This window comes from Echiichthys vipera (genome assembly GCF_963691815.1).
Source record: "Echiichthys vipera genome assembly, chromosome: 9".
NCBI lineage: Eukaryota > Metazoa > Chordata > Actinopteri > Perciformes > Trachinidae > Echiichthys > Echiichthys vipera.
The window spans coordinates 22699771-22822270 of NC_139834.1; the positions used below are offsets into that span (position 1 = coordinate 22699771).

The window sequence follows — 122500 nt, forward strand, 5'->3', positions numbered from 1 at the left end:
AGAGCTTGTCAGCAATGCATTGGAAATAGAATGTATTTTAGAGCATCTCATCTCATCTCATTTTCAACCGCTTATCTTGGGTCGGGTCGCGGGGGCAGCAGCTCTAGCAGGGGACCCATAACTTCCCTTTTCTGGGCCACATTAACCAGCTCTAACTGGGGGATCCCGAGGCGTTCCCAGGCCAGTCTGGAGATCTAATCTCTCCACCTAGTCCTGGGTCTTCCCCGAGGCCTCCTCCCAGCTGGACGTGCCTGGAACAACTCCCTAGGGAGGCGCCCAGGGGGCATCCTTACTAGATGCCCGAACCACCTCAACTGGCTCCTTTCAACGCAAAGGAGCAGCAGCTCTACTCCGAGTTCCTCACGGATGGCTGAACTTCTCAACCTATCTCTAAGGGAGACTCCAGCCACCCTCCTGAGAAAACCCATTTCGACTGCTTGTCCCTGCGACCTCGTTCTTTCAGTCATGTATCTCAGGATCATATTTTAGAGCGATAAAACAAAAATAATTGGAGGTTGAATTACATTGAAATTTGTTAAGGGGCTGCAGAAATAGTGAATTCAGAATCCAGACAGTATGCCAGGTATGAAGTTTAGGGTATTTATTGTAAAATACTGGAAAATGGCCAAAGGGGAGCAATGGTTGTGATAGCAGAGAGCTGGAGGCTTGAGGCTTGAGGTTTGAGCCGGGCAGCGCCAGCAATAGCCAGGCTAGCGCCAGCACAGTATGCCTGACCAAATGAGGTGGAGGAAGTAGTTCACCAGAGTCAGGACTTGCTGGTCTCAGGGATACTGAAAGGAGAATTAGTGACATAAAATAAAAACAACAAGAAGTAGAAGCTAAGTAGCAAAATTGGTAACAAGGGCTAAAACAGAGCAAACATTAGTTGTTAGCTTAACTTAAAAACTGGTGGTGTGGAGATGTAACCTGACTCTCGCCAGATGAATTTCGTTCTGCCTTGCTTTACTCATACATTTGGGAACGCTCCATAGCAAAATCATTTAAGGAGGCCAGGCCTTATCAAAAAAAATCACAATCTCTTGCATTGAAGTTTTGCTCTAAATTATAAAGTTAAGAATGTTTTGGTTTAGATTACCTATATTATATTTGACATGAGGATGCCAGTGTCTACCATAAGAAGGGGAGTGTTCCTTCTCTAAAAGTTATGTGTCTTCCCAGGTTGGATCTTTTACCCTGTAATCCCCCATTGTTGATGTCAAGATGAGTATATCTCTTTGTGCAGAGTCAGATTCCAGTCAAAACTAAGTTCCAAGGCCAAGTCTAAACAGAGTCAGGGTAAACTCGAGTCAGTGTCAACAGCAAAACTGAAATAGTGAGCGGATAGTTCCAAAGTGGTTTTGAACCTGATATCTAACAGTAATTCTTCAACATAAGAGCATGGCGTGATTCTGATGCAATTGTTTCATCTTATTTGTGTTAGCCTTTGGCCAAAATATGAGTCAAGAACACAGAAAATATCAGAGACCAGACCAAAATAAATTTGGTTGGAGACAGAAAACTCCACTGTTTGGCTGATGTCAGAGTCTTGTAGCATGCATTTAGTCTGAGTAATGTGTCTCACCTCCCCTGTGGTCGGACATGATATCAAATTGTTTACATTAGCAAGACCATGTATCGCAGAGTCACGGAGAGTATGTGTGTGTTTGTGATGTCAACACTTTCCACTTTATGTGTGTCTTTGTTTCCTGCAGGTAGTTTACATCAGACTCAATTACAGAGTCTTCCCATGCACTGCACTGCATAGTGGACAATTACCCCCCCCCCCCTCTCACACACACACACACACACACACACACACACACACACACACACACACACACACACACACACACACACACACACACACACACACACACACACACACACACACACGTACACACACACACACACACACACACACGGTAGTGTTGATTACCCGTGTCCACACAGCTTGTTCGATGAGGGTCGTCTGCAGCCTGCAGGTAAAGAGTAATTGGTTCCAGATTTTTTTGTATGCGTGTGTGTTAATGTCTGTGTCTGCCGGTCAAAAGTGCAACAATACTTAATTAACACATCACTAGTGCAGGCTGATGGTGACTGGTAACAACAGCTGCTTTAAAAATGTTCTTTTTTCTTTCCTTTTTGTAATACTTGTTTCCTTCTTGTTCTCATATACATGTATATTCCATCTCTTTTAGGCCTCTTGCTTTCTAACTTTTCTCTTTTCTGCCTCAATAAATCATATTTATCTATCTTGCTTGTTTTTAATTGTATATTTACTACATTTTGTGCAGTCTAGTCAACATCTGAGCAACTTACAACTTATAGGTTTGTTTTATTTCTAATACTTAAAAAAAACAATCGTATATCTACCGTATTTCACTCCTCCTTCCTTTCTTCTGTATAGTTGGGGGTATCTTTATCTACCTTATCTTAAATTACAACCACCACTCTTTTTGCTAAATGTGACCGTTCATGCTACGCTTCACCCATCAAGCTGCACTGAGCCATAAATTTAAATACCATACATGTCACTGTGGGAATCATATTTGACTTGACCCAGACTTTAAACTGACCTTCATTCCTTCTGTTAAACTGTGACCTTCGGGCCTGTTGATACACACGTGTCAAAACAACATTTATCACCTCTGAAACGGGTGCTGTTCCCCGAGCTCTGTCCTCATATATTTTCATCCCTCCCACCTGCCTTTATCTCTTCCATTCTGGATTTTCTTCTCCTTTCAGTCCTTTTTTCTCATCTCCACCTCCATTTTTGCCCTGCCCTCCTTTTTTGTTACTCTTTATACAGCAACATCAAACATTAGGATTCTAATGTCAATGCATTACTCTTATTTAATGATATCATGTCCTACTTGAGTAAAATACAGCATTTTTTCTGCGAATAAACATCTGTTTTGCTATTCTCTATACAAACTGTGTAAGCATTTCTCCCTGAAATATTTTCGAAGAGTCTGTCACACACAAACTCAAACTTCATTGCCAGAAATACTAAGAGAACACTTGATCGCTATCCCATGCCGCTTGGCTTACGATTTTTCAGTGCTCATCCGTTCTTCTCCTTTCTCTCATCTTCTTCGTGTCACCCTCCTACTGTATATCTTAATTTTCTTCTTCTTATCATCTCTCCACTTTTCACTCAACAAAGATCTTTCCATTACATTGTATGTTTCTTTCTTTCCGTCATCTTCTGATTCGTTTCTTCTCTTCCTTTGCTGTGGAAAGATGGATGATGTGGTGATAAATCAAAAGAAGTGAAGCGGTGTGGAAAAAAAGTGTTGTGGGTCAGTTCCTGGGGAGCCCTCTTTTCTACACCTCCCACTGGGACCTCTAGATTCAATATACCATGGACAGACCCCTGTCTCAGTCCCTTCATATGTCTGTTTTCTGTCTCGACTATTTCTCCCTTCTTCTCTCCTCAGCTGGTTTTGTATTTTATCTTTAAAAGGTTGTAGAGGTCGGAGGCATCACAGCTAAAGGTCACTTTCTTGGGTGGTTTGATTAAATTAAAAAGATCTGTAGGATAAAGATTTTTGTTCAGACTAGTTCATACCAACAAGAAGTGCAAGAGAAGGCCAAAGTGAACACCAGCTCAGGCCAAGCACAACAATTAAAGAGCATGAAGGCACTGAAAAAAGTTCCTGCACCTGGATGGATGAGTACAATCTTCACATTTTTTTTACATAGATATCTAAATAGTGTAGTGTAGTGCTGAATTACGGACTGCAGAACAACAAATTAAAGGAGAGTACATATGATATAGTAAAGAGAGTCACGTATGATATTTCTCGAACACGTCTTTTTTTGTGTCATGATGCTAATTTGAAATAAATTATAATTTTAACAGGATTAAATTAAAAAATGGCAACCAAAAAGGGATATCCATGAACTTTTAAAGGATTGACATAATGACAAATGCCTGCAGTTATTAAAGGTGTTTGAATGGTACTGAAAAATAAGACATGCACTCTAAATCAAGATGAATTCTGGCGATATAACCTTTATTAAAGAAATATATTACAACACAAAACAGCTCAGAATAAATGCAGAGATCTAAATCAGAGTTGACCGGCACAGAACCCCTGGAAACAAAAGAAATATTGAGCAGCAGGTTCATATGTCCAACATAAGTTTTCTGGCTCTTGGGGCGTAAATCAGCTAAACTTATCATTGATTCGGTATGTGGGACTAAAACCCCACAAATGTTTTACTAACCTTTTACAAATTCCCCCTGCAGGAGACTCCGATATACCCAGGGAAGGATTATCATGTTTCTGAAAGTGTGATTAATGTTCAAACATACACTGCAAATCACTCCCATCCACAGCGCGGCATACCTGCAGGCTTAATGCCGAAGTGGGTGCTGGAGATGGTTTGGTTATAACTGAGACAGTGTGTGCCTGGAGCGTACAGTTCAGGATATGCCTGCTTTAGGTGCAGGAGCAGGTCAGGTATTTTCATTTATGTGTAAAGAGAGAGAAAACATACAGAGTCTGAGTCTTCTGTGCTGGACAGAGATGGACAGATTACAGTGAACAGCATTTTTTCTGTTTTTGTGTAAAATCAGAACCCCAATAGAATCTAACAAGCTTATAAAGTGAGCTGTGAGACTACCCTGCTCTTCTCATACACAAATAAACTCTCAGGGAGGTTTCTGCCCTTCTGAAATATTGTATATATAAATGCTGGTAAGAGCTCAAAGGCAAATACCAGCTGAACTTAGAAAGGCACATACCAGCTTTGAAATTTGTTATTCTTGTGTCTTTGGGACAGACCGTTGAGCCTCTGTGAACATCTACGACTCTCTTCCAAAGCCACAAGCCAGAGGAGAGGAGCGGAAAAATGTAATGTCATTAAGATCTATAACCTGGAGCGGCTCTGCTGATGCTAAATGGGAGACTGACTCTGGGAAATGCTTGTCCAAACTTTACATTCAGTGGGGCTTCTGACCACAGCTGCACTTTGAGTTTGGAGTCTGATCCACAGAGAATCATCCAGTCATCTATCAGAGTCAGCCCCCTTCTGATGAATGTGTTCAGTGGGTGAAATTACCAACACATTCAGACTCCCAACTCGTCACAGATAGCTGTTTGGTCTGGACCCCTGAGTGTCTCGTTTTTAACACTCTCGGTACCCCACTGGTGTGATTTTCCACATGCAGTGTATGGTTAGGGATAGGCAACAAAACTACTTGGTTAGGTTTAGTAAACCTTGGGGTTTAGTTTCAATTTATTTCATTTGTTACATAACTTACGCACTTGACTTCACTGAAAACCAAAGACCATCTTGTGATCACACCAGCCAAGATGCCAAATTGGGCCAGATACATAAAGTGGTGGGGTCAAGTCCCTGTCCCAACTTTCTAGCCCTCTACTGTACTTCCTGCCCCCCTGCCCACTTTTAAAATAGGCTTTCATTTAGATTTGAACTACACACCTGTAATGTTTCCTGACTTTATCTTGCACGGTTGTGACACTATTGTGATGACAAAATCTCTCTGCAGACAAAGACAGACAGACATATCAACACCTGGCAAAATACGGAAAACTGCCTCTGTGGTAGACCCCACCTCAGTAGGTGGCCACATTTTGCTGTGATGACACACACACACACACACACACATACACACACACACACACACACACACACACACACACACACACACACACACACACACACACACACACACACACACACACACACACACACACTACATGAAAACAATAGCAGCGTTGCTGTAATATATCGTCGCTGACTTTTGGTTTCTTACCATCGCTGGTGTTTAGAAACACGAAGCCTCACAGTTGTGGTCTATAGTTAAACATTAATGTTACAAATGTGGTTGTTTAATTTTGAACAATAAATCGCATAGCGGGCGCCCAGTGGCTGAGTGGTTAGAGCAGCCGCCCCATGTAAAGAGGCTGAAGGTCCTCGAGGCAGCGACCAAGGGTTCTATTCTACCTGCGGCCCTTTGCAACATGTCTGCCCCTCTCTCTTACCCCATTTCCTGTCTGTCCTGTATAATAAAGGCTTGGAAAACTGCCAAAAAAAACACATAGCAAAATTAATATCCGCCAATCTGCTTGGCTAAAATCAAGCCTTATCTCATCTGTTGCAGGCTCAAAAACTGATAGCCATAGAAAAGTTTGGTCTTAATTTCAACCAGAGCATCTGCAGAATCCATGGATATGCTAGACTAGAGGATGTGAAAGTAGTCTTTAGTTGTTTTTTGTTTCCTTAAAGGGCAGCCATGGGAACCCATACACTGACAACAGATCCCTGCTGAGCGGACCAAATCAGAGCGCTCTGTTCCAACTATAGCATGTGTGTGTGTTAGTATGTCAAAGATCATTTGTGTTTTCGTATGTGTGTACCGTTCTCTCACACACACATAGAAATGACTCTGATCATTATCATTTTGAACACGCATTCCTGCTGTGATCTGTGTATCGGCTGCAGGTTTGTAAGAGAGTTTGGGATGAGGATTGGTTTGGATCATCTGAGGCTACTGTGATATACAATCTTCATAACACACAGTGGGCCTGTGTGTGTGTGTGTGTGTGTGTGTGTGTGTGTAGGCTTGATGGATTGCTTCTCTGGCAGAGAGATTTGTCACTCAGCAGGGGAGTGCATGGCTAAGACACACACACATTGAACAAAGTTGGGTTCAGTTTTGGAGGTGATGAGAGAGAGGGGGATGGAGAGTGTGTGTGCTGCAGGTTTTGATGGGGCCCTCTCTTAGCATGTGTGCATGCATTTGTAACATGACATGAAACGTTGACTGTTTGCCAATGTATTTACTAAAAGTGTGAATGCTTGATTTTGCATATGAGAAGAATGCATATGTGTGCTTGTAATGTGTAGTGACAGTAGCACATGGCAGACGGATGGGGGTGTAATGTTAGCTGTCACATAGCTAGACATGGAAAGAATCCTCTTCATGGGCAAAGTTGAGGATGGACACACACACACGCACACACGCACACACACACACACACACACACACACACACACACACACACACACACACACACACACACACACACACACACACACACACACTGGTGTAATGTATCTCTATGTCAATGCAGTGATAAAAATGGTTACTAGTATCACTACTACTTCTACTAATAAACATTGAATTTTAAACTGAGGTCGCCACCGTTATTACTGTTCACATTATTTATTTTGTTTTATTTGATTTATTATTCTGTAATTATTGTTGCTGTTATCATTATTAGTATAGTTATTATCTCAATTATTTTCTAAAGTAATTTGATTGTTATTTATTTTTCACTACAGTCACTGTCTTATTTCTTCTGTTAATTAATTTATTAATTTTCCGTTTCTCGCTATCTGATCGTCTGTCTTTTGCTCATCTGCCTATGCTCATGTGTAATTGTTTGTCTGTCTGTCCCTGTCTGTCCAAATATGCAAGTCATCAATGGTCTTTGGGGGGAGGAAGGTTGGAGGGAGAGGGTGGCAAGTGTAGAAGGGGAGGATTACCCGTTTTTGTAATAAACTTCATTAAAAAGAAGTGGTCAACCACATTGTTAATCTTTGTAGTCTGAAGTCGATCCTGATGCATTTTAGTTGAAGGGTAATTTGTCAGTTCACAATTCAGAATGCTCTCCTCGGGACTTGTTTCACACGACTGCAAAGGAAAATCAAATGGAGACTTTGGTTGTTAAACAGAAAAGGTATTTGTCACTGTACTTAGCAGTGTCAGTGTGCATCACTGCTATTAGTCACTAGAACATCTGGTAAAGAACATTAAGAACCGCCCATCCATGCAGCATGTATAATATGTGATTTCATTAAATCAGAGTTCTGCTTTATAAAACAGGTGGAGGAAAACCTTTGTTAACTTTAACGGGGCAGAGCTTACCAGTAAAGTATAAGATAATATGCAATTTCTAACAGCTCATAAACGGACACGACTCACCTGGCATTTTTATTTGATTTTATTTTACCTTCATTTGGGGAAGTCCATTGAGACCAAGGTCCTGTTGTCAATGGTGCCTTGGTTTCCTGATTTAACATAATTTGTATAGATTTCAGCTCCATGACCATATGAATAAATGGGATGTTTCCTAGATAATGCTCATCTGCGTTAGCAATGCAGATATAGTCCTATTATGTATGTGTGAGCAGTGCCGTCAGTTCCCTTTTTTCTACAGCAATAAAACCATCTTGATGAGAAATGATCTGCGGTAGCCATCTTCCTGCCTAAAGCCATATGCACTGCCTGACTCTTGACTCTTGACTTCAGGCCACGGTTAGCCCTGCTCAGCCCATGAGTAATTAATGGGCCATTAACCTCTAGAAACTGTCCCCAACGTAGCTCCCCCCGGAGGCACGAGCTAAGACGGGAAGTGAAAATGGAAATGCAACTGGCCTTGTTGTGCACAAGCCCACATGTGTTTGGCGCGGTAGGGGAAAAATTAATATAACTTACAATTTAAAAGGAAATCTCCCTTCCATTTAAAATTACAGCTCAGTGTGGAAAAAAAGGATAATGCTCAACAACACTGACCATGTTGTGTGTATGAATTAGTGTGTGTCTATGTGCGTACAGTATGTTTGGGATTGCGCTTGCAGTGATGCGTCTGATTATCCTTGCTCGAAAGATGAGGATTGCCCCTATTGACCCCAAAGTGAAGACACATCTATTATGGACAATAAACACACACAGACACACACACACACACACACACACACACACACACACACACACACACACACACACACACACACACACACACACACACACACACACACACACACACACACACACACACACACACACACTCGCTCACATGTTTCCAGAAGGTTCATGTAGAGTCAACCTGTGGTTTGACTCTGAAAGTCAATCCAACGGTATAAACACACTTAAATCATCACATGATCTCATCAGCACCCATGGAGAGAGTGTGTGCATGCTTTTATCATCACCTAAGCACTCAAAAGGAATTTTAAAACAGAGGGATCTGGGAGCGAGGGAAGTGAGGGGTTGAGTAGGTTTAGAAAAGAGGGGTCCAGGAGGAGGAGAGAGGGTTAAGGCAACATATGTGTTGAGAGGAGGGTAGGAAATGAAACTTGGGGATCCTGGACAGATGGGGACTGGGACCTGGTTGGGGCTGTTATAAACATCTAAATTGAAGAACAGGAAAGAGGACCTAAACTCATTTGCCTTTACTTTATTTGCCTTTAAGCGGACGTTTGTCTTTTTATGTTTTGAATTCATAGTCCATAACAGTCATGTCATGTTAAAAGGGCGCATCAGTTACGAATGTGAATTGTGCCGGGGATAAGAACGTACAAGACACTCGTGAGAGCAAATTAGTGAGTTCTTCCTCAAAACTTTACTGAATGCTCAACAAGATGACAAAGACAAATTCACACTGGCCTCATCAAGAGCAATGACAAAAAACTTGGAGATTTCTTAGCTTTCTTTACAGCTACATTCAGTTTGTTGTTTTTGTAATCCACATGGTTACTAAACCAATTCATGTGATTTGACTTTAGTACCTTAGCCCTGGAGCCAATCCCAGGTAACATCGGGCGTAAGGTGGCGTACACCCTGGACAGGGTGTACCTGTCACGGGAAAACAGAGGAAATAAAATGTATGTAATCTATGACCGTTTAGGGTTTCCGTAGTATCTTGATAAATCTTATGTTTATTAAGGGAAAGATGTGAGAGTCTGCGTGAGAGAGGGTGGAGCCAGTTTCACCGTGTTGAGCCACTGTGAGAACTCTGGTAAGAACCATGCTACATGCTAAAGGGCTAGGCCTCGAGGTTAGCTGTTGATATTAGCATGATGTAAGAAAATTCCTTTCATGGAAGTATGTTCATAAAACCAGTCGGAGTCCCCGATATGTTTTCTAATGTTTTAAACCCACCGTGGTACCTGCAGTATCATTGTGAACTTTGAAAAGTAACTTTGTTTTGAACTTTTATTTTATTATTTTATCAACTTTTTGAAAGAGCCCTATTTTTTATTTTCTGTATCATTTTCATAGACTGCTAAATATTACCTACCTGTGGCAATAAACTGTCAACTGTAAACCTCGTGCTATCATGTTTGAATAACTATTACCAGCTCTCCGAGCCTAGAGAGGTTGTAGGTGTCCTAGTGTGTTTTTTTTCCGATCAGGCTAAAGGCATTTTTTTATCTTAACAGACACAACCAAAGCATTACTGCATTTTATAAAACTGGGCAGCCACTCACAGCACACGAGAAAACAATACTCTACCTACCAAGTAATTTTACTGAACACTAGAGCTATGGAGTTATAAAGCTACTAGGCCAAAGTATATTGGACTTGAGGATGTCCATATTACTCTGTTTTAGTTTGATGATAATCCTGCCCACTAGTGGTCAAAATTATTTAACCTTCCCATCTTCTTCTTCTTCTTCTTCTTCCTTTTCCTTCACTTCTTTGTCTTCACCCCCCATCTTATTCCTCCTCCTCCTCCTCCTCCTCCTTCCCTTCTTCTTCTTCTTCTTCTTCTTTATCCACTATTTTACTTAAATGATGCATGCATTCATGTTCAATCATTTTAGAGCTTCCAATATGACCATAAATTCAGCAGTATTTGAAAATTCTGTTGAAGTTCGTACCCGCGGTGGGATGGAGGGAAGTTATATGATTTGGAGACACTGTTGCGCATGCAGCTGCAAATGATTAGATGTGCTTGCAGCCAAAAAAGTAGATCAGTAGGGCACGCTCTGACAATTTTTGTTGAATAGAATTATTTAAACATTAACACCATAAAAGAACAAATAAAGATAATACAGTATATAACAAAAGTATGTCACACGGGGGGGGGGGGGGGGGGGGGGTTACATTTCTCTAGAGAGGCAAAGATATCAGAAAAGCTCATTTGTGGCACACATTGGCTTTTTATTCATGGCATTCCAGACAGAGCAGAGTCAAAAGGCAGACACATCAGTAATCGCTATTTAATCATTAATTACCGTCCTGGATCTGCTCTGTGAGGAACGGGAAAAAAAAATCTATTATTATGTTAATCAAGCCAAGATTAATTCATACATGTGTGTGCCGCTGGTTGAAAGAAAGGATGGAAGGATTTGGGAAGAGAAAAGGGAGTGCGCTGAGAGGGGCACGGATGAAAACAAGGGGGAGGGGAGAAGACGAGGAGGGTGAAATGAGAGAAAAGTGGGACGCTCTCCTGGGGGGCCCCATGTCATGAGATTCTCATTATTTACCTCCTTGGAAAGCAAGAGCCCTCCCACTGTCTTTATATTCTCCTTTCTCATCCTTCTTTTCTCCTCTAAATCATTTTTCTTCATCCTTCACTTCTTTGCCTCCACAGTTTGATCCCAAGCCTCTCCCTCCACACCAATTTCCTTCTTCTTTTTCACTCTTCTTATCTGTGCTGTAATTTCTCTCGACCTTCTTCATGCTGGCTTTCAATTCCTTTCTTTCCTTGTCTGTTGACGGGCTACTGTGTATCATCTTGCTGCAGAATGATAATCAGTCATTGCAAATAGTTGTCATGTTAGCACAAGAGGTATTGTTCCTAAAGTATAGTGTATAACTACACTGGCTTGGTTAAGCCAGTTTAGGTTTTTGAGGTTGTACAGTATGGGCGAGAGTTAATAAAATCAAAACAAAATGTATGTCAGCTGCTGGACTGAACATGATTAATAACCATGAACCATAAAGTAGTTTAAAGAAATTTTCCAGTGAGCCATATTTCAAAGACACTGCTCCTCATCCGACAAAGGGATGATTAAGTAGCACAAACTGCTGTCACAACTTATTCAGGTACATAACAGGTTTGCATGGTATCTTATTAAAAGTGATGTGATGTGATGTGATATGAAACGGTGACCGGAAGTACTGTATACCGCAAATTGGCAAGTGAAAGTTGTCGTTTAGGAAACAAAAGCTGACAGTTACCAAAACTACCGTTACGTGACCGGTTAAGTTTAGGAAAATAGAGATGACCACTTTGACCTGCCTCCCTGAGTGGAGAGTAATGGTCTTATACTACATCCCCTGCTTTAAATACGTTCCACACGCAAAATAAATACGTGCAAAAAACACAGAAATTGCAGTGCATGACTTTTTGTAGTTAAATGTACAAACGGAGAATGAGAACAGCCTAACTCTCACATGCATTTGTCAAGAGGCAGCAATCAGCATGTACTGTTACCTTATTGCATTTAATGAAAACCTTCTATTAAAGGAGTAGTCGGACATTTTGGAAAATACACACGTACACTTTATATAATACACACGTACACTTTATAATATATATATACCCCTAATATATATATATATATTTACTTACATTCCCACTTAGCAATTTCCACTTGAAGCAAGCTGTTCATATAATGTTTTGAATAATTTGGCAGGTTCATGAAACAATTTATGTGGAGAGTGTCATTGTTGAACTCAAAACAGACCACCAACGGAGCACCAAACAGGTGTGATGCAATGATAATCCTGAAGTGAAATGTGTAGATTCTTGTTTGTAAACCCTAACCCACAGGGCAGATTTATTCTTCTCTTCTTGGACGTTATCCATTTTTCAAGGCACAAAGGTAATCCTTTAAAATTGTAAGGGTATCCCTTTCTTTCTTTCGGGGCTAAAACCAGTAATCCTTTAAAAGTGGACCGACTCTTTTTCTCTCTTTCTTCATCTTCCCGTTTTAAGAAGGCAGTGTAATCTGCTTTTAGTTAGGTGCTGGATTTTCCTCCCAATAGGCATCTGGGGATCTGCGAGCAGGTCTAAATGATGGATGGAATGCATAAGTGGACGATTTCAAAAGCCCATTGTAAAAATAAAATAAAGAAAGAAAATAAAGTGACAGAGAGAAGGAGAAAGCAAGTAAGACACAGAAAGAAACAACCCCAATGCAATCGAGAGAGATAGAGAGACTGGATGATTTTAATGAAACATCTCAGAAAAAACTATCAATACTGAAACGGATTGCAACAATTGAAAGCAACAAGAGACGAGTGAAAGAACATAAGTAAATAAGAAAAGAAGAAAACATACCGAACCACCGACCGACATGGTGGTCAGTGGGAGTGATTTTTACGGTGTGTTGAAGTGGCTAAACAAAACACACACACACACACACACACACACACACACACACACACACACACACACACACACACACACACACACACACACACACACACACACACACACCCACACACACGCGCACACACACACACACACACACACACACACACACATTCAAGGCGTCTTCTCTCTCTCACACACACACCTTAGGAAACTGAATCTCCCAGTAGGAGCCAGTGTGGTTTTAACCTCTGACCTTGTGACCCCGTCTTAGTTGCGGCACAGTTAGCTTAGCCACTGTGAAACCATCAGATACTGGTGGTAAAGTTGTAGCCGGGGAGTGATTATGTGTTGTTAAACCACCTACCTGAAAGAATGAATGGCTCTGTAGTCAATTTTACAGAGTGCATTGCATGTAAATTGCTAGATATTGTCACTCTCTTTTGAATAGAACTATGAATACAACATAATGAATGTTCCACAGACACTATAGACTATATTCAATCATTCCTTTTGACTTGGAGGGAAATGGGCTAAATTGATGTGTTGGGTGAAAGATAATATCAAGTGAGAAACTTTGCCTCATAACATACCTGTGCACTTGCAAACAAAGTTGCGACTACTCGATCATGCACACTATACGACGACTAAAACTCCTTTCCTCCCATACATTCCTGCAGGACCCATTCAAATATGGATCATTGATTCTGCTGATAGGTCAGAGCCTTACGAAGCTCAGAAAGCATTTAAAGGTTTTCTTTTCTTCCTCAAATGGGTCCCTTCAGATGGCAGAAGGAATAGAAAGGTTAAAGGTAGAGCAGAGTGGTTTCAGTAAACCCTCTGGAGACAACCCCCCTCACCTCTCTCACTCAGTTTCCATCCTTCATTTGTGTATGTGTGTGTGTGTGTGTGTGTGTGTGTGTGTGTGTGTGTGTGTGTGTGAGAAAGACCACTCTGAAGTTGATCGCCTTTCAGTGACTCGTTTGAATGAGACTGCATGTGGTCAGCATAGGGCAGAGGTACTGACTGAGACTGGGCTTGGTTCACTGTGTGTGTAGGTATGTGAGGGGATTAGTGGCTTTGGCCAAGGCTAAGCTGCGAGTCCCCAGGGAGTCTGCAGAGCCCACCACTTGCCTGAGTTTGTAGAATGAATTGAATGAATTATGTGTGTGCGTGTGTGCGTGTCAGACCAAATACTGCACACACCAGGCTGCCTCTCTGCACTCTGACTGCTCCATTGAGTTGTGATTAAGATTTATCAAATCGGGAAGTGAAATACAAACTCTCTGTGTGTGGTGTGCGTTTGTGTGTATTCTGTAGTATGTGTGTGTTAGTTTCTGTATCCGTGGTTTCTATTTCTGGGTCATCAGAAGTTAATTCACTTAGCAACAGACCACATTTTGCTCTTTGATGTTTGGGAACAAATCAAATGCATTTGAGTCCATTTCATAAATCGTTTTTTTTCTCTCACTATTGAAAGTGCAAAGTGGGCGATGTCACACTGAGGAGCTGCTCAACCAAGCATTTCAGTCCTGTGGACACAGTGGTAAAAGGGACCAATGCCAGGTTATAGTATCTCATTGAAACCATCTGTACTATATACTTTTAGATAGATAGATAGATAGATAGATAACTTTATTATCCCCGAGGGGAAATTAGGTCATCATAGCGGCGGTACAGAGCAATCAGAAGTACTAAAAATAAGATAAAATATAAAATACAAAATAAGTATAGTTAGTTTAGTTAGTATAGTTAACCTGTAAATCAAGCCCTCTGTGGGTGGTATCTTCAATCTATTTTTGTTAAATAATACATTGAAGGTGATAAAAACAGAATGAAACATTTGGTAAGATAAAAGCAAAACACTCAGTAGTAATAATAAGTAGGCAGATTCAGTTATTTACCGACTAGCTCGGTGGAAAGAATGTGTTTTTTTTCGCTCTCCCTCATCCCCTGTCCGGCTGCCTTTCTTTTGTTGTTTCTTTTATCGTTTCATAATCCGTCATTCACTATACCTGATGATAGCTACTGTAAGATATTTGGTTGAATTGAAGGCTTTTTCATTGACTTGCCTCTTAGTGAAATGCTCTCTGGTTGGCAGTGATGCAGTGTAATGTTATATATATACAGGGCTTTTATTGTGAAAGGTAAGAACAAAGTTGTGAAGTTGTAACCCACTTCTGTCATGTCGTCCATCTTTGTTTACAGTCTATGGTTTTACCCCATGCACACAAACTTTTGTTAGTGAGCTGACGTGAGTGTCTTAGTATATAAAATCAAAAGATTTCTGGGTGACATTTTGTTTGCAGTTTTTTTAGGATGCCGTAGATCTCAACAACAAAAATAGCTGCAGTTGCTTGCTTGCTTACTTGGAACTTACCTACTCCAAACAAGAATAAGAACTTGTCAACATCTATGGGAAATTGTGAGCTGTATGTCAGTATGTGTGCATAATTCATGATGAGTGAGATTATATGGCATTTTTCATGTGCAAGCCTTTATAAATCTGATGCAAATTGTTAATGCATATTTCTGTTTTTGTGCATGCTCATCTTTATTTTCTGAATCAACACATACCTTCCTGTCTTGCCCCAGATGCTGGGTACAGCAACTGTGAAAATTGCACTGTTTAATGGTGAATTACTGTTGTGTGATATTTCTGTGCAATAAAAAACTAGCTGTATGACAATGTGATGAATTCTTGTTATATGTCTTCAGAAATAATATAACATGGATTTAAACATCACACAAATAAAAAAGTGATATGATTATAACACAATCACTAACTTTCAGAGGACAGTCCATCATGATATATACCTCAAATAACCTTATAACCCGAGCACATCTGTATCTGTGAGCAGAGGTCAAACCGGCCTTCAGGGTTTCCTCATGGCTGCTGGTGGGAAGGTTGCCATCTTTGTGTGTGTGTTTGTATGTGCAGGAGTGTGTTTATGTATAAATGGTTTAGCATCAGGAGTCAGAGTCAAACCGAGGATTAGGACAAGGCGCCGCATGGAAATAGGAAATTAGCCTGAGGGGCTGAACAGGGGTTTGTGTGGACATTCAAGGCAATTGATGTATGCACTGAAATGTGTATGTGAGTGCAGGTAAACAGAAGACGAAAGATATGTTGTCTCATAAAACATTAAATACGATTGAAAAATACAAACAGGTGTTCTTCCTATTTATCTACTATACTTGAAGACAGTGCATGTAAATCACTTACACAGGTTTTATTTAGGGGCTGAAGTGCAGACCCCTGACACTGCTGATGTTTGTTTAGTGTTGTTACTGTTTGTTCTGCATTAAAAACCGACCTGCTGGACCACTCTGCATCTAATTTATCTTCAGTGTCCACCAGCATGTTTTCAGCTGAGGGTACTGTAAGTTATTGTGCATTATGAAAATACAATTTTCTTTATTCTTAGAAAGTTCCTACAGAACAAATGTGCAAGCATGCTCTCTTCCCCCCATATGTGACTTTGCATGTAACAAAGCATCTAGCTAAGTCTCATGGATAATCAGTTTTTTATGACAACGTGAAAGTCGTCTCTGGTGAATCTACAGAGAACTATCCTTTACATTTATGGAGCTTTATAGTGAATTTAGTGTCATTGAAGTCATTTCCTGCCACAGCAGACAGCTATTTCCAGTGAAAGGGTTTTAAAAACACCACTGTACACAGTTAGTGAAAAGCTGGTGAGCATGAAACATTTTGCAGTCATATATTTCCTTCAGGAGTTGGTAGATATGAAAAACAGGGTTACTAGAGATTGAATATTTGACTTATATTCATCAGGTGGCTAAAAAATAATGATTATTAGTAATAAACAACTGTTCAACTTAAAAGTTCAGTGTTATTTTCATAACCTGCTTTGTTAGACTCAACTGGCCAAAATTATACTATTGCAGGTTTAAGACCTTTCAGAATGACCTCTTTTGGTCTATAAAGCACCACCTCGTACACTGGAAAGAAGGCATTATTTTTCACTCTGCACTTCTCATTCATTTCATTCTGATACTGTATCGCATGCATTTAAAATGTTCAGCAAAACTGTAAATTATATATAATTAAATTTTATTGGCTAAATAAAGCTGACACACCGGTTTAGACGGGACACTAACCACTAGTTTAAAAGGCCGCTGATCCTGCACCTGTATTTACTGCTCCATATGAACATCACACCACTTCTATCCTAAATTACTAATGCAGAATAATGGCATATAAACATATGTGGCTGTGGGGTGTTTGGGTCTGCACGTTTGTTTGATGTGTGTGTTTTTATGTGAGTGCTCTACAACATTCGCTTCATCAGTGGACTTTCTAACAGGGATTAAATACGCCTCATTCATAGGAAGAAAGCATTAAGTGCCTGGGATGTGAGTTATTTTAGCTATAAAAGCCAGACTTTAAAGGTAAGGGGCGGGCTGTGAGGGATTAAAGGGGCAGTCTGTGCTTCATCAGGACTGGCAGGATCAGAAGAAGTGTCAGAACCACAGAAAAAAACAAACCCATATTTATACAGTTAAAACCTGCCGTGAAAAACACATTTCTGTTCATGTGGCTAATGCTGCTCATTAAATCTCAAACTCATGTTTAGATGGCTAAACCCGTCATCATTAAAAACAACAGTAAGGCTTCTTTTAATGTAAACAGTCATTAAAAGACACCCATTTGTGTTAATGGGTGGTTAAACCTACCAATTATGGATTAGAAGCTGCTGGTTTTCACAGTCTGCCATCAAAAGGAAACATTTTTTTTCCAGGTTTTTGTTCATAGTTTAGATCACAACATGTTTCAATCGCCGTAATAAATTCCAGTAAAGACTGTTGTAACAGACTACAATTTTGATTTCAACAATCGGTATACAGTGTACTGTTTTCTTTCAGAAAATATGAATTAATTATAAAGTTTTTTTCATCAGTAAAGAGAGGGAAAGTAAAACCAGCAGGTGGAACAGTGAAGTAAAATTTCATGAGGTACTTTGTCCCCAAAGAAATTTAAGTCAAAAACAACTGGACTTGGTTATTTGTCTAGGAAGACGTTTCACCTCTGATCCAAGAGGCTTCATCAGTTCATGTACGCATCTGACCAGGCTGGGACTCTGGTGTGGAGATCCAGGTATTTAACCTCTCTTGAGGGTGTTCACAAGGCCGATGATGTCACTGGAACAATTTTTGCTCCAAGTGCCAACGACAATAGTTGGGGTGACAGTCTTTGGTGGGAAGTTGGTTTTGACTTTGTTAGTGCTCTACTGGGTTATAACGACAGTCTTTGGAGTCTGGTTGGAGTTGGGTTCCAGTGACATCATCGGCCTTGTGAGAGGTTAAATACCTGGATCTACACACCAGTTAGTTGGTCCAGTCCCAGCTTGGTCAGATGAGTACATGAACTGATGAAGCCTCTTGGATGAGAGGTGAAACGTCTTCCTAGACAAATAACCAAGTCCAGTTGCTTTTGAGTTAAATTGCTTTGGGGATAACGATGACCTGGACAAATGAGAATATTCACAGCCTTATGAAGTACTTTGATTTTTATTCAGTTAAAGAGGTGTGACAACATTTTTAACACAACTTGTACAGGATTTCTGTCATGGTTAAGCAATCATATTACTTTCATTTGTTACTTTCCATATCCCTAAGGTAATGAAGAAGCTGGAAATAAATTGTTTAAAATATTTGTGTACGTAATATTCATGTTTGTTACTGTAACACTTGGGCAGCAAGAGAAGGACCCAAATGACAGACTGATGAGAAGCAGCAGGAACAATTCAGTGATTTAGTGACAAAAGGCTTACAGGTCTTTCCTCCAAACGGCAGACAGGATACAGCAAGACAAGTAACAGGCTAACTGGTAACTAAAGTCCAAACACAACTGAAGATGAACCAACAAAGGAACTGGGCAGAAATAAATGGTGAGTGACTGATTCAGGAAGTGAGAACAGGTGTACAGGGCTAATTAAGGACAGGTGAAACTAATTGGGACAGGGCAGACAACAACAAAGGAGGGATACCAGACAAGATTGGAAGTACATATGTTAAAATAAAACACGAAACACAAAACAATGAAAACATAGAATTAAATACTGAAAACTCAAAATCCTTTAGAAAACTGAAAGTCACAGTCCAGAAAAAAGAAAAAAAGCAAGACTGTGACAGACAAATGAAAATACAAGAAAATGTTGAAAGTTGCAGGCTGTGTAGACTGTTACCTTTAACTGCAGACACGCAGAAGTTGTGGTTAGTTGGGCTACAAATGGAACATCTTAGGAAACACATTTTCATGAAGAAAAATGCTGTTTCAAGAGTGGAGACATTTGCTGCAGACAGAGCGGAGGTAGGCTAATGCTATTAGCTAAGGTTACTGTGTTGACCTGAATCAGTAGCTACACATGATAGCAATGCAGGGTAACTGCAACTTCTCCACCTTTTGACAGTTTTGTCCGACACTTAGAACAATCTGGGCCTGTCAGTGGCAAAAACAAATACTTTTAGTTGGCATATACGCCGTTTGATTACATTGTTCAGCGGGTTACCGCGGCCAGGCTGCAGGGCTCAGGCTCAATACTGGACCAACAAACCAAACACTGGATGAATATCCAACAAAATGTCTGTTATTAAAAGTGTCTGAGAGTGCAACGAGAATCGTCAGTCAATTCAACTTCAACAGTGCTGTCCCTAATATTTCCATGTGTTCGGGACGCAGAAGAAAAATCATACTATTTGTTTTTTATTCATTTGATTCCTCTCAATTTTTCCTAATTTTCCCAAGTTCCTCACCTCAGTCGTCTTTCTTCTGAACACCGCCCACCCTCTCCCCCCTTCTCCATTTCCATGCCTCCTCTCTTTTTACATCCTCTATCAATTTTTAGCTTTATACCTCCATTCACCTTTTTTCTGTGTTCCTCTGCTCTCCCATAAACCTTGTGACCTAGGCCTCTCAGGTGTAGTGGGAGGTGCAGTAAAGTTTGAGGTGTGTGTGTGTGTGTGTGTGTGTGTGTGCCTGCGCGTTTGTGTGTGCAAGAGAGAGAGTATGGAAGATGTAATTGGACTGGACATCTATTGTAAATCATTGAGGGTTTAAGTTTTCATCAGGGAAGTATATTTCTTTTTTTACTATCTCACTTTCATAGGCTTTATGTGTGACACACACACACACACACACACACACACACACACACACACACACACACACACACACACACACACACACACACACACACACACACACACACACACACACACACACACACACTGGTGTAATGTATCTTGATGGTTAAGTGGATTAATACCATGTGGAGCAAATTATAGTTCAGGTGGATGGGAGAGACACAGAGAAAAAAAAACTAGGCATGATAAACATGTCAAGATAACACAGCAAGTTTAAAGTATGCATGAGATTTTCATCTATTTAATTGTTTATTGTTAATTGAGAAATACGACCACCCCAACTTGCCTACCGATGCTGTTGAGTTTAGCAGTCTTATACGACATCACCTGATGTCCATCTTTGCTAAGTTAGTAATTTCTACATTAAAAAAATGCATATACATTATATATTATAGTGCATTACTTTTGGGCAATCAACAAATCCAATATATATCTATAGCTAATATGTACGGAACTCCATGTCATTATAGGTGTGTGTGTGTGTGTGTGTGTGTGTGTGTGTGTGTGTGTGTGTGTGTGTGTGTGTGTGTGTGTGTGTGTGTGTGTGTGTGTGTGTGTGTGTGTGTGTGTGTGTGTGTGTGTGTGTGTGTGTGTGTGTGCATATTCAGACAGGCAGACAGAGCTGGAGGATGTTAGAAGGGGGAAGAGGAAAACATAGAGACAGGCTAATAAGAACAGAAAAAAGGAAAGTGGGGAGATAAAAGAACAAGGGGAACAGAGGAAGGAAGGAAACACTGAAGACATCAGTGACAGAGGACCAGTTTGTGATGAAAGGAAAGGGGGAAGCAAGAGATGAATGGGGTCATAGAGAGGTTGGCAGAAGGAAAGAAAGATTGCTTTAGAGAAGTAAAAAGAGACAACAGGAGATGAAGAAGATAAACTTCTGCCCCCAAAAGAACACATTACAGAAAGACTGACATAAGAAGGGCTGAGTGAACCAGATGAGTGGAACAAGAGCTAAAAGTGGAACATGAAAAAAATGTATGAAGCCAACAAACACCACTGATTCAATTTACCAGTGGTACAACTTTCCCAAAATTAATACCGCATTTTCCTGAAGCCTGTTCAAAGAGCGATTTTGTTGATTTACAACCAGCTCCGTGTCATGGTAGTGTGTGCAGATGAAAAGTCTTTGGTTTCCCTTTGTGGTTGCAGCACACAGAGCTCAGAGCGTTGGAGCATTAGAGGAGTCAGATCTAACCTTGCATCATCTGGGGGATCAAGATGACACAAAATGTATTGTTTCACGTCATCTCGATCCACTGGATGTCTTGTCCTCCGCTGCTCCGCTCTGCAGGGATTTCTGCCATGGTGGGAAACCAAACACCATCCAACTGCACACACTGGCCACACTGCCATGAAACAGAGCAGGATTTACAATGACAAAGTTTCCCTTTAATTTGAATTATTGCTGTAAAAAACAATATCATTGTTGGTATGCTAACGTGCTAAAGATAAGCATAGCTGAGCCGAAATACAGCTGATGAATCCGTGACTTAACTAAGTTAATCACAGTGAAACAGAATTAACCGTATATTGAATATGGAGTGTGGACTGGTGGCTGGAGAGGTGCCAGTTCATCTCCTGGGCACTGCCGAGGTGCTGTTGAGCAAGGCACCGAACACCCAACTGCTCGGGGCGCCGGTCACTGGCAGCCCCCTCGCTCAAACATTCTCTGCATGTATATAGGTCCTTTCTGTGCATGTGTGTGTATTTGTGTGTGTGTGAAATGAAAAATAATAGAGTGAAAATTTCCCCATTTGCAAGACTAATAAAGGAATTCTTCTCTTCTCTTTAAAACATATTTATAGTACAAAGTGCATTTTTAGAGAATCCTAAACCCTACCATGCAGCTTTCAGCAATACTGTATCTACTAGACTAGACCATTTCCCCCCTTCATTAGGACTTGCCATCCCACATTGTCAAATAATGTCAGTGCAGCTCTGCAAGCAAATGTCTCAATACTCACTGTGAGTTTGACCGGGTTCAAGCCAGATGAGGAAGCTGCCAACTGTGGTAGCAGCGAACATATACAGCAAACAGATTTCTACTAAAACTAGTATAACTCTTTGAAAATAAAGTCGTTATGTTCCCTTTGGCACTCTGGTGAACTTTGCCTCTTCTATACATACTGTCAAACATGTGTACATGAACACACAAGTGTGATCAAAGCCAAATGTTGTGCTGCTTTCAAATTCAGTGTTCTTCGGAGAATGTTTCCAGCCTTAGGTAAGGGTCACACTTGGTTTCCCCACTGTTCTGAAGCAACTGGGTTTTTTTTTTGTTTTTTGTTTCAGAAAAACACATCACAGTTTGAGCAGTTACAGATTAGTTACAGCTTTGGTTGCCTCTGTAATGTTGGCAACCAAGGAGCTGATTCAGCTGTCATTTCAAATCCCCATTGCGAAAAATACCAAAATGTTGAAAAAAATTTGTGATGCAAATTTTGGCTTAAATCATAGTGCTGACGACTGAGTTGAGCTTTAGACACTGTTCTCATTTTTTACTTTTCAGTGAAGCTGTGATCGGCCAGGCAGAAACCATCGGGGGCTGTAATCGGGCTCCACTGGGCACGCTCTGAGGCATCCGCTGGCTCGGCCTGTCGACAGGGAAAGGCGGTGCTGGCTTTTAAGAGGAGAGGAAAGACGGGGACGCTCGACTGAGTGTCAGCGAAGCGTAGAGACTTTTATTTTAGTGGTTAGAACTGAGAAAAGATGAGAGTCAGAGGAGGGTGGGGAAGCGAAACATGAAAAGATGGAATTCTATTTCTTCATTGGATCACCACCAGTTACCGCCTTCTTTCAGGGGTCCAGAGACAAAGTATCCAAGCATCCTGAAGAGTATGCTATGTAATGCAAACTCAGGAGTAGAAAATACAACAATTTTCAATCCAGTGATGCTCTCACCCCAAAATTGGTCTTTGTTTTAAATGTTTCACCTTTTTGCATCTACCTTTTCACAATGTTGATGGCATGCGTGCGTGAGTGTGTTTAACTGTCTGTCCACAGCTAATGTCGCTTATAACTAGACCCATTAGCCTAATATTTCCAATGCACATTCATGATTGTATGCTCAACGACCTCTTGTGGTCGGGGTTCCTTTTTGAAAACCCCATTTTTTCAACTGTTTTATACCGTCAGTGACTGCTTAACCCTTTAGACCTGCGGGAGAACCAGCTTACATTACTGTCATTATGAGGGTATAGCAGGATGAGTTTTAAAACTAGATGGAAACTAGTATTAATGTATGAAACTAGAAGGAGGAATCGAATTGTTACCAACCATGATATTCTAGCTTGTCAGGAAGGGGGCTAAATTTAGGAGATGGAAAAACAGGCAAGGGGTCTCGTGATCTCGCTCAGCAAAATATTTGAATCAACATGTCCTGAGATAACTTTTGCTGTGATTTGACATGACAAATACAATTACGATTTGAATCAAAACCATGTTTGTGTGTTATTTTCGCCTATTCTCAAATGATATATTTGAATATTTCTGGATACAAGGGTCCCTAAAGAGTCGTGGAATTGCAGAAACGGGGTCTGACTGGAAAGCTGAGACTGTTGCGGATTGAATGAGCCCAATCTATTCATGTGTGATGATGTGAGTCATAGTAGCCGTTTTATTGTAGTGAGACCATTTTCTTTTATTAAGGCTCCATCGGGAGGAACAATTAAGTTAGATTCGGTTGTGAGGGGAGAGAAAGACACATGGGGACTGAGCACTCTACCGAGTGCACTTTACTAGATTAATATTCTTTTCAGTTTGAGGAGGTATTATGGCTTCTACTTCCTCTGCTGCAATTTTTAACATCTGTATAGGTAGGCTGTTTCTCTCTGTTATCACCTGCTGGTTTCCTTGTAGGAAAGTTTCATCTAATGTACTTCAGGTTGGACTGAGGAGGATATAAATGAATTTAATCATGTGGAGGAATTTAAAAATTAGAGACACATAAGGGGGAGAAAATCCCCCCCCCCCAAGCACACACAAACAGGGAAAAAGAGTACAATTTATTCATTTTCAAACTGAAGGGAAGTTAGAGGGTAATACACACAAACATAGACTCTCTCTCTGTCTCTCTCTCTCTCTCTCTCTCTCTCTCTCTCTCACACACACACACACACACACGCACACACACACACACCTCTTTGTCGCGCCTCAGCTGATTCACTGGTTAAGTTGTTTTACAGGGCTGTGATTATTTTGATAAGCCTTAATGATGATGGATTGACTGAGATTTAATGGACAGAAATTTAATGTCTCATAAATTTTAAGGTGGCACTTTGTTTTGCCTTATTTCAGCGGTTTGAAAATCATTACACACTGAGGGTTATGGGACATTAAACAGCCCACCTTTAAAGCTCGGAGCGGGACCTCAGCAGGAGCAGGGCTGGTGTTTGTCATCTCCAGGCAAAATAATATATTTGAAAAGAAATGTTGGAAATTTGGCTCGCGATTTTCATTTAATCGAAAGTGAAAAGTTTGTTCTACGTTGAATGTTTTCATTTGTCAATACGCTCAGTGAGTTTGATTTAGTTGGCCAGCAACCTCTGGAGGTGTGTTGTGTCTGGAGTGTGTGTTCACAGTTTGCAAAGCGTTTTAAAAATGTGATATGCAACTCAGAAAAATATTATTTCAGTCAATCCACTTTAGTTGTTAGTTTTGGATTTGTGACTTCCAGACAGCCGGAAATACACCACTAGCAGGCTAGCAGGTGACATCACTGCTCATTATCAACAGAGCTAGTGTTGGTAGCAGACTGTTTAATTAATCATAAACAATACTTAAAAATAGTTCTGGTCTGATGGTGATATATGTAATGAAAAGGCTGGGCACATTAACACATTTGAAAACAGCTGTTGGAGATTTATCTTGAATATTTTCTGGTCCAGACTTTAACCATTGGGTGGCATGTGGAAGTTTTTCCAACACCACAACAAAGAAAGATTGTCTGCCTTCTAAAGCACATTTGCTTTTTTCAGGTAAGATAAATTGCAGTATTTTTCATATTTTGATTGTTATCGTTAATCGACTGTAATAATTGGGAATCATGACTCATTGAACATTTGTATATGAAACCAGAACTAACGTGGACTTGATTTCCATGTGCTTCAGTGGTCACGTGTAGCTTATAGCTAAACGGCTCACTAGCATTTAAACCCGGAGCTATTTGGTGTGCGGATCCATTTGTTCTTCTGTATATTTAGTAGGTACAAACGAAATGTACAATTAAAATGCAGAATATAACAAAAAAGTACACAACAATCTCAAGAGTAGACAAAAGTGCTGTTTTCTTTTAACATGACAAACACACATGACATAGTGTTTCTTTTGATTTCAGCTTTTTGCTGTTTTTCATTCATCTTTATGGAGTGTTAAAATTTTGTGAGGAGTGTGTGTTTATTCTTCTGGGAGTGTGTAGACTGTTTATGTCTGTGTGAGTGTTGTATGCAGGGGAGCAGTGAAGGTGACACTGCTAAATGAGATTAAGATGTATGAGTAGCCCATCGATATAAACAAACACACATTTGTACTTCTACTCTGGAAGACCTTCAGTTACTTAACGCACAATCTAACCTGTAATCTTATCCATCACAACTTCATGCCCAACACCAACTGAAACCTAATCTTAATTAAAAAATAAATCTAACTTTAATCCTAAATCTTAATCTTCACTTTACAAAAAAAGCAGTCTCAAATCTACATCTCAAGTACAAGAGCATGTGCACACATAACGGCCACCCATGTCATCTCTTAAATTTTTTAAAGCTAAATATTGACATACAGCGTATCACTCGGCACCCGTGATTCTACAGCCACACACACACACACACACACACACACACACACACACACACACACACACACACACACACACACACACACACACACACACACACACACACACACACACACACACACACACACACACACACACACACACCTCCTTCATTCTGACAGTGATGATGGATGGAGGGAATCAACAAATAAACATCTGGCACCGTGATCTATGGGTCAGGAGGTTATGGACCATGGTGTGTATGTGTGTGTGTGTGTGTGTGTGTGTGTGTGTGTGTGTGTGTGTGTGTGTGTGTGCGTGTGTGTTCGTGCGTGCGTGTGCGTGCCTGTGTGTGTGCGTGTGTGTTAATGGCACCATCATACTGATCAACCACATTAAAGGAGCGCAACCTTTAGTTCAGGGTCACGACTTCGGCGTGATGTAGGAACCACACAGCAGTCGTCACTTTGTCCTCACTGAGTGGATGCACACGACCAGGCTGTTTGTTTTAATTTAATTTAAGACTTTCTGCTTAAGTAGATGGTAAACAGTGATGAGTCACTGGACTGACTGGAACCACTGGGAAGAGAGCATAGGGCTATCGTATTAAGTATTAAAATACAAACAAACTGTAAGTGCACTTTTTTCCCTATAGAGGAATAGCTTGATGCACGTGTTGTATAAACTTTTCTATAGGTTTAGTATTTAATTTGGTGATAACTGTGCAAGGATAGGGGAAATCAGGGGAGGTCATCACATGTTTGTGGTATGTTTGAAAAGGGGCAGACATATATAAGAATTGTATTCTTCTTATCTGCTCCTTTCCATTCATGTAAATGTTTAAATGTATGTAAATGTAATTGTGAATTGAATTTATCGTTGTGTGTACAATGTAATGAACAGGCATTTGCATGAAAGGAACAAATAAATACAAATAATAAAAAAACAAATGTTATGAAATACTCGGCTAAAGCATAACCCCACAATATTTAATAAGAAGACTGCCCTTACCCAAAAAACACCTTTAAAGGTAGAACGACGGATATTTTTGTTTCTTGTTGAGTGGCCTCTTGTGACCATAGTAATTATTGCAGATTCAAATGAGGAAATAAGGAGACATCGTTACAAGGAGACCGGTGTTTGTGTCCCATGTCAAACCAAAAATCAACAGTGGTATTTTTTACCTTCTGTCCATAACGTCATTGCGTCTGAGACTCATTTGAAGCCAATCCATGATACTTTTCTAGCCCAAAGGAAGTTTTTTTGTTACCTGAACCTAACCACTTAGTTTTATTTGCCTAAAAGCTAAACCCTTAAGGATTTCTGTCCACAATGGTAAATAGATTAGTCACATGCAACAGCTGTAATCTGTCTTTGAGGTATAAGGAAGGGACTACATTTATCACGTTCCTGCAGGTCTATATACAATACACTCCTACAATAGTGTTTCAAATACTTGTGGGCTCAGGAATGCTAGGTGCCATAAAATATCTCCCAACAAACCATAAAGACAATTTATGTAGATGTTCCTGTTGATAAGTAAGTAACTGGTAGTTTTTCTCCTTGCAGGCTGTTTTATACATAGGGTGTGTGATTTAGATGAGGGAGAGGAGGGTGAAGACAAGGGAAGTTGCTCAGTTTGGATTTAACCCAGGTTAAAGATTTGTCTGTGTGCATTTGTGGGTGTCGGTTCTTGTATTTGTATCCTCAAAGGAACCAAGTTCTCTCACAGAGATAGTAAGACAGAGACAGGTTTGTTGGTTCTCACAGTAATGAACTATTTAAAGGTGGGAATGAGCATTAAATAAATACGGTATACTGTGGGTTATGGACAGGACAGTCTTCCAACATATGTGTGTGTCTTTCTGTGTCTTTAGTGTGTAGGTGTTTGGTATAAGGATGTTGTTTGTCTTTCTTGACTATGTTCATCCCACCACAAGACACGCCAATTATAAATTAATTAAAAAGTTTTGCAAAGTGGAGTGGACAGTGCACGAGAAAAAAAGAAGCATATATAGCATTCTGTTATAGTAACACAATTAAAGAGCGAATAACGATACAATAACCAATTTATATCATTTTAAAATATAGTCTGCACAGCAGTGTTGCATGACATCTTATGTTTCAAATTACTTTTGCACTATAAGAGATTTTTTTTTCATTTACAGCTACACAGGACTTTTCAAACATTTATTCGGAGACGTTGAGCAACAGCAGGCCTGCAGCAGTCACATAATGCAAGCAATGGGGCACCTCTAATGTGCCGACATCTAATGACCACAGTCACACTCCAAGAAAAACACAATGTGGGAAAAAATGCACTCAAAGTATTACTATTACTATTATTTAGTAGTAATTTCAATTCAAATGAAATTCAATTGTTTTGTAACAAAAAAGGATTCTAAAGATGAAACTACTAATGACAGCAACTGACATTTAATTGTATACCAGTAAACATTAGGTCAAAGTTTCATAATACCAGGAAACCTCTGACTCCTCCCGTCCAGGGAATTAAAATGACGCCCAGTTTTAAGTGGAACATGGAGCTTTAAATGACTTCCTCATGCAGTTTCACATCTTAAGCGTTTTCTTTTTTTCTCTGCCTAATGGAGGTCCCCATGTGGTCGCTCCACTATGTCAGCTGTGTTCTATCCTGGTCTGGGAGTGTTTAGTGTCCAGTGGTCAGTGGCAGGGTCACAGCTTAATCAGGACAGGCAGGAGTCCTCTGTGTGTGAGTTCACTGCTAAGGTCAGCCTCTAATCAGTCTATATTGAAACTTGGGGCACGTAAAAGTCCGAAAAAAGGTTGACGTGTGTGTGTGTGTGTGTGTGTGTGTGTGTGTGTGTGTGTGTGTGTGTGTGTGTGTGTTTGTGTGTGTTTGTTCCCTTATACAAAAAGTCCCAAACCAAATTTACATGTTCCCCTTTACTGCACAGTCCACATGTGCCCAAATGTCTCTGTGTGTACGTCTGTCTCTTTTATATTGTCTTAACTTCTCATACTTCCACTTTTCATTCGTCAAGATTCAGTTCATCTTATTGTCTTACTGAATATTGCTACTTTAGTCACATTATGAGTGAGCAGCATTTGGGTTTAGTTTTTATCCATGTTTCTCTGGTGTAAAATGATATCTTCTTCTTTTTCTCCTTCTTGTTCTTGTTCTTGTTCTTGTTCTTGTTCTTCTTCTTCTTGTAAGTCAAACAAAAATGAAAAAGAAAAAAGAAGAAAAAGTGAAATCCTGACTTAACAGAAAAATACATTGTGGCCACAAAGTAAAAAATAAACAAACTAGCAAAAGAAAAAACATTCCAAAACCGAATAGAAACAAGGCTGAGTTAACCTATTATCTAATTGACAGTAACAGCAAGTAAAGCTGCGGGTAGGATGACATTAGTTTTGCAGATATTTGGTCCTAAAGCCAAACACTGCACACACTAAAAAATATGACCTAATGATAACACCGAAGAAAAAGACAGGGGATCATGAAGATATTTAGGATTCATCCTCTGAGGATCGTCTGCAGTTTCATTGTAATTTAATGTTATGTTATTTGTGGAGCACTCTGGATCAACCAAGTGACCGAGTGACATTGCCCCTCTAAAGCCTCACTGCAATAGCTCGGCGAAGAGGTTCAATATCGTTCAAATACCGTACAAATCATGGCGGTGGTGATAACTTCAGCCCATGGAGCATTTAAACAGTCTTTTCTGGAAAAGTTATGGCTTCTTGTTTGATTTCCTCAACGTGGAAGATGTAGGAGAGAATTATTCCAGCTGTGTTTGCGTTGGGATTTCTTAAATTTTATGACCCTTCCCTAACAGCATATAAAGTTCTCAAAAAGCCAAAGATCCCATGGAGGAAAGTGATAGAGGTCGTTGGTTCTTCTGGTGTGTAGCTTTTCCTACACATATGTGCACTGGTAACATACACTCTATAGCTGGATATTTTAAAAAACGAATCACTGTTGGCTTGTTAGACTCCCTATTTCGACACACATTCAAATAGCTGTCCACTTGTGCTTTAAACACATAATTTCAAGATTACGTCCTATCATATGGGCCACATGACATGGGGAAAATAATGAAGCTGAACACGAGCGGATGATGCGTTAAAATGATGATTATCATCACAGATGCTTGGCTTAAGACATCCAGTGAAATACAGGTAACAAAGTTTTCCTCTGTATGCGTTTGGCATTAGAGTTGAAATAATATAACAAACAAAAAACTCCACTGAAATACCACTTTAAGACAAACACAAACACCAATGAACAAAAACAACACAAAGTCTTAGACGGCCGTGTCTCTAAGTGTCCAAATGTGAGGCTGTGAGGAAACTGGGTCAGGACATCCTCCTGCTCACAGCTGCAGCTGTTGCAAAAGTATCTTTCTGAATTCTTTCTCTCTTTTTTTTCAATTGATGGAAAATGTTCTTCTGTTCTCTGTTTGTTTGCTGTCCAGTCTTCCCGAAGTGCTCCTCATGTAAAGCTGGCATGCAACTTGTTCCAAGTCAGCTGGTTTATTGGCTGGAACATTGTGTGGCCTTGGTGCTGAATTATACAAGTTTATCTTAATATTGCTACTGCAAAACGTGTGCAAGAGCTAATGAGATTACGTGCATTAGTGTTTATATGAAACCCTTTTACAGTGACTATAAAGAATTTCAACCTCTGTCCCTGTCAAAGCTTCGACAGCAGCGTAAGCTACATTGTGAATGTGCAGGGATCGCAGCTTCTGCCTGAAAATGTAGATATAGTTATGTTCCTTTATAAGAAAACATTGTTATTTGAAACTAAATACATGTTCAGTTTCACTTTAAGGAAGAAAAGGAAATATGCACTGCAACCTCAGAGATAATTTTGTTAAGAAAACCATGGGAAAGTCGTAACGTGAACCCAGTATTGTGAATCGTATTGAATCATGAGTTCGGTGTATCGTTATATCCCTATGCTTTGAGGATGTCCACGGAAACTTGTAAGAAGATAATCTCAAAGTTCTCCATTTGATGTAATGTAGTCACCTTCCACAATGATGTACATTTCCCCTGAGGTTGATACATGGTCTTCCCTGGCACATGCAGCTACCAGTAAATAGCCACAACCACCCGGTCAAAGCTTTTGTCTTACCTAGCCTGTGAAAATGATCAAACTAGCACTATTGTTGATCCCAAAGGAATTAATGCAGCCTTTATTGAGCTGAAATTTGTTTTTTATAACAAAGTGTAGCTTATGCTACTTACAGTATTCAGGTGTTTGTTGGTGCTGTTCAGTATATATAGATGCATATACAAATATACATACATACATATACATGCCTTCATTGCTCTCTCTGCACTCATTCGGACTTCCTTGAGTTACTTTGTCCTTGACTGTGTCTCCACTCATGTCAACTCCATTATCCCAGCTTCTCCTCTTAGTGCCAAGAAAGATAAAACATTCATGAACCCTCAGGCACACACACAAACATGCCAGCTGTCTCCTCGCCTTGTGCTCCAGAATTGTTCTCCATCCTCTATTCCCGCCCTACCTCCCACATTGTGAATTCATGAACTTCTGCTCTGCCATTCCCAATCACCACTCAAGAAGCATCAGTCTGATTTGTCAAAGTGATGCAATGTCAAGATGCTGGTAAGTGGTCTTATGTTTCATCTCCACGGACAGTTTGAAGAGCATAATTCGGCCCTGGGAGGATTTTGTGCAGCGCAAAGAATGTCTTTCACTCAGAAAGCACAATTTAATCAGACAATGGAGCGCTATTCTTAAACACAGGGAATCCTGAGAAGTGTGGCTCTCCTTTCAGAGTGAATTATATTGTTGAAGAGTTTGGATGTAATACTGAGACACAAAATGATCATTTGTGGGATGTTTAAGAGCGAGCACAATGCTCGAAACCCAAGAGAGTGTTGTCTGTGATTGGTAACGACATTTACGGAATTTACAAAGTAAGAGAGAAAGCAAGAGGAAAGCAGAGTAGAGGAAATTCGTCTTTTCTAATCAGCCCAGCTCCTCGTGTTCCTCTTACAGTTTCACGGCATTTCTTCTCTCAGGTCATTTCCAGTTACCAGTGCGGGGAACACTCATTTACAATGATGGTAAGATGGCTGGTGTTTTGACAAATGAATTAATTCAGCTCTTGAACTCTCACACTGCCTGTGGCCTCTTCTGCTCCTTTCCCACGTCTGTTTGTCCTTCAAAAAGAGTCTGCACTTGGTCGAGTGTTGTCCAATCAGGAGCCACTGAGGGCTGAGAGCACTTCACTCCCACAAAAACACCAATCAGAACAACTTCAATCACAGGTGGTTGTGAACTTTGTTAGTGTGTTGTTAGCTTTGAAGAAACAAATAATCAGGGTCTTTGTCTATTAGCGTAAACGATGCCAATTCACTGTTGTTATTTATATGAATTGTAACTGTACACTTAATTTGCAGTGCATTATTGTTGTTGCATGGTTAAAATTACAGACAAAAGAAGCCAATGTGTATTTACTGTTGCAACATATTTTGGATTTGTGTTTTTTTTTCATATATATAACTGAGAGCCAGCGAAAAGCCACGTTTGGTTTTGACATATAATCGACATGTAAACAGACTAAATGCAAGGAAGATCACATTCGTTACGCTATGTCATATAAACACAGTGATAAACATTTATTTAGATTGAATGGAATAAACTGATTTTCAAGCTTTATGACAATAATTAAAAGCAATCTGGATTCATAAACATCCCAATTCAACATTTAAGAATGTAATTCTTAATGGTTTTAAACTTATACCACATTAATGGTGACAAACAACCATCAGTCACAACACCATCACTGGCCTCCACATAACATCTTACATTTGTGTTAGCAATCAGCTATGTTGCTTTATGGTACAAAAAAAAGGAAACAGATACTATTTAAAAGTTTCTGGCAAATAACACAAAATGAAACCCGAGAATGTCTGATGGAAACATCCTTCTATACATGTTCGACCTCTAAAATATACAAGAAAGATGTGCCTGAGGACAACGACAAGTACCAACATCTTTATTTCATTAGTTAACATCAGTGTTTACTCAAAACATGATCTTAATTTTAAGAGGCACAATACCACTGGAATGAGACGGAGGCTACCCGCTGTCAGCGCAGTGATTTCATTTGTCTACAGTAATTATACAAAGGTATTTTGATTATATTCTCAGGGATATATTAATCTTCAAAATGCTTCATGTAGCATTTTGAAGGCACTTATCAACTATATCCTACTATAGTAGAAATATAGAGATATACAGAGTCCACTGCACAAAAACGTTTTAAACACGTATTCTCAACAGTTCTTCCTGAATGGAAATCAGACGTTGGCATCTTAAATATAGCCAACTTATGCACTTTTATGATATATCCTTAAATAATATATTTGATATTTTGCTGTTCGAAATTAATGCCTTGTTTACAAGATGGTAACATCAAAACTAGATACATTTCAGTACAATCAAACCAATCTACAGCACATTCATGCAGAGATATCTACCAACTGTGGGCCTTGCCATGATGTGACAAAGGCTAAGAGGGGAAATCAAAGCATCACTGTTGTGAGCACATGATTGACTCTTTCTGTCACTCTGCTGATCTGCCAGGACATGTCAATTTTCTGGATGAAACCAGAGCTTGAAGTGCACACAGAAGCCTCTTCCCCTGGCACATACAGGCCCCCAGCACAGCTACAAGACACGCTGTCATCTCAAGCACCCAGCATTCCTTCTAACACTTGAGCACTCTTCTCTTCCCCCACTTTCTGCCTCTCAGTCTATATGAAACATGTATGGGAGCCTCTTTTCTGGTACAAACAGATTCTCCCGAAAGACTTAGGGTTGCAGTAACACTGACACCGTGAATGGCTCTCACTCACCCTGCCGTGACCCCTGTGTTCACGTAGGCTATGCTTGTGAGTATGCAGACGGGAGGGGGTTGTTGAGAAGGTACCCCACAACTTAATTAAACTACTGAGCACGTCGTGTTGGCGCTGAAGGGGTTAAGAAAGGCCATGTGAGCCCTGCACTACAGGGCTCATATGGGAGAGAAATGTGGGGATGTGTGTTTTTTTTTTTTTTGTTTGTTTGTTTTATTCATCTAGAGCACATAAATCATAGAGTTCTTGATGTCTGCATTATCTTGAAGTCTTCCTCTGTGCTCTTGTATACACCTAAAGTTTGCTTAAAGGGCCAGTTCACCCCAAATACTTTTTTAAGGTGACCTGTGTTTCTTTTTTGTACAGTTCATCTTGAGTTAACCCTGAATATTTACTGTAATTCAGCCTCACTGTATTTCCACTGACATGCTATCTTGTCTGCTGCCTTTTCAGAAGTTATTTTGGGGGCTGAACTTATTGGGTTAGTACAACTTTATTGTAACCCCCACCTACCATTTAGCATTATTAGAAGTATTCATAAAATTCTGGGAAATGGTTTACAACAAAACATATTTGCAGGCAGATATAGTCTTTTGAAGTGTGATACAGTAAACACTTTATATATCAATGAACACAAATGATTTATTATAGGTTTATATACCTCTTTAAAATGATAAAGAGCATCGACACAAGTTTCTCAAAGCAATGTTGCATATTGCTAACATACTCTACTTGATGTTGAAACGGTGTTATGAATCATCTGCAAGAGCGTGCCTCCAAGTGCGCCCTGTTTGGAGAGAGTCTGTTGTGCGTAAAGGAGGGGCAGGCCACTTGAAGCGCCGCTGCGCTCTCTCTCTCTCTCTCTCTCTCTCTCTCTCTCTCTCTCTCTCTCTCTCTCTCTCTCTCTCTCTCTCTCTCTCTCTCTCTCTCTCTCTCTCTCTCTCTCTCTCTCTCTCTCTCTCTCTCTCTCTCTCTCTCTCTCTCTCTCTCTCTCTCTCTCTCTCTCTCCCCGCTGTAAAGGCGTGGTGTATCTATTTCCCTCTCTGGCTGAAAAAGACTTCTGTTGGGCAGCTGTTGGAGGTGAACTGAAGGAATAGAGCGGAGTCAGTGAACCACCTCACCAGCCCGGGTAGCGCGGCAGTCACTCCGTTGAGAGAACACCCAGCTGCTCCGTCTTTACACACTTTTACGCACCGGGGGAACTTTACCTGAAAACGCAAATGTTGCCACTGTGAGAACAAGAATCCAGCAGTTTCCCCCCCGTTAAGTTCTCTTGGAATATTCTGTTTGATTGTTGGCAACACATTTTGAAATTATGAGTTATATAGCCGGAGGGACCCTCCGCAGAATGAAGGGATTTACACCTTTCTTCCACATGCTTCTTGTTGCGCTACTTGTCGCCACCGTCTCAGCAACCAAGTTAAATGTGCCGCGACTGAGACTGTCATACAAAGGTAATTAAGTGATCGATCTATCTATCTATCTATCTATCTATCTATCTATCTATCTATCTATCTATCTATCTATCTATCTATCTATCTATCTATCTATCTATCTATCTATCTATCTATCTATCTATCTATCTATCTATCTATCTATCTATCTATCTATCTATCTATCTATCTATCTATCCTTCACGCACCCTTTTCTGTGCGCGCCTGTCCTACAGGTGGCATTAATTGGTTCTCTTGACCGTCTCATTCTTAGTATTTGGAGTCGTCTCTCTTTCTTTTTCTACCATCTTTTTTTTGTCCTGTGAATATTCCAACTTAAGACCATAATAGAGAGGAATCATAAAGGCTTATTTTTTATGTGTGCATTTATCTAAAACTTTTTATTCTCTTCGCGGTGGTCCGTACTGGAAGCGTTAGACCCGCGGGTCAATGTTTTTGCTACTGTTTTGGCTGTTTATGTGTTTTGGGTGGCGTGAACGCATACACTGCGTTAATTTGCTGGATTCCAAGTGGTAACCGCTCCGCAGTGCACGCGGGGTGTCCAGCTAGAGGACATGTTGGCCGAGGTTCAAGCTCTGCGGTGGGATACACGGGGTGCGACCGTCTCAAGGTTTATTACCAGCGGCAACCGCAACGGAAATACCTTGGGAGGATGTTAATTATCTTTTATACTGCGGTATGGTTGAGCATTATGTCATGAGGACTAAAAGACAAAAAAACAGGTCATCTTACATTGCACACGACAACGTAGCTTGTACAAATGACTCAGAGAGTACTTTTTGCTGCTACACTCTGTGTGGAAGTCTAATTACACTGACTGTGTTGGTTGTTATAAACATTTACTGCCACAATGACCAAAATTGAAACATTTCCATATACAGTATCATTTTGGCCTCATACTCTCCTCCTCTCCCTTCTCTAATCTGAACCCTGTTGTTGAACATGACTCACTTAGGTTTAATGATAATAAGCCAGGGATCCAGTCTGTGTGTGTGTGTGTGTGTGTGTGTGTGTGTCTTTAAGTGCTGTTGACTGTGTTGTTGCCAAATTGTGCTCATTGTTTCGTTTTACTCAGGGCCAGAGTGAGTCTGCAATCACCATCAGCGATAGATATCACACAGGATTTCCTCCAGTTCAGCTTCATGTTTTCAGGAGAAAAGTCACCATGTGAGTGTACTGGTCTTCCTGTTAGATGCAGTGGGAGAGGGAGAGAGAGAGGGAGGGAGGGAGAGAGAGAGAGGGAGAGAGAGAGGGAGAGAGAGAGAGAGAGAGAGAGAGAGAGAGAGAGAGAGAGGGAGACACACAGAAAGACTGAAAATGGATTGAACACATATTGAGGTTCAACAGATATATATTATACACATGCTTGTTTTTGGTAGATGTTGAACCACTGACGCTTAGGCGACCCCTGACAGTGACACCATCAGGCCAAAATTTCCACTTGTGCATGACATTTTCTGAGCACATTCTTGCTCTCTAGAGGAACAGCTTCCTTTTTTTTTTTTTTTTTTAAAAACAGTCTATGAACCTTTCTCTTGCGACCCCCTTCATTAAATGTTAGAAAACGCCGATCTGAATGATCAATTTAAAAGTATTATATTGTAACTCTTCAAACCACACTTCTGGGGCTGAATAGCAAAATCATTGGTGTATCATTTTGCTGATTTACTGATAATATTCAGGAAATCCTGCAACACAATTGATTAGTCTAGTGAGCCTCTGTTTTCAACAAACAAAGTCATGCCCTGGGCAAACACTGGAAGTGGAAAAAGTAGTGCCCAGGATTGTGAGTCACTGCACTTTACTCATGTCGAGCCCCCTTTTCAAAGCATCCATGTTCACTTTGATCCAGCAGTAAACAGCACAATATAAAGCCAGTTTTTCTTCATTACTTGTCATTGAAAAACACTCAACTCTCATTTTGCCAGCATAGTGAGGAGTGTGGGAAGAAACTCTCCTACACGGTTCTCATTAGTGACCAACCAGATTCTAGCTTCCTGTCTAGATGACTTCCAATATGACCCAATAGTTTGCCCTGTTTAACAAAATGTCCCCCTTTACTCAAGTCTCTCTTTCCCTTGTTTGATTTTCAACAATAAATTTCCATGCGTCTCGTCTTTTCACTCTTTGGTCTAATTTCTGATTCCTCCGTCTCATCTCAGTGTTCTTTCTTTCCCCTTTGTTTGTGCGTCTCTTCCTCTATCCCTCCCTCTTTCATAATAACCCGGAGAAGCCCAGAGGGGGTTTGTATTCCCAGGAGGATGTCGAGGTAATTCAGCAACAGGAAAAGCTGTCATTATCTCATTTCAATCAATTAGTGGGTAGAAGTTCGAACAGGAAGAAGCCCTTTTTACCCCTGAACTATTAAAGTCCTCTCTTCCCTTTCTGTTTATTTCAAACAGTCAGCACTGATTTGCAGCTAAAGATACACATAGTTAGTCTACAACTGAATTTATTTTTTGGCATTTATTTAACATATACTAAGAAGAGATGCCATTATATGAAATATTGATATCACGATCATTGAAGAAGAGAAGACGAGAAGAAATATATTTTTTTTCACAATTAGTGTTTACATTGTTAAAGTGTTTGCCTTCAGCTTAGTAATGTTACATTCACTAGTTAAGTTTTCTTTTTTAACCTTAACTTGAGCATAAAGAGATGAATGATTATGTTGAAGATGTTGGAGCATATTCAAAATGTTGCATCCCTTTTTATTCACCTTTTAACTGCATGCTTTGCATATTGGATATCCATCTCCTTTGTCATTTTGTAGATATTCCAAATACTCCCACGCTGCTGATTTAAAGCACTTTTAGGTATTTGTTCCCTCTGACATTTTTACAATTCTTTTTCTCAACACGAGTGGCCTGACTCACACGCACAAAACAAGCCGGCGCGCACACACACTTGTTATGCGACTCGCGAGAGGAGATCTCCCAGCACACACAAACAATATGACTTGGGAGATTCATTTTCACAAGGCAACAATGTAGGAAACACCACGGATATCGTAGCTTCTAAAATTCTTGCAGTAATGATACCGTGACGTTATGTAACAATGGTTACGGAAACATTGATTCATCCCGACATCCCTAATACTAAGCCTTTAAAACGTAATTTAAAAGGCTATTTTTCAGAAACTGATACATTATGTCTTAAATACATGTTGGAAAACCTTCCTCTAAACACTGACATGTTGAAACAAATCTGGACTTCGAAAAATAAACCAGCCTAAACTTACATGCATTAACTGCTTTTGACCTGCAAATAACCAAATCAGTACTTTCTGGGATTTTCTTACTTTATCTAATCATTTATTTTCTCTTTCTTACTAATTATTTTCACCATCATAGACTGCTGTATTTATATGATATTAACACGTTTAGATGAAATCCAAGTTCATGTTTGCTAATTTGCAATTCAAACTCTCGACAACAAGAGGGAGTGTGTTTGTCTGTGTGTGTGTGTGTGTGTGTGTGTGTGTGTGTGTGTGTGTGTGTTCAAGTGTGTGTCTTACAGGGTGACATTGACGCGTTGAGGTATGCAATGTGCGTGTGGTTGGCTGCACTCCCAGCCCTCTGCCAAGCATCTATACCCAACCTCCCATCATGCATCTCTCTCTGTCTTTATCTATCTGTCTCCGTATGTCGTTCATTTGTCCTCCTCTTTCTTCAATCTGCCAGCCTCATTTATTCATTTGAATTCCCTCTCTTACACACACTGACTTTAGACACACACACACACACACACACACACACACACACACACACACACACACACACACACACACACACACACACACACACACACACACACACACACACACACACACACACACACACACACACACACACACACACACACACACACACACACACACACACACAATCCGTCTAATACAATATTCACTTTGTCTCTTCAAAGGCAGAGGGGCGCTTGCAAAAAACAAATGCGCACATCAGCGTCCTATTTTAATCAGATTGCATTAGTTCTCACAGTGAAGCGTTCTGTTTGTTTTCGCTTACAGGCTGTGATTTAATGAGTTTGTTTTCTCAGTCAGCGTTGCCCAGATGCGTACATATAGACGGGTGTTAGTTGTTCTTAGGCGGAGCGGGGTAATCTGTCAGTGGGAGACTCCGGAGCTGCTGAAAAGTAGAGCGTCTCCCATCCTTTCATCTTTCAGTGCTTTCCCTTTCCTTCTCCATTCTTTTTCATCCATCATGCCCTCCCTGCTTCGTGTAATAGCTAGTTCATGACAATTTTCCCCTCTCTTTCCGAGTTCAGTATAAATGCTCCCAGGCCTCTGGACCGATCTTAAACCCAGCAAAGAAAAGAAAAAGAGGAAACAAAAGGGAGAAACTTGAAGGTTTTAGTAACCAAGCCAACTGGCTTGTCGGGCACATGTTTTTTTTTTATAGTAGGATGCATATAAGCTTCAACTCTAACACATATTATAAAGAAGAGAGGGTTTTAGAGATTTTAGTAGTTTAGTTATGGTTGACATGTGTTTGAATTTCAAATGTTTATGTAAGTTCTTAACATATAGTCAAGGGGGTCTTTAGCCCCCAGGCTCAATAGTCAATATTTAAAGTTGACAGTATGTGAACAATAGTCCAAATAGTTTAACAAAAGAAAGAGTGATGGTAAGAAACAGTGTGAGAAATAAAGTTATGGTCCAGATGAAAGTTGTAATCCTTTATTGATTTCAGCTGTCCACTTTAGTGATGAAGAGATGCATTTAAGTTGATAAGGTCGTAAAGCTGTCAAGCACAGATGTAAGGGCATCTTAATGTTAACAACATGTTTCCAAAGTTTTCATGCAAGTTTGTGTGCCAAACCTATCCCCTGGGACACCCTCATAATGACATTTGATATGTCTTGGAAGTATTTTGATATTATGGTATAGAACTAAAATCTGATATGCTGGTTGGTGTCTATTATACATGTGACAATACACTCTATAACTCTCATGGGATGTATGATATCCAACAATATTCCATATGTTCTTATGTTTAAAATATCACTTTTTCATTCATTTATATCCATGCATTAGCCATACCCACTTATAAAGTGTTGAGGTAGACTGGAACTGATCCCATCTGACACTGGGTGAGAGGCGAGATATACCCTGGACATCAGCACGGATGCAGCCTTCACGTGCTATGGAAAAGATGGTCCTTTCCACTTGTAAACTGGAAATTACCAGTGCATGGTGTTCAAGTGCGTTTGCTGTCCTAGTTAAATTAAACATGGTGGACCCACAAATCCTGATCTGTTACTTTGGGAACACAATTTTATACTGCCTAATTCATCAACAGGATTTATCTAAACACAAACGGTAAATAATATACTGTATTTTTCATAGATGATGAATAGAAGACTTTTTAAAGGACACAAGACATAGCAAATATTTCTGTTTTTGCCACATTAGCTTCGTCTACCCTTATCTGAAGCAAATAATCTCCCCCACCAGAACAGTGTTGTTGTAATAAAGTAGACTCTTGCGCTCCATGTTGAAAAGGTCAAAGGTTATCTTATCTCTGCAACTCATGTATCAAAATATTCTACGAGTTTCTCAGTGGAAATTACCACATGAGGGGCTATTCATGTGCAATTTTCACGTTGGATTTTGGTATTTACCAATTTTCCATAGAACGTGAAGGCTCCATGAGAGATGGACAACCATTCATGCTCACGTTCACACCTGCAGGCAATTTAGAGTCACCAATTAACTTAACCTGCACGAAACTGGAGCACTCAGAGAAAACATTCAAACTCCAACCACTGCACCACCATGTTGCCTTTCACACATACAGCCTAAATAATTTCTCCCTTTTATGTTTTGAACAGGAACTCTATATTTTCCGTATTTTACTGCCAGTGCCTGGCTGTCATCTAGAGAGACTGATCCAACAGCATCTTCTTGTTGAAATACAACATTTATTTATTTTAAGATTAAATCAATTACAATTACATTTTATTACTGGGGATTGACCATGGTATGAGTGATAATCCACTTTAACCAATGCAGTTATCAGAAAAAACACACATTTCACATCCAGGGAATAATATTCAACTAACCAAAACATACTGACTGTGTATGCATTCTTTTGTTTACTTAATTCAATGATAATAAGAAGTCCAGATGATTTATTCCTTATGAATGACATTTGTGTTAGTATTTTTATGATATATTATTATTATTGTAAGACTGGTCATGAACCAAAAATATATTTACTTTGTTTTTTATATATATACAGTAATACCCTAAATACTGTAATGGAAACAGAACAAAAGCGCTTTGTCCGGTCAATACAAAATTCACCCATGTTTAGTTTGGGAGGCTACAGAGTCAGATGCATCGTAGAGAGGTTTTTTGTCTGGTATGTGGACCTGCTGACAGAGGAAACACACTACATGTTTCTGACACCGTGGGCATGATGTGTGCGGTGAAGAATGAGTGTGTGAGAGAGAGAGAGAGAAGAGAAGAAAGGCACAGTGAGTATGATATCTAAGGGTGCTGTGGCGTTAGTGTGTAGGCGTTTTTGATGTGTGAAGCATTTATGTGTGTAGGTGTTACTGTGTAGGTGTGTATGAAGTAAAAAATGCAAAAAACCTGTGGGTGTGACAGAAAAAGAGACGTATTGCTTGTGATGTAAAACTGAACTGTTGGTGGGTGTGTGTCAAAGAGAGAGAGAGAGAGAGAGAGAGAGTAATTGAACCTGATGTAGACATCTGTGTGTTTCAAGATGTGCCGTGTCAACAGCATCTCTTCTGTGACAACCCTTAGGTGGCCTGGCCAGATTACAGACAACATGCAGACGGAGGCATTTAGAGACTACGGGAGAGATAAATGACAGTCAATGTGTGAGAGATGGGGAGCTGGAAAAAAGGATTGAGATAAACATTGGGCCAGATCAGAGAGCACAGATGGAGAGGAAGCTGGGGTGGGAAGAGAAAAGGCGCCTGTGATGTTTGAGGGAAAAAGAAATTGGGCAGGGAGTGAGTGAAAGAAAAAACAGAAACAAAGCAACAAAAAAAAGAAGAGAAGAGACATAAAAGAGATGATTCACTCATCAGAAAGCCACAGGGAGGTCCAAAACAAGTCAGCCAAGTAATCCTTTAGAAACACTGGGGATAAAAACATCCGTCCTTGATTGTTTCTATTTACTGAATCACAGTGTCAGGCCTATAACGACTAACCACTGCTCACTGTTCCTCCTGCTACATCACATTTTAGGTGAGATTGAACCTCATTTTGTAACAGAGCAGGTTAAAATAGAACAATCTCCATCAACGTAAAGTAGAATCGCATAAATAATATTACTGTGGCCACAGAAAGTACTTGTTTCTTACGGGCTGGCAGCGTTGAAATCATTAAACAGGACACTATGATCATGTTTCCAGTCATCAGTTTACCAAACACTTTCAGTGGGTAAGGTATATGAAACACCATAGTAACAGTACTTCGTAACAGTCAACTGCTTGGATGATGATTCGATTACAACTTCTTTTTGCCTAAATGCCCAGCAGTAGTCAGTAATGGCAGTGGGAGATGACTGCTTGTATTTTTGAATGTTTCTTAACTTATTTCACAAGAAATCATGTGTAATGATGCCTTTAAGACAAGAACTACGGTTAACGTTATCCTCTTAGCGTCTTTAGGAAAGGTGGTTAAAGGTCGAGGCTGGCATAATCTATTTTCTAGTTGTCTACAAATGCCATAAAAAAAATACAAACCTAAATTGTCCCAATAAGTCTGTTTATCCAAAGCCTGATGCCTGTCCCTTCCTTTCCATATACCTCCACATGTTCTAGTTTCTTGTAAGTTGCTAGAGTTTCAAATGTGTATTAATCCAAAGCTGAAAATAATCCCCAACAAAAGCACTATTTACTCCTGAGAAATGTGTGCAAAACTAAAGTATGTAGCTGTTAATGTAAATTAATGATCCTTAAAAAAAAAAAACATGGTGCCACAGAAGACGTAATAAAGTAGGAAAGGATAAGGGATTTTTTTGGTTTTGATCTTGTCAGGAAATTTGATGACAATAAGAACAATATAAAAAGGCCTGTCTTATCCTCAAGATGTCATCACTTGTGAGTCCGGATCTGGACTTAGCACCTATCAAAGGTTTACATAGTGGGCCTAAATCTTTAAGTAGCTCAGTGCTACAGAAGTCTATTGTACAAATTATAAATCGTAAGGCCTGTGGACTGCCTCTGCATGAACACCTAAATCTAACATTCACCACGTCCCTCTAAGTAAAAGGATAGACTGATAAACCCCTGCTGGATTCTAACAGCTTAGCTTTGCTGCAAAAACATGTCCAGATAAGCATTGCATTGAGACAGCTTAAAGGTCAGTGCACACAGGCCTCTACAAGGCTCAACTGCCTGAACCAGGACTGCACTGTGAATTAAAACATGTGCCCCTAATGCTGGCATGAATCATTGGGCTGAAGGGTGAATGGTAGAGGGGAATGTCAATGAAAGAGAAGAAACATCAGTGAATTTCAAAGAACAGAGGGGAAAGAGAGGGAAGCAATGAGTGAGCGATTTGGTGAATGTGGACAGAAAACAAACGATGGATCCATGAAAGAGTGGATGTAAAAGAAACAGAGGAAGAGAGTGAATGGAGAGAGGGAAAAAGCGAGCATTAGACAGAAATGGAAGTACAGATGAAAAGAGGTCATGGTACCGTGGGGGAAAGAGATAAATGGATGAAAAAGCAAAGACAGAGAGAGGCTAAGGAAATGAAAAGGACAGGAAAAGACAGGAGGTTGAAAGATTGGAGCGCAAGATGAGGAAGATGGAAGAATGACAGATAGATGGGTAAAAGAAAGAGAGGGGCTAACCTGAGGTTGAAGACACTGGTCCCTTTGAGAAGCAAAGGTTGAGGGTTCAAGTCCCAACAATGTGGCTTTGACCATCTGTCATGTAGATTACTAGTTCTCCCCTTACACACAGGAGTTATGGGAGATGTGCGTGCTGTGTGTGTATGTGTGTGTGTATGTGTGTGTGTGTGTGTGAATGTGTGTGTGTGTGTGTGTGTGTGTGTGCGCATGCACGTTGTGCGCATAATATGGGTATCCTGTATCTCTTCCCTTTGTGAAATCTTTGTCTATCCACTCTTGTTTAACTAGCATGTCCAAGTTAAAGAGAAATGTGTGTGTGGGTGTGTGCGTGTGTGTGTGTGTGTGTGTGTGTGTGTGTGTGTGTGTGTGTGTGTGTGTGTGTGTGTGTGTGTGTGTGTGTGTGTGTGTGTGTTTGTGTGTGTTAAGAGGCCAGCCAAAACCAACCCCAGTACTCAGCAGTGGCCTTTGTTTTCACATGAGCATTACAAATGAAAGCAGTGGATGATCACCAAAGGGGGGTTCAAGTCCTGAAAAGCAATTTCTCGAAACTTTCTACACTGACACACCCAGCAGCTCTCCTCGCTGTTGTCCTCAAGAGGTCTGACCAATCCTCTGCTCTGGTACCTATCTGGAACTTTGTTACTCTGTCTGTACTGGTCTTTGCTGTTCTTTCCATTTTGTTTCAGCTCCAAATACTATTTCAAAGCTTCTACGATTTTGACTTGATTGCAGTGTCTTTGGAAATATGCTAAAGATTTTTTTTTGTAAGCCAAGTATGGCTGATGTTGGTTAGGTTTAAGGTTAGCCAACTAAAACCACTTGTTGGGGTGCTTCAGCCCAATCCTAATCTCCACCCTAAACCCTGAACCCTCACAGACATCACCTGGTAAGTAGTCTGACTCACCAGATGTAGATTGCTTGAATTAAGCATTGGTCACTTATTTCAGCTGGCATTCTCCCCTCTTTCCACAAACTATTTTGCAAAGGTCATCCAGAGCTTAGAAATTGTGATTGTTTTAAAGAACAACAAACCAGCCAGAGCATTTCCTCCTTAACCCTGAATGTTAACTCGTCCAGCCAGACCTTTTTCCGATACTGACAAAGCATTGTGGAAAAGGGTCTTGCAATGCGAAACTACCTGGGAAGTGGTTGAATATGAGTATGAATATCAAAATGGTATAAATAGGAATTGGACTATACTTTTTGGTGACATATGATATTACTTTGATGACACCAAAACATATTACGTACAACTGTGGGTTCCTGACAGCCAAGAAAGATCTGAACATCTGCCAGGCTCTTTACAAATTGCAGGAGTCAAATAGTGGATTTAGTAAAACCGTATCATTAAACACAATTAAAAGAAATGTCTGATGAACATTTCTCTGGTTTTAATGAGTGTTTATACAAATGCAAAATGTTAAACCCATTAAAACCAGGATTAAGGTTAGTTAAGGTTAGGGAAAACAGGATTACGGTTCTACAAACATGCTATCACCTAGTGTCTCTAACTTGCCAACAAACATTTGGATGATATGACATCACCAATATTGAAAACCAGTGCAAATGTAGTATTCAAATGAAAGTTGTTGAGTTGTTATAACTTACATGGCCATCTGCTATCCACCCAAAGCTTATAATACTTTCAACAAATCACAGTCCTATAACAACACCTTGTAAAAACTTTGTACTCAGTTGGACGAATGTTGAACTTGGCCTTCTCAAGTACGTCACTGTCCGCCAAGTGCATGCTGGGTCGTGGTTATGGAATGACAGATGCCTTGCCAGTGTTTTATAGTAAGCCCTACTGTTCCAACATGTGAAAGAAACATCTCTCCACCACCCTCTCTCTATGAGATGGATAAACATCCTCCGCTCTGCTCGTGTATTTTTTCACTGGCGACATTAAAGGATTACAAAGCATTACAACCACAGTAGTACAGCTGGATCTTCCTGTAGAGAGCAGCAAGCATACAAAGAAAGAAAAACAGAATGAAAAAAACTACTAGGATAATTACACACACACACACACACACACACACACACACACACACACACACACACACACACACACACACACACACACACACACACACACACACACACACACACACACACACACAGACATACACAAACCCATGCGAAGACAAAAAGGGTTTTTCTTGTCTTCTCATGTCAATTCAGTCTCCTACTATTTGGTACTTCTGCTCAGAACCAATGCAAAGTGATAGAGAATCAGGCCAGATATTATTGGATCCCTCTTTAATGCAGGATGGGAGAATTTACACATCACACACACCGAGGTGCTGTACCCCCTTTCCTCGAAACAAACAATTCATTAGTTCCACTGAAGCAGCTGACAGGAAGAGCTGAGTACAAGAGCCTGTCGACTGATGTATCTATTAGACCAGGCCAATAGAGAGCCACACAAAATGTTAGTTCATTTTTATTATAGTGAAGTGATCTACATCATTTCTAGAATCCTCTTAAAAACAAGTTGTAATGGAAACTGGTTGAAAGTCTGGCCTTTTATCCCTATTTTCTTAATAAAATACAAAAATGGGAAGATTTTTTTGGCACTGCATTTGTTTATTCTAATGTAGTTATGTATCTCTATCTCTCTGTCTTAGAGCATGTTCTCCCCTGGTATTAACATCTGTCCTGAGTCATCAGATCACAGGTGTTCAGCTCTCAGGAGCTCTGTTCACACCTGACGGTAAAATGCATCTCCACGTGTCTTCACTGACCACTTGTGATCTGATTTCACTGACCCATTCAGTATGTAAATGAATACATACATAATTTCTGCTTACATATTTTAATGAAAAATCTTTGTTGAGTTGTGTGTGATTTTCAGTTTTAACTCTCACATAAAGAACAATTAAAGAAATGTGAGACGATCTGTGTGCCGATTTCCATAACTTTTCTCTTTCACAAACGGCGGTCTGTGTGTAATTTGTATGGATTTTTTTGAGCACACTATAAATACAGATGTCTACCTGTGGTAATCTGTGCAGGACAGCAAAGAGAAGAAATTTGAAAATGTATCCGTGTTCAGCTCTCTGATTTTTTTAGTGTTTCATGTTCTCTTTCAGCTACAGTTACTGCTCTTTAGTTACTGCTGATGAAAACCAAACATTTCCAGATTTCGCTGCTTCACAGTAGAAGCATTTAAATAAAAAAATAACAGGACAAGTGCTACAGAGCTCCAGGGAGCGGAATGAGTGCAGGGCAACGCAGACACAGTCTTATAATAGCATCCAGAACACTCTATACACTTCTGATTGGTTTCTGAGACATGAGAAATAGCCCACTTTTAAAATAATAATGTTTAAAATGCAAAAACGGGCAAATTACACAGAGCTACCTGTGGCTCAGTTGTGGACAAAGTCAATGAATGATGACGTATTTCTGCTTACAGCTGAGTAGATGGTCATTCAATGTGGATGAGAGATGGACTGCATTCACACTGCTATATTCATAAGCCCTGACCCATGTCCGACCACCTCCGAATGTGGTCTGAGCCATCCGATCTCAATGCACCCTGAGTAGGTTCACACCTGTACTTAGAGCTGTCCACTTGTGATTGCATCACTCAGGATGGATGTTAATGCCAGATATGAACAGGGCCATAGAAAGCTTATGTCTTCATAGTTGCAGGTTTTGGTTAAAAACCAACACTACACACAACAAAATGTTTCACAAAATAACCAAACTGTAAAAAAAAAACTAAATCTTTGATATTGACAAAACCAAAAGAAAATCTGTCATGTACAGAATTGCGTGTGTTTCTACACTTTGCTGCATTCAATTAAGAAAGTGTGTGTGAGGCAAGACAGCCAACAGAGGATTTTATAGAGCGCTGGAGGCCTTGGAAAAGGCGTTGAGGGAGTGAGGGATGAGAGTTTAATAACAAAAGACTGAAGTTTAAGAAGTTGTGGGCCTTCTTTAGGGAGTAATACACTGTTGTATCAGTAGGAATGATGAAGTGAAACAGACTAAGGATGAGGAGGGAGGATAACAGATATCTGAGGTAAAGGGAGGAAGGATGAGATTTAGAAAGGAGAGGAAAAGGACAGAGGAAAGCTCAGGTTAAGAGTGGGGTATGTTATGTATCATTTTGGATGGGAGAGATGAAATGACAGAGAGGTATGTAGTAGGTTTGAGTAATGCAGTAAAAGTGGATTAAAAATGGGAGGAAAAAAGATGGAAGTGGACAAAAGAGAAAGATGGATAAAGAGAAAGCAGTCCCCCGTCAGGGAAGGAAGATGTTAAGGAGAAAAAAGAGGGGTTGGAGAGATGATGAAATGTGGCAGGAAGGGGAGGGAGAGGAGGGTAAGGGTTGATGAGGATCGAGGGTGATGAGCTAACACCCTGTGCTGTGTTTTGATTGGCTCGGAGGGGAAGATTGGGTAACAGGGACTCTGAGACATCATCCCGAGACCACATAGGGAGAAGAAGTGTGTGTGTGTGTGTGTGTGTGTGTGTGTTCGTGTGTGTGTGTGTGTGTGTGTGTGTGTGTGTGTGTGTGTGTGTGTGTGTGTGTATGTGTGTATGTGTGTATGTGTGTGTGTGTGTGTGTGTGTTCGTGTGTGTGTGTGTGTGTGTGTGTGTGTGTGTGTGTGTGTGTGTGTGTGTGTGTGTGTGAGGGAGAGAGAGAAGGAAACAAAGAAAGAGAAAGAGAAAGAAAGTTTTTTGTGCTCTTCCTCTTCTTTGGCGCTCCTCTTACTTCTCATGGTTTCATCACATGATCAAGTGTGTGAAGAATGTGAGCTGTGTTGGTAAAATATCATGTCCAGTGAGGAGCAGTAACAGGTTGGCATGAGTTATCTGGCCTGTGGTGCATGGGACACATCCCTGTTAATTTCAAACAATGATACACTGGGGGTCTGATCACTGTGAATTTATACCTCCTAGATAACTGAGCTTATAAATGAAATGAAATAGAAACATGCTATTATATAATAGTGACACAGTAGTTATAGAGGTCCATGTGCAACAATAGTGATGTGCAAAACATAGCATAATATAGAGTATAGAAACATGAATACAGTCACATGACAAGTTAAACCAGAGAGAAAGCTTTTCAATGAGAAAAGTAATGTTTTCCTGATTTATCCAATCGTGGCCTGGTGGCATATTCCACAATGGTCACTTCAAAAACAGCTATTCAAAACCTCCTTTTCAGTCAGATGATGGGAAGCTGTCCCAGTTTATTTGAAATCTTTGGTTACCATGGTTACTGTATGCCTAAGTCGTCTCTTGAGGACTGTGAAAAGTTAAGAAAATGAGAGGCTGACTTCAGTTAGATGTGACATGATTCTAAAACTGGTCACAGGAAAGAGTCTGCAGCCATGCCAGCGGCTTAACAAACCTGTCCTTAAAGGGACCTTACTTTGCTGATTTGAATCCAGCTTTCTATAATGGCAGAGTGGGCAGTGTGTACAGATGAATGGTGTTCAACTTCCCTCCACCAAACCTGTATTTGTTAGTCTTTCCACTGTTCCAGCAATAAACCTTAATTCACAGAGTGAGACTTGAAAAGAAACAGCTGGTAATTGGTAGAGTGAGTTGTGAAAATATGGCTCTAAACGTTGCTTTTCCCCACTTTCTGGTGATGAGCTGTCCACTGGAGCCATAACAGAATGCTCTGTGATTCCCATTCCCAATTGTAGAGAAAGAAATGTTAATACCCTGCTTGTGTTTAGTATTTTGGCATCCTGCACTTATCAAAACATTCTTTTTCTTAACATACAATATATACAATGTGTATGAATGGATTAAAGGTAAGAAAGTGATCCAAAATGTAAGCCATTTGTCAGCCCTAATACTGTACACGTCTAATAAAGTACCAGGCGCGGAGACAACCTGAAGAGATGAAAAGGAATATGAGGCTGAGGAGGAGGAGGAGTGGGTGTGGGAGTGGTAAGAGGAGGAGAAGAACTGTGAGATGACTTTTTGTGCATGCGGCAGATTCCAGAAATACTTGGCACACTGCAACAATATACAGAGGAGATCTAATGATACGCTGGGAAGTCTGTCAGCGGTGTAATGAGTCTAATGGGTCTTTATTTGTTTGTGAATGTCTGTGTTTGTGTGTCAGAGCTCAAGAAAACAAACTGTCAAAAAGCAATATTTAGAAACAGAGACTGACAGTCAGTTTTGTCAGCTGAGATGTGAATAGGTGTGATTTTACTGTGTGTGTGTGTGTGTGTGTGTGTGTGTGTGTGTGTGTGTGTGTGTGTGTGTGTGTGTGTGTGTGTGTGTGTGTGTGTGTGTGTGTGTGTGTGTGTGTGTGTGTGTGTGTGTGTGTGTGTGTGTGTGTGTGTGTGTGTGTGTGTGTGTGTGTGTGTGTGTGTTTCTGGTATGCATTTTGTAGCACAGGGGGTCTAATGGACTTCAGATGTGTCCCCCTCTCCCACTGAGCCAACGATAATACTGATATATTGTGTGCGTATGTGCCCACATGCAGGCATGCGTGTGTGTGTCTGCATCTTAACACAGCTTACACTCTGCCTGTGCCCAATTTGTACATTAAAGATGTCAGCATAAGATTTGGAAGTAAACTTTTTTTTCATTTTGTTCCCCCTCTTGAACCCACTTTCACTCGTTTCCAGACCTGTCAGAGCAAATCTTATTTTTTTAACCACTTTGTTGTCCCTTTGTCACTTTTTACCAATTCATGCGGTAATGCTGCGCTCAGTTTCATCATTAGATCTTTTCTTTTTTATCTTTAATTAGAAGGTTTTTTTTAACATGCCATTGGGTGATGAAAGGACCATGTAAGGTCCCTGAGCAAAAAAAAATGCAAATAAGCAAAAGCTCTTTTAACTGCTGCAGTGAATGAGAACGCAAAGTCTGAGTCATCTGACTCCGATTTGACTGACATCAGGACATGCTTCTGTCTGACTAGGCGCAGCATTGACAGTGTAAACAAATCCCAGAATAAATTACTGCGTACAAATCTTTGAAGTGCCTGAGACTGCATGATGTGATAGCTGAGGTTTGACACGTACAGTGAAACCAGATGCTCCTTTGCGTGTCGCTTCGGTTTGGCAACGCTGCTGTTTGTCAATGCAGCGTCGACTGCCTGCCTTCAGGGAAAAGAGACACATTAGAGACAGATGTACAAGTTTCCTTAGGCTGCAAGGACATAAGATGGCTGAAAAGAGAGACAAGAGAGAAATATAGGAGCAAAGGGGAGACAGACAGGAAGACAGATGGACGGACATGAGACATGAAATTGAAGACACATTTAGAAGGGACTTCAAGAGAGGAAAAATAACACCAGAGAGGAAGTAAAGATGGATAGACAGATGAAACTGAGAATGATGGAGAGGAGAGAGAGGTTACATGGATGGACGGAAGCGATGTGAAGATTGATAGACAGCAGGAGAGAGAGAGGCTGGTGAGAGGTGAGACAGTGGTGTGGTTTCCACAGCGAGGTGATGAGCTGCTGGAGTGATAACAAGCTGCAGATGGAAGCTGTTAGCTCACCTTTCCCCTGTCTGTGTGTGTGTGTGTGTGTGTGTGTGTGTGTGTGTGTGTGTGTGTGTGTGTGTGTGTGTGTGTGTGTGTGTGTGTGTGTGTGTGTTGAGCTGTGGTATTTATGTATACTTGTGATTTACGAGATGCAAAGGTAAAATGAAAGACGAGAAAGAGACATCAGACAGAGTGTGTTTTTTAGTGTGTTTCCACCATGAAAGGGGAAAATAAATGAAACAAGGTATGTGAAAGAAATTCTCTGGAGTCCTCAGTGTTTCTCAATCATATCTTTACTAAATACTGCATGCATACAGGAGAGACATCCTAACCAACCGCCGGGTCTCCAACAATCTCTGCCTGTCTCCAAATTTCTTCAGCAGATATACAAGTCAGATCAAAGCCTCTTACAAACACAATGACATTAGAATTAACACAAACACACTACCCCATGTTTATGGCCCCTGTGGAAGTTATCAGTATTTACGACCTCCCTTTTGTCACCATTTGCAATCTCATGTGACTCCTATCCACAATCCCCCCAGCAGTCATTCTCAGCTTGACTGTTATGCTAATCAAGGATTTACAATCATAGATGAATAAGGTAGGTCATCTTTGGTTATTTCTCACAGGTATAAAAAAATGTTTGAGCGTGACAGAGAGAGTCAGTTACTTCACTTAAGGATAAAATATAATATAAGACCATAGATAAGTGATCAAACAACTTGTCAAAATACAGTGAGACATACCTGCAGTTATCCCTAAAATAGTCGTGACCAATCATTAAGAGACACAGAACTCAAATGCTGGTCGAGTGCTAAAGTTTCTATATTAAAAATGGGTCTGTGCCCTAAAGTCACACCAAGCTCCCCTCTGGTGTGATTTAATGAATAGCAAAACAACAATAGCAATATTGGTCTATCTGTCACCACTTTGGTCCAGCTTGAAATATATTAACAATTATTTGATGGATTCCCATGACATTTTGTAAAACATTCATGGTCCACAGGGTATGCATCCTACTCACTCTGGTGGCCCCTGATTTTTCTTCTAGTGCTATGAGGTTGACATTTGTGGTTTTGAGTGAAATGTCTCGAATTCTTGGATTGCATTACCATGGACTTTGGTACAAACATTCATGTCCCACCACATGAGTCACATTTTCAATTAGTTCAATACTTTGGTTTATGAATAAATACTTGCCAAATGATGACATTATCATCAGGATCAGCCTTCAAGAACACTAAGCCAGTTTAATATACTGTAGTGTTTAACTTTTAGAATTTGTTTTTCCATGTAATGTAGGAATAGAGAGGATTATGACATGTAGCAAAGCTCCCTAGTCAGAATCGAATGGTATGCTGCTTAACCACTATACCACTATACTTGATTACTTATTGTGCTCATTTTCAATTGTCACGCTGAAACCTTGTGAATCTTATTAGTGGTAGACAGATAGTCTTTCATACTGAAGTACACACAAGTTAAAAACATTTGACAACTCTGCCACAGAACCCTAACATTATCCATATTCTGCAATCTTTCCTGTCAAAACAAAGAGGTGTGCCGTGATCATTCAATCTAATACCTGCAGTATCTGTTGAATGTCTCAGCACATGCCACAAGCATACACAGACTCATGCACACATGCGAAACCACACTTTCTACTCATCACACAGACATAAACGAACACATGGTCTTGTCACTCGTCTTCACTCCCTCTCCAGCCAAAGGTCATCTCAGGGCTCAGAGCTATGTGGAAAAAGTTGAACTTGTGGAGACAGACAGTCATCAGCTGATGGTGTGTAGAGATGCCTGCATGTTCTGCTGATAAACGGTGTCATGATTAACACATACAAGACCTTCCAGCTGTAATATCTCGCCATGTCTACCGGTAACGGCCTGAAGTGAGCTATTGCTTTTATAAAATGGTTACCAACTATGGCAATATTATAGTGATTAAGAGATTCCAATTTAAACTGTTTTATTAACAAAAATCGTCCATAAACCATTGTTCTTACAAAAAAATAGGCCCTCTGATTTAACTGTTGCTTCCCTGAAAATAGCGTTAGCATAGCATGTAGACATCAGGAAGTTTCTCAAACTGAATAAATGCCACACATTTAAACAGGAAACTATGTTCCTAGCTCAATCCTGTAAAAAAAAGTATTTTTCTGTAGACAGATTTAGCTACTACGTCTGTGAACATGTAGTGCTAAAGATAGCACTCTGTCACCGTGACAGGGACACATGGAACAGCTGATTGACATTTTTCAATAACAGAGCATTGTTAGAAATAAGGATAACCAATCATTTCGTAAATATGTTGTAAAAATTTAGACTAGCCAATCACTTTATAAACATGTTGAAATCTTCTGCAAGTTTAAGTCCTTCACTGTATAAAAAGATGAAAGCGTAGTGATATAGAATTGTGACAAGGAATTGGACATCATAGTCGTGGATAACAGGATTCATACCACGGATATCAACCAATCAGATTGTTTGATTCAAGCCATCCGTTTTATCAATATATATATATATATATATATATATATATATATATATATATATATATATTATGAAAATGCATAGCGTGCAGATCTCCAGCATCTAATGTAAAACAGTTCTAAAGCTTATCTTCTTCTCTGTCTCATGTTTTTGCCTTGTCAGTCCTAATAAATCTATCACTCTCCGCTATACTCTCTGTCTGTCTTGTGGCTTTCTCTGCCTGTCTCTCTTCCTGCTCATTATTTTCTGACTTTTACCAGCCTCTAAAAACCACAAGGCCCCCATCCATTCCCTCTCCAACTCTTCTATTCCTCTCTCCTACAGACTACCCTCAATGTCTTCCCACTCGTGTGTGTCTACTATTTATTCTGTTGCAAGCAGCCTTAAAGTTTTATATCCAGTCTTTCTTATAAAACTTTTCCCCTTATCACTATCTTCAGAAGGTTTTGTGCAACAACATTTAACAGGCTTTGATGTCGGTTGATGTAGACAGTGTTTCACCAGTTGTTGGTTCGGGGTTTGTATTTGGCTACTGTAAAGATCCTATTAGGAAGTATATGTACAACATGAAAACATGATAAAGTCTTAAACTGTGGAAATTGATCTCCCTTCATTGAAAAGTTTCTGCATTGGTGATGAGGGTGATCCAGGGTGAGGCTGTTTAAATGTGTGTGTAAAAAAACGTTCTTGCGTGCAGCCCTCTGTAGAGTATGCAGCTTATGAGTTTGAGAAACTGAGATTTCTAATAAAAACACATCATCTGTGTGTCTGCAAGGCCCCAGTGATGGACAAGGTGTCACTGGTAAAGGAGGCCCCTGTGCTTCTCTTGGTAAATATCCTTACTGAGTGGTGAGTGACTGAGCCTTCTTTCTCACTGTGTGTGTGTGTGTGTGTGTGTGTGTGTGTGTGTGTGTGTGTGTGTGTGTGTGTGTGTGTGTGTGTGTGTGTGTGTGTGTGTGTGTGTGTGTGTGTGTGTGTGTGTGTGTGTGTGTGTGTGTGTGTGTGTGTGTGTGTGTTTGGTGCATGTATTATTGTATGTGTTGAACCGAACGAAAAAGAGAGAGAGAGAGAGGAATAATGAGAGTGGCAGACGAGTGATGAGAAGTAGACGGAAAGGCGATTCAGCCGAAATACTACTCCGCAGTGAGTTTGGCATACCGAAGACGTCTTCTCACAGGAGTATTTCTCTCTGTTACAGAGAGAGGTGAAGAAGAATTATGAAGAGAAGGTTGTAGAGGCAGATATAACAGGTGTTTGTGCTAGAAAGTGAAAGATTTTCAAAGCTGTGGGAGGCTGTGATGCCTGGAAGCAGTGAGCTTTCTGTGTGAGAGAGAGAGAGAGAGAGAGAGAGAGAGAGAGAGAGAGAGAGAGAGAGAGAGAGAGGAGAGAGAGAGAGAGAGAGAGAGAGAGAGAGAGAGAGAGAGAGAGAGAGAGAGAGAGAGAGAGAGAGAGAGAGAGAGAGAGAGAGAGAGAGAGAGAGAGAGAGAGAGAGAGAGAGAGAGAGAGAGAGAGAGAGAGAGAGAGAGAGAGAGAGAGAGAGAGAGAGAGAGAGATGAGAGAGAGAGAGAGAGAGAGGAGAGAGAGAGGAGAGAGAGAGAGAGAGAGAGAGAGAGAGAGAGAGAGATTCAACCTGGTCTCTGCCACTCCTCATTGCATCAACCTTTTGATTTTGAAGCTGCTGCCAGATTAGAGAAGAGAGCCAGGTGCAGGCTGGTGTGTGCAGACGGACTCCTGCTCACCTACTGATGCATGCTCACTTTATGAGAGTCCATGTGTGTGTGTAGGTGAATGTGTGCATGAGTGCATGTGCTCCCATGAATTCATGCACTTAAGCACTTCTTTTCAAATGATTGTAACTGGATTCAAATACCTTGATATGCTATAGTGGCTTTGAGCAGTCCATTCTATGACAGAGTAAAAACACATACCAGTTAATGTTTGGTTGGCGGGTTGGTCGGTACTATGGGTGTTTTTTGGGAACATCCCTTAAAGGCGAATGAAAGGCGTGTTAACAGCAGCAACAGGAGCTGGTTAGGAAACAATACTGTATGGATGTCTAGGGGAACAAAAGGAGATTTTACATGTGGATTCCCACCGGAGAAATGGGATTTACAGTATATGGTACTGAAGAGGACATGTGAATTTGACTTTCAATCATGTATCTGAACTGATTCTTGTCAGTTACGGCAGCAGCAGCACAGGGGGCATAATTTTAAGCCGTTGAGAAGATTGAACTTATATCAGATTCGTCTATAAAAACACATTTTCCCCTTGTGGATGGATAAATTAAGGCGTTACAAACAAGAGCTCAAGCTGAAGTCACTATAAAGTCGTTTTAAATTCCATAGTGATGCAACCTGTGAGAGAACAGAAGGCACTCTTCTTTATCACTATCATCATTTTTTTTTAAACTCACAGCTGTCGTCACTGTTTGATCTTCTCGTGCTCAGATTTCATGCTTTGCTGCTTACAGGGAAAAGTGTGTGTGAAAAGTGCTGTGAAAATACATAAAGCTCCTTGTGTCATCATCTCCCTTTCTCTACTCTCCACTTCATCCTGCTTTCCCATTCTATCTCATTGATTTTGCGCTTCCTTCCTCTCTCTCTGCAGACCTGCAGTCCACCAACAGGTCGTCCATCTTCAGCGGGCACCATGGCCAGCTCTCTCTTACCGCTGTCTTCTTGGATGAGTATCGTGACCGTCTCTTCCTGGGAGGCAAAGATATCCTGTACTCTCTCATACTGGGACCTGTCAGCAGCGAATCCAAAGAGGTGAGGTTTTTGGAGGTGATAAATCATATCGGTTAAACTTAAGTTTTAAGTTTAAGTGTTTGAATGTGTTGTGCTCTGATGAGTGATGTTCAGTAAAAGGTAAGTTACTGTACAGTCTACATTCATCATTACATTTTGATTTAAGTTGCAGTGACTTTGCAAGTGGTTTCAATCTGTAGAAGATAATATATGACATGAAGAAATAAGCGTACGACTTTGTGTTTTTCTAGAATTCCCTCTGCAGAACATCTGTTAAAGCACTCTTAAACTTGTAAATCAACCATAAACGCGGTGACTCAAACCTGAACAGCCATTTATTTTATATTACTGCTATTGCATCATCATGAAAAGGGGAACAGAAAAGTGCTGAAAATATTAAATAAAGCTTTGAGAAAGAAACTAAAACTAAAACTAAATGGATAACACACCTGTTTTCTGGGGTAAATTCATGATTTCTGACTGATCAGTTCTGTATGCATTTATATACATTTGTGGACTGATGCATTCATTGCAGTACGGTTTGCACCTGTTCATCTTGTTCTATATACAAGGTTGTTCTAGCCTAAACAATCAAATTTTATTCCCTGCTTCCTTTTCCAAAACATTTCTTCAATCTCCCACCTGTAAAAGTGCAGGCAGTCGTAAATCAAACCGTGTTTTTCAATCTACAACTGTAATCTGTACATTTCATTTTTCATTCAGGCTTGTCAAACACACAGCGGTTATGCTGCGAGAGTTGTAGTTTCCTTGGCTCACCAGAAAGACATGAGAGATGAGGTCAGATCTGTCAACTGAGCTGCAGTTTTCCACTTACAACACTGAGTCAGGCGAACAGAGGGAGAGAAGAATGTTATCATGCTATTATTATCATTTAAGATTTAAGGTACATGTTATTTAATATTTCATCTACCAATACTGGACTTTGGTTTTCAATTTTTTGGTTTCAATAAGGTTTGTTAATTTCAGGGATCACAGTCTTTTACTATGATGCAGTGCTTTGGCAGTGCAGATGAATATGTTAACAATTATGGAAAACGTATATTTCATATTAGAATGGAATTCCTATTTGATGACATTTATTCAGTGGAACACAATAGATATACGTTTAGCTGTGATTTGTGGAGTTAGGGAGTTATTACCTTTGAGTAATAGCTTCTTAGTCTTCAGAGAGTTTTTAATGGAGGGCTTCGTCGCTACGGAAATGAGGAGATTTAAATTAGAACTGGATTTCATTTCACCTCTATGTGTACTGTCTGTTGAAGAATAGTTCTGGGAACACATGCACCATATTATTAATTCATATTTCACTTTCCAGTAGGGCATCTGTAGCTGGTCCCGGGCTAGACCGCTGACAGATAGTATACTCTCTGTTCCATTAAACCGGTTTAGTAAGCACAGAACAAAAATAACTCAGAAAACCTTGGTTTGCTTTAGCTTAGAGCAGCAGCGAGTGCACGTGAGTTTGAGTGCATCTGTGCTCATGCATAAGTCAAAAAGACTGTGATGACACAAATTGAAGGGTATTTATATAAACAAAGATCCAGATGTTGCCCAGTGTATCCACCCTTTAATTCCTCTCTTAGCCATATTTCATTGTTCTCTGTCTTGGCTGATGATCACACATGAAGCTTGATGATATTCTAGTTTTCTGCAAGCCATCTGAGCCTTAATGCCCATGCTTCTACCGGATGCCAGCCATTGTGAAATCTATCTGTGATGCCAATTCAGTAAAATGAAGGTTTAACACGATGACACACATCTGCCAAATAGGTTACTCCATAAACTATCCCTGAAAGAAGGAAACGGCTCTCTCCCAGGTTCAGAAATGTGCCTACCAACAAAAACCACAAACTGTCATTATTGCATTTCTGTCTGTGTACATATTTGAAAAACAAGACATAACATAATAATTATAAACCATAAAACCTGCTTCCACATTTTATGTCAGGCTAGGCTAACAATGTCTCTACTCTATATGTGTATCAGTCTTATCATCTCACTTATGAAAGTCAATAAGTCTACAGTATGTCCCAAAATTTGTAACTATACCTTTAACTTTAAACTGTGCGTCAGCCCCTTTCTTAATTCTGCTGCAGCTGCAGAAATACACACTAATAAGTCAGACTAATAACGTTATGTGATTTAAATATGTCCACTCATATCAGAGACAAGAAGTAAATCACTGCTAAGCAACTAACAATTGTTTCATCCATTGCATTTCTCTGGCTTGTAAGCGGACTGCATTTACAACCAGTGCGAAGCTGTAAACCACTGTGACATATATTACACAAGCTCGGAGTGTTCCAGCTCAAACTCTGCCCACCAGAGCTTACAATACCTCTTTGGCATTTAAACCTAGGTTGCCACCCTTTCCACTATAACTCTGACCAACAGTGAAGTAAAATTGGAAATGGGAGTAAAGCCATTCTAAACACAGGACTTGAGGTAGCATTAAATCAGTGCACCCAGCGTGTTTCTGTTCCAACTGATCCAATTATTACTGATTTAAATCTGGGGATGAACAATTCACTTACTAATAATCACCCAGAAACAACTGAAACATACTGATTTAATTCATGTTAAAGTAAATATTGTAATTTTTCCTTTCTTCAAGCGAATCAGGTGTGATTGCTATTTGATATACTATCTTTGATTATTGTCTATAAAATGCTGTTTTAAAGGGTTTTTTTTTTAAATGTGGGTTGGCACCTCAGATATGTTTTGGCATGCTCAAACAGTTGGTTTATTTTGCTCAGTGTGTACTTACGTGCAGTGTGTCTTGTGTTGTTGTGCTTCCATAGCGATTTTGGAGATGGCTGCTGGCCCAGCTTACTTAGTGTAGCTTTATTCTAGAGTAATCCCTTTGGCCTCGAAAGAATACAATGTAAAAAGTGACATGTTGATAAAAGCAGAGGTTGTGTTGAAATGTAAACCTTCTCCCCAGGGACTACTTTTTCCCCTTTGTGTTGGTTTTAGGTTTGAAGAGTGCAAAGATTATTACAATGTTTCAGTCTGACTATTCAAATCAGGCAATTATAGCTTTGATAAACACAGAGATTAGGTCAAAAATAAACTCATCACATCCAATGATTCCATCTGTTTGCTTCTGCCAAATTTTGCTTCGGCTCAGCAACACCAAGCTGTCAAAGAAGACAGATGCTTTCATGCAAAAAAATACAAGTGTGTTGACTTGGAAAATGGACACGCATCTGCTTACATCAGCCTGCAGCAGCATGATGTACTATACTGGATCTGGCTGCTTAGGTCCCAGCTATTATACAACTTTTAAATAATAGGGTTATGAGTTGAGTGTATAGGCATTGAATGTTTATCATTAGGAAGATGGCATTTATGGCCAAAGGGCATTTGGAAATCATATAAAAAATATGCTAACAATCAATGCATTTATGTGATATATTTTATGTGCCTACACTGTAAGAAAAAAAAAAGAGGATTTCTATCTTTCCTTGATTTTGGCTGACCTTGAAAGTAATTGTGAAGGTCCTGTTTAGTCACAGGGAAAGTTAAAACGTATGATCAATTCCAGTTTGAAGTTCAAAGGACAGGCTGTGTTTGTGACCAGACTGCTTGGCTCGCTTGTTTCCAGCTCTGGATAGATCATTGTGCATTGAAAATAAACACTGTTCCAAGTTCAAAGACAAATGACATAACAAATGTGAATTATGTATGACATTTAAAATGAAATAGCACTTTGAAGAGGCACTGAGGCAGAGTCACGTTGTTGAAGTGTCAAGAAACAGTTAAACAGAGGAAAGAACGAGGACGGCTGGTGGAGGTCGACCATATCTTCTAAAGCTTGCAGAACAAGACTTTTGGACGATGGATGGAATATTGCAGTACACTAACTCAGACCACTCTGTGCCAGGTTTTAGGCAGGGCCTGATTTCACAGTTTATCAGTTTCAGTCAGGCGTGCTATAAAGCTGCTTTAGGTCAGACTGTGTGTGTGAGCCAGGCCTTTCATCAGGCACACATTCATATCAGTCCAGCATCATGCCAAAGAACTGGTCCAGAGATCTAGACCGTTTCAAGCCAAGTTTGAGACCAGCCCCAATTTATTTATTCATTACAATCAAGCATGAAACTAATGATTGTTTCTAAATGATTCCCACATTTACAAGCCAGCTTTTAGACAAAAGCAGGCCCTATCAGATGCTGTTAAGGTGGAGCTGTCTATCAAAATCAACTCCGCAATAGTGTCCATTTATTGCTGAGTCTCACTGGAAAACGTACTACTACTACTACTTACAGCCAGTGTAAGGAATATTGCATTACAAAGTAACGCATTAGCATACTCACATTACTTTTCTGTTGTAACCACTAAGTCAAATAAGTGATCGGTCACTAATATTGTATTTCCCTGCAAGAACCACTGAACCCCAGAGGAGACTCCAACTCAAAGATGACTTTTTTGCATTTGAGACAGAGGACAGAGTGGAGTATGCCTCTGCCTGGTTCACTGTCCGATCATTAACAGACAGATGTACAGACCTGTCAGTTACCCTTAGGGTTTGCTTTCTAGCCTACTACATGAAACTTGAGATGAAAATACATGGGCCTCTCTGTGGACACTCAGTGGTGCTCTGACCCGTGATGTGCTCCATGCACTGCGGTCCTGCAGGGAAGCCGTAAACTGTCTATCAGCACACACAGCCCACTGCCATGACACAGAGCTGGATTTTAATCAGCAAAATATCTTGTTAATGTAGAGATGTAAAGGGGATATTTTGTTTGTCGTTCATGTTATTAACTTGTAGAGCTACACATTTCGGGCTGTAGACTAGGCTATACACTGGCAAACGAGTCAAAACATTCAAAGGTAGGCATATATTTGTTTTCTGGACAATATATTCAATATGTGCTAGCAATCACAAAGGGGTTGTCATTTTTAGTGACGTAATAGTACCCTTAACAGGATGTTTTTCAGTATGTACACTAGTGTACACTATGTGACATGTAATGTTTTAATGACAGTAATCTTGTAATGTAGCAAGCTACTTTTAAAAGTAACGTTAACAAACACTGCTTGGTTGGATTTCTTTTGGTTTTAATGAAATTCTGAACCCCTCACTTAAAGGAATAGATTTACATATTTGGGGTAATACACATATTGGCTTTCTTGTGACAGTGCAACACTGTAAATATAAAGCTACAGCCATCAGCTTGCAAATTTAGGATTATGTGCCTATCTATTTCTTGGCCGGGATAGGCAACCAGCGGAGACCACAGGAAGTTAATGAGACCAGGAGAGAAATAGTCTGGTAGATAACCTCCAATTGAAGCATCGAGTGCTGTTTTTTACAATGCAGGATATAGTAAGCTAAACTACCGCACAGATATGAGAGTGGTACTGTAATCTCATAATCTTCTATGAACTCAGAGTTTTTTAACCTTTTGCTAATATTCAAGGTCAAATAGGCTCGGATTTCTATAGACTTCAAATATCTTTACTTACCCCACTAGTTCACATGAAATATCTCCTTGGAGCCAATAAATATGTCTTCAATATTCTACCAATTGGAATCATATGGTGTCTGATATTTACGTCAATTTTTTATTGTAACAATTGTTAAGTTCTATCATGAGAGTTGTTAAAGTGTTTCCAGGCTGTCCAATATGACATTCTTTATCCAAACAGGGAAAATTAAAATCTTTGTGATCCAGGTTTCAGTCATCCTGATTTACCGGAGTCCACTGTGCTGGCTTTGATGGATTTGGATTACAGACAGGAGATAAAAATCTGTCTCAAGCGTTACTGCTGATATGAACTTTAGGGTGTGATGAGCAAAAGTCAAGAAACAGCCACTCATCTTTTCAACTCTCTCTAGTTTTGTTTCTCTCACTTTATCACTTCCCATTCACACACACTCCTAAAAAAACTAGCTACCACAGTCCCCCCTTGACACACACACATGTTCTCCATACACAATAAACATAATCAGACATAGTAATGGAAATCTGGGCCGTTTGGTTTCTTTTCTCCCTCTTAGCCAAAACAACGCAAGTTTCCAGACAAAGACTTATTGTCTCAGAGAAACCCTCCGGTAGTCTGCACAGAATTACAGTATTGCACACGTCATTGTCCAGTACTGAGACAGACTCGGGCTTTCCTCTTCATTGACAATTTGATTTCATTTCTCATTTCAAGCAGTGAGAAAACTTGTTTCAGGTCCAAATTTTATTTCATGCTTATCTGCTTATCTTATCTATCTTCTCCGTGTTGAATTTGCTGAATAAGAAGAACACTTTGGGACTTTCCTAAATCAGGCAACCTCGGATGTTATAGTACTTGACTATTTATTTATATATATATATATTTTAAGGTCCAGATGGTCTTGTTAGGAATCTCTGAAGGTTTGGCTGGACACAAATTTCATGCTTGTTTAAAGCCAAAGGTCTAATTTCATTTCTAGGCTCACAAGAGAAGATTTACACTGAAGGGGACTGTTTGGGGGAGATTCTAACATCTATAGCCAGTTTAAAGTCTTTTTTAAAGGGATAGCTCACTCAAATTACTCACTCAAATTATGAAAAACAAAAATAGTTCATCACTTATGTAATGATATTCAACCATGCAGAGTGTGGTGGGTTAATTTGCAGGTTTCGAGATAAAACATCTGTCTCCACATGTGTTCACCTCCGTTGTATTGAAGTGGAGAAATTGGCGACAGACTATCTCAAAACCTAGGCATGTAAAATTGAAATTACCACAAGGGGTATATTAAAAAAATATATGTTTTTTTTATCATTTGGATGAGCCAACACTTTTATACAACTGGAATAACTGGAATGATGAATGCGTCATGTCTTTCAGCTTTATAAGGCGAAGGTTAGCTCCCACATTCCTCTTTATTCCAAAGCCTTTGTTTCGTCATATGTAGCATCTGCTCTGCTCAATTTCCCTCTAATTGCTTTAAGTTGCATTTGCAAGGGAGATGATTTAAATTTAAGGACATGTGATTTTATGTTTTGATTGCATTACCAGACTCACATAAGGCCTGTGTGGGTTCAACAAAGTAATTATATTTGGCAATATGGCTGAATAAGATAGTTATTTGAAATTATTCAAAGATATGAAGTCATTAATCATCAGACACATTTTTTCCTCTTTCTCTGTTGCTTCATCTTTCTCTTTTTTGTTTCCTTCATAGATCTACTGGCCTCCATTGCCTGGCAACAGAGAGGACTGCATTCAAACAGGGAAGGAACCACAGGTAACCAATTAACATTTAGCTTTAACACATTTCCATCACAAAATATGTGTTTGAACCAACACGTCTTCATATCTAAACGACAGAATAAGGCGGTGACATACAAGACCGTGGCAGTGTCATGTTAAAACATTCACATTGTGAAGTGGAACTACTTCAGTACAGGCAACCAAAATACTTTGTTATGGTTGGAAAACTCATTGATTGGTTTAAAATGAGTCACAGACAGAACTACGTTACCAGTCTCCTGGGTGAAAGTCCTATGTTTGTTTGACACATCCACCAGTCTGACCTTCATCCTTATGTGGAGTTAGGGGCTCTTATAATGACGTCACCTTCCTTATTTGTTCCCATGATAATAACTATGACCAGTAGAGAACAGCAAACATATCAGCCATTTCCTTGGTGAGGATGGTCTTTTGTGAATGCATCAGGAGAGACTTACTGTGTTTCCCTCTGATTGTGTCTGAAGAGTCACCTTCCCTCTACTGTAGTTGTCCTCAAGTTTCCATTCTCAAGAGATCACCTGACCCAGACAACAGACTACCTAGTTGCTTCCCATTCCCCATTAGCCGCCAAGTAGACAGCAAATACAGTATAGATGCCAGTTCCCAGTCAGCCTTTGCAAGATTTTCTATGTTGCATTGCTGCTGAAGCCGTCAGGACCTATTTCATGGCACTTTGTAACCAACTCTGTTGCCAATGTCTGTTTGCTGACCGTTGAATTTGTTTTCCTGACTGCCTGCCTATTTTGGCAGCCTTTTATTCTACCAGTTGAGCCTTGATGTCTCCATTTGGATTTCCATCCCTGTTTCCAGTAACTTGTACTCTGATGGTACAATGTGGTCAAAAATGAACCCAACAGACCCTGCTTTATCCATAAATGAAGTGACTGCATTGACCTAAGCTGTTGAGCAGCTCATTTTACTTACTTTTGCCAAAATGCCTCAAATGAAGAGCAGAACTCCAAGTATGACACTTGTGTCCTCCAAAGCCTGGCTTGTCAAGTTGGTGTTGGGCTTTCAGAGATCCTGATGAGTCAGCAGCCAAATCCTCTTGCCACATCAGTCCCTGCTCTGCTCTGTGGTTCTCCGGGATCTGCCAGTCCCTGCCTAATTTATAGAAAGACATTTTAACGAGTTTGAGAGGCAGGAAACAACATATTAATGAATTTGCGGCACTACAAGGCCCCTTTTTAACAGCAGTCTCAACATGACACATGTTGTGATGGAAAGTGCAGAATGTGCCTCAAGCGGGAGTCTATAACGAACAAAGTGTAAGTCCACAGTAAGTCATACATTGCTCCCAAGTATCCCTGAAAAAGCACAATAAACTACAGTATAGACTATTCTTGACTCTAATGAATTCTGAATAAAGCCATTCATTGTTAATGAAAACAAGGGACAAAGACAGAAGAAGCCTTCAGAAGAGCATCGTCTTTGTAAATTAAGAGGAGTAAAATTGAGAAATTACTTCATCTTAATGAGGGCTGGGAAAACAGAGGGAGGGAGGAGGAGATGGAATTAAGGAAAATAAAAGGAGATGGGGAGTGTAAAGTATTAGATATGAGAGAGAGATTTGAAAGAGGAGAAAAACACAACGGGAGGACAGTGTTTATGTAATTATGACCATAGAAGAGAGAAGAGGAGAGGGAGATTCTGAGACAACCACCTCAAATTATGTCTAGATACAAACCATTTTGCAGTTCCAGCTTAAAGAAAATCATACTGTAATGAATGGAACAAGCTCCTCACTCTTACCTACTCACTTACTGTTTGTTAGCCTGGAGGATGTTAAAACAAGTATGTAGTACCTCCTGAAAAATGGAACGGGGGTGTATCTCAACAACTACCAGGTGGAGCGCTTTACATTTCATATAAACTTTCATGTTCCCTTCAGCATGAATTAGTAGGCCTACTGATCTTTGCAATCCCTCAGCCTTTCATTTAGTAGCATTATCAGGTCAAAATGATAATTTCTCAAATTCTTTGATTCATAGTTACTAATGACATTCTCATTAGCCTCAGCTGCACTTTATAGTTAGGGTGCTACAGTTCTGCTACGTTACCGTAGTTTAGTTTAACAGTAGGTGACAGTTTCTCTCTCTATTGGATAGAAGACTGGATAGAAAATAGGACACAGGAAAAAAAGGTGTAAAAGAAGGAATAAATAAAAGCGCACTGAGACATTGTTTAATTTTCTCCCAGTTGGAAAGGAAGTTTCCCGCTGCTTTAGTGGTGCCCAGAATACAACTGGCACTAATTACTGGTTAACACGCACCCGCATACGCAAGGCGGAGACACTGCTGTAGTTGTAAAAGTAATGTGACTTTTTGTGTCTTTTTGGGTTCATGGCAAGTAGTCTGTCAAACACGTCATCTGGAATGGGTTAGAAAGGTTGTGTGTGTGTGTGTGTGTGTGTGTGTGTGTGTGTGTGTGTGTGTGTGTCTAAAGGTACATTTTGTCTGTGTTTGAAGTGGCAGGTGTGTTTTGGGTGTCTTATATCAGTTTTATTAGGTGTTTCCTCTGCACAGTGCTCACACCGCGCTAGGTGTGTATGTGTCTGTGTGTGTGTGTGTGTGTGCCTATGCTACTGCACTGTCCATAGCAGAAAGGAGGAGTCACTATGCATTATTAAACAGGTCTTAAAACAGGATGCATATACGTGTGTGTGTGTGTGTATGTGTGAAATGTGTCTGAGATATTTGTATGCTTATGCTAAACTACACATGCATCTTTCTGCATTCCTTCACGTTTGAGTTTTTTGGTGTCAAATTAGATTGATTACTGCTGTAGGCCTATCCCGTGGCATCTACAAAGCAACACACACAAACACACACACACACACACACACACACACACACACACACACACACACACACACACACACACACACACACACACACACACACACACACACACACACACACACACACACATATCATATGTTTGCTTTCTGCATCTGTATAACATAACTGATTTTGACAAAAAGTGGTAGAGGTTTAGCGAGGACTTATGTGTGCAAGAGCACTGTATGTACTTTAGCTCCATGACCTCCTCTATTGTCCTCAATATGTCCATACCTTGACATTACAAGTGAGTGAGAAGGTAAAGCAGCCCTTTTTTATCTCTTTAATGAAAGCCTTTGTCTCCACAGCCTCCTACTGACAAGTGTCTCCCACCTTAAAACATGGTTTTACTGATAGCGTTTCCTCCCGAGTCACAACCTCGTGACCTTCACCATCATTAATTACAGCTCAGACAAATAAATAACAGGCTGAGGGGAGGCACTCAGTTACTTCAGCCAAGCATGCAGTGTCTTGCTCAGGCTGTTGACACATTTTTCTGCTTCATCTATCTGTATCTCCTGCTTACAATTGGTGGATTATAGAGTACTTCTTCCATCATGCATTGAAATTATGATGATTATAATGTTGTGCGTGTCGGGCATGAACAAAACCTTTTGAACACAGAGCAGGGATCACAGCAGAGACAGCAAGTTGGGCATTTTGAGTGTGCGGATAATTCCCCTTTGAGAAAACGAGCGAGGCACTGTGTAAGTCAGAATTTGTACATCTGTGAACTAAAAAGTTTGGTTTGTTTGCTCAGTTCTGTGCTTTGTTCATTCATGTCACACTTGATAGTACCAGTAATCTGTCTTCCCTCGTGGTTTGGCACAGCTGGGATCAGTTTCACTTAGTTTGAATTTAGTCTTTGGCATTTGATGTCTGGGTGAAGGAAAGTGAGAGACCTCTGTTTTACCAACTGTAAATGCCCTGGCACATCTCCACCATTAATATGCCTGTTTGTACAGTACACACCCAATTGAAACGACTCTCATATCCTCAGAAGAGATTTAGAAAGAACCAGAAAGGATTGATGCAGTACAGGACTAAAACATTAAAACATTATTTTAATTTTACTTAAATATACACATCATCTAACACCTGCAATCTGACCCACATGATGTTGTTTTTTACCCAGAAAACAAACCTTTAAATAAAATTAAGAAAAAATTGTAAATCGCCTTTGTTACGAGTCAGCTGGCAGGTACACTCACTCTGACTTAGGATTGGTACCTAAATATAATTTCTCGAAGTACTGAGAAACATGGTCATACTGTATACAACGTCATTCTTCACTGGTTAATATGTTTGTTTCAAGCTAAAAACAAATGGAAATCTCAAGATTGAAAGTAAACTGTTTACACTGGTATAATACAGGACTACAGTATATCATAGACTATTTAAAAAATGGACGTAGCATCTCTGTCGAGGTCCGTTCTCTCAACTCGAGCCACCATCTTGTCAGACATTGACTCTGCCTCATTTCCTCGGACCCAAAAAAGGACATGTATGTGACGTTGGCGGGAGGGAGACACGTCCATCTGGCTGATGTGTACCTCCGAGGTGAGGTGAGGGCCAGCGGCTAGCTGTCACTCAAGAGACCGGGCCCCTAATTATTCACACAAAAAATCACCCACCTCACTGCTCTCAAACATACAGACTAGAATGTTTTTGTGTGCGTGCTGTGATAACAACCTATTTAACATGAGGGTCAATGAGAAATTGCTCTATTATGAAACCTGCCTCTAGTGGACACTTAGAGAACTGACATTTTTGACACCTCCATATTGGATCAACCAGGAAGTCACTGTGGTGAGGGTTTGGCCTATATGCACTAACCTGTGGGTCTAGTTTTGGGACAAAAAAGCAGCTTCTCTATCTCTGTTCAATATTAATGAGAAAAAGATGCTGCAAATCACACATGCAGAGACAAAGTAAGGACTGTCTCCTGCTTTTTTAGTTGCCAAAATGTTGGCAAATGCTGACTGCAGTTCTTACATCTGCCAGGAAGCCAAGAAGGTGACTGTGTTTTTTTAAATCCTAAAATTAATATTTGATTGTTTAAATGGTGGGAGTAAATGTTTGGAAAAACTAGCTCACACTTTGGCAAGAGTTTCTTTCCATGGCTGAATGTTTTCAGTGCTGTTTGGAAGTCAATGGAGAGTCTCTTTTATTTCTTTGAGGATCAAACAGCCGCTGAGACCAAAGTCTAAGAGAGGCCAGTTCGTCCAGCTGTCCAGCTTTGAACTGTTTTTTGTACGATATTTGTATGTCTGTGATTATGTTTGTATATGGGGTCCTGTTGGCTGTGCTTGTACAAGTGCATATTTATGCATGGGTGTGCATGTGTACGTCCTTATTTCCTGTTTGTATTACAGAATCTGACTTCTCTCCACTGAACATTGGCTGTTTATACTGGAAACTGCTCTCCATGTCCAAACTTTCCTCTCCCTGCCCGGGTCACTCGATCATAGAACATGTTTGGCTACAGGAGCTCTCTTTGCTGTTAGCTCTACCACTGTCCTCCATGGACATTGCTAGTAAACTGGATACAATCATACAAGTTAAGTCCTATCAAGTAAAATCATCCAAATTTATCAATGTTGACCAAAACTTCCTCTGTTCCTCTTAACTGTTTGAAACGTTCTACCAAAACAACAACAGCAACAATGCTAGCTGACTAATGAGACCTACTCTGGGTATGTTGAGCACAATTAGTCCATTTAAAAAACAATCGGCATTGCAAGATGAGTAGAGGAGTAGATGATACTCTGAGGATTAGTTAGTTAATAGTTTCTGACATGGCACATCAACAGCAATGCCATCTGTCTATGTAAGTCATTTTGGGATTTATTTATTTTTTGCAACCACTAAAATATCAGCAAAGTCCATATGACAATGTGCCCAAGAGGTCGAACGTTTAAAATTATCAGCCCGTATAGGAAACAAACTTGGAGAAGAAATAGTATGAGAAACATTTTCCTGGTCCTTGAGCACATTTCGTGATTGCATTTATGTGTAGCATATTTGAATATGAATGTGTCATTGCCAAATTGTGATGCTGTGTTGTACTTACCGTAAACAAATCAGACCATGATTAAGATGATTTGTAGCCTGTGGCACTGTTACTGCTCATATTTCTCAAAATAAAAAACACATCATTGTTTCATGTTTCTCTACGTACTCCTGCTCTCAGGAGTCGCCTTCTCTTCTTCTTCAGTCAAAGTTAATCTAATTACGACCCGGCCTAGGGGAAACCTAGTTCCCTCTGCAACAAAAGAATTTGCAGCCCTTTTACAGGTTTATTTACGACATCTACCATCAGGGTGAGCTTACAAAGGAGAGCCCGCAGGAGCTTGGAGAAGCCGGCCTTTTAGCTACCTCCTGTAGCAACCTATACACGCTCAATCATTCAATCAGCTGCTCACCTGAGGAGGAAAACATCCACCACACAGGCACAGCAGGGGTTAAACATGTACAACATATGGAAAAGAAAAAGCTCTTCCAACCTCTGGATGAGCTTCCCTTCGAATTTATTGAAAAACATATTTTTGAAGACACAATTGCTTGGCTGTTTTCTATAGTAAGTGAGTTTGATTTTACACCTTCATCTGCCATTGAACTTTTAAATATTTAGCTTTTGTTGAGAGCACAGTGCTCTGTTCCAAAATCACTGATCTCCATGGGAAATGGTCCCAGGATTGCAAATTGTCCAGGCAGGGAGAGACTGACTTGGCAATGTTCTTGTTTGTTTATGTTAACGATACATATATGACAGAGCAAATTTAGTACAAAAATTGATGTTTAAAATTCTATACATATATTTTTTTAACCCCCAAGATGCAAAACTGTGGTTTACGTGGTCAGTTTAAAAGTTTGAACCGTGTGCAGCCGCTTGGTATTCCTGGGAAGGAGCGTTTGTGGTCAGCCAGCCGCCCCTTGATAATCAAAGGTTAATAAATGAACATTGTGAGCTCTTGTTTCCACCAAATAGCTTGACCCTGGCTATTTACTCAGTGATTAAATGTCTCCATTATAAATTCTGGCTAGATGTTAAGACTACTCCCTGAAATCCCCCAGTGAGACTAAACCAGATTTAGTATTCAAACCACTTCATTTTCTGTTTAACGCCACTCCCTTTATTGCCACTTAATCTCAGTAAGACCACACATATGCGTATAACCCCAAATCCCAGAGTGGGGGAGCAGAGACATAATTCCTCCTTTCAACATTTCATTCCACTCTTTGCTCTCCTTGGCCACACCGATTCCAAGACAACTCCCTGAGTAGTAGAACGGAAACATACTGTAGGAGAGACACATTTCTATTTATTCTCAGTACACTTCATAGGATATCCTACACCTTGTATATCTGCTGTAAAGACAAAGACATAATGTAAAGTCCAGCCCATAGAAATTAAACACAAACAGAATGGTCAGAGCGGCGGCCATTTTTATGTGTACCCTTGCTAAGCCTTATAAACTTCTGTATAACCCGACTTGCGGCAGGGGAGGTTTTGCAGTAACATTGGCCAAAGAAACAATGTATATGTTAGGAAAGCAAGCTGCTTAATGAGTCACATAACTTATGCGCCAGCCACACATTCCTGTCACCATTTAGGAAACACGTCACTATCACCAGCTACGTGACAACTTTGTTTGGCTCGTTTTTCTGTGCCAGGTGTCGTGTGGGGGCATGGCAGAGTTAGCCAACCTAGCTACTTAGCCAGCCATCCACTGGTTGGCTTGCTGGAGCCGCTGTGTTTTCATGTTTTGTGCAAACTCACAACATGGTGGCACCCATATCCAGGATATTTTGGCTTCACTTTTGAACAGTGGGAGGAAGTGGAGCAGCGTTATTCAACGTTATACACAGTCTATGGGTCTAACGACCCGCTGACCCACTACCGTTGGATCTAACGGTCTCTCATCCTCACTCCCTGACATAACTGTGTCAGTCAGCTCTCTGCCCAATGAGCTGTGACACTTAATGGCTCCACTGACGTGTATTGTCACCATAACAACTAACAACAACTGCCATTTTGTTGTGTACTAGTCAAATTATCCCAGCAAAGGGCTCAATGGCCTTTCTGTCCAATATAATTTCAATGGTCCAGCGTTTAATTTTTCCCTCCAGGAGATGATTACAGTAGGCTGGAGATACATTTTACACTGATTTGTCATGAGTAAAGCCATCTGATTCTAATATGGTCTAAACAATTAGAAAGAGACCACTGTTAGAATTGCTTTATGATATCTTTTCTTTCTCAACTGATACATTGCGGCATATGTGAAATCCAGATGCCCCTTTTTTGTAAAGCTTGAATACTTAAAAGCAAATTTAAAGCATTCTTAATAAAAACATGTTTCTGTTTAATTTTTCACTGGTCTATTTTTTTTTCGTAGATAAATGAGCAAGTTGGAAAGTGTGATGTAAACTATTTCTCATACTGCAGTGATATGGTTTACATCAGGTCGGCAGCGCTTCAAAGCACTTAAGGAAATGTTTGAGTGTCTGACGGCGAGTTTGAAAGAGACATGGGCCACACACAAAATGACAGATTTACTAGACTCATTTACTTAACATAAAGAGACTAGCACACATGCTCTTCGAAATCAGGAAAAGACCTTCACACACAGCACACAAATGCTTAAAAGCCAACGAGCCATGCATAAAAACACTTGGATCGCGATGAACTCATCTCATTCAGCATCCATACATGGACACAACAGAGACAGACCAGATGCTTATCTTGCAGATATAAGTTTGACCTTGTCAACTTGAGAAAATTAACCCTGGCTGATTCCTTCCTTCTCTGATTTCTTCCTTTTGTTAGCTGCTGCTGTTACAGGCAGGAAGTAGTCATGCCATTTGCTTCCTCTGGACCTCTGTGTAGTATAAAAATGTCTTAATACCTGTTTCCTCAGTCACCACTTCTTTTGTTCTCACTCTGATGTGTGTTTGAGTGTCTGGCCTTTTGACATTGTCCGACTGAATATCTTTGTTTCCATTTCAGGCCTTCTGACTCCAGTTTTAGCTCCACATACACGGCGGTTGAGTGTGCTGTGGAGTTTATCAAAATTATCAAAGTTAAACTCAGAGTTATTGTTGGTGTCCTTATATCCCTTATGACTCAAAACTCAGATTCAACATCCAAAAGGATCCCTCACGTTCTCATTTTGGCACCCAGGTATTTCTGATGCGTTATCAATCCTGACATGGTTCCTTTGTAACCCATACGTGATGAAACTTGTTCTATAACATCAGCTTGTCATGTTGGCTAAAATTCAAAAAACAGAGATAAGAGTCCTATGCGGGACACTGTAGATATTACATTTCATCTAATAAAGGTTTTTTTTTCTTTCTTGGCCCTCATTACAAACATGTGGGATCAATAAACCTCATTTTGGTTCTTTGCAATACCCTGGAAATTAACTTATCTCGTTTTGGATGACAGTTACCGTGGCACTGTGGGATTTCATATATATATAGAGAGAGAGAGAGTGTGTGTGTGTGTGTGTGTGTTTATCATGCAACACGCGTGCAAGAGTGAAAATTGTTTTTTTTTTTGTGAAATGGAAAGTTAAACATGGTTCTTATCTGTGGGGTCAGTGCCCAAATACAGAACGTAAAGCACTCTATTCACACCACGTTCACTTTGGCTCTCTTTGAGTGAACTTTGTGCTCAAATTTGCATCACAGAGCATTTGACACAACATATACAGTATATTATACCTTTTCCCATATTACCTTGAGATGCAAAGTTTAAATCTGTGTGTATGTATCTGTTTTTTGCAGACGGAGTGTGCAAACTTTGTTCGCCTCCTGCAGCCCTATAACCGCACCCACCTCCTGGCCTGTGGCACCGGTGCCTTCCAGCCCATGTGTGCCTACATCTACGTGGGGCACAGAGGAGAGGTAAGCTGGGATGAATTTGGGCAGTGTGTGTGTGGGAGAACCGGGGTGGTCGGCAAAGAATTGTGGAAGGGGGAATGTCTTAGCACATCAGTTAAAACAAAAACATACACAGACAAACAAATACACACATACAGCCACAAATAAACTACATCATCATAAATAACGATCATTCTGTGCTTTTGATTAAAACTGATACACAGCTGCCACAGTTGCGATCTTTATTTTACTGTATGCATGCTGAAGTACCACTGCACTGTCTCCATTTCCTTAAGGAAATGTTTGGAAACTGTAACTTGTATTCACTTTTTATGCATTGTGTAGCCAATAGTTTACTTTGATATCAACTGACCATAAGTCAAGTTTTATTACTGTGCAACTCCTCAGGAAGACTTTTTCCACTGTTATGGCTACTTGATCTGCATTATCAGTCATAAACTGCCTTTAGCAGTGATGGATATAAATCTCAACTGACAGTATGATAATGTCTCCGTCCACCTGATGAAAGTAAGTTCAATATTCACTCTCATTTGAGCTCTGATTTGGCCTCCACCAACTCCTGAGAAAAACATATTTGGCTTTTTGGCTTCTAAATGCTCCAGTAATATTCACTTGCTAGTCACTTGCATTGTCTCTCTGGCCTTTGGTTTTGAATTGTGTAAGTGTAAGTCAACTTGTGATTGCGAGAAGGGGCTGCCTCTGTGGATTTATGTTTTATTGGGGGATTTCTGAAAGCTGGGAGACTGGATTACGTAGAAAATGTGCAGACCGGAAGAAACACTATGCATAACCAGTCTAAAAGGGTCTTTGATGATCACTTTCTATGGGGTCAGCATTGCAAGAAATGATTTTACCTTACACAGAGACATACGGTTTACGTGGAAAAGAAAGAAAAAACCTTGCACATGGCATGTACTTCAGGGCTAGACCACCACCACAAACACTTGTAGTTATGTTTTTATGATTAGCCTAGTTATATGTTTAAATCAAATATATATATATGATGCTGACTAAAGTGAAACTCATCCAAAGTTGATAAAATACTACATGAAGTTACAAGCAACTGTTGTCTAACTAGTTCCCAGTATGAACAAGCAGTAAAGAAATGTCTGTTATCATTGCAGCATTGAGACAGGATGCCACTGTATCATAATACTCATAAGAATATAAAGTACTGTTCATATGATATGATAAGAAATCAATGCGTTGCCTCTATCCTGGGGAGGAAACCAGGGTAATGGAACAAATATGGTTGGAGCCAAAACACAGCTCAGACTGCCCTTTGAGCGGAGATCCCCCGGGTTCAAGGTTAAGCCTCAGCAGGCAGCTCTGCTCTGTAGGGCTACTCAGCCTCAGCGTCGGACCCTCTATACATCTTTTCAACCGCACAGACTGGCTCTCTACACAGCCACTTAGCTCTGTGGGACCCTCTGCAGAGTCTCGCACTTGGAGACATTTGAAAGGCAAGAATCAATGAATGGAGCTATTAAGAAAGACTTGCAGCTTGCTGTTTCAAGGCGGTCCACCAGATCACAGCCCAGTGTGCCGCCCTGCCTGGCTCAGCAGGAGGAGGTCAAACCGGGCATAAGGAGAGAGGAAAGCTGGATGTTGGCAACGAGCAAAGAGGGAAATGAGACATTGGGGTGGGAGAGTGCCAACCCTTTCATGGAAAGATTGTGTGTGTGTGTATGTGTGTGTGTGTGTGCACGTAAAGTACAGAAGGCAAATTACAGCATTTCTTTTTCTTGTAGATTTATTTGCTTGTCAGTGTGTGTGCTCTCCTTGGTGCCATTTTCTACCTTCCTCTCAATCTGTCATCCCCAGTGTGGTTTTTGGACTACAGGTTTTATTGCACATGATGAACAACAGGGCACGTCTTCCTCGGCTCATGCTGAATAACTTTAATCCCAGGAACAATATACAGTGGTCTGCATGGTTGAGAACAAGTAAAACAAAAATAAGTCTGTGGAATCCTTGAAGGATGGTGGGCTAAAGAACAGAGCAGCCATGTTCTGAAAAGTAGGTCACCTGTTTTTGCTTTTCCTACCCTCTAATATGACCCACAGGAGCATTTCTTTTCTTAGCACCCTTACTGGTGACAGCAAATCAACATATCCTGATACCTAAATGTAACAGTTGCATTTTTAAATAACCTTTTGAAATAGCTGTAGCATGGTAAGCTTAAGGGAATAAACCTAACCTAGTTACATGTGTAACTTCATTTATGCGTGTAAATTAGAATATTTCAAAGTTGACTTTTGGTATCATACGGGGCATGAACAGGTGTGTATATTTGAGCCAACCATCCATCATGGTCTCCGCCCTATGTGCGGACCTCTGCGCTCTTTATACTATGTCCCCATACTTCCTTCTTTGCTCCTGTCATACTTACTACAGCCACCGGAGTTCACTGCCTAACAATAATCATAAATATTGGTCGTAATAAGCTGCTTCTACAAACAGACTTAAGAGTTTTTTTTCATGGGGAAGGACGGTCTCGTAAATCCTCAGACCTGCTGGGAGCAGAACAACCAATCAGTGCGTATATGTGGATTTGCGTTATGTTGCAGTCAGTCAGCTAACCAAGCGCAAAACAATTTCAGATTGAAGTGTAATGTGGAGACGTTTTAATACTTTTACTTGAGGTCTTCAGTGGAAATACTAGAATAAGGGCATTTTGCAACAGCATGGTTCCGGCTCGGCTCTGCTCAACTCAACTCGACTCCACTCGACTTTGCTTGAAGACGTGTTTTAAGTGTCATGACTTTCAGGGCTATCCCTCTTTGGTAACTCTGTGTATTTTGTCCATTTTGTCCACTTTTGGTCGTTTTAAACATCATATAAGTATTGCTCAAGTCACAGAAACCACTGAGAGTGAACCTTGTGTTATGTATGTTACTTTATACTGTTGGTAATGTGTTTTGTTTTTGTTCTGGTGTTCCTGCCTCGAGATCTTTGTGCCACTGTTGTCTGGCAAAAGGTAATGGTGTCGACTCCAAGGTCCGTGGGTAGAGTCCCCAGTTAGTTTGTTTTTTGAAGCAGCTAAATCAGGAAGTGTTGAGTTTTCATCAGCAGTAACTTAACGCTTATGTTATGCTCACAGACATGAGTCGAATCTATCAAGACAAGCTCCACATGCACGATTTCAAGCCACTCATAAACTTCATAATTAAAGGAGTTTAAGTCATAAGTGTGGAAAAACCTTCTGTTGTTGATAATGGGGAAGGCAGTGCGGCTCTCTTTCTCAACATTGCTGCATTCGTTGTATCTTCTCCAGGGAACGTGTGTTTGTGTTTATGATAGAAAGATAGTGTTCTGTCTATCTGTGCGTCTGCAGGTGCGCACAAAATGACTCCCAGGTTGTGTCAGCTGTATGTGTGTTAAAACTCAGACCACCTCAGCTGTACTGACTGATGTTAAGACACCAGTTGTAATCCTGCTTGTGTGTGAGTGTCTGTGTGAATGGACGACACCACAGGGAGCCTGTCCATTTATTTAACCAATCGTTAACTGGTGGAGAACACACACCCATCTGGTAGTCTGACCTCTCCAGGGAACCAAGGCCACGACCCCTCGGACCAGACTCTGGGTGGGATTACCTTTGACCTTCTAGGTGTTTCATCTCAGTAAGGGGCAGACAGACACATGTTCATTTGACTTGCCGTCTGTCACACAGACTTCATGCAAAACTTATGAACGTAGCAAGAGGAACAATGTGAATTAGGGTCATTTACCTCAATTGTGTTGAAGTTAAGAAATAGGCTCTCTTACGGTTTGCCAATGTTTTGGAAAAACATATTCATCTTGGAGCTGTTGTTTTTTAATTTCAGCTAATCTTAACTGTATTTCATGCTTTCATTCAGAGATGAAAACAAAGTAATGCATTTGGCAATATTCTAATATTCCAACCAGTTGACATTCAGTCATGTTGAGAAATGTGTCAGTAATTTTCATATTTCTTGGAGGTTGGTTTTGTACAACATTTCAGAATCACCTAAACTATTTGACATTGTTGTGCAATACGACTGAGTTTTAGTTGGCCAATCGTAAAACAGATTACAGAGTGTTGAGTTTATTGAACAGATGTTACAGTATGGATCAAATGTTTAATCTGTGTCTTGAGTCTGTGTTTCTGCCTCACTCGTGTTTTTATCCAACACACACACACACACACACACACACACACACACACACACACACACACACACACACACACACACACACACACACACACACACACACACACACACACACACACACACACACACACAGGAGTGCCCCACGGTGAGTGACACAGCTGCCTGAGCAGTGTCATAGATGTGAAAATAAACCACATATTACAGTGACGACATACAGAGAACTAGACCCCACGCGTGCACACAAACATGAATACACACACCCAGTCAAGCAAAACATATGACTCAAGCTTGAACATATAAATATGCAGACAGAAACACACACAAACACAATGAAAGACATGCACAGTCAAGTATGAAGGCAAATGTGTAGAAAGACAAATAGATTGAAACACACAAACACACCACACACACACACACACACACACACACACACACACACACACACACACACACACACACACACACACACACACACACACAGGGAAGCAGTGAGTTATTTATGTTATTATGTATTTTAATGTAAGCACTTTTATATGTATGAAAGGTGCTATATAAATAAATCGGATTTGATTTACAGCAATTGACAGAACACACACACATATACACACACACACACACACACACGATATAGATCCGTCTGGCTTCGCTTACTCAAAAGAGCTACTTTGACTTAGGCTGTTCAGATGCTCCAGTTTTCATTAAAAGCCCACTTTGACTTCACATTTCTGCTTTGTGGCTCTCAGAATGTAACTTGCTGTCTAACTCACGTCCTCTCACCCTGAATTGGACACTTTTAAACTTTTTAAGTTCTTTGGAGGGGAAAGTTCTTCAGCAGAGCCAATATTGCAGCATTAAGGTGAATAAAAAGCTGACTTAAAAGCATGATAAAAAATTAATTGCTTATAAATCATCCATTTATTTTTCCCATATATGTTGCCTTTGGATCAAAGCCCTCCAAACTTCAGATGAATAAATGCTTGTGTTAAAGCGTCTGTCTTTTCTGTATCATTGCTCCTTTTAGACCTTGCTATTTGATATAATAGGTTTCTGTGATTATTACCATAACTTGCTCTTGTCCTGTCCCACTCAGACTCTCCCTCTGTCTCTACTTCTATCTCTGTCTTTTCCTTACTTTTCTGTTTTTCCCTTTCTTTCATAGGAGAAGAATGAAAACCATGATTTAATAAAAGAGCAAGCGTCCCATGCATCTACTAGAGTGAGCTGATTCAAAAATGTAAATTAAAATCTGAAAGGGCAGCCTTGTTTCATATTTGCAGAACTTCATACAGTCCTGTAACATTGACCTCTACTTCATCAAATCATTAACAGCAAGGGAGGACAAGCAGGAGGGAGATGAAGACGAAGATTAGAGACTGGCTCAGTAAGACAGAGGAAGAGAGATTGGAAAGCTAGAGAAGCATTCGGAAAGATGCTGTTTTGTGGCTGGGTGGTATGGTATGATTATAACTGACGGTCTCATTTTTCTCCCTTCTGTCACTCCTACATGCCCTATATTATTCGTTTCTTGATGTACAAAGACGGACAATTAAGAAAAATTAAAGGTGCCACCTCAGTCAAAACAAAATACAAGATGCAAGATGTTACATGTAACTGCACTTCAGCTTAATGACATCTAACAGGGTGGATGAATTATGTATGCCATAATCTGTCATGTTAAGTGTTTTCTAGGAGTTTTATGACTTGGCATTAAAGGTACATTCTTGGTTTCTCTCCCGACTATAACTTGGTTGTAGTTCTAGTTCTAGCAAGAGCGAAGAGACAAAGCAAGTCTAGTCTCGTGGCTGTTGGTTCATTAAGGCTACCGTCTGTGGAGGAATTGCCATATGTGGATACCTTCCTATTTAACTAAGCGTTGTTGCAAAATCTGGGAAGAAGCTTTATGTTTCTTAGGAACTGATATGAGAAAAAAAAAGTAAATTACCGTTTAACAGCTTTTTGTATATTTTAGGCTGAATTGGTTTTGCATTTTTAAATAGACTATGTAACATTGCTGAGCCAAATGGCCAATGTGTTCAAAAATGAGAATTACTAGTGTGACAGCAGAACTAGAGAAGAGTCGTGAAAAGTTTGCTGACACTGTTACATAACGTCATAAGCTAGTGGTCATACTAGAACAAGTCTGGTGGGCGTCACGCACATGCCACAAAGCTTAACTCTATTATTATGTGGCTCATCTATATTTTTCTCTCTGTGTAAAAAAAGTGTACATTCTTTTTTTAATAAACGATTCAAATAAACACCACATTGTACCAGAGGCCATGTGAGGCAGCAGATCCACAGATGTGATAGTTTGGACATTTCAAATCAAAATAAATAAATCAAATCAATGTGTAGCCATGATCCCGAGGTTGATACAATACAGTTCATTCATTCAGATGATAAAGCCTCCGCTTTCAAAACCCTCCATAATCAGCTGCATTATTACTTAGCAAAACCCAATGTGCACACAGTGAAGCTGGCAGCAACCACATGTGTAGCAAGTATAAAACCCTGCTGCATCGCACGTACGTGACACAGCATGTCCATTTCCCATGTATTTTAGCTGTTAGTACCACCCAAGACGATTGTGAATGGTTTAAAGAAATACAAACAATTAAGAACATTTTTTTCCTCTATCTCCGATGGTTAACTCGTGCAGCCAGACCATACTCCAGGGCTGACACAGTGTGGCAATGCGAGACTGTGACCATGTAAGGCTGCAGCAGGAAAACTCCTGTGTGTAGGAAATTGAGCATGGGTGCATTTCATGGCTAATAAAGTCCAGTTCTTTCATTGTAAGAGGAAAAGTGTGCTTCATCATGTCATATCACTTTAAGGCAGCTGATTTAAGATTAAGATTGTAGTCAGCGTTAGGTATTGATTCTGGACAATGGTAAGGTTATAAAATGGATAGTGTGTATGCTAATGAATAAAAAAAGTAAATTAATTTTCTCACAAGTTAAATGATACAAATGTGCATGTATGTGTGTTAGTAGTCACTTGTCCAAATGGTTTTGTAGTAGGGGTCCTGATGTATTTTGCTTGGCATAGTACAAAGTGGCCTGGATCTCTCTCTCTCTCTCTCTCTCTCTCTCTCTCTCTCTCTCTCTCTCTCTCTCTCTCTCTCTCTCTCTCTCTCTCTCTCTCTCTCTCTCTCTCTCTCTCTCTCTCTCTCTCTCTCTCTCTCTCTCTCTCTCTCTCTATCTCTCTCTCTCTCTCTCTCTCTCTCTCTCTCTCCCTCTGTATTGCAGCACTTGTGTGTATTTATCTTGGCAGAGTTTGGCCTAAGTGACTCTGACAGTCTAATCAGCAGTGCAGGCAGCTGCGCCATTCCTCTGGATCATAATGAGATAACACAGACAAATGCACGCACACAGGGACACACACACACACACACACACACACACACACACACACACACACACAAACAACCTAAAAAATGCACAGTCTCTTATACATATAAAATGTGATAGTGTGCAGTGACAAATTGGGTACAGAAGCGCACAAGTGCAGACTAACATCACATGTACACACACACTGAGATAGGTAATACAGAGATACAGTGAAGTTAACTTATGTAACAAAAGAACAAAGAGGTGATGAAAGAATAAGGATGACTAACGGGTGAACTAAATAACCTTGGCAGAGAATGAGATGGCGAGCAGAAAACAGATAGAAATCAGAGCGGAAATCATGATAGAGGGAGGATGAAAGTGATGAGATCGATGGAAGAAGAAATAAGGGATAACGGTTCACTGGGCGTCAAAACGAACAAACAACACATTTCCAAATTTATATAAGTCAATTTTGAGATTTTCATAGTTCAGGTAAGAATAGTGTTTGCACAAAAGCCTTCATTCGCTACCAGCATAGGATTTGTCAGGAAGTGCCGCTTTTTTTCCCATGGTGGATTTCCAGTTTTGAAATGAATGAATAAATAATAAACAGAGTCCTTTTTACAGACATTCAAAAAGCTACATGTGGATCAAATAAGAAATGAACTGCCTCTCCTTAATTGCTGGGACGTGTTGGATATTCCAGTTTATATATAATCTTTTGGTGCGACAATTTGCCGTGTCCATGTTGCTCAACATGAGTGAGTGTGTTGGTGCACGTACAGAACTTAATGTGTGTGGGTGGGCGCAATGTCCTCTTTGCTTTGTACATTATTTTTATCCTGCTGAGTTCAATGTCATCATATCCCCTGTGATCTCCGTTCATTGGAAGACTCACCCTCCCAGTAACAATACTCCATTGTCTATCACAGGAACAGAGTCACACACACACACACACACACACACACACAGTTCACTGTAAGGACACTTAAATCAGTAATATAAAATCAAAGAGGACGTCTTAGTGTGGGTCCTGTCGCCTTCCATTCCCCCTTTTCATCCTGGAAAGTCGAGTAAATTTGGACTCGCATTGATCACACCCAGCAGCCTGGCGCACTGATGTCGTCGAAGCGAGAGCAGAAAGGCTAAACACAAAAGGTCTTTTGTCCACAGTGACCCTGTTTTGACATGGCATGACACAATCCAAGGATGTGGCCAGTGTTCGTCAGGTGAACTTGACTAGCTGGTGAGTGACGAATAAAGGACCACTCTGTTATTTTAATTGCTTCCTTACTTCTTCACTGATGGAGTGGAAAGGATATGCCTGCAGTTTGATTCTAAATGGTGAGCCATAAAATCCTGCTTATAGTACGACGTTTTTATTGGGACGATATTTCCTCTGGAACTTTACTTGAATTTTCGGTTTTGATCGATCATTCTGGCCGCTCAGTTGTCCTGTTTTCCCAAACAGTCTATTTTAGCTGCTGTTGAAAACACAAATCTCATTACTTCCTGTGCGAGACAATCTTTTTCCCACAAACTAAAACATGGCACTCCTCCCAGCAAGTGAAAAAGGTTTCATGAATTTGGTACTGAGTCTGTCAAGTTGGCAAGATAGTGTGGAGACATTTTTGTATGTAAATGTCATGGATTATGACTTTGGGGTCACGAAATCTGTTCTCATATGAACAATTATTTTTCTCTTGATAAAGTTTGGATTTTAAGTCTATTTTTTTTTTTTTTTCATAACAGTCTTATGTACTTTATTTTCCTTTGTTACACTGCTGGCTCCCAATATACAGTTCAGCTCTCAGGGTTGATCTGCACTGGGAGCCATGTGGGAAACTTTTTCTGAACTCTGGCAACTACACTGATCCTGCATTTCCTTGTTTCTCAGACAGCGCCTTAGTTCTCAGACAGATGCAGAGTTCAGTGGAAGGACAAATAAATCTGAAACATAGACTGAAAATGAAAACAGCTATCAAACAGTTGTGATGCATTCTGTCTTCGAGACTGCATGCTGGAATACTGACTTATAGTATTTAATGTGTCTTTTTCTTTCACAGCATGTGTTCACCATGGACCCTACAAATGTGGAGAATGGACGAGGGAAGGTTCCACATGACCCCAGCCTCCCGTTCGCTAGTACATTCAGTGGTATGTCTATGTTGTTTTGTCCACTTAACAACTTCTCTTGCATGTCATACCCTTTCACTTCCTCTTGTTTTCTGTCTGCCTCTTCGCTGTCTACTGTCAAAATAAAGGCAAAAATTACAAAAGAGAGAAAGCTGAGGATATAAGATCCAACAAAGTGGATGTTGTACTGTAGCCCTATCTCATTGCACAAAATCTTTAATAACAAAATACAAATTTCACACAATGACCTTCTGTGGCAAATCTGTAAAATTAACCCTGGTCTTTGTGTATATGGTATTCTTTATCTCAAGTACTTTGTTTTTAACAACTAGAAATCATAACCTTAAGAAAAGCAACTACACATATACACACATTCACCTTCTGGACCTGTGCTGACTACAGTACAGTAGGTGAAGTAGCTCTGGGTGTTTCTCTGTAAATGTCATTAAGGTATGTACAGTACTTTGTAAAATAATGCTGATGAATACCAGTGAGACAATCCTGGGAGCTGCTGAGGCACGAGATGTGTGTGTGCGAATGCAGCTGGGTGCTTTGTGCATCAGAATTTATCCCACAAAGTAGCGTATGGGAAATGAAATCTTGAACTTAAGGCCAAATACTCAAGTAGTATTAGTTTGGACCTCAGCAGAGGCCCATGACTCATTGGTACAGAACAGCACACATGAAGCTGTTGAAAAATGCCATTAGGCTTGCAAAAGTTAATTGTAGGAAGACTGACAGATCAAAGGAGATTCTTTATTGTACATGCTGGGAGAGAAGAGTTTGTTCACCTTAACCAGTTTAAATGTCACTTTCAACATAAAATGAAAGTGGAAACCGCTGACGCAGCAGATCCACAGGCCTACAATTGGCCAGCAGGGTTGTGTGGATAACCAGACAGCTGGAATTTAAGCTCCTGTCTCTGAAACTGACTGACAGCCATATTCAAGTTGTCTGTTTCTGTATTTGACCGTGACCACTGACCTCTCTATGGATTTTCCACATCAGGGATAAAAAGCAAAAGGGTTATTATTGGCCCATGCTACATAACAGCCAAGTACACCAGCCTTGAAACTGACCTGTAAAATAATACCTAAATAATGAGAAAACCGATAGTAGACCTACATTGGTCGACGGAGACAGAAAGATTTGCCAAGAATTTAACGGTAAAAGATGATGAAAGTCATCAGCTATCAACCCAATACTGTTTGCCTCTTCTCAGTTTCAGGATCTTCTCCCAAAACACACAAAACTCAACAGGCCCTGTCAACACTGTATCTGTGTGTCTGTTAATATTTGCTCGACGAACATAAGTTGGAGTTGACTGTATGCGTGTTTGCGTTTGTCAGGTAAAGAAAGATGTGTTTCTAATACCAATTTTGTAGCCAAACAAGATAAGATAAGAATGAATCTACACCAATGATATCACTGTCCGTGTTCGGATTTCATTTCTACATTGGTCACTATGCTGGGAAAATAAAAACGTTTGTTTTGTTTGAAACAGACTTTTTTCTGAAAAACTATGTCTCATAATTCTTCTTTATCGGACCGGTGTTGTAGTGATTTCTGTCTCCAAATAGTCTTGTCTAATGGCCTATAATCCTCGCTGCTAAAGGTTTTTCCAAGGTTCATTATCTGAGTGTTCCCCAGGAAAGGTTGCAGGAAAATCAATTTTCTGAGTTGTTGAAATTTAAACTCCATGCTTATGGTCTCAGTGGAGGATGTACTGAACGAACTGTGTTTTGAGTTTGGGTTTCACATTACTCTCCCGGTGTGTTCTATATTGGATTTGTATGATTTCCTTCCCTTTCCTTGTTTGCCTAAACCGCAAATTCTTTCTCTGTCACCCATGATTTCCTTATTGTTCTTCTGTGCCAAACATTTTTATTTTCCCCCAATTTTTTTCCTTTATTACTGCTGTTTCTTTAGGTTTGCTCCTTTCCCTTCCAATTCTTCTCCTCCCCTACCTCTCTGTTAAACTTATTCTCCATCTTCCACCACTCCGTCCCTGCTTCTATAGGTGGGGAGTTGTATACAGGACTGACGGCAGATTTCCTGGGAAGAGACTCTGTGATCTTCAGGAGTATGGGAGGTCGCTCCACTATGAGGACAGAGACTGACCAGAAACTTCTCCACGGTACTGTTTCACTCATTTACCAACTTGTTACATTCGATACAGAAATGTATTAAACCAGTAAATTAAACCAGTATTATTTTCAATATCAGGACACCTTGTATGCCAGTATTTTCATTATTATAGTTTGTCCAATCAATTTTTAAACTCATTTGAAAAAGTTCAAATCAGGTTTTACCAGTGTTAATCGATAAAGAAGCTAAAGCCAAAGCATGCTTGTGTAATATACTTTGCTCAAAATTTAAGTGAACTCTTGGCAGCCGATCAGAAATTGAGGATTTTGCCAGGCAACAGTTTAATATTTAATTAAACCATTCACGTTTGGTGCATTTATTTTGTGTCTGAATGGACTTTACTCTAAATATATAATTACCAAACCAACATATATGACCCTTCTATTTAATGTTGTGACGCGGTCACTGTTTTAAAGATGTGACTTATATTGTTAAACTGAACAACATGGTTAGGTTTAGGCAACAAAACTACTTAGACACATTTACGTGACAAAGTTATGTCTGTGATGCAGTTACATACTAACGTAGTTACATTGGTTAACTTCAGTCAACAGTGACTTTCCGTTTCACACAGGACACAATCAGCGGTCTCCTGCGTGAAAGTCCTGTGTTTCTTTTTCACTATGTTGGTCATTATACAACACCACCTGACTTCCCCTTTAATCCATAAACTGAACGAGTTTCTTTTGTGAAAGGAGTAAAGACAATGATAGCAATGGGAGTGAGGAGAGCATATTGTTTGTCTCAGAAAGCAACAGGGTCTGTTATAAATATGGCACATTTTAGTAGTAAGATGGGATCTGCTACTTCCAGAAAGACCGATCATTGTGATGGTGTCTGTTTTTAAAAAATGGATTACTCTCTTATGTTCACATCTCTCCTTCCACTCTTCCATCCTCCTCTGCAGATCCTAAGTTTATTGCTGCCCACCTCATCCCAGACAACGACGACAGAGACAACGATAAAGTGTATTTCTTCTTCACTGAGAAGGCCACAGAGGCAGGGGACAGGGAGGGGGCCATACACACACGTGTCGGCCGAGTGTGTGCGGTGAGATACTTCATCAACTCTTTACGTGTACAAATTAATTTTTTTGCCACAGTAGGCTACATGATGACATCTCTATTTAGGCGGAAACAGGTAACTGGTATCTAGCCATGTAAGGTTTTGAGATATCTATCACTGAGTCTTGAGTGCTTTCAATTCATTCCAGTCGAGGTGGATTTTTTCAAGCATTCGAAAAATGACATAAAAAACTCAACAGAAAGCTGTCTCCCCAGAAACAATTTTCAAGATAATCCACAGACCCCAGTTTAATACAGATGTACAAAGAAAAGATTGAGTGATGATCTGTTGGCAGGTAGGGATGAGTGAAGCCAGATGGCCAGGTGAGCTAGACAATGCACTTCCTTATAGAAATAACCAGACCCGAGAATGAGACATCTGCAGGGGTGTTTCACTTGAGGAAGAGGTTGTGATCTGGGAGAGTCTGGAGTCATTTTTCGGCTTTAGTGTCTTCTGGAGGATCCGTTGTGGGTCTTAAATTTTGAGTCTACGCCAGGCTTTTCAGTCTGATGTATAGATTCACACGCCCCCCTGAAGACCACTAGAAGATGGTTATACGACATCGCCCATACAGAATAAAAGTGAGCTATTGATGATTTTTCTACGTGGCCTCTCCTGCCATTGTGAAAGTTCCAAACCCTGTTCGCGGAAAAGAAGGACCGTGAAAGCATCATAATATCCCGAATCATATAAATTCTTTCTCCTTCCAAAACCCACACAGCTGTCAAATTGGCCAACTGTGATCCCCATGTGCTCTGCATGCTCTCACATTCTTTCACGCATTGATTTATCTTAGAAAACCATATGTGTACTGTACGCCCCATACGCAATTATAAATATGCATAGAAGAATACACGCAACACACACAAACAGCTGCAGGATTTCATTAGAGACTCTTCGACAGGGCCAGAAAAGTTGGCACAAAGTTATCTGGCAAAATCAAACAGAAAACTTCAAATTATAACTTTCTTTGTCATCGTCATCTCCATCAGTCCTATTCCTTTTTCTCTCCATCTGTCTCCGTTTCTCTCTCTGCATACACAAATTCTAGTATTTTACTCTTCAGCCCTCTTTTCCACCCTCAGGCGAATCAGTTGTCATCTTTTCCCCTGCGGTGCTTCTTGCCAAGAAGCCAATTATCACCGCTGATCCTCATCTCACTCTCACACACACACGCACACGCACACACACACACGCACACACACACACACACACACACACATGCATACCCACACGCACACGCACACACACACACACACACACACACACATACACACACACACACACACACACACACACACACACACACACACACACACACACACACACACACACACACTAACACACATACACACACACACACACACACACACACATACACACACACACACACACACACACACACACACACACACACACACACACACACACACACACACACACACACACACACACACACACACTAACACACATATACACAAAAAAGACAGTGAAGGACACACATACATACACTCACATATATATTGTGAGTCCCTATACATTTATTATCTGGAAAGACACAAGAGCTGTACTCTCATCCTCCCTTTATATACACAGTCCAACCAAATTTAGGAATCGTGTTCATTTCATTGCTTATTTCTGGGGATTTTTGCCTTCAGTCTGGGGTTCAACAGTGAAATGAGATAGTTGAATAGAGGTCATAAGTCAAAAAAGAAATCCTTGATTGCGTTGTCTTTAAAGGTGAACTATTATACTTTTCCCTATTTTCTATCTTATATATAATGTTACAATGTCGGATGTGAATGTGGCCAAGGCTTCAAATAATGAGCTCAACATATGTAAAAGAAATCCCTGTGAGCAAAAACCTCAGATTTCTGACGGTTTCTTCTACTCTTGGCTTGGGTTGATGTTAATCTGTGCCCAAGATGGATAGCACTCTTAACGTCTCTCCAGTTTGGGATCACATTCCTGCTGGAACATGTCCGGTTAGTTGTTTAAGTTGTTTAGTTTATTTAATGTTTTTTTTTTTGTTTGTTTTTTTTGGTGGTAGAAAGTGCCGCCCTACTCTGTTACAGAGAATCCCCAGAAGAGATGATTAGTCAGAGTAGACTTTTTCGGGAGGATGACTTAAAGGGACAGGCTCTCTAACAGAGCGTTTCAGACAGAGGGTGAAGCAGCCATGGGCAGTATGAGAAAAATAAAGTGTTTTTTTTAACATTGAAGTATGTAATCATGTTCTAATAGAAACCCCAAATATAAGTATGAACCTAAAAATGAGCATAATAGGTCCCCAGAATACCGTTACTAGTCCTGTTTCACCCACTTCCAACACAGCTGCTTTAACCACAGTGTTTCATTCCAGATCCAGTGTGCCTGAGTACAGAGCCAAACGCATGACAAGGTGTATTTGGAAATGAATATGCAGCTGTGTTTTATAGATTGTGTGAACTGTCATTTTGCCAGAATGATGTGGGAGGCCAGAGAGTGCTGGTGAACAAGTGGAGTACCTTTATCAAAGCCAGACTGGTTTGCTCTGTACCAGGACCGCACGGCATCGACACACACTTCAACCAATTGGGTGAGATAAACACAAACCCTTTTTTGAACGAGGTTCTATTTTTGACCCTGAACACATACAACAGCATTTCACGTACATATGCACACACAGACTATCTACACAGATTTTTTAATGTACATTCTTCCAAAAAATGCATAAGGGTACAAATCCACACATTACACAGAATGTAACATGTACATTTTTATATTAAACAGAGGACGTTTTCCTGCTGAGGACCAAGGATGAGAGGAACCCAGACGTGTATGCAATCTTTAGCACCATCAGGTATATAACCATGGATCTTTATATGTGTTTACACTTGAACTATTCTGCCTTATATTCTCCCTCATACAGTATTACCTACATTGAGGTTTGTAAGAGATAATTGGATATATATAATTTGTTAAGTTGTAGCTTTTCCACTATCACATACTTAAAGAAAAACCAATCAGCCATCAGCGACGCTGGGTGTTCAGCTTGGTTTGCTACTCAAGATATTGTTAGATTTTAAAACCACCTTGGATCCAAGTACTTTAAAAATAGAAACGAGTAACTTCATTTTTGCCTTTTCAACCATTTCTTAAAAGTTACTGTTTCTTTCAAATGTTACTGAATCTTCACATTTTTTTGTTAAATATTTAATCCAAATAATAGAGTTATTGGTGGATATTCAATGATAAGTCTCCCCTCTCTCCTCCACAGTAATGTGTTCCAGGGTTTTGCGGTGTGTGTTTACCGTATGGCTGACATCAGAGAAGCCTTCAACGGACCCTTTGCCCATAAAGAAGGTCCAGACTACCAATCAGGGGCCTACGAAGGCAGGGTCCCTTATCCAAGACCCGGCGTGGTGAGTGATTCTTGTATAGTAGTAGTAAATCACCTAACCCTAAATTTACACAAATGTTTTGTTTGTCCAACCTTAACTGTACCTTAACCATACCGTACTTACCTTGACTACAATATTGTCTATAATGTTTCTGCTTAACAACAATATTCAGGACGTGATAGCCTATCATTTATATGCCGATGACTCACAGTTTAACATTTTTTTTCTAGCCTCTGCTGAACTGAGTCCTATAAACAAGCTGGTTAACTACAGTATGTCAACAGTATTGATTATCTGATTTCTTTTTTTGGAACTGATTAAAGACAAGAACATGATTTGAACATCACAGACATGGAATTAAACACTAAAAGTCATTATTTCTGAAAATGCTGTACCTGAAAAAACATAAAGATAGAGGAATTATATCTGACTGACTGTGACAAGTTGATCAGTGGATTCATTTTCAAACATTGCAATGCTTTTTTTGTAACTAATAGGGAGAGCCACACTCACTTTAAAACATAACAGCAGCACCACACCCTTCCAACTACACTCTAATATGGTTTCAACAAAAAATATAGGTATCCACCTTTATTATATTTTATTGTAGGACTGTACTTCCCACAATAGTTAAGTCCAGTGACTAGGATTCATTTGTCAGCCATGGCACTGCATATTTCCCAAAACATATTTACAGTCGCTACTGTAAATAGTTGTGTACAGATGTATTTCTTAGCAGAAGTTGTTAACTCAGGCTTCCTGTGTGATAGAACTGAGATGGGAAAAGAGTAAGTTAGTAAGGTGATAAAAACATTCAAAATGAGGCGTAGAAAGTTTCCATAACAGTAAAGTAAACTACTATACAGTATGTGGTAGTGCAGCTGTGGTGACTCTACACTGTACAGAACCCTCTCCTGGTCTACATCCTGACTCTCAGCGGGGCTCTGTCAGGTTCTCTCAACCACATCACTGTAATTCAGACTTGTTATACACACAAACACACGCGTGTAAGGCAACAGACATACACATGATCACGTGGCCCCCGTAATTCCACCTCATTACCAGAGTCGGAGGCAGAAGGGATATGAATAATGGGAGAACAGAGTGGACACCTCTGTGGTTTCACTTCACTGACTCTCTGATTAACAGGAATGCATTTGACTCAAACGGAGTATAAAAGAGAGAGAGAGGAAATGAAGGAAGAGAGGAAACAAGGAAAAAGGTGATGACTTGGGGTAAGCTGATGAAGAGGCACAGATGGGAAAGAGAGTAGAGTGAGAAGATACAGGGTGGTAGTTGTTTTCTTCTGCTTCCTCATTTAAATATTCATCAGAACTCATCTGATGAAGAGTGGTTTGCACTAGACAGACAGCAGCGTTTTTTGACTTTTTATTGTAACAGATTTGATCTTAAACGGTGTAATATACACCATGTCTCCTCACTCAGCTGTCAAAACCAGGAATGGAAAATAAAAGTTCCATTCATATGAGAAGGATTTGGTAGATTCCTACCTAGATATTTATCTTGGATTTAAACATTACTGTACATTGTTTAAACGTGTCAGAACTCATTTTGTAATAGAGGGAATGATGGGATAGATCGAGATTGCAGATTTCCCAGAGCTTTAATGGTAATCCTACCTGGACATAACTTTGTCTGCCTGCCTCAGTCCACACTGACATCTATTTTCATCATAGAAACCTCACGTTTTATACATAAATATCAAGTTTGGCATTGCTACCAGAATGATATGATCCTTGATGATCCATACAGTGTTTCATTTACCTGGGTGTTTCTCTTGGATTGATTTCACGGCCTGTTTTTCATGGCAGTGTTATGCTGTCTCCTCAATAATCAGAGCATCATCTGCATATTTTGCTGTCTTCTGCCTGCACTGCCTGACAGTTTCAAGATTCAAAGTGCTACTTTATAGCATATATGCTTAAGATGTTTGCTTAAATATGCTTTAAATCAATCGCTGTAGTCTATGTAATTAATATGTAATTAATTAAATCAGACGCTTTTGTTCACTGTCAACAATATATAATCCATTCTCCCCCACACTGCTGTTTCCTTCCATTGCACCTACATTTAAGTACCAGTAGCCAGAGAGTTGAATTGTTACCTGATCCATACAACAAAAATTACACTGTAAATTGTAGGCAGTATTATAGTGTTACAAATAATTCATTATGTTGTGTTTGCGTTTTACATTAAACAATTACAGAAGATTGAAACCAGAACTAGAGCTGATATAGAAATGAGAAAGGTAATTTTCTAGGATGTGAACCTAATCATCTAATCTCACCCTCCTCTGCTGAGTCTGTTTTTTATAATGGAGCAATTTCCCAAATGCAATACAAAAGGGTTTACACAATGTGTGTTACACATACTGTAAATCCAAAAACAGTCTCATACACAATAATAATGGGCGTGAATAGATTTCTGCCAAATATGCTCACCTCGTCTCAGTTTCATTAATCATTACTTGGCTCTCAGTTCAAAATCAAAAGCAGTTGACTTGCTGCAGCAAAGTTTTTAGACGAGAGATTTTGAAAATGTTCAAGTTTAAGTTTCACATGCTCTGCAAAGAGATGGGGAGTAGTTCAGTGAGCAGTTTGTAACAAGGACGACCTAGCCTGACTGTACGTGTTAGCAGCATGTGTGTGTCACTAAATCTGTTGCCCTTTATTTTGGCACCAATTCTTTTTTGATAGATCATTTTTGGGCAGTTTTCAAGCCTTTATTATATAGGAAAGACAGGAAATTGGAGGAGAGAGAGAGGGGGAGACATGCAGCAAAGGGCCGCAGGTCAGAGTCGAACCCAGGGCTGCTGTCTCAAGGACCTTCAGCCTCTTTACATTGGGCAACTGCTCTAACCACTGTGCCACCAGCTGCCCCTTAGGCACCCATTTTAACAGGTTAGACCGTCTGAGCCCTCGCGGCTTGGCTGCGTGACGGCTGGAGAATATAGGTCTCGCCTATTTTCACTGTGACACGGAGCGGCTCGCAGCAAAGAGACAGTGAATGGTCTTTTGACAGTCAGATTGAAGTTGCAAAAGAATGTGTACAGATGTGTATATAAAATATGTCCCGTGTACATGAAGACAATGTAAATATTTCTACTTGACACTTTCGTTTCCGGTTTCATTTCCGTGGACAGAATCTCAACCTTGTCTATGTAAAACAAATGTACTTCTGGTCTGGCTCGGTAGTCACATATCAAGCTGCACAAGTAGGCCTATGAATTCTGAGGAAATCTTTTATAAAAACATGTCAGAGAAAGTCCCCTCAGTTTTAAAAAGGAAAGTACAAAAACTTGTTTTTGTATAAAAATAACAATAATCTTGGTTTTAGCATACAGTATACTTTGACATTATATAAGCAGCAAGCTATAGGGCTGAAAAATTAAGCCAACCGAAAGAGCCAAAAACTGCAGTTTCTTGATCGGCCACTTGAGGCTGGCTACAAAAGTGAGTCAATTCCCATAAACCCCCCCATTGGTCTCTATAGCTAATTTCCATGTTCATGACTACTGTACAGAGTGAACGTTGGTATAACTCATCCATTTAGATTATTTTAAAGCTTAAAATTCTGCATAATTAAGGGCTTTCCACTTTGAGTGACAGATGGATGCCATCACTGGTGACTAGCATAAACTGTAGGCTTCCTTGCCCTTTTTTAGATTAGCCAGAAGTTACACTGTGTCAGGCACTGCCAAGATGGCAACAGCTGGAACCACAGGGAGCTGCCCACTTCGAGCTTCATTTGGCTCTTCTGAAACATATGGGTGATGTCATGGAGACTACGAACATATTTCATACAGTCTATGGCTTGGATAACATTTTGAGTTCTATACAAACATCACAATTCATACACTACTTCTTGCAAAGAAATACATAAATTTTTTGGAAGCAGTCAGCGTGTTCAAGAATTGAGCTTGGACCTACACATTCCACACATTCTGCAATAATATCTTGTGATTGACGGCATTTAGTAAACCATACTCAGAGGAGCTTACCATTATACATCAATAGTTTGTGAAGATTTTAGTCAAGCGTCTCAGCCCAGTTTAGATCCCCCCTCTGAAATTGAATCCAGACCATTACAGGGCTATTGTGGGGATCCCTTTCTGTTGTGATAAGCTGGAGTAACAATATTTGTTGCCATATGGAAGTACAGTCTGGAATAGCAATATCATGCAACTAGATTTATACAAATATTAAGTGGTCAAATGACTTACTGCTCTCTCGATCTGAGTTAAATTCTACCCCTTTCTCAGCCTTAATTTATGATATTTTTCAGCTCATGAGTTTGACATATGTTTTCATTTTAGTCAGTCCACTGCGCCACATCTCTCTGACACCCCTACTTCTCCCTTGATGAAATGATCATGTGTCTGTAACAGGTTATTATTATATTAAGTATTTCAAAGCTTGAGTGAATTAATAAGGATTCACTAGAGAACAGCTTATCTGATTCTGCAGCTCCCCAGTTTATTTCTATGGCGACACTCTTGAAATCGACCCTAAAAGCATATTGGTCTTTTTTGTGTCCTTTGGCCAAATAAGCCTAAATTGTAATCTTTTGACCCTGGGCAGGAGCTCTGTAAAGATGAAGTGAGCCCCCCTCTCTCCATCCCTGCTGTTGATCTTTATTGAACAAAGCTGCAAACATTTTGGCTTCTCTGCAGAGAACTGCTGATCAGAAGGAGCAGACCCAATAGTCATAGTTCAAGTCCATTCATTTATTTGAACAATGTTCAACCCTCTTAATTTTTGAGTGGTGTCAGCCAAAGTACCAGCACATAGGTTTTCCCATATACTGACACAAATAGAAGGATTTTAACTAGCAACAAACCCTGCCTCTATATAGCTGCCTCCAAACACATAACTGTGGTTTGGAACTTTCATCCAAGGTTTTTGGGCAATAAAGCTGCTAATGATGGTTCTTTGAAAAGGCTTTAATAAATATTTAAAAAAATCTTCAAAAAGTTAAAACTCAATGTTTGAAAACTTGAAATCTAATAAAGAAAGTGTTTCGTGAGATGAAATTGCTGAAGGCTTACATAACTTGATTAACTGAAAAAAATCTAATCTCTGGAAACATTATTTTGTATCTGAGTTTTTCTTCCTCACAACTACAGCTCTCTTTTACAGTGTTTCTTTAAAACATTTCTCACTGTTCTCCTGGTGTATTGAGTTTGTTTTCCAGGTTTGAAACTGTAAAATGGTGATCTGAAAATTGGTCCACAAACAGTAAATTGGGGGGGAAAGTTTTGAAATGTTGAAACTTTCCAAGGGCGAACATTTGCAGTAACATTGCAGACTTTTCATTCAGAGCTGAGGATACACACTCACTTTTCAGAGATCTGCCCACATAGCTGCCAGCTTGTGAGTCACATGATTTCAGGCAGCGCTGTCTCACAGCCCTGGTCTGAAACTCTGAAACAAACAACTCTGACAAACAGGAGGCATGGTTCTCTCTGCTGTCTGGCTGCCTCTGAGCAGTGCCTGTGGCAGGCATGGAAATCAAATAAAATCTTCAGCAGATATCCTGTTAACTTAGAGATTTTTTTTTTCAGACTTTCAAAATATTATGCAAGCCTTCAAAACTGAGTTTCAATGTTGCAAAACCTTTTGAAGCTTTTTTCAAGGGCAGAAGAAAAAGTCATAGTAGAAAATGGCCAGACTTTAACTTTACCTTTGTTTCTTCACATTTCTCATTTCTCCCTCTACCTTTCTAGTGCCCTAGTAAAATCACCAACCAGCCAGGCCGAGAGTTTGGCAGCACAAAGGACTTCCCTGATTCAGTACTGCAGTTTGCACGGAGCCACCCGTTGATGTGGCGGACGGTGTATCCTGCTCTGCGCCAGCCTGTGCTTGTAAAGGCAAACATTCCTTACAAGCTGAAACAAATCGTGGTGGACCGGGTTGAGGCAGAGGATGGGCAGTATGATGTCATGTTTATCGGCACAGGTAATATGAGTTTGAATGGTAAATATGAAGCTTACATAATACAGCTCTGTGGGGAGATTGTATTATTGTGGTAGGATGAATTTGTGACATATAGATGTTCCTGTTCTGTCACCCGGTCACTTATAATATGTGTTTGTGTCTTTCAGATGTTGGCACAGTATTGAAGGTCATTGCCCTTCACAGTGGAAACAGCCTGGAGACAGAGGAGGTCACACTGGAGGAGCTACAAGTCTTCAAAGTAAGTTGTATTACCTCAGGTCTTTTCCTAATTCTGTCTGTTCTCTACTTCTTCCCCAATTGTTTTTAAAAAAACATATTAATGAAGTGGTCATTCATCATCATAGATAACATTTCTTTCACTTTGTCCCTTAAACCCTCTTTGTAGTGAACATATAAGGGAGCACAAGGACGTATTAAAATAATTTCATATCATATTTGTTCTCCTCATTCTTAAAGAATAACTCTATTCTTGAATTTGTTGTTTGTCTTATTGTAAGCCTTTTCACACAGTGTAAAATTCCTGAGGTCAATTATTTTCATCATTGCAGGTGCCAACTCCAATTACATCCATAGACATATCAGTGAAAAGGGTAAGTTATGACTGCAATTACTTATTTTAATGCTCAACTGTTTTACCAACATCATGCCTTAAGTCCTTTTGGGGCGGCTGTGGCTCAGTGAGAGAGTGGGTTGTCTTCCATTCAAGAGATTGGCAGTTCAATCCCCAGCTCCCCCGGTCCGCATATCAAAGTGTCCAACACACTGAACCCCAAATTGCTCCTCGTGCTGCGCATGGGTTTGTAAATGTGGTGTGAATGGTTAGATTAGATGATATGTAGATGTCTACTGCCATCTGTGTGAATGGGTAAATGTGACAAGTAGTGTGAAAGCGCCTTGAGGAGTCAGAAGACTAGAAAGGTGCTATATAAGTACAAGTCCATTTACCCTTTACTTTTTTCTTCTCTCATGATTTCAAACAGCAAGCCCTGTATGTGGGCTCTCCTGCAGGTGTGGCACAGGTGAAGCTGCATCGCTGTGAGACTTATGGCAAAGCCTGCGCTGAGTGCTGTCTGGCCAGAGACCCTTACTGTGCCTGGGATGGCTCATTGTGCGCACGATTCATGCCAAACAGCAAACGCCGCTACCGCAGACAGGACATCAGGCATGGAAACCCTGTGCTGCAGTGTGTGGATCAGAATCTGAGTGGTAAGTTTACACTTATTTAAAGCTTTCTTGTGTTCTTTCTTTGTTCATTATGCAGGACCATTAGTGTAGGTGCAGTGACTTTCTGGAGTGTGTCGTTACTGGGAGGTTCCCAGGTCCAGGAAGTGACAGCGTCTGGCCAAGTAATCATTTCTCATTAAACCGCGTTTCCTTTTTACACTTTGGATATTTGGATGGATGTATAACCTTTTAAATAGTGAGCTTTAAAATGGTGCTAATGGGAAGAATTTATTACCATTAAATAGAGCCAGGCTAGCTGTTTACCATCTGCTTCCAGTCTTTCCGCTAAGCTAAGCTAAGTGGCTGCTGGCTGTAATTTCATATTCACCAAAAAGATATGAGTTTGGTATTGATCTTCTCATCTAACTTGGCAAAAAAGTGAATGAGTTAATTTCCCAAAATATTGAACTATTCCATTAACATCACAAACACATTTAAAGATGCAAGTGGTCAGACTGTTTCAAAGGGTGGTTGTATCAATGCTGAGAAGGTTCAGGTTAGGAGGTTCCATCTGCTCCACCATTTAGAAGTGGAAAAGAAAACTGAGAAAGGAAAGGGAAAGCTGAATGATGACCATGCATAGGAGATTCAAATAAACATTTAACTAAGTACTTCCAAATACCCTTTCAGCTGATAACTGACACTCTTCATAGAGAGCTCATTAATATCACAAAGTAAAGCATATTTTTCCTCACCCTTTTATAAGTGCTCATTGTCCTGGTTTTAAAGGTCATGTTCTCAACTTTCTTGTATCTGTGAGCAAAGTTTTTCCACATACTTCCAGGACACTGATAAGCATCAGCTACTTCTTGTATGGTCCTACAAGGGTGGTGCTCTCCCTCACTCTAAACTATTTAGCTGTGCATAGGAAGAGGACTCCACTGTTGTGTATACTGTCCGTGAGTCTGTAAACACCTGAGGTCCAGGGGAAGATGCTGCTGGACATGCGCCAACCTGTGTTTGTGTCTGTAATGGTCAGTGTATGTCTTTGTGCCTCTTTCTTGGGATAAAGGCCAAAGATTGTTTATGTGAGAAGTCAGATTTGTACAAGTCGGGCAGTTTACCCAAGCTGTGGGAGACAGATGTTGTACAGTATATTAGACAGAAAATGCAGGTTGTCATGTCTGTTTACGCACTACACATCCAGTGCATGTAGAACCCAACCTTGTATTTATTTCGCACCAGAACGTACATCTTGTTGACTTTGTGACTATGGGGCATTTAGATCTCCCAGTCCCAACCCGATCTCATTCATAATTTGTCACAAATGAACGCTTGGTGATTGTCTGTATTACATGCCGGTTCATAAATTGATAATAAACAAATTATCTTGCTCACTTTGCATTCTCCGGACATTCTCTCGCTTTTGACCTACGCTATTCACACATGGACTCAAACAAACAATACACAGACATAGTGCTAGGGAGCTGACAGGTTAAAGTCCAGTTCAGTTCAGTCCAACTGATTCAGACACCTGCGTTCTCACACACAGCTCATCTAGGTAAAGTCTAGTAAATTGCAGGTTTGCAGTGCATGTGTAAAAGGGGCTTAAGTCACAAACCTTTGGTTCCAGAGAGGGAGAGGGAGAGGGAGAAAAAGAGCTGAGAGATTGATATATGAGCTCAAACTGAGGTTATCTAAAGTCATCAGTGGGTATATGAAGAGTGAGAACAAACATAAAAACATAGAGTAGAAAGACAAATTAGTTGCAGAAAATGGAGAAGAAAGTCAAATTGGAGGTGAGGGTAAGCAAATTTGTGAAGACAGGAAGAAAAATAAGGCTGTGAGGAGGCACAGAAGAAAGGATGTGTGCATGTGTTGGATGTGTGTTTGCTCACCTGAGTGTAGGCATGGTGCTGAGGTGATGAAATATGTCTCCTTCAAGGCCTTTGGATGAACCCACAATTTACAAGGTCTCTTTGTGCCAAGGTGTCAAGTTGTTGTTTTAATAAAACTCCCAGAGGCATGTGCTTTCTTTGCAAAGATTGAAATATCCTCCTAACAATGATGTTCTCTATTTGTTAGAGATTTATTCTAAATGTGTACTAGCATGACAACTGAACTATTAGCAAGCCAAAGATAGTGCCTGGTTTACTAACTGTGACTTTACAAACTCTGTAACTTCCAAATCACCATAATATCAGGCTGCCACCAACCGTATATTCTGAGGTTTGAAATTGAGGTTGCAGATTTGTGTACAATACATTATAGGTAGTATTTGACATTTTGAGAAATATGCTTTTTGCTTTCTTGCAGAGAGTAAGATGAGAAGAGCAATGTCACTCTATATTGTCTGTAAGCTAAATATGAAGGGAAGAGACAGCAGCCAGCTAGCTTAGCTTAGTACAGTAACCACAGTAACTTAACCCAGAGTATAGTATGTCTCACATGCACATCGTTCAATGTGTTACTCAAGAGGAGTTTCACTGAAAACAGGCCAAGCAGCAGCAAACCGCCTGCGGCAATTTGCCATATAATGTCCATGGAAAGATGTGGCGGCTGCTCAGAGCTGCTTGATCCAGGACTAAAAGCTGGGGATAGCTTTACTTTTGGGGGCAAATTATGGCCAGAGAATTCTCCCACTCAATCAGTAAAGTAAGTCCTTTGACTCACGAGACATGCTGATGATGTATGTTACAAATAATTTCTTCCTAACTGAAATACACGAATATGCCGCCAAGCCGCAGAAAAATGAAATTATTGTTGCACCGCACTTCGCTAACATACAAGTCTGCCAAGCTCATGTTTCATTTGCTCTAGCAGATACATATGGCTCCTATCACCTTAAAACAGGTTTACATATGACCAGGCCCTTTGGCGGACCAATAACAACCGTTTATTTCGTGTGGGGCGGGTTTAAGACGATTACTAACAGGGGAGCGAAATGCTTGAATATCGTTACTGACAGTTCTCCAGTTAGCACACCAGGCTCATGTAGCTCCGATCAAACTGTAAAACTGTCAAACTTGGCATCGCTAGCTGATCAAATACTTGTGTGAATTTATATTCTGTTACTGTATTGCTTTTTTGTCACGTCAAATGTTTTCAGAAGCACATTTTATTGTACTGTAACTTCAGAAGTTTGTGAAACAGCCGCTATTTAATTTTTCTGCTTCAAAATGGAACATGCAACAATTTGCATGTGCCGCTCAGCGCTACATAGCTTCGTTGCTGTGATTGGTTGTAGGCCATGTTTCGTTGCTCTGATTGGTTGCATGTGTGCATCTAACAGACATTGTTCAGTGCCCACTGATAACATCCCTTGAAAAAAGAACTGAGATATTCCAGACTGATAAACATTTGGTAATTAGTCTGACAATGACAGGATAGCATTTCTGCCGATGGATGCTTAATGTACGTACACATTATGAAAACAGTAGGTGTCTGTCAATAGCATCCTATACTCCTTTACTTTGCATTGCATTCAGATTGACTGTCCTTATATTCATTCTTTCATAATCCTTCAAATAATCTATCTTTTAACCAGAAGACCTTGATGCGACAGAAGACAGGGTGGTGTATGGGACGGAGAACAACAGCACCTTTTTGGAGTGTGTACCTCGCTCTCCGCAAGCTACTGTTACCTGGCTCATCCAACGTGATGACCGCAAGGAAGAGGTAAGAAGATTGGTTAATAGGCATCAGATCAAAATAAAGATCCGAATATTAAATGTCCCCTTATGCTAATATGCAGTAGTATGTCAGGAGAGGGATGCTATGGAGAGGAAAAACCTCTGGCCAACAGTGGATGGAATAACTGCCTTTAACTGCATGAGTAACTGCCTTTAAAAGTGTGATTTGCGTGTGAATTTGGCACATGGTTGACACATTTGACAGCCATTTGACATCTGGTTGAAATTAAGCAGTTTTATTTCAAAGGAAAATGCACAACCACTTTTTCCTTTGGATAAACAGTGAATTTAAACCTTGACCACATACCACTGAAAGCTGAAGTGTCACTCAACATCTACCTGCCGCTGTGACTTAAAAATAGTGTTGCAAAGTCTTTTTAAAGCGCTACCTAGAAAAGTATGATTCTGCGTGTGCCCACTCCCACAGTAATCATTCATTTGTTCGAGACTATGTTTCTCCATGCTTAAATGGGTGCCTTGGTCAGCCATTCAAGTATTAAGGCATTACCACCCCTCTCCATTTCCTTGCAAATAAACAGTTGGCTGCCACTCCAGCTGACCAAGCAGCCATGTTTGTGTTGGCAAAGAGGGATAGTTGCAAGGGAATGGAATCTGAAGAGGGAGGTACAGTAGGAGGTAAATAGAGGAAAGAGAGGTATAAATGAATAGGGGAGAGCCCTGGGGTGATGGTTGCCAAGAAAAGAAAGAGAGAATGAGAGGAAAGAAAAAGGCAGAGAAAGAGTAAAAACAGTGCCTAGATTTCATGGTACATTCTTCCTGTTGTAACTCAAGCTGAGAAAACAGTACAAAGAGAGCCCTCTTTCTTTTCTCATGCTATGAAGTGGATTACCTGCTCTTTGCCCAAATATTCTTGATTTTTTTCTAAGTTAGTTGCATCACCCAAAACTGTGCAAGAAAGTATGATTTTCAAAGGGATTTGTCTACAAATGAAGATGCCTGCCATCAGAATAATTTAAGAGATAAAGTATGTAAAATATGATCTATAAGTATAGTCTCATAAAGACTAAATATAGTGGCTATGTATTGATAATATTTTTGATCACTGCTTTCTTGTTGATCAACTTAACCATGTAAAATCGTTGCATGTATTATTATAGTCAAAAAGGTTTGGTACTTTTATATACACTGCAAAAGCACATTTCTTTCTATATGCAACAATTGCGACATTCCCAAGTTCTCAGATAAATGTTCAAATTTCAATTGATTTCAATTGAATTTTAAAAATACTTTAAGTTGTTAAATATGAATATTCTTTTGTACTGCATTGCAGCAATGTGACGACTTAATCACAGTCCAAGCTGAAACAAAACTGCATTTAGATTTTTTAGCAGAATTTTTTGATTCTTCCCCTTTTTTTTATTGTACTATTATTATTTTTATGTCTGAAACCAGGGGTGCCCAATCCAGCTCCAGGAGGGCCACTGTCCTGCATGTTTTATCTTTCTCTCTGCTCCGACACACCTGATTCTAATGATGTGCTCGTTATCAAGCAGCTGAAGCCTGTCACAGGTTTGAAAACTGTTAGAATCAGGTGTGTTAGATCAGGGAGACACCTAAAACATGCAGGACAATGGCCCTCCAGGGCCGGAAATGGGATACCCTTTCTTAAATATGTCAAGAATCGTCACATCTTCTCCCTCTGCCTCACTCAGGTAAAGCTGGATGAACGTGTGATGTCTACTGAACAGGGCCTCCTGTTTCGTCGCCTCTTCCGTCAGGACGAGGGCGTCTACATCTGCCGCTCCCGAGAGCATGGCTTCTCACAGACCCTGGCCCGCCTCACCCTCGAAGTTCTCCAGGGAGAGACTGTGGACGAGCTCATGGCACGTGACACTGCCGGCCTCTCCGACTCGTTCAAAGACCGGTCCACAGGAAGCTACAGGGCGTGGATGCCTTGTAGTGCATACGGCAGGGGCGGTTCATCAAGCCCAATTGGCCAATCACGTACATGGTTTAAGGATATCATGCAGCTGATTGGGCCGTCGAACCTGCCACACGTGGAAGAGTACTGCGAGAGGATGTGGTGCAACGACAAGCTGAGGAGGAAACACAAGGGCATGCTGGAGAAATACCGCCAAGCGCAGGAGAGTGCCAGGAAGGCACGCAGTAAAAGCTCCGGTGAACGTAACCGGACGCCGAGGGATCTCAGCGCATGGGAGGAATGACAGAGAAAAGGCGAGCTGGGTTTGGGGAAGGAGAAAATGATCTAATAAAAAAGGTACAAAGATCACAGTGCAGGACAAGATGAAATGGACCAGCATCAACTCCTAATATTTGAAACTTTGGCACATGGATGAGATAGATCAGAACAGTGCATGTGTTTTGGCCATTAAACCTAACAGAATGGTTTTTATTAAGTCAATATATGTGAAGGTCAGGTGCGTGGGGTGGGTTTGGATATGACAACACAAAAGTGTTTAGTTGTCTGGAAGATGGCACAAAAAGAGACTGCTACTGAACTGAACAGGTTTTTGCTATAAAGAGGCAATGAGAGACATTTTTTCAAATACACTTGCATCCTTTTACAGTTACAATGACAGACTTTCATTTCATCCAGTCATATAAAACTTTTACAAACCTCAGATTTACAAAACACATGCATGTCTGTGGACTGTCTCTTTGTTGATGTTTGTGCGGACTCTTGGCAAATTGGGGCTTCAAAAGAAAGGATTGTTTTACCAAATCACTGACACACATGGATACATACACTTCTTTTTGTTTGTTTTTGTCACATTTCACACAACGCAAACACTGGATTCATCTCCTTCTCACTTGGTATTTAATGGTCCATGTGTCTTGCCTTGCTCTGCACTTGGCCCTTTGAAAATGAAATATTCATGTGTGACTTCAGCTCAAGACATAACTGAGTTTGCAGTGTATTTATAAGAGCTATATGCAACTAATGCACCCAGGCTTAAACACTTACAGTACTGTATCAGATCTCGCCACTGTACATGCACACACACATTTACATAAACTGAACTCACCCATCACACTGAATGCATAAGCTCAACTAGCTCCAACTGGAAGCTGCCATGAGACGAATGTTGATGGTTCAACAGATTAAGGCACATCGCTTTATTTTCACTGCTGTGGGTTGAACTTTCCATTAAACACCAGCTACAGATCCAGACTGGCCCCTCACCGACCCTTAAAGGGATATTTCACAGTGGCTTACTTTCATGCTTTTAGGCACATACCATAACACCTCCTGGAATGTACCTAATGGCCAGTCAATCGTCGATATTTTGCTTCCACTGGGTTTCTTATGCAACTCGACTCAATGAAAACTGTCTGTCACTTAAACACCAATATAGCGTGTAGGAATGCAAGTAGCAGATTATTGAACATTCAAAAGCAGATAACAGATTCTTTTTTTAAATACTCTGCTCATTATTGTTTTATTTCTTGAGTAACGGTTTAGTCAAAAATGGCCCAAGGTGACATCTTCAAAGTTTTTTTTTTTCTCCGACAGTAAAAAATCATCCATTAAAGGAGAAATTACATAGCTTGACCTCTCTTTCGTGACCTCCCCTCACATTTTCACATTATCGACTAAACTAATTTTCCCACAGTTCCTCTGTGAGCTGTAGCTCTCCAGTGACAATAGAAGGGGTCAACTGTTATGGCCGACTCCTCTTGTGCTCTCTGCTTTGTAAACATTGGTTTTATGATGGTTCGGGGTTTGCACACGATAATCCACATTGTAATTGTCTTCAGTTTTGTTGCTAAAATATAACTTTAACAGTAACTGAATCCAAAATAGCTTTTCCTTCCACAGGTGACAAATGGAGAAGAGAACGGAGGGTTGAATTCATTAATGAGAGAACAAAATGGATAAAAAGAGGGGGCTGGCCTAAAATATGGTAAAATGTAAGCACTGTGACCTAAAGTCAAATTTGCCTTCAGATGTTTAAAAATAAAGTGGAGGCAAACAGTGGCTGAGGAGAAAGAAATGCCATTCTTCAGTTTCACTGAAGGCTGGGTAGGAGGATATTAAAATTATCATAAACTGAACAAGAAATCAAATCTAAATAAAGAGTATGAACTATGTAACAATTAGAATACATTAATGGAGGCTATGGAGTTGCAGCACTATGTGCCTGATGAGTCCGTAATTAAGAGTCCCCTGATGAAATACTTGTCTGTGTACATAAGAAAATCCAAGTTGACAGTATCTACTTTTGTTGATGGTGAAGTGGGGAAATCATTATAAACAGTACAAAAGTTAGCCATGCTTATTGGATTCATTTAAAGACAGCTCCACACTTTTAAAGAAACACAATCAGCTGTTGTTGCCAAAGAACTAAGGAGCTCCAATATGGCCGCCAGAAAGGGAAATGGATGCAAAGTGTGTACATATGGAAGATGGTATAGATATTCTGGGAGCCTTCTCGTTGTTTAAAATAAGCCAGGAAACATCATCAACACCAATGAACTTGCCGACCTTTTCGTAACCTTCATGGCGTGTGAATGGCTTCTGGGAAGGAAAATAAATATAGAGGAGGAGTGACATTGGGAATGAGGGAGGATTCAAAAATGAAGGTACTATAAGCAGCTTGTAAAGGCTGTATTTGAAATGCATAAAAAGCATATACCATTAAAACACATTTTCCCACATTTCATAAGTATGATGTGAGTATTTAAAAAAGGTGGCAGATCTGTTTTAAAACAGTTTGTACAGCACACTTAAGGACACATTTTAGTCCAGCAAAGTTTATTTGCTTGGTCTGATTATTGACAAATGGTTATTAGTGAGTCCACTGATATTATTTTCTTTAGAAATATTGCTTCTGATACATCTAAACCGAAAGAAAATGAAACATTGAAGGGAGAATGGTGTGCATGAAACAAAGAGGCCGTTGGCAGGGTAAAAAAAAAAGGAAAATTGTGGATTTTTCCTGAAAATAAACCCTTATTAAAAGCTCATTGTTTTATTTTTTCGTTGTCATATTTTTGTAGAAACAGCTGCACAGCTACTTTATCTGGTCTGCTCTGGTCTATGATGTCGATGATAACGTTTTTTCTTGTTGTGGTGATATTCTGCTTCTGTAAGACATCTAAACGCTGCATTACTGTGTAAAAATATAGAACTGTGTTTACGGTATACCTAACTGTGATTGTAAACGTACAATGTGTAAAATTGTCTAGAAATACAAGTTTCCATTTAGTGGCAGCTGTTATAATGGAACGCCGGAATAAATGCTGACGCTTCTTTGCTGGACAATGTTTTGAGACTTAAAATGGCACAAAAGACATCTTTACAAATATGGTATATTTAGTTGCTGGCAAAAATGTGGCATTACTGATTAAATGTCATATGTGCATGTTCAAAACACACATTTTAAAGCCTTTAGAGGTTAGTTGTACAGTTGTACACAGTTTGTTGTGGTTTTGCGTCTCACATTTATATTTTTTACGTTACTCTTAATCTAAACACTATAGCTAGTTCAGTGCAGTGCAGTTTATAGTTTTAAAATGTAATCTCAAACATGTTAGATTGACAGCACTTAATGTCCAACTTTTGTGTTTTACAGTATTTTAGTAAACATGGCTGATGGATTTATCATTTGACAAACACTTGTCAATGTGATCAATATATTATGGTTACTTTTAGAAAACTACGGCATGGTTTAACTCATTAAAACAGGGGATTTCACTGATTAGTTGCTCCTTGTGATTTAAGGGTTCACTAATAAATAAATGCCTTTACATGCCCTGACCACCATATCTACCAAGCAGACACAAGGTTCAGGCTACGTTTACACGTGGCCAATTTATTTCATAGATGGAAATCTCGCCATCTCCGTTTTCAAAAATAACATCTACACCTGTCCTTTTTCAGAAAAAAATTATTTTACACTAACCTGTGTATATATGCTGTCAAGAGCATGCCAAACCTGCAGGTGGCAGTGTAAAGAGAAGCTCAAGCCCATATTAGCCAATTAATCCACGATCACCACGGCCAGAAGAAAATGTAAACATAGGTCGCACCTATGTAGGTGCAAGTTCTGGCGCATACTGAGACATCGGCTACATGCAAATGTGAAACCGGAGTTTTTCAAAATCTTCACTCTGGCCGGAGTTTTGAGGAAGAATCGTTTTCAGAGGGGGAATCTCCGTTTGCGTGTAAACGAAGGGCACAAGCAGGGAAATGTCTCTGTTTTTAAAGATAACTGTGTACGTGTAAACAGGGCCTCAGTCAGGTGTAGACTGTGAAAGTACCTAGTGCAGTAAAAACCTTCAAACGTATATTTTATCTACCTGCTACAGAATACAGATTCTATGAACTTAGAAGGTCAGCAGTCCAACGAGCGCACTATGGCCATCATAACTTTGAAAGTTACAACAAGCATGGTTTCCCTGCAGAAAACACTAATCACTGAACATATAAGCAGTCTCAATTTTCAATTTTTACAGTCTCAGCTCAGTTTAGGCTAAAAAAAATGTAAGGATCCATTGATTAATAATTAGCATTAACTTGATGAACTGTCCCTTTATTGTATTGTAAATGTGCTGGTTGTGGGGTATCTGACAGAGCATAATTTAAATGCATATTTATGTTTTATTTAAGTGTCTTTCTACCATGCATGCTATGTACTTGTATGCTATTTAACAGCATTAAAAATTGGTTTTCTAACATAAGTGAGGTGATCCCTGACTTGGTGTTTTGTAACTTTTTGTAACATTAAACGTTTTTTGGCAGAACAAGAATGGTGCCAATAACACAAACAGAGACAAACAGCAATGCCCTGGCATTAGCCTCGTTTATAAACTATTGCATTTACTGCTCTGAAACTAAGACATGCTCTATTTAGTTCTGAATCAACAACAGCCTTGTTGCACACCTGCAAAAAGGCTGTTTAGCATTTGACTTTTTAACCCATGTCTGTTTTCATTTATTATTTCTATTTGTGTATGTTTTTGTCCTAATTTATGTACGGGTGAGTGCCAAAAAGTTCTTGGTTGTTTTCACACTTGGCCCCTTTCAGCCCTCCAAACAAACTCGGATCAATTGGTCACCAGTTTTTCGTACTGTGTGAACACCCCAGAAGAACTCAGACCCCTCTAAAGCGAACTCAAACTCAAAAATTAAATAAAATAATTAGTGTCGTGGAAATTTTCTGCTCTTGATGAAGAATGAAATAATGAATTCGTGCCGGCCGACAAAGTTTTATTTTCTTTGCAAAGAAAAGGTCAATCGACATGCGCGCGGTTCGAATGAGGAAAAGACAAGTGAGCAAAAGAAACCTTGAACATTTATACCTGACGAAAGCCCACCCCGTGAATGTGTATTACATCCTTTGTCTTACTGTGGGGTTGACCAGCCCAGACATCCTGCCGTATAATTAACAGGTCTGATCAACACAGTTTCAGAATACACAAGGGTTGAATACATCATGAGACAGTGAGCAGTTGACTGTCTCTGAAACGTGAAATGCAATTACAAGGTCTAGACTTTAAAATACACAAATGAGTGGAAAAGAAAAAGGGATCTGATATCTTGGGGGGAAATCTTTCTGTTCTGCTGTCTGAAAGGCTTCTCAAGGAAGAAGGAATATTCAAATTTACCATTACATTTCCCCCTTTTGATTACTCATTAATCACAACTGAAGAGAATAAAGCATGAACAAGAAATAAAAATAATATTTGCAAAATCAGAATAGATTAAATGAAATAATGATAAAGAAGTAAAACAAAAAATAAAAAATAAAAATAAAATAAAAATGGAATAAAATAAACATAAAATGCAACTTTAAAATTCTACTACAACTTAATCATCCGAACATTAATTCACGCAGATTTTAAAATGTATCATCATGGCAGTGGTTTAGAAAAGTAAGTTTGAGAATTTAAAATATAAAATATAGGAGTAAAAGGTAAGGGAAAAACAAAAAAAAAAAAAAAAAAAAAAAAAATATTACAAATATTTTAGTTAGACAAGTTGGCTGACCTAGATAAGGGCCGGATGGTGATACTGAAAAAACACAAGTCTGTGCATAGATACTTGTCATGATTGGCATAATATGCATGAACTTGTCCTGATCGCCAAATTCAGGATAAACAGTGCATGAATGTTGCATTTTGTCCTTTGTTCAGAGTGACAGTCTTGGTGGGTTTGTAGGTGTAAGCTTCTGTCAGCATTGCTGACCATGAAAGGAACAGGATCAGGTGGTGCATGATGCAGTTGAAAGAAAATGGTTCTGTGCCTCTAATGGGTGTTTGTTGAATTCACGGAGTTATCCCTCAAGTTGTCCTCTCGTTGTTCGTTCTTGCGTTGTCCGGGTTGACAACTGAGTCCCTCTGTTGGTTCGGGAACCTTCCTGCAGTGGCTGGTGTGTATCCACGTTGTTCTTTCAGCAATCTTCACAGCGGTGTGTGTTGTCAGGAGTACTTGGAATGGACCTCGCCAGCGTTTGGAATTCCAATTTTTCCTTCTCAGGTCCTTTATCACCACCCAGTCACCCGGCTGGAAGTCATGGAGCGATGTGGAAGCTGGCAGTGGAAGGGCCGACTTCACCTGTGTTATGTGTTGCACAAATCATACATGATTGACAAGACTTCTGCGCATAAGCTGAAAAACCTTTGGTGAACCAATAGCGGGTTATGGCATCCAACATTCCCCCTTTTGACACATGGTCCAATCCATGTGTCAACTTTGCAAAGTGAGGAAAGAAATGTTTAGGTAGACATGGTTTGTTATCAGGCCCTTGCCACACTGCGTCTTTCTGTGTGGCACCGCTTCGTTTCCACAGCGTCTTTTCCTCTGGTGTGGCAAAGGTCTGTAATGCTTCGAGGGAGCTGGGTATGGAGGCTGGAGTTGAAACAAACAAAGAATTAAGGATAATGGGTTGGAGTGCTGTTCTTTTTGCAGCAGTATCAGCTCTTGCGTTTCCTAGGGAGATGGGGTCAGAGTTGTTAGTATGAGCAAGACATTTACAAACAGCAATTGAGGTTGGGAGCAAAATGGCATCTAGAAGAGCTGCAACTTTGTCATGATTGAGAATGGGTTTTCCGTCAGATTTTAAGAATTGTCTGTGTTTCCACAGAGTGCCGAAATCGTGTACAACACCAAATGCATATCTGGAGTCAGTGTAAATAGTTACGGCTTTGTTTCTTGCCAGTTTGCATGCCTCTGTCAATGCTATCAGTTCTGCTGCTTGTGCAGAGTATTGGGAAGGGAGTGAGTCTGAGACAAGAGTTTCATGGTTAGTGACAACAGCAAATCCCACTCTGTTGTGACCGGTTTGGGGGTCACGTGAGGCAGATCCATCTACAAAAAGAACCAAATCAGGGTTAGTTAATGGGGTTTCTTGTAGATCTGGTCTTGGAGGGCAGACCTGTTGGAGGACAGCAACACAATTATGTTCCTGTCTGTCGTCAGGCGTAGGGAGGAGAGTGGCAGGGTTTAAAACATTGCATCTTTTGACTGTGATGTTAGACATTTCTAAAAGCACAGTGTTATATCTGAGCCATCTTGCTGTGGAGAGGTGAGAAGTTTTTTGTTCAAGTAAAATCATGGACACAGCATGTGGGACCAGGAGGGTTACATCAGAGTAACCCACAATGTCTCTGGAGGCCATAACTGCTTTTTCTGCTGCAGCAACAGCTTTGAGACATCTTGGGAGGCCTGCAGCCACAGGATCCAGTTTGGAAGAAAAATAGGCTACGGGACGTAGTTTATTTCCGTGATCTTGTAACAAAACAGAAGTCATGTATCCATTTTTCTCATCTACTGTTTGAGTAAATGACCTGGTGGGGTCAGGTAGTCCCAAAGTTGGAGTGGTCTGTAAGGCAAGTTTTAGTTTGGTGAAAGATTGTTCTGCTTCAGGAGTCCATGTGATCTTACCTTGTGATTGCAAACTATTGCCATGAATGAGGGAGGCGAGTGGAGCCTCAAGAATGGCATAGTTTAAAATGAACTGTCGACAATAAGAGCACGTTCCAAGAAATGACATCATTTGTTTTTTTGTGAGAGGTCTTGGAAGATTCTGAATTGATTCTACTCTTTTTGGTGACAGAGTTTTTTCCCTCAGAAGTGATGACATGACCTAAGAAAAGAACTTGTTCCTGGACAAATTGTAATTTCGACAAGCTGGCTTTGTGACCACTTTTAGCCAAATGTTTTAAGAGTTTGACTGTGTTGGCTTCGCATTGTTCCTTGGTTTGACTGCAGATCAAAAGGTCGTCAACATACTGTAGTAAAGCACTACCTGGAGAGAGAAGAAGAGATTCAAGACTTTGTTTGAGAGCTTCATTGTAGATGGTGGGACTCTCACAATATCCTTGACACAAGCGAGTGAAAGTGTAGCCTCTTCCATTGAAGTTGAAAGCAAACCAAAATTGACTTTCTGGATGGACTGGAACACTGAAGAAAGCATTAGAAAGATCCACCACTGAAAAGAATTTCGCAGTTGGGGGAACTTGAGACAAGATGGTGTAAGGATTTGGAACATTTGGAGCTCTGGGTCGGACTGCTGCATTAACTGCTTGCAGATCTTGAACAAAACGCCATTCTGTTGGTTGATTTTTATCTCTGATTTTATTCACAGGGAACAAAGGGGTGCGCACTGGAGAGTCATCACAGGGGATAATTACTCCTGCTGCTTTAAGAGACTCAAAAACTGGCGTTATGCCATCGATGGCTTCTTGTTTGAGTGGATATTGAGGCTTGCAAGGTCTAAAGTCAGATTTTGGAGTTATGACAACAGGTTCACAGTTTCGATGAGGCCAACATCATACTTATTAATAGCCCACAGTGTCTTAGGGACTTCCTGTAGGGCAGTGATAGTTGCAGCTTATTTTTCAGACAAAAAAAGAAAAAGATTTAGAAGTGCTTTCGGGTACCAGCTGGATTGTTTTCGTAGTGTGCACAACAGATGGTAAACCTTTACAATAACAGCAGTGTTGGTGAAAAAATAAAATAAAATAAAAATTAAAAAACAAAAAATAAATAAAAATAAAATAAAAATAAAAAATTTGATCGATCACATGTCTTTTGCCAATCGGCTGCGCGCTGACATGATTTTATGAATGGGCCCAAATCTTCCCAGTTATCTGATGTGTGTTTTGCAAGTGTTATGTGTGGGACAGAATCAGTTATGGTGTACATGTTTGATTGAGCTGATGTGAGAGAGATTGATATAGCACATCTGTGTTGTGTCCAATATATGTGTGATAGTTTAAGCTTGTCAAATCTCTCTCTCATCCAGCTTTCCTCAAATGGCTCATCAGGTTCTGGTGACACATGAGATGTACAATGTAGATCCTCCTGTGTCATGAAATCAGTTGCAGCTGTTAACACTGTCTTTTTAGCTTCTGTGACTAGTTCAGAAGAGACTGTTAGTTCCTGTAATTTCCATTGATATGCATAGAGCGAATTTAAATTTGGGTGAACGAAGGAGTGTGAAAGACTTGGTTCCAAATCAGATAGTCTGTGAACTTTCACACCCTCTGGGGTTGAGATTAGGCAAAGGCCTAATCTGCACATTAAATCTCTGCCCATGAGATTAATGGGACAGACTTCAGAGAGTAAAAATGCATGTTTGAAACCTGTATATGTTCCATCCTCACATTTGAGTGGGACAGTAATGTTCTCTCTGATTGTTTGACCTGATGAACCAACAGAGTATACATGTTTTCCACTCAGTCTTGGTTTTGTAGTGAGTTCTAGTGCTCTTGTCACAGAATGTGTGGTTCCTGAATCAACTAAGAATACAACATCTTGCTCAGCAATAGTCAATGTATGTTTGGGAAACCTTTTGAAATGATCAGATGTGTATTGAACATACAGTATGTTAAAGCAATTGTGTCTGAGCTCTCAATAGATTGTGTGTCAACATGTGTGTGTGAGTGTAGTGCAGTACCTCCTTCTGGTTTTACATGTTGGTTGGGCTTGTCAGCAGGAGTCCATCCCTCTCTGACAGCCCCCGACCACCCTCAGTCTGATGTCTGTGGAAACTGACGATTTTGGTGTGAGACATTCACGTCTCCAATGTCCAGATTGGCCACAGCGGTAACAGATGTCATCAGGACGTCTTCTTGCAGATCTGTTAGCATTGTTTTTCCAGTTGTTGTCTTGGCTGTGTATTCTTTGTCTGTGTTCACGGTGTGGCTGTCTGTAGTCTCGGGCTGTGTAATACATGGTCATTGCTGCCATGTGAAGTTCTTATTGAGATGTTTCTTCTTTTGTTTGTCCGAAGAATCTTTTGTTTGAACAGACGCATCTGGATGGGCTGCTCCCAAACTTGTTTGTTGTGTCATGCTGAAGGGATCTGTTCTTCTTCTCTCGTCAGCTGTTGTAGCATTGTATGGTGGTGGAGCTGAAGGGTGGTTCGGTGGCTGCAGTAGAGTTATGGGTCCGGCTTCAAAGCCGCCAACTGTGGAAACAAAAAGGAAGAAACCTGCGGGTCTGATGTTCTTTTTGTGTTTAAATCTTGTTTTTCATTTGTTTCACTTATTTCGTTTGAAAAAGGAAGTTGTTTCTACATCATTCTCCTATTTCTTGCTTTTGCTTCCGCTTTCCAAATCTGTAAACATTCCCTTAGATTTTCCATAGTTTCCAATTTTTTTTTATTTTTTTTTACAGATAATTTCTTTTACCTTCTCATGTTTAGTTCTTTTTTCTTTAGCTTTTTTTCCTCTAATAGTAATATAGTTTTTAAACTGAGAGATCCCCCTATTGGGAATCCAAACTCAGCTGTCCAGACATTTAAGTATTTTAGAGTTTTATCCCCATATTTCTTTCTCATTACATCCACAATTGCCCCTCCGGAGGTCCTGCCTCAACAGAGCCTTTACTCCCCATTCCAGCTGCGGAGGTCGTGCACGACAACTTACAATACAGACGTCTCTGCAAGGACCACTTCGTTTTCTTATACCAATATAATAAAATATCTATATAACCCGCACAAGTGATGCAAGCGTAACCCAAAGTATTTAAACTTTGATCCCTGAGTCAGAGACTCAGTAGCAATTGTGGATAAAACGAAAACTAGAAATATTATGTAAAATTAAATCCCAAATTTTAAAAGACAAGAAGTTAGAATTTCAATATTTCAATGCTCACCAGATAAATTTCGCTGACTTATTGTTCGCAGGATTCCAGCAGGAACAATCTGGGACGTCTGCGGTCAGTCCTCCCTCAGAAGAGATTTTGAGGTTAGAGGCTGAAAAGCTTTTTCTTTTCCAGGATGGCCTATCCCTGTCCGCGTTCCGTCCCAGACGATCACCTGAGGAATCCCACTTCTGACACCAAATTGTCGTGGAAATTTTCTGCTCTTGATGAAGAATGAAATAATGAATTCGTGCCGGCCGACAAAGTTTTATTTTCTTTGCAAAGAAAAGGTCAATCGACATGCGCGCGGTTCGAATGAGGAAAAGACAAGTGAGCAAAAGAAACCTTGAACATTTATACCTGACGAAAGCCCACCCCGTGAATGTGTATTACATCCTTTGTCTTACTGTGGGGTTGACCAGCCCAGACATCCTGCCGTATAATTAACAGGTCTGATCAACACAGTTTCAGAATACACAAGGGTTGAATACATCATGAGACAGTGAGCAGTTGACTGTCTCTGAAACGTGAAATGCAATTACAAGGTCTAGACTTTAAAATACACAAATGAGTGGAAAAGAAAAAGGGATCTGATATCTTGGGGGGAAATCTTTCTGTTCTGCTGTCTGAAAGGCTTCTCAAGGAAGAAGGAATATTCAAATTTACCATTACATTAGTTACTATAGAAATTTTTGTCTTTAAGCTTTTTGGGTGTTATCTTTACTAATAAAGTATGTAAAATTGCAAATCCCCATTCCAAGAGAAAACTACCCTCAATCCAAAGCAGTAAAGCTCTATAGGAATTATATTGTGAACAGAAAGAGGATTCAGGCCCCATCAGAGCTGTAGTGGACCAGACAAGGGATTCCTGTTTCATATGAAGTAACAATGTTCGTTTAAAAAGGACTGTATATAAAAACACCCTTCTGGGCTATTTTAATTTTAGGATTTGGGTTAGGATTATCCTCAGGATAACCCTTCATGTTAGGTTTAGGGCAGTGGTGTCCAACCCTGCTCCTGGAGAGCTACTGCCCTGCATGTTTTAGGTTTCTTCCTGCTCTAACACAACTGACTCTAACAATTTTCTAACCTGTGAGAAGCTTCAGCTGCTTAATAACGAGCACACCATTAGAATCAGGTGTGTTGGAGCAGAGAGAAACCTAAAACAGGGTAGTAGCTCTCCAGGAGCATGGTTAGACACCCCTGGTTTAGGATAACTTTACCATGAGGTAGACCCCTGCATGTGAGGATTTACCATTACTGCCCGCTTCCACTGTGTGTGTGTGTGTGTGTGTGTGTGTGTGTGTGTGTGTGTGTGTGTGTGTGTGTGTGTGTGTGTGTGTGTGTGTGTGTGTGTGTGTGTGTGTGTGTGTGTGTGTGTGTGTGGGGTCGCGCCAGCACCGCAGATGGACTTTTAGTTTTGTATCTTCACCTGTACGCAGGGAAACGCATTATTTTACTGTGTGTAGGATTAATAAAGATGCTTAGCTATCAGCAGTAGAAAGTGTATGTTCTAGTGCATAATTCTGTTCTTACTAGTGCAATAATTACAGCTATTCTAGTACAATAACGGCAAAGTTACATTGTAGTTTTTTGTTTATTTTAGCCTACTTTACTTAGAACATGTGTTAGCTGAGTTTTTACTCAGGTTTTATTTTGTTTTATTTTGTTTCCCTGTGTCTTTAATAGAGATATTTTTTAGCTCTGTGTCATGGTGTGTGGCTTCCTGTGGCAGAGGGCCACTGCCACACTCTTTTAACTGATTTTTGGACTACTCACTCCGATCAACAGTACGTTAAGATTTGTGTTGGGTCCTCGGGGGCCTGTGAGATCCCCAGTCCCAAATGCAGTCCTCTACAGTAGGTTAAGAAAAAAGAATGTCGGTAATATGGGTCCCCATACCGTAGAACATCAACAAATGGGTATCAGTGCAAAAGTTGTGGTGTTTCTACTTTCAGTGTGTGTGCACTCTCTCAGTGTCATTAGCCAACAGGATGTGTGTGCATGAGTGTGTGATTACAGATTTGCAGACCCAGTGTTGGCCCATTACGTTACCCAGTTACTGGGTCTGGTCATGCATGTGATTGGAGGGTAATTGGGCAGTAAACATCTGTGGAAATGTGCAGTAACAATGGCTGCTTGTGGCTTCAGCAAACAGACCATCTCATAAAAACCAAACCTGCACCCGAACCCACTAAACGACTTCACACCCTGACAATTACCGTGGCCACATAAACACACTCAAATACAGGATGAATGTATGTACGCACATGCTCGGCACACACAGATGTAAAGATGTGCATGCATAAAGACCAGCAAACACAAACATCTACACACACACACACCGCCCTGTAAACATATTCAGAATACCAACACACTCACACACTGGAAGTCATATTTCCAACTTATTTTAACTTTAAAGTTATTACATTCTAAAATAAGAGTGTACTATTACTTATCCCACTGCATTTTCATTGCATTTTAAACTGTTGAAACGAGTGACATTAAAAATGAGTGAAATTGTCTCATGCTGTGATAAATTTCACAGAATAAAAATGTATTGAAGCTACTAATAAATCAACAGTATCACACAAACAAACTAAAATAAGCAGTGGGAATGAACCATGCTGAGAGCTTTTTGAGGTCCTTCGCCGCTTTTTGAGGTCCTTCGCCGTGTTTTCCCAAAATTAAACACTATGGACACATTTCATATACACATACAGCAACAAATAAAACATAGTGATTAGTTTAGGGGGGAAGCAGTAGCTCAGTCCATAGGTGACTTGGCTGGGAACAGGAGGGCTGCTGGTGCGAGTCCCTGTGTGGACCATGAATTGAGCGTGGACTGGGGGCTGGAGATGTGCCAGCTCAACTCCTGGGAACTGCCGAGGTGCTGTTGAGCATGGCACCGAACCCCCAACTGCTCGGGGTGCCGGTCACTGGCAGCCCCCTCGCTCTAACATCTCTCCTTAATTGCATGTATATAGGTCCTGTTTGTGCATGTGTGTGTAACATGAATAATAATAAAATATCGAATTTCCCCGTTGCGCGACGAATAAAGGAATTCTAGTTCTAGTTTTTATTTATTTATTTTTAACCTTTAGGATTAGGATTGTGTACACTGAGTGTCATTGATCCTGGTCGTATACCTTACAGCCAGTGGAGACATGTGTTTGGCTGAGGTCTGGCTGATTGGACCGCTCCATGGGCTCACTTTCAGGTTGACTCTTTCTTTACTTTCTCCTTTTGTCGCTATTCAAAGATCCCTTTAACAGTGTGCACACATGTCAACCTGATCAGATAGTAATATTTCATTATTTTTAACTTGTCTGCTCATTTCATTACCATGTCACTACACCTCATCAGAACAGTAAACATATTGAGCTCAGACTTTTTTCATCATTACAGAAAAACACATCACATGCATTAGTACCATTAGTCTACTGTATAGACATATATCTTCAGTGTTTATGAGTAATTAAATACACTTAAACAACCATGGCTAACATAGCATCCAGCTGGCAGACACAGAATACAGACCAACCCCTTAATCCTCAACTCTAAAATATTTATATGCGCACAAATGCATATGTATAACCACAGACACTTAAAGAAAATCCTGCACACAATTACTCCTAAACGAGTTATAGACAAACACACCCTACAGTCAAGTTGCTTTAGTTATGGATGCTTTTCCCTGTTCACTCGACTTTAGAAAATAGATGTGGATGATAAAGCACATAAGGCCCAGAACCACAGGGCAGGGTAAATTCGTCAAAGGTGGTTTACTTCATTGAATGTAAACCACCTTTGATGGATTACATTGACGCTGCTTCAGAGGCTGATTGGAGCCTAGTCTGAGTTAAGAGAAGGTTTTCCTGCCCTTAATCCTTACAGTTCCCTGTACTTGTACTTTTAAAAAAATATATATATATTTTCATTTATTAAATATCCATCACCACTACAATTGTCTAATAGAAAAACACTAAATCCCTGCAGTGAGGACTGTTCTAAAGCTTCTGTCATGTCTGAAATTTCTGTAAAAGCTCCTGATGATTTATCACTGTTCTTATCAGAGATATGATATAGTGGTGCTTGTGTAATACTAAATATATGAAAAATTGCTAAATATACTGTACCTGGCAAAGAAATATTCAACACACAGTTGAGTATCAGAAAAATTTCAGTCCCACAGTCTTCCTTGGCTTATCACAGCTGAACAGCAGACCCATTATTACTACATACAAGAATGTGATACGTGATATGTAACAAAACCACAGCTTTGTTATAGTTGTAAATATTCTATATGTTTGATGTGGGTTTGGGACTGGAAAGATTGGATCATCTGTTTCTAAAAGGTTGTGGTCTTCCTCATGATATATCATGACACTGTGATGGATGTGTTGTAGGCCAAGTGACTTATTGCTGCACTTTGATGCAGTACTTCTTATGGGATTTCACCTCATGGGGAGCATTTAGTGTTCAGGAGGTTAAAGAGGTTCATAAAACTGTGTTACAAGGGGTATTGCACTCTGGAATCACAGCTCCCTTTGATTTTTATGAGCAAAGTTTGGACCAACTATAAGTCTTCTTGAGGCTAATAATACTACTTTTCTTTATTCTTGATCAGCTCCCCGTTAGCTTCTGCACAACAGTTGTTAATCTTCCTGTGGTCCACATAATACTATTACTAGTTAGTCAATACATTGTCAATAAAAAGGAGCCATCATTCTAGTGTGCGGTTACTCCTCATATTGTAATTTTACATATATTTTTGTATTCAGCACCAACCCCACTTTTCGTTTCATTGTAGACGTGTTTATTCTCATTTATGTACAGATTTAAGACAAACATGTTTAACATAATGAAGTCTGGGTTTTTATTTCCCAGGCTAAATCCACAATGCTAGTAAACTTTGCTGACTTTATCTACAGTACTTAGTTTGTATTTATAACTTGTATGGAAGGAAGCCAAATTATTGTTAGTTCTTTCTGTTAAACAGTGGGGTTTGTTTATAATTACATATATACATTACGGAGTTGTTTAGGACTCAAACTCTATTGTGACTATACATCCAGGTCCAATTTGAAACTTTCTGTGGTAATGCACAGAGCTCTTGTGCCTGTCTAAACTGTTAGAAACCATAAGGAAATACACTCGAACTGTTAACACTATACAGTCGTGTGTTGACATAGCCAAAGACCTATCAGAATAAGTCTCAGTTATAGCTTTAATGGTATAAAATCGTTCTATTTTGATACATTAAATAAACATAATGGCCTGAAATGAATAGACTTAAATTACTTTAATGATGCCATATTTATTATTTAGCAGTATGTGGGACATTTGCCATAAAAAAAGGAGCCTGATAAGAGAAGAGTCAAAATGTTTCTAGAATAATAACAACAGTGGTTTAATATACAGTATATAATGATGTTTAATACCCAGTGAAAAGACTATTTCTGAAAACTGGATGTTTCCAGGATAATAAACCTCTTTTGAAAGTTGTAAAAATGACAAAACGCGCTATTCCAAACTCAGCTGTGTTTTTTTTTCCTCCTTTGCAGAGACCAAAAATATGTGGAGGCCACAATTCTGTGCCCCAATGTCAGTTTAAACAAATTCAAATACATATTACATTCAAAGTTGTGGGACAAAGCAGCTTTATAACCTCTGATTTAGGTTTATTACACCACCTCACAGCAGTGTTTTGTTATTTTCCCAGTCAGCCTCTGTTGGTCTACTTTATTTCTGGTTAACTCCAAACACATCTCCTCCTGTTTAGCTTTTTTTTCACTGTTTGTGATCGTACACACTCAAGCAAGCTGTTGAACTCATTGATCCTCAATGGAGGCATGAGGTTTTTCTTTTATGTCGGTGTGCTGGAAATAAAAGGTATCCTTGGCTGACTGCAGACCCTGCCTTGCCCTCTAGTGTAGAGCATGTGTTTATTTTTTTACTTGGATTCTATTTTAGCCAGCCTCATGAGACCATCCTGATCTTGCAAGCTCCATTGTATTTTACTCGCAGCTCAGTCTGGTAATGTACGGTAGTGGTAGTTCCTCTTTGGGGGGTCTGTTCTCCCTGTGTCAATGGTATTCGTAGCTAACTCTACCAGTGTTCTTTATCTGCAGTTTTTGCTAAACAGCCTGCCTTCCTGTCTTCCTGCCTGCCCGCATGTTTGTTTCCTTTCACCACTGCTTCCCGGTTAGAGAATAGTTTGTTCACCAAGAGGACGCAATTACCACGTGGAGGGGCACCTCACCTGGATGTGTGGACCTCATCTGCACTGGGAACCCTCTGGAGAGCTCACCACCACTCACCACTGAACATACCAGCCCCTTCTCCCTTCCCTTGGGCACTGTGCACTGACATTGTGAATATCACACATCACTTGAGAGTGACTCTGTGTTGTGTCTTGACTTTGGGTCCAAGGTTTTCTGTGTTTCGTTTATAACACAAAATGACATCTGATTGCATATAGTTACTTCTGTTGTGACTGCCCTAAGGTAACAGTTAAATTTAGGTATCAAAACGACAGTTAGGATAAAAGGTTGTGGTTTGGCTTAGTACTTATGGGACACAAACTCTGGTCCCCCTGGTGAAAGCCCTGTGTTTTGGTACCCATCCACCACCCTGACCTACCTCTTCTAAGCACTAAAAAACACCACTATGAGAGTACAATAGTTTATAGCATATATTTGTTTATGAAATCATGCAATGCCAACAATTAATTTCACAATAGTTAATTCATTTAAAAAAAATGCTATTTAATTGTGTAAAACAAATAAAGTCCAGCACAAAGAGGAAGGAGCAAGAAGAGAGGATAGAAATATTGATATGGTGGATGATGGTAAAGCGAGAGGAGGGCATTGGTACATGAGGTAGACTAATAAATAAAGTAGGAGAAGAAAGAAAGAAGAGAAGCAGGAGAAAGGAGGTGTATGGGTGATAAAAATATTGAATAGAGATGTGGAGGGAATGTGATGATGAATGGAGAGAAAGAGGTAGTTGGAGATGGCAGGGAAGGCCTCACGGGGCAGAAGAGGAAAGTATAGTCATTAATCAATAATGTTCTGTCCCACTCATCCTCTGGGAGAACCAAATAAACAATTTCTTGGTGTGTCACAACCTGCTAAAACTCTAAGTCGGAGCTGTTAAGGCATGTATTCCTGCCTCAAAAATACAACTCATTAATCATTAGATAGATAGTGTCATTACACCACAATCTCACAGGACCCACAGGCCATGCACACTCAAACATTATATGACCCACTTTCAGCGGGACTGTATATTATTTCTCTTAAGTATTCAGACCAGCATCATTTATCACTGGCTGGCCCCCTGATGTTCCACAACAACCGCAGAAACCTCACTCTCCTTCATGTTGAAAGTTTGGATGTGCTTCGTCTTCCAGGCACAGAGACCACAGAAGAATTCCTCACTCCAGTTTGAGAAGAGGCTTGATTGAGATTGTGTGACATTTTTTTCCCACCATGATTCATCCAGATTTATTAATATATTCATACTCTTGAGAGGAAACAAACTATCTGTTGTTTGGTTTCAGAGAGTCCCATAAAATATGCAAAATAGATAAAATAATTTTAAAAAAGGATTGCAAAAGGTGCCTATTTGTCCATCAGGTATGGTAATAAATATTACAGTATGTGGTTATGTAACACAACTTTCTGTATGTTGTATGCTCACACACCTGTGGTAATAGAACTGAAACAATCCGATTTTGGAGTAACTCCTAAAAATAAGGGCGTTTCACTCCTAATTTTAGGATTCATACCTTTTTAAGATCTGTGTAATTCACAAAGCATTTTAGCGCTAAAAGTAACTTCTAAATCTATAAAAACGTAAGATCCCTATCGAGGGCAAGATCGCAGATCTTGGCATCTCCCTGCTGACGGTCAGTAGGATCACATCATCAGCATACATAATATCTAATTTCCAACCTAGCATTGTAATGCTTAATATTGATCCTTAAGGGACACCTTTATCAACCATTTGGGGACTTGGAAACCATCGGCAACAACAGTTTGAACTCTACCAGAGAGATATGATTTGAGCTGTAAGCAGAATAATCAAAACTCCTAGAAAGCACCTTATTTAACACAATTTAGTTGTCAAAAGCTTTGGAAATCTACAAGGAGTGCAGCCCTATGTTGTACTTTGACTAGGTCTAAAGCCCAATTGCTGGATTGGCTGAATCTGTCGTATACTGTACACATTGTAAACCCTGCAGTTGTGGAATTTGGTTATATGAATAAAATATACTTGGCTTGTGGTAAGCAAACAGACTTTAAGAGGGTTGTGCTTATCCTTCGTAATTAATGTATAAAGTTTCAAATGGTTACCAACTTTTAACTTGACATGAACTCACTCTCA

At 40.1% G+C, this 122500-nt stretch overlaps 1 protein-coding gene across 1 annotated transcript; it reads left to right on the forward strand.

Annotated features, from left to right (window-relative positions):
* Positions 1–35111: 35111 nt before the first annotated feature.
* Positions 35112–105905, forward strand: sema3bl (sema domain, immunoglobulin domain (Ig), short basic domain, secreted, (semaphorin) 3bl). The gene is made up of 16 exons (XM_083919619.1): positions 35112–35378; positions 56837–56997; positions 64169–64231; positions 73872–73991; positions 83529–83619; positions 85619–85735; positions 86654–86796; positions 89275–89389; positions 89584–89653; positions 90071–90215; positions 95941–96172; positions 96319–96410; positions 96721–96762; positions 97153–97378; positions 100884–101014; positions 102702–105905. Exons 1-16 carry the CDS (start codon positions 35240–35242, stop codon positions 103212–103214), a joined length of 2400 nt encoding a protein of 799 aa, XP_083775745.1. The 5' UTR covers positions 35112–35239; the 3' UTR covers positions 103215–105905.
* Positions 105906–122500: the final 16595 nt, after the last annotated feature.

What these genes read in the sequence shown, in the direction of transcription:
- sema3bl (XM_083919619.1), top strand. Translation starts at nt 35,240, where the DNA reads ATGAGTTATATAGCCGGAGGGACCCTCCGCAGAATGAAGGGATTTACA. An exon ending in ACTGAGACTGTCATACAAAG is followed by an intron (nt 35,379 to 56,836) that starts GTAATTAAGTGA and finishes CTCTCTCTGCAG; the next exon opens with ACCTGCAGTCCACCAACAGG. An exon ending in GTTCGCTAGTACATTCAGTG is followed by an intron (nt 83,620 to 85,618) that starts GTATGTCTATGT and finishes CTGCTTCTATAG; the next exon opens with GTGGGGAGTTGTATACAGGA.